The 114,627-nt window shown below is 50.6% G+C and overlaps 11 protein-coding genes and 1 pseudogene across 55 annotated transcripts; 10 read left to right on the top strand and 2 right to left on the bottom strand.

The window, feature by feature from the left end:
• The first annotated feature begins 5,970 nt into the window (after positions 1–5,970).
• Notum (NOTUM, palmitoleoyl-protein carboxylesterase) lies at positions 5,971–13,953 on the top strand. 6 transcript variants are annotated; one of them, XM_087572599.1, is made up of 13 exons: positions 5,971–6,064; positions 6,737–6,969; positions 7,725–8,095; positions 9,190–9,242; positions 9,322–9,417; positions 9,686–9,746; positions 10,168–10,226; positions 10,523–10,625; positions 11,367–11,558; positions 11,670–11,770; positions 12,203–12,350; positions 12,939–12,986; positions 13,201–13,953. In XM_087572599.1, exons 3-13 carry the CDS (start codon positions 7,752–7,754, stop codon positions 13,505–13,507), a joined length of 1,512 nt encoding a protein of 503 aa, XP_087428725.1. In that variant the 5' UTR covers positions 5,971–6,064; positions 6,737–6,969; positions 7,725–7,751; the 3' UTR covers positions 13,508–13,953. The 6 variants fall into 6 exon arrangements, with proteins under 6 accessions (XP_087428725.1, XP_087428724.1, XP_087428727.1 ...); XM_087572598.1 differs by having other exon boundaries at positions 6,046–6,108; XM_087572601.1 differs by lacking the exon at positions 5,971–6,064 and having other exon boundaries at positions 6,682–6,997.
• Positions 13,954–19,528: 5,575 nt separating this feature from the next.
• Myadml2 (myeloid-associated differentiation marker-like 2) lies at positions 19,529–22,002 on the top strand. Of its 2 annotated transcripts, XM_087572603.1 has the most exons (2): positions 19,551–20,655; positions 21,538–22,002. In XM_087572603.1, the coding sequence occupies exon 1, from the start codon at positions 19,674–19,676 to the stop codon at positions 20,595–20,597; it is 924 nt and encodes a 307-aa protein (XP_087428729.1). In that variant the 5' UTR covers positions 19,551–19,673; the 3' UTR covers positions 20,598–20,655; positions 21,538–22,002. The 2 variants fall into 2 exon arrangements, with proteins under 2 accessions (NP_001121657.1, XP_087428729.1); NM_001128185.1 differs by lacking the exon at positions 21,538–22,002 and having other exon boundaries at positions 19,529–21,166.
• Positions 19,551–29,270, top strand: Pycr1 (pyrroline-5-carboxylate reductase 1). 8 transcript variants are annotated; one of them, XM_087571032.1, is made up of 11 exons: positions 19,551–19,607; positions 20,554–20,655; positions 24,448–24,581; positions 25,055–25,184; positions 25,394–25,464; positions 26,077–26,256; positions 26,461–26,682; positions 26,791–26,883; positions 27,040–27,203; positions 28,190–28,259; positions 28,794–29,270. In XM_087571032.1, exons 3-11 carry the CDS (start codon positions 24,567–24,569, stop codon positions 28,998–29,000), a joined length of 1,152 nt encoding a protein of 383 aa, XP_087427158.1. In that variant the 5' UTR covers positions 19,551–19,607; positions 20,554–20,655; positions 24,448–24,566; the 3' UTR covers positions 29,001–29,270.
• Positions 29,271–35,187: 5,917 nt separating this feature from the next.
• Positions 35,188–43,691, top strand: Mafg (MAF bZIP transcription factor G). 17 transcript variants are annotated; one of them, XM_087574142.1, is made up of 4 exons: positions 35,188–35,401; positions 38,756–38,786; positions 38,888–38,951; positions 39,033–43,691. In XM_087574142.1, exons 3-4 carry the CDS (start codon positions 38,916–38,918, stop codon positions 39,483–39,485), a joined length of 489 nt encoding a protein of 162 aa, XP_087430268.1. In that variant the 5' UTR covers positions 35,188–35,401; positions 38,756–38,786; positions 38,888–38,915; the 3' UTR covers positions 39,486–43,691.
• Positions 43,692–43,825: 134 nt separating this feature from the next.
• On the top strand, positions 43,826–50,457 carry Sirt7 (sirtuin 7). Of its 2 annotated transcripts, NM_001107073.1 has the most exon segments (10): positions 43,826–43,941; positions 44,008–44,145; positions 44,249–44,353; positions 46,719–46,789; positions 46,878–46,950; positions 47,750–47,848; positions 47,921–48,157; positions 48,301–48,381; positions 48,562–48,668; positions 49,768–50,457. In NM_001107073.1, coding segments are annotated over 10 exon segments (1,209 nt in total). In that variant the 5' UTR covers positions 43,826–43,845; the 3' UTR covers positions 49,970–50,457.
• A 333-nt stretch (positions 50,458–50,790) lies between these two features.
• On the top strand, positions 50,791–58,107 carry Pcyt2 (phosphate cytidylyltransferase 2, ethanolamine). 8 transcript variants are annotated; one of them, NM_053568.2, is made up of 14 exons: positions 50,791–50,923; positions 52,523–52,611; positions 53,072–53,233; positions 53,752–53,818; positions 54,473–54,557; positions 54,767–54,811; positions 55,130–55,183; positions 55,616–55,754; positions 56,171–56,253; positions 56,556–56,633; positions 56,823–56,888; positions 57,038–57,103; positions 57,232–57,320; positions 57,414–58,101. In NM_053568.2, exons 1-14 carry the CDS (start codon positions 50,835–50,837, stop codon positions 57,514–57,516), a joined length of 1,215 nt encoding a protein of 404 aa, NP_446020.1. In that variant the 5' UTR covers positions 50,791–50,834; the 3' UTR covers positions 57,517–58,101. The 8 variants fall into 8 exon arrangements, 7 of the variants coding, with proteins under 7 accessions (NP_446020.1, XP_087430902.1, XP_087430900.1 ...); XM_087574776.1 differs by having other exon boundaries at positions 50,818–50,923; positions 55,130–55,369; positions 57,414–58,107; XM_087574774.1 differs by having other exon boundaries at positions 50,818–50,923; positions 54,402–54,557; positions 57,414–58,107.
• A 1,580-nt stretch (positions 58,108–59,687) lies between these two features.
• Npb (neuropeptide B) lies at positions 59,688–61,611 on the bottom strand. Of its 2 annotated transcripts, none has more exons than XM_087570025.1 (2): positions 60,058–61,611; positions 59,688–59,970 (listed from the first exon to the last, which is right to left on the bottom strand). In XM_087570025.1, exons 1-2 carry the CDS (start codon positions 60,274–60,276, stop codon positions 59,842–59,844), a joined length of 348 nt encoding a protein of 115 aa, XP_087426151.1. In that variant the 5' UTR covers positions 60,277–61,611; the 3' UTR covers positions 59,688–59,841. The 2 variants fall into 2 exon arrangements, with proteins under 2 accessions (XP_087426151.1, NP_695205.1); NM_153293.2 differs by having other exon boundaries at positions 60,046–60,276.
• Positions 61,612–63,006: 1,395 nt separating this feature from the next.
• On the bottom strand, positions 63,007–71,762 carry Anapc11 (anaphase promoting complex subunit 11). Of its 4 annotated transcripts, none has more exons than NM_001443663.1 (3): positions 71,522–71,762; positions 70,934–71,060; positions 63,007–63,511 (listed from the first exon to the last, which is right to left on the bottom strand). In NM_001443663.1, the coding sequence occupies exons 2-3, from the start codon at positions 71,040–71,042 to the stop codon at positions 63,366–63,368; spliced, it is 255 nt and encodes an 84-aa protein (NP_001430592.1). In that variant the 5' UTR covers positions 71,043–71,060; positions 71,522–71,762; the 3' UTR covers positions 63,007–63,365. The 4 variants fall into 4 exon arrangements, with proteins under 4 accessions (NP_001430592.1, NP_001430594.1, NP_001430593.1 ...); NM_001443665.1 differs by having other exon boundaries at positions 70,934–71,053; NM_001443664.1 differs by having other exon boundaries at positions 71,637–71,762.
• Positions 71,763–71,875: 113 nt separating this feature from the next.
• On the top strand, positions 71,876–75,521 carry Alyref (Aly/REF export factor). Of its 2 annotated transcripts, NR_172126.1 has the most exons (7): positions 71,876–72,139; positions 72,498–72,629; positions 73,992–74,139; positions 74,333–74,445; positions 74,732–74,795; positions 74,903–75,077; positions 75,201–75,521. NR_172126.1 is itself a non-coding variant. In NM_001394394.1 (6 exons), the coding sequence occupies exons 1-6, from the start codon at positions 71,903–71,905 to the stop codon at positions 75,213–75,215; spliced, it is 771 nt and encodes a 256-aa protein (NP_001381323.1). In that variant the 5' UTR covers positions 71,876–71,902; the 3' UTR covers positions 75,216–75,521. The 2 variants fall into 2 exon arrangements, 1 of the variants encoding a protein (NP_001381323.1); NM_001394394.1 differs by lacking the exon at positions 74,333–74,445.
• Positions 75,522–88,709: 13,188 nt separating this feature from the next.
• On the top strand, positions 88,710–92,230 carry Arhgdia (Rho GDP dissociation inhibitor alpha). 3 transcript variants are annotated; one of them, XM_087573338.1, is made up of 6 exons: positions 88,710–89,267; positions 89,946–90,157; positions 90,288–90,371; positions 90,593–90,669; positions 90,749–90,812; positions 90,899–92,230. In XM_087573338.1, the coding sequence occupies exons 2-6, from the start codon at positions 89,968–89,970 to the stop codon at positions 91,096–91,098; spliced, it is 615 nt and encodes a 204-aa protein (XP_087429464.1). In that variant the 5' UTR covers positions 88,710–89,267; positions 89,946–89,967; the 3' UTR covers positions 91,099–92,230. The 3 variants fall into 3 exon arrangements, with proteins under 3 accessions (XP_087429464.1, XP_087429463.1, NP_001007006.1); XM_087573337.1 differs by having other exon boundaries at positions 88,710–89,332; NM_001007005.1 differs by having other exon boundaries at positions 88,741–88,794.
• Positions 92,231–94,372: 2,142 nt separating this feature from the next.
• LOC148003216 (H/ACA ribonucleoprotein complex subunit 3 pseudogene) lies at positions 94,373–94,742 on the top strand (annotated as a pseudogene).
• Positions 94,743–98,169: 3,427 nt separating this feature from the next.
• P4hb (prolyl 4-hydroxylase subunit beta) lies at positions 98,170–109,676 on the top strand. Its single transcript, NM_012998.2, is given in 11 exon segments — positions 98,170–98,469; positions 99,404–99,610; positions 101,765–101,898; positions 102,015–102,152; positions 105,908–106,012; positions 106,094–106,219; positions 106,448–106,648; positions 107,108–107,228; positions 107,352–107,533; positions 107,643–107,729; positions 108,707–109,676. Coding segments are annotated over 11 exon segments (1,530 nt in total). The 5' UTR covers positions 98,170–98,318; the 3' UTR covers positions 108,785–109,676.
• The last annotated feature ends 4,951 nt before the right edge of the window (positions 109,677–114,627 follow it).

The raw sequence follows: 114,627 nt of genomic DNA, 5'->3' as shown, positions 1-114,627 counted from the left end.
TTACAGACGTAGCCAGAGAGTGGTCCACCAGCAACTACCATTTGACAAAGACAGCTAGATATCACAGTTAGGTTCGGGTAGCAGATATATGGTTTTATTTTTACCTTTACCGAATTCTGAAGTTTGGGTTTTATCTTTTCATTTTGTTTTTGGCTAACTATTGTAATTTTGATTGCTCAGAATATCTGGCACTCGATAGGCAGAGGCCGGTGGCTCTCCATGAGTTAGCAGGTAGCCTGGTACACATAAAGAGTCTCAGGACACCTAGGGCTATGTAATGAGACCCTGTCTCAAAATATTTCCTATTCGACTCAGAAATTGTAAATACAAAACAAGACTTATCTTGACCCGTTCCTCCCCACCCTTGATCACCTACAAAGAGCCACTTTTCTTCCGTAGCCTTTGTTTTTCGTTGTAAAAATAGCAAACAAGATGCTTGTGGGAGCCACCTGCAGCTTCCTATCTCCTCCTTACACCCAGTGATACAAAACATAGCTTTCTTGAAGCCCTCCTGCAGCTGAATAATCAAGAGCAGAGTCCCCTCATGGACAGCAGCGGCTCAGGGTCCCCTAGTCAGTGGAACGGCTGGACCAGACAAATCAAAATTTGCCACCTAGCCCCTTTCCAGGCCTACACCCTTCCCCCAGTTCAGGATCAGGTGCACGAATGCCTGTCTGAATTGTCTAATGCACAGAGCTATCCACATCTGGCCTCAGTGAGTGGTCTACAGGCTGGATACCTGGTCAAGTAAGAATATCAGTTTCTGTTTGATATACAAAAGACCTCATGTCCTTTCTCCATTAAATAGGCCCAGTGGTCAGATGGTGGTGGTGCACATCTTTGATCCCAGCAGTCAGGAGGCAGAAACAAGCAGATCTCTGAGTTTGAAAGCAGTCTGGTCTACAGAGTGAGCTCCGGGATGACCAGGCCTATACAAAGAGACCCTGTCTTGAAATACACACACACACACACACACACACACACACACACACACACACACACGGTCCTAAGTTTCCAAGAGTCAGTCAAACCCCCACTTCGGAATCTGTTCAGCTTCAGGTGTCTCCTGTGAGAGAAGAGGCCTTCTCCCAGGTACTGAGAGCTGGACCTGCCCCTCAGCCCTATCTGCCTCCACTTTAACTACTTTCGAGAATGAATCTAGCATCCTTTTTTGAGGACACCTTCCTTCTGCTGCCAGGCCATCTCCCTCCTGCTTCCTCCTGCCAGCAGCTAGACAGCTGTTCCAAGGATCTGCTTTGAATTAAAGTGGTATGGTCCTTTAAGAGAAGCATCCGCAGCCTCCAGCGCTGAAAGGTTCCCAGTGGCAAGATCTGAGAGTTTGTTTCTGTCTCCCTGGAGGGCCACGTGCAAGCCTGCTGGAGGAGGTTGGAAAGAGGGAGCTGGAGGTCACATGGCAGCTGGCCTCATTGGCCTGTGGAGTGCTTTACTTCAGGCACCTGGGGGCCAGCAATTGAACAGCTGAGGGGTTGGTACCCTCAGCCTGAAGCTCTTCGGACATCCACTAGCAGCTTTGTCTGTTCAGGATCAAGGAAGTATGCTAGATATCTCAGGGTGCTCCAAAGGCACCCCGAGAAGTTCCACAGATAAGCAGCGACCCCTTTCCAGGCCTACACCCTTCCCCCAGCTTGGGAATATGTCCACCCTAGTGAACCTCCAGTTAGCCCATGCCACTGCAAGCCAGCATCCAGCAGAGTCCTCCCACTGGTCTGTCTGCCGGGGAAGCAAATGGGCTAGGGCCGGCTTTAGTTGCAGAGGTCCTGGTAGGAACAGGTCCTGCAGAAACATCAGTAAGGTCCAAGTCACCTACCTCAGTGCTCTAAGCGGCTGACTCTGGATCACCCCATACTGGTTCACCATTGAGGGGCTGTAGGGCCTCAGTCTCGGGACTCTCATGCTCCCAATGAAGGGACTCTGACTCCTAGGATCAGCAACACAGCCCTTTCTGCCAAGTGACCACAAAGCTACAAACGGTCACCTGTTTTCCAAGGGCCAGAAAGTCTGAAAGTCTCAGAGAGATCAGTGCCCAAGAACAAGCAGAAGAGTTTGCCATCCTTTGTGAGTTGCTTTCCTCCAGCCGAGAGGAAATAAACTAACAAATACAGAGACAGATATGAAGGCTTTGGGGAGAAACTAAAAGAGGTTTAGTTTCAGGGTCTTCCTGCCTTTGAGCCCCAGCCCAGGCAAAGAACTAAAGGTGGGATCTTAGGTATCTTCAGAGCTTTCCCCTCAGAGCAGGCTACAGGACCAGAGGCTATCCTGCCCAGATTTCTTGTTCATTTGGGCCTCAGAGGCCAGCGGCTGGAGTGCAGAACCACCCAGATGGCCATGTGAGGCCCGGTGGCTGAGACCAGCATAGAACAGCTGGGCCCCAGACAGCAGAAGGTAGCAGCTGGAACATGGAGCTGGGTAAAAAGTGCAGGCTGGGGGCTGGGAATAGATACAGGGAGGAGGCCAGTCTCACATCCGGGCAAGGGAACTGGGTCTGGGGTTGCTGGACACGCTAATCCCTGCTGGGCCAGCCCTCTAAGCAGGTCATTTATCTGTTGGATCCCACAGAATGTCTCAGATGGGACTCATGTGCTACTGTTGGCCTCGGCCATGCACGCCTCTTTCCCAGACCCAGAGATCAGCTTAACACAGACCTTAGCTCTTTCCTGAAATGTTCCATCGTGGCTCCTTCCCAGGAAGGGCTCTGCCTGCCTACGTAAGGCCTGTACCTTCAGGTACTTAACTCTATGTTTATCTGTGCATTCTTTCCTCACTCTGTCCTTCTCCCCAGAACCCAGAACAAAACCCTGAACTCCTATACTGCTCTTGACGTATTGTTCTGGAAATGCACAGTGCCCCGCTCCAGGCCCCCTTGCTACTGGGCACACACTAGATCTGAGCTAGAAGGATGCACCCACTACCAGCTCTAACAGGAGCCAGGCAAGAACAACAGGCAGAGCCAGGCCGTGCACATCCCACTAAGTCAGTGGAGCAGCCAAGAGCGGGAAAAGGCGCAGCCCTTGCCTAGTATCTGATGTGTTTAACATCCACAAGGGTAACTCTGAGGGACCACCTTAGGGAGGTGACTCGTAACATTGTCGCATGTCTAACTCACCCTCCCAGTCCACACGCTTCCTGTATGTAGGACCTCAAACCACCCTATTCCCTGAGGTACCACCAATACCCACCGTGACAGCTGTTGTCCATGACATGTTCCTTGAGCCAGCATCCTGACCCCAGCAACCTGTCTCACTGTGCACAGTGAAGCAGGTAATTTACGGGAAAGGAGCTAGAGCTCAGAGACCCATAGGTCAGCAGCGGCAGAGCCAGGATTCCAATACAGAAAGACGCTCCCTACCCCTATCCCCAGCTCCATTTGATCCCCAACTATGAAGAGAATTATGAAGACCAGCCTGTGCTATCCCAGCCAACCTGTTCACCTGGCTTCAGGCTTGGTCCAGCTATTCTTGTCCTGTGCCAAACTGCTGTCAAACTTGGTGGCTTGCGTTTGTTTTGAAGCAAGGTCTCCTATAGTATATATCAAACTCTCTATGTAACTGAGGCTGGCCTTGAATCCCTGATCCTCTCTCATCTACCTCCCAGGGAATGATGTGCATCAGTATTCCAATTTTTGGATTTTGTTTTTATTTTTTTTTTCTTTTTTCTATTTTTCGGAGCTGGGGAACGAACCCAGGGCCTTGCATTTGCTAGGCAAGCGCTCTACCACTGAGCTAAATCCCCAACCCTGGATTTTGTTTTTAAAAGGCAAAATTCAAGTAACAGGGACCTAACCCCTTGAAGTTGTCACAACAACATTTGGTAGACCTACAATGTGTGAGCCCATCCCCACAGTAGACCTACAATGTGCGCAATCATCTCCACCATGGCTTCAGATATCTTCATTACCCCCTGAGGACACAAGCACACCTGTCAATAGGCACTCCTCAATTCCCCGATCTTCCCGGTTTCCTGCCAGCCTATGGTGTGGCTTTGTCTCTGTGGATTCACCCTTCCTGGGTATCTCTTGTCTACGGAACCACACAGCATGAGTCCTTTGTATCCGGTTTATCTCACACACACAGTGTTTTTAAAACTGTAACATAGGTGGGGATTTTCTTTTTATAGCCGAAAGGCTTCCCACCATAGAAAGAAACCACACTGGTGGGCTTTTGAGCGGTGTCCACCTTTTAGCCATTGTGGATTGCGGGTGCTCTGAACACTTTCGTGACAGCTTTTGTTTGAACACCTGCTTCCAATTCAAGGTGCGTACCTAGGAGTGGAGGTGCTGGGTCAGATGGCCATGTTCTGTTGGGCTCACGGAGGGGCCGCTCAATGGTTTTCTGCAGCAACTATACCACCCCCAGCAGTGTACAGAGCCTCTGTTTCTTCTCGCCCTCGCCAGCGCTTGTTATATTGCATGTTTTTGCTCATATCTGCTCAAGTTGGCAAGAAGCAGTATCTGAATCAGTGCTGGAGAGTCTTCCATTAGGTTGAAGGGGTTACAATGGCCTCTGGTTTTGGTGTAGGTGAACTGAAAGCAGAAATACATAGCCTTAAAAGAATCTGAAGTCTGGAGAGGCTTCCCCACATTTAGGATACTGAAAACTCTGGTGCAGACATGGACAGACGCATGGTTGGCCTTGGGGGAACATAAACTCGGTCTATTTAAGGTAGGAGAAGAACAGGGGTTGAAACAGGGCCCATAGCAGAGGGAAGAGTGAGAGCGAAGGCAGGGATGTTAAGGGAAACCTTTGGTCGGAGCCCCCTTTTCTGCTACCGGTTGTTAAACAAACCAAACACGAACTCATTGTGGTTTGATGTGCAGGCTAAATCACGATACAGCAAAGGCCAGAGAATAGAATATGCATGTCCTTGGCTTGTTCTGGAATTTCTTTGGCACTCATAACCACCACCCTGCTGAGCACTTTCATGCTTGGGCTCCTGTAATCCCACAACCCTCCAACAGACATACGGTCACTGCCTCACTTTAAAGAGTAGGAAACAGAGGCACAAAGAGAGGTCACGGGCCTTGCCCAAAATCTCCCCACCAGGAAGTGGCTCCGGGCCAGGGACTGGCAGCCCAGCCCTGTGCAGCATGCCACCCAGCTGGAGGTTAGCATTTCTCTGCTGAGACTTGGAATAACAGGCTCCTAGGGTAGAAGTTTTCCAGTGAAGGTTCTTGCTCCATGTTTCTATCCTAGTAGCCTTGGCTACTGACGATAAAGGCTTTAAAAGGACTTCTCAGAATGATGGAGCTGCTGCCCTTGGCCAGTCTCAAGCACAGACTTTAAGCTGGTCCAACAACAGAGAGATAGCAAATGTGGATTTCTTTTCTTAACTTTTTAAAAATTATTATTTGTAGGTGTATGGGCGTTTTGCCTCCACATATGTATCTGTGCACCAAGCGTGTGCCTGGTGCCCAAGGAGGCCAGATAAGGGCTTTGTATTCCCTGGAAATAGTTACAGACAGTTTGAGCCACTGTGTGGGTTCTGGAAATTGAACTGTGAGAGCAATTCTCTGTGAGAGCAGCAAGTGCTCTTACCCGCTGAGCCTTCTCTCCACCCCAAAGGTGAACTTATGAATGAGCAGAGTTTGCTGCGTCTCTCAGTTTCTCTGAACTCGGTTCCCATCTGGAAACAGAACACACATTTGCACCAGGTACCCGTGAGCAGACTCCTGCGTGCTTTTCCTTGAATGAACCCAGCATCTTTGAACGTCAGGCAGCCTCATCTTGGATTCTGTAGTTTATCCTTCTCCTTGGCTTCTCACTGGATCTTAGGAGAGCTGGCCTGCCGCGTATGAAAGGTATATTGGGAACCTGCAGTCACTCAGCCTGAAGAAGAGCCGCAGGTTGGTTCTGCAGCACTGGTGGGATCCTTTCTGACTCCACCCTAGGACTCCTCCCTAGGAGTTGCAGCAGGTACCCACTAGATGAAACAGGCTCCTCCTGCCATGAATGTGGGCTGTAGAAGCCCTGCCCGAGGTTTGGACCCTTGTCTGGAGGCAGGTGTGTTTCCTGTCTCTACAAAAACACTACCAGACTGCAGGCAGAAGGTAAAGAAAAAACAAGCGGCTGGCTTGAGGTGCACTTAGACTGGGTATGTTTGGTTTTGTGCAGCCAGTTTGACCACGACTACCACACCATCAATCTTGCTCCCGAGACTTTTTTTTTTTTTTTTTTTGGTCTTTTTTTCGGAGCTGGGGACCGAACCCAGGGCCTTGTGCTTCCTAGGCAAGCGCTCTACCACTGAGCTAAATCCCCAGCCCCCGCTCCCTAGACTTTTAACTATTCATATATTTAACTTTAGAAGTTCACTGTGTAGCCATGGCTGGCCTGACACTTGCAGCAATCTCCTTGTCTGTGAGTTTGGCGCATGCCAAAGTTGGCTCCCAGTTTTGATTTCTGACAGGAATTTAATTCTCGCTGGTCACCTGAGCCTTGGGATGTATAGAGGAGGTGGTTACATTAGATGAGGTGACTTGCTCCAAGCCGGCAACTTCTCTGATTCAGCTCTCTTCCCCTCCAGTGGTGTCTGGGGCAGGGAGAGGGTCTTAGTGGTCTTCTTCATGGGGCGCACCAGCAAGGGACTCTACACCAAAAGCCTACCAACTCTGTTAAGTAGCAGTACCGCCTCTGACCTACATGTCTCCTAACATCTGCGGGCTCCAGCACAGATAGGGAGCCTCTCCAGCGGGTTGAAGTCACACACTCGATCCTTCCTGCAGGTCGACCCCGAAAGCCGGGCCTTGGGCCCCACCTGTCCGCTCCTCGCAGCGGCCCCCCCTGCGCCGTTACTACCGGCCCCTCGGCGCGGAGCCCTGTGTCCGCCGCCGCTTTGATCCCGGGGGCCCCGCTGGATAAAAGTCTCGGGCGGCTCTACGCCAGCGCCAGAGAGGGAGCGCAGCGCAGTCGGGCGCACCAGCGGGATAGCGCAGCTCCAGCAACTACGAGGACTACGGTGAGCGCAAGACTCCGGGCCGTGCGAGGTGTGCAGAGGGGGCCGAGTGCGAGTCTCCCACGAATGCACTGGGCTCGGGCGCGGGAGGGAAGGCCCCAACTGTTCCAGGTGAACCCTCGCACCCTGCGCCCTGACCCGTCGGGCAGAGCAGCTGCGCAATCGGCAGGGCGCCCCCGTTGCGGAAAGGCCTCTTCCTCCCGGCCCCCGGGGCGCTCCGAGGGCGGGGGTAGCGGCGCCGAGCTGGCCGCGGAGAATGAAGCTGCCGGGGGCCAGCCCGGCCGCGCTGCCCCCCACGGAGCCGGGCCGGGAGCGCCTCCGGCGGCCGCAACGGGTTAGTCCAGGCCCCTCCGTCAGGCTTGTGGTTTGGGAAGAAAAGGCTAAGCCTCCGCCAAGAAAAGAGTGAGCGCAGCCCCCTCCCCCCTGCCGCGCCCGGGCGGCGGCGGCACTTCTAACGCGCGGGCACCCGGGTTGCCGCGGCCCCCGCAAACTACGCCCAGCTCGGCCCCCGCCTCTCATTGGCGCGGTCCGGAGCCAGCGCACCCAGAGTCTGCATTGCCCTCGGCCAGCTACGCGCGGAGCCGGAGCTGCGGAGGCCAGTGGCGCCTGACTCCAGAGCCTCGACGCCGAGAGCCCACCAGGCCGCCCCGGACAGGGAAAACGCACGGGAGCCCGGGCCGAGGAGCAGCAGTGTCTTGCGCGCCCCCTGGCCCGGCGCCCCGAGCCGCCGACGCCTCACTGCCGTCTGCTCTCCGCAGGTGGCCACAGGCCGGAGTGACATTGCCATGGGCGGAGAGGTGCGCGTGCTGCTACTGCTGGGCCTGCTGCACTGGGTTGGGGGCAGCGAGGGCAGGAAGACCTGGAGGCGCCGTGGCCAGCAGCCACCCCAGCCGCCGCCCCCGCCGCCGCCCCCGCAGCGGGCTGAGGTGGCGCCGGGAGCCGGGCAGCCGGTGGAGAGCTTCCCGCTGGACTTCACGGCAGTGGAGGGCAACATGGACAGCTTTATGGCGCAAGTCAAGAGCCTGGCACAGTCCCTGTATCCCTGCTCTGCGCAGCAGCTCAACGAGGACCTGCGCCTTCACCTCCTGCTGAACACGTCGGTGACCTGCAATGACGGCAGCCCCGCCGGGTAAGGCCGGTGCTGGGCAGGACCCCGGGAGGCCGTCAACCTGGCTTGGCTGGCTCCACCGGTGCTCCGCTCCTGGCTCGCCGTCGTCCCATCACTGGTGGCTCTCGCATCCTCTGCCTCCCCGCGCGCGCACAAACGCGGAGACTGCACTGGACCCTTCCTATTTTCAATGGCTGATCTGGTCCCTAGAAGAAAGGGTTCCACTCGGGCGTCTATTGCTGCTAGCCCTGGGGAAAGCCTGGCTTGGAGCCTCCCAAAGCGGGGGAGGGGGCAGCTCTTGAAGCTCTGGTCCGAGGCCAACTCGGGTGCTGACCTCTTGGCCACCGTGCACCCGCCTTTGAAAGTTCAGGTCCTCGGACAGGAAAAGAGACTGCAGTCCCAGAGTGGCTATGTCTCCAGTAGAAAGAGGCAACATTGAAGGACAGGAGGTTTCTGTCTCAGGGCTCCCCTGTGCGTAACAGATTGGTTCGGGACAGTCAGGAATCCGAACACGGGAGCAAGGAGGGGGCACAAGAGGGACCGAAGGCTCCAGGTGCAGCATTCACACACGCACTCAACTTTGAAGTAGATAGAGGACACTGGGAGGTCAGAAGGGTCTCTGGATGCCCACGCGCTCAGTCTGGGCCTTGATAGAAAGGCTGTAACACCGCTTCGGTGTCTCCTGCATCTCCTCGCTGCGCTCCTTACCACTACCGTTTTCTGGGCCTCTAGCCCTAGCATATTTCTCATTATTCAAGTGCCACTGCGTGCTCGAGAGTGCAGCTCTTCGACAGACATCGGCGCCAGGGTTAACGCGGGTCTCATGCGGGGCGGGCTGTGGGAATTTTCCACGGACCGCAGGACCCTTCATCCACCCACCCGCTGTCGCCACCTCTGGGGAATCAGTGGGGTTTCACCAGCTTGTGCGTTCAGTTTGCGATTGGCTGCGGGCGCCCTCGCGCGGCTGTGGTGAGCTCCAGGCAACAGGTGGAATGACCCTTTCAGCACCGAAGTGGGAAAGAGGGCTGAGGATTCCAGCTTGGGGATGAGGGTAGGGAAAGAAGGTGGCTCAAGTATCCCCACCTGACAGCACGCTCTGTGCGCCTTTCCCGCAGCTACTATTTGAAGGAGTCCAAGGGCAGTCGGCGGTGGTTACTCTTTCTGGAAGGTAGGTTCTAGGGGCTGAGGTGTGGGGCAGGAGGGGTCTCCTGGACTCCTGGGACGGAGCCAGATGCCTGTGCCTGCAGGCGGCTGGTATTGCTTCAACCGGGAGAACTGTGACTCCAGATACAGCACCATGCGGCGCCTCATGAGCTCCAAAGACTGGCCACACACGCGCACAGGTCAGCAGCACGAGACCGGCTCGGTCCGGTAGAAGTAACAGAATAGTCAGACTCTCCAAGTAAGGTCTTCTAGGAAGGACCTGTTTACCCCTGGAGCCCCATCCTACATCCCGAGTCCCTAAAACCATGGAGAGCTCCTCACTTTTCAGCCCGCTGACTTTTCAATAACTGAGCCTATCCACCCTCCCATCATTCCCTATCCACCCTTGCACTAGGGCTATCAAGAAGGAAGTCTCCGTACCTGCACACCCCTTTCCTGTTTCCCCAGGTACTGGTATTCTATCCTCCCAGCCAGAGGAGAACCCACACTGGTGGAATGCCAATATGGTGTAAGAGAACATGGGTTTCCCTTGGTGGGGTTCCTTCCTGGAGTGGTCCTCCCTATGGAGTACTTTGAGTGTGGGGATTCATTCTTGGGGGCCGGCCTTTGTGGGGGGGTCATATTTGGGGTGGCCTTTAATAGAGAGTTTAATTCTTCTTGGGGGTGATGATCCTTCTCAGAGGGTCCTTCTTGGGGAGATCCTTCCTAAAGGCCCTGTTTTAGGAGGTATCCTTTCTAGCATTCCTTCCTGGGAGAATGATTCTTCTAGGGGCTCCCTTTCCTTGGGGGGGGAATTCAATTCTAAGGAGGTCCTTCCTGGGGAGGTCCTTCTTGAGGGTCTTATTCTGGGCAGCATTTTTCTTGGGGGTCTTTCATGGTAGCTTTGGGCAGCACAGGGCCATGGTGGGCTCACCTGATCCCTGTTACAGCTTCATCCCCTACTGCTCCAGTGACGTTTGGAGTGGGGCTTCACCCAAGTCTGAGAAGAGTGAGTCCCTGGCTTCCCAGCCCATTAAAACAGAGAAGGGTGGTGAGACTTGTGGGGAAATATAAACTTTCATGACATGTTTGTAGCATGCCTTAGGGTGACTGCTTGTCTGTGGCTCACCTGACCCCTGAGGAACCTCCAAGGAGGGCCTCCTGCCCTTGATCCTCACCCCTCCCCAGTCTACCCTAACCCCTATCCCATCCCTGGAAATAGCCCAAGCCTATCCTCCTGCCTCCTGGGGTAGGAGATCTTGCCCTGAGTCTAACTTCACCTAAAGCTACCCCTTTCCCATACAGATGAGTATGCCTTCATGGGCTCCCTCATCATCCAGGAAGTGGTACGGGAGCTCCTGGTCAAAGGGCTGAGTGGGGCAAAGGTGTTGCTGCTGGCTGGGAGCAGGTAAGCACAACAGGCCCAGGGGAGGAGGACTTTTTATGGAGGGAGCAAGGGGCCGTTGTGGCAACTCTGGAACATGGGCGGAATGGAGTGTGCGTGGGAGAACCTGGAAGGTAACGGCCTTGCAGATCTGGAATCTATCGGCACAGAGCCCTGCTGGCTCCAGCCTCCATAGGAAGATTAGCTTCACTCGGGTCACCTTAGAGGTCTGACCTCAAAGTGTTCTGTAGCTGGGAACCGTTTAGAGAATGCTTCTGGACCCGTAAGACTGTTGGACTGCAGTAGTGGCCTAGATAGTGGGTTAGTGGTCAGGTGTGTCCTGATATCCCTGCTTCAGCATGCAGTGTTGGGGAAGGGTGGGGTGAGGCCGACTGGTCAGTAGCTGTGCCCCAACAGGAACACAGAATGCATGCTAAGACTGGATGAGGGAGTCCGAGATGCTGGAGTTTATCTTCTTCTTCAGATAAGGAAACTGATACAGGAGAAAAGAGGGGAGAGTCAGCTCTATGTTCTGCCAGTTTTAGCTGTGGGCCAATGCTTAGAATGCCAGCAGTCCTCTGCCTCCAGACCTTGAGGGAGAGAGGCCCCCTGTGTCTTGCCCATGGAGAAGCAACATGGCTACAGTCAGAATGCATTGTTCAGAGGCAGTGCTTCCTCAGGACTAGGGCTGGGGCTAAACCAGCTCTGGGTGGACAGTGAGCACCCATCTCCAGCCACTTGGCCTCACGTCTGGCCTTCCCTCAGTGCTGGGGGCACCGGGGTGCTGTTGAATGTAGACCGCGTGGCTGAGCTGTTGGAGGAGTTGGGCTACCCATCTATCCAGGTGCGGGGCCTGGCTGACTCAGGTTGGTTCCTGGACAACAAGCAGTACCGACGGTCAGACTGCATCGATACCATCAACTGTGCACCCACGGAGGCCATCCGCCGAGGCATCAGGTGCCCTGGGACGGGGTAGCCCATCCCCCATGCCAAAACCCTGCCTAGTGCAAAGGGCCTGGGGTGTGAGGAGTACCCAGGATTACAGCCTAACCTATGATCGTGCTGCAGGTACTGGAGTGGAATGGTCCCAGAGCGCTGCCAGCGCCAGTTCAAGGAAGGAGAGGAATGGAATTGCTTCTTTGGCTACAAAATATATCCCACTCTGCGCTGTGAGTGGCCAGTTCAGATGAGGCATTTGGGAAGTGGCGGGAGATCCTGAATTGTACACCAGTTCTGAAACTAAAGAGGTTGGACCAGAGACCTTATACTGTTCCACAAAAGTGGTCATGCCTACAGCAGAGTAAACAGTCCTTCCCACCTGGACTGGGACTGTCCTGATTTTTAGCACCAAGACCATCGGTCCCAAGCAAACTAGCATCATTTGAAACAACATCAGAGACAAATCCATATGCTTTCTGTATTTTGGGTCTCAGCCCCTCTTTCCAGAGAATAGTGGGAAGGACTTAGGGTTCTTCTTTAGAATGAAAAAAAGACACAGGACCACCGGCTGTCCAAAGTGTAGCTAGTCTGTGAGCCTGCTAGGAGCAGGGCAGGATGTGAAACCCAGAGGCAGGTCAACCTGTGCCTCCTCCTCCTCCCAGGTCCAGTGTTCGTAGTTCAGTGGCTTTTCGATGAGGCTCAGCTGACCGTGGATAACGTGCATCTCACTGGGCAGCCGGTTCAGGAGGGCCAGTGGCTGTACATCCAGAATCTGGGCCGAGAACTGCGTGGCACACTCAAGGATGTGCAGTGAGTGTGTGCAAGGGACCTGGGCTGGGTGGCAGAAGCAGGTGGATTTCTATGCGTTCAAGGCCAGTCTAGTCACATGGAGAGACGCTGGCTAGATAAATAAATCAAGTACGGGTCGGTCTCAGACTGCGATCCTAAGTCATCAGGCATCCTGTTTGCCTAGAATGTGTAAAGCCGTGGGTTTAATACCCAGCACCACCTACACTGCCTGCAATCTCAGCATCTGAGAAATAGAAAGAAGATAAAAAAAAAAAACCCTTATCTTGGCTACATAGCCAGTTTGAGGTAGCCTGAACTCTATGAGACCCAGGCTAAAAAAGAAAAAGGAAAGAAAGGAAGAGAAAAGAAAATGTCAGACGGTTCATGTGCTCAAGATAGCCTCCTGCCACTGCCTAGCAGACTCTGGCTGGATGAAGTGTACATAAAACAGGTTTGGGAAGCCCAAAGGGTAAGGGTCAGCATGGAGCATGTGGGTACTGGAGCCAAGGCCAGGGCAGATGAGAAGCTGGCCAGACACAACAAAAGCAAGGGCTGCTTATCTGGAAAAGGCTATACTGTGGGACTCAGGGTGATTTTTCTCCCTACCAGGGCCAGCTTTGCCCCCGCCTGCCTGTCCCATGAGATCATCATACGGAGGTCAGTGACTCCCACAGGTTCTATTACCTCTGTAGTATTAATTCCATAGGCCTTCAAGCACCTCCCAAACCAGTAGATGCCTTTCCATGAGATCCTTCTGGAGACTCTATATAGTATGTTTTTCTTTCTGGGCCCTCCAACCCTACTACACAGCTGTAGCCCCAAACAATGACACCAACGGACTTGACAACCCACACCTGGGTTCTTTCTACAGCTATTGGACAGATGTCCAGGTGAAGGGGACCTCACTGCCCCGGGCACTGCACTGCTGGGACCGGAGCTTCCATGACAGCCATAAGGCCAGCAAAACGCCCATGAAGGGCTGCCCTTTCCACCTGGTAGACAGCTGTCCCTGGCCCCACTGCAATCCCTCATGCCCTACCATCCGGGACCAGTTCACAGGCCAAGAGATGAACGTGGCACAGTTCCTTATGCACATGGGCTTCGATGTGCAGACGGTGGCCCAACAGCAGGGGATGGAGCCCAGCAAACTGCTAGGGATACTGAGTAGCGGAAACTAGATGTCTGCCTGCAGAGGAGGTAGTAATGAAGGGGCCGGTCCACCTACTGTCCCAGGGTGACTCACCTCTACTTCTAGGCTCTTCTGCTCTCCCAGGACCCACCTGAGTATGGATGCCTGACTGTCTATACCCTCCCTCTGCCCAGCTAGAAGAGTGGTCTGCCCTGAGCCCAGGGACCCTTCCTACCCCGTATCTGTTTCCCTAGCCCCCAGGCCAGCTTAGGGGCAAGCCGGAAGCAAAGCCAAGCACTGGATTCCTGAGCCTATCAGCTCAGACAGTCCCTCCTAGCCCCCAACTGATCCTGTTCTTTTGTATTATTTTATAAAGTGACTTTTTTTATTACTTTAATTTTTAAAAGAAATCGAAATTAAGAAATATATGATGGATGATATTGTTTTGTAACATATTTTTTCTTAATAATTAAAAAAAAAGATAACAGACGCTCATCCCAAGCCTTGTTTATTTGAAGAGCCAATGTACTCATTTTGCATGTGTTCCTAGGACAGCATGGGACCAGCAGAGGGACCAGAGGGACTCTAACCTCTGATGCCTTCTCGGATGTTTGGTAACCCCTACTTCACATGTTAGTCCCCTTCTTAAGGAGGCTTCATTCATTCATTCATTCATTCATTCATTCAGCAGATACCTAGTTCCCTATTGTTTGTGATTACAACTCATCTTGATTTTTTTTCTTTTCTTTTTTCTTTCTCTTTTTCTTTCTTGAGACAGAGTCTCTCTGTTATGTAGCTCTTGCTGTCTTGGAACTCACAGAGACCAACATGCCTTTGCCTCCCAAGGGCTGGGATTAAAGGCTCACGCCATCACACCAAGAAAGTTTTCCCTTTTAAAATTATTTTATGTGTATGACTGTTTTGCCTGTGTGTATATGTGTGTGCACGGTGTGCATGCCTGGTGCTCACAGAGGTCAAAAGAGGGCACTGGGTATCCTGGAACTGGTGGGTACTGGGAAGATGGCTTAGTTGGTAAAATGCTCAGAATACAAACATCAGGACCAGTTGGGTGTGGTGGAAAAACTCCTTTTTAATCCTTTAAACCTGGGAGGCAGATGCGGGTGCATTTTTGGGCTCCAGGGCAGCCAGGACAACACAGAGAAACCTTGTCTTTTTTTTTTTTTTGGGGGGGTTCTTTTTTTCAGAGCTGGGGACCGAACCCAGGGCCTTGCGCTTCCTAGGTAAGCGCTCTACCACTGAGCTAAATCCCCAGCCCCGAGAAACCTTGTCTTAAAAAACAAAAACAAGGGGTTGGGGATTTAGCTCAGTGGTAGAGCGCTTGCCTAGCAAGCTCAAGGCCCTGGGTTTGGTCCTTAGCTCCAAAAACAAAACAAAACAAAAACAAACAAACAAAAACCAAGTATGATGACCAAAGTTTGTTCCCTAGCACCCATCTAAGAAGTTGGACATGGTGGCACATAATATATGTAATCTGAGCTTGGGGGAGACAAGAAGGAAAATGGATCCCAAGGGCTTGTTGGCTAGACAGCTTGACCTCATCAATAGTTCCAACTCTCAGTGAACAAGAGACCCTATATCAAAAAGAACACAACAAGGGGCTAACTTTTAATCCTAGCACTAAGGAGACAGGGGCAGGCAGATCTCTGTAAGTTCAAGGCCAGGCTGGTCTACAGAGTGAGTTCCAAAACAGCCAGGGACCTACACGGACAAAACCTTGTATTCAAAACAGAACAAAACAAAAAATAGGAACTGCCTAGTTCGATTTCACGTAAGGAAGGGTTCAGAGCAATGGCTCACGGTTAAGAGCAGTTGCTGCTCTCCCAGAGGAGCAGTGCTGGGTTCCCTGCACTCACATAGCATCTGTTACTGCAGTTCCAAGGCTGATGCCCTCTTCTGGTTTCCAGTGGCTGCTGCACGCACATGGTACCCACGAACCGAGATGCTTTTCTTGGTTCTCAACTTAACTCCATCCGGAATTGATGAAAACTCAAGTGGCTAAGTACACTGGGAGGGTTTGTTTATTTGTTGAGACACGGTCTCCCTGTGTATCCTTGGCTGTCCCAGAGCTCACTCTGTAGACTAGGCTGGCCTCTGCCTCAGGGATTAGAGTTCTGGAATTAAAGACATGGGCTACCACTGTCTGCTATGAAGATGCTTTTCTTATCTTTTTTTAAAGATTCACTTATTTATTATATATGAGTACTGTCATTGTCTTCAGACGCACCAGAAGAGGGCATGGATCCCATTACAGATGGTTGTGAGCAACCATGTAGTTGCTGGGACTTGAACTCAGGACCTCTGGAATAGCAGTCATTGCTCTTAAGCGCTGAGCCATCTCTCCAGCCCAAGGATGTTTTTCTTATTTAAATTCATTTGAAGTGGGAAGACCTACTTTTTTTCTCTTTTTTTTTCCTTCTTTTCGGAGCTGGGGACCGAACCCAGGGCCTTGTGCTTGCTAGGCAAGCGCTCTACCACTGAGCTAAATCCCCAACCCCGAAGACCTACTTTTAATCCAGATCTTCTGAGATGGGAAGCTCCACCTTTAATCTGGGCCACCCCTGATAAAGGACATGGAAGAAGGAAGCTTGCTTGCTCTCTTCCACCCACTCTCTCGCTCTTCACCGTCAAGTAGGCTTGGAAACTATTTCTTCAAGATCCTGGTGTATACTGAAGACCAGCCTGACTATCCAGCCCTGACGTGGAGCTTACATTGGTAGACAGCCATTGTTGGGGTAGCTGGGACCCAGCCTTTAAGATGCTCTGATAGATCCCATATATGCAACTTTTAAAATAATAAAAAAAATAAATAAATAAAAGACAGGCCTCAAGACCCAGGCGAACAAGGCATCTCAGTAACCCACGGTGTGTTTAGAGAATCTCATCAACACTGTCTTGGATCTGATGACCCAGTAGGTCTCCATTTGCAGAGTACACTGCCCATGAGCAGTGCCCATGGTGTAAAGATTCTTGGGAAGACAGTGAAGAGGATACATAAATAAGACACCCATGGGGTTGGGGATTTAACTCAGCGGTAGAGCGCTTGCCTAGGAAGCGCAAGGCCCTGGGTTTGGTCCCCAGCTCTGAAAAAAAGTACCAAAAAAAAAAAAAAAAAAAGACACCCATACGTCTTTATGACTGACTTCCATATGAGCGAGACATGCGGTCAGAAATAGTTGTTCCTTCCTTGATCCTCCTGCAAAAAGCTTTTAGTTTAGACTCAAGTCCTGTGGCACACACTGGAGTACAGTCTGTCAGGAGTCCTTGGCTTGGAGGTTGTAAAACTCAGCACCACCTGCCAAAACTAAAACAGAGGCCTAATCCATTGAACCCCATAGTCCTGGGAAGGTCTCTAAATGGACCAACCTTGCCTTTCCGCTTCTGTAGTTCCACATCTGCCTAACTGTTCTTTTTAACTGAAGTCTGTCAATCCAGGACATGGATTTTGTGCTAAAAGCTCACCCTGAGAAAGTCTTGGGACTACAAAGGATCCTGAACACCCAGTGTAGTAGCCAGACAGCTAAAAAAGACTTTCTATTGGCTTGAACCCACGTCTGAGGAATCTTCTCTGGTGGATGCCTAACCACAGTCTCAAAGTAGGCCCATTCCTGGATAAAACACAGAGAGCCATGCATGACAGTCATGTGCAAAATCTAATTCCTGATCAGATGTGGACAGACAGGCTTAGAAAGGTACACAGTGGGCTGGAGAGATGGCTCAGCAGTTAAGAGCACTGACTGCTCTTCAGAAGACCTGAGTTCAATTCCCAGCAACTACATGGTGGCTCACAACCATTTGTAATGGGGTCCGATGCCCTCTTCTGGTGTGTCTGAAGACAGTTACAGTGTGCCCATACATAAAATAAATAAATCTTTTTAAAAAAAAAGTCTAAAAGAAAGCCACACAGTATACCTTGGGGATAAATTGGGAACTTGAGTACCAGTGCATTTCAAGTGATTGTCCTGAATTCCTTTTGTATTTTATGTGGGTGGATGTTTTGCCTACAGTTATGTCTTTGCACCATGTTCATGTCTGGTACCAGAAAATGGATTGGATCCCCTAGGGATGGAGTTACAGAAAGTTGTGAACAGCCATATGGGTGCTGGGAATCAAACCCCAGGCTTCTTTGAGAGCAAGTGATATCTTAACTGTTCAGAGATCTTTCCTACTTGGTCCAGAAATTTTTGAGTGGATTCTCTAGGGGAATAGCCATGTGCTCAGGAGATGCCTGTGGACATATTAGCAGAATTTATTAGTTATGAGAGCAAACCACAAAGTATCAACAATTCTGCTGAAGAAGAAAAAGAGGAGGAGGAGGAAAAGGAAGAGGAGGAAGAGGGGAAGAAGGAGGAGAGGAAGAGGAAGAGGAAGAAGAGGAATAAGAACAGGAGGAGGAGGAAGAGAAGGAGGAGAAAGAGAAAGAGGAGGAAGAGGAAGAAAAGGAGGAGGAGGAAGAGAAGGAGGAAGAGGAAGAGTAGAAAGAGGAAGAAAAGGAGGAGGAGGAAGAGGAGGAGAAAGAGGAAGAGGAGAAAGAGGAAGAAAAGGAGGAGGAGGAAGAGGAGGAGGAAGAGGAAGAGGAGGAGGAAGAAGAAGAGGAGGAAGAGGAAGAAAAGGAGGAGGAGGAAGAGGAGGAGAAAGAGGAAGAGGAGAAAGAGGAAGAAAAGGAGGAGGAGGAAGAGGAGGAAGAAGAGGAAGAGGAGGAGGAAGAAGAGGAGGAAGAAGGAGAAGAAGAAGAAGAAGAAGAAGAAGAAGAAGAAGAAGAAGAAGAAGAAGAAGAAGAAGAAGAAGAAGAAGAAGAAATTATTTAATGTCCAGTAGGTGATGGGTCCCACTCCATCACCCACATGGTGAGTAGTTCACAACCATCCATAACTCTAGTTCCAGGGAATCCATGGGCACTGTTGATGCACACGGTGCGCATACATACATATAGGCAAAACATTTATATAGGTAAAATAAATAGATCTTAGAAAAGAAAGTTCAGGAGCTGGAGAGATGGCTCAATGGTCAAGGGCATTTGCTGTTCTTGCAGAAATTTACACCCACAACTGACATGATGTTTACAACCATCCAGAGGCTCACAAAAGATGCACATACAAGACATTCATTCACATAAGATAAAATAAAAATAAATAAGTGACTTAATTTTAATTTAATTAATTAATCGATTAATTTTTTTCTTTTTCTTTCTTTCTTTTTTTTGAGACAGGGTTTCTCTGTGTACCCCTGGCTGTCCTGGAACTCACTCTGTAGACCAGGCTGGCCTGGAACTCAGAGAGAGATCCACCTGCCTCTGCTTCCCAAGTGCTGGGATTAAAGGCATGTGCTGCCATGCCACCACCACCCAGTTTTTTTTTTTAAATAAAAGAAAATTCAAGGTCATTCCCAACTATTTGTTGAGTTTGCAGTTAGCCTGGGCTGTGTGAGACCCTGTCTCCAAAATTAACTAATATTAATTAATTAAAGAAAAAACAATAAAGTCAGAGTTGATGCGGCATTTCTTCTTTGGAGCGCCCTCCTACTCTTGGAAATTCTTTCTTAATTTTTTTTCCTTAATAAACCTATTTTTGTTCTGCTAAAAGAAAAGAAGGAAGAAGGATTGAGCCAGAGCAGGTGACACAGGATTACAAAACAATAAAGTCTCATATGCCTTTCGTAGACCTACCCCCACCCCCGCCACCGCCCCCGTCCCGGCTCCCCCCTTCCCCGCTGTTTCTCCACCTCCCTGTACCCTTCCCCTAACATACTAAACCCAGAGGTTGCTCAAAGCCTCAGCGGTGATCCCCAGAGGGCAAGCCCCTGCTCTCTGTTCTCGCCCAGCCCCTCCCCCACAATTTACTGATCGGACTGACAGATGCAGGTGCGTCAGAGGCAGGAGGTGGGCGTCTAGTATCCAGAGGCTAACTTGTAGTCCTGACAGGGGCTCTTTGTGGGATGCAGGAGTCAGATGTCCCTCAGAATGGGAAATAGCATGCAGGCTGCTATTCCGGGGCTCTGATCAGTCTGTTTATTTATAGCGCTGGGGGGGAGGGCTCCCAACACAGGCAGCGGAGAAGCTGTTCTGCTGCAATGTCACTGTTAACACTGCCATTGCAGACTGCCAGCACCTGCTGTTGCCGCGGAAGATAGAGGTCTCTCAGCTGGGCAGACCCCCAGGGTAGCTGGGCACAGGGTGAGGCTGGGAAGTAGAGAGCCTGATGGGCAGCACCATGGAGCCCCCGGGGGGTGCATACCTGCACTTAGGCGCTGTGACCTCACCAGTGGGTACAGCCCGAATGCTGCAACTGGCCTTTGGCTGTACCACTTTCAGTTTGGTTGCTCACCGAGGTGGTTTTGGGGGCGTGCAGGGCACTTTCTGCATGGCTGCTTGGGGCTTCTGTTTTGCCTTCTCGGTCCTGGTGGTAGCCTGTGAGTTCACAAGGCTCCACAGCTGCCTGCGCCTTTCCTGGGGCAACTTCACAGCAGCCTTCGCCATGTTGGCGACCCTGCTGTGTGCCACAGCCGCTGTCATCTACCCTCTGTACTTCACCCGACTGGAGTGCCCACCTGAGCCTGCCGGATGTATGGTCCGAAACTTCCGCCTGGCAGCCAGCGTCTTCGCAGGACTCCTCTTTCTGGCCTATGCTGCTGAAGTTGCCCTGACTCGGGCCCGGCCAGGTCAGGTAGCCAGCTATATGGCTACAGTGTCCGGGCTGCTTAAGATCGTCCAGGCCTTTGTGGCTTGCATCATCTTTGGAGCACTTGTCCACGAGAGTCGCTACGGGCGCTACGTGGCCACGCAGTGGTGTGTGGCTGTCTACAGCCTGTGCTTCATGGCCACAGTGGCTGTGGTGGTCCTAAGTGTGATGGGACACACAGGGGGCCTGGGGTGCCCGTTTGACCGCCTAGTGGTAGTGTATACCTTCCTGGCTGTGCTCCTATACCTCAGTGCCGCAGTCATTTGGCCAGTCTTCTGTTTCGACCCCAAGTACGGGGAGCCAGGGCGGCCCTCGGACTGCCCCCGAGGCAGCTGCCCCTGGGACAGCCAGTTGGTGGTAGCTATTTTCACCTACGTCAACCTGCTCCTTTACATCGTAGACCTCGCTTACTCCCAGAGGATCCGCTTCGTGCCCACCCTGTAGCCTGGCCAGCGATGGCCCATCTCCTCTCTCTGGCTGAGAGCACCTACAGCTGACCAAGGTGAACTAAGACATAGGGAAGGAAGAGGGAGGTCGGGGGGCTCAGACGATTCTGCTCTCGGATGGAGGGGCAGGAGGTCCTGAGCAAGGAAGAGTGTGGCTAAAGACTCTCAGTCTTCCTGTCTCCCTGTTTCTCAGTCTCCTGGCCTTTGCTGGGCTTGGTGCTAGTCACCATACCAAATGGGGACTTTCTGGAGCAGATACGGTTATAATCCATTTTGCAGATGGGAACATTAAAGCTAAATGGACTTCAGAGGCGGGCCGGTGTCAGCGTCTTGAGATAGCATTTAGCTGGGATAATGTAAATTAGAAATCGGCCAACTTGGGCTGGAGAGATGGCTCAGTGGTTAAGAGCACCCGACTACTCTTCCAGAAGTCCTGAGTTCAAATTCCAGCAACCACATGGTGGCTCACAACCATCTGTAATGGGGATCCGATACCCTCCTCTGGTGTGTCTGAAGAGAGCTACAGTGTACTTATATATAATAAATAAATAAATCTTTAAAAAAAAAGAAAAAGAGGGGCTGGAGAGATGGCTCAGCGGTTAAAAGCACTGACTGCTCTTCCAGAGGTCCTGAGTTCAATTCCCAGCAACCACATGGTGGCTCACAACCATCTGTAATGAGATCTGATGCCCTCTTCTGGTGTGTCTGAAGCTACAGTGTACTCCATACATAAAATAAATAAATATGTCTTTAATACTCTCCCTTAAAAAAAAAAAGAAAAAAAGAAAGGAAATTGGGCAACATCCTGAGGTTGAAATGGGTGAAAAGCAAACCAAGAGCACCAGAGCCAGGTCATTGGAAGGAATGTTGGAGCCAGAGCTTCCTCCTTGACTGAATCCACAGAGAGTCTCTTTGGGGATGGTTGTGATCTCTTGTAGAGAAAGCTGGCAAGTAGGATGGGTCTCACCTGCGTCTAAGCGTATCCCAATGGCCACAGCCATCTGAAACAGAGAAAAGACTTGTGCCTGATGTCAAAGGTCAGCACCAGAATCACTATGAAAAAAAGATGATCTCATGACAGCAATGGAGTATCTGTCCAGACACCCAACACAGACCACAACCAGAAGCTTCCGTGGTGTCTACCACGGGTTCTGACTGGCTTGGTGGAGTGAAGAGCCATCTTGGGGCAGCCACTGGTTCGTGGAACCTGGTCAGTGGGCCTCCATTCAAACATCTAGTTAGCCGGCTGCTCCTGAACACCAGGATGTGCTAGCACGGGTATTCTTCAGTCTCAAGCCAGCTTCTCCTATGCAACGGCCCAGACTGGACTAATCCTAAGGAGCCCTTTGACCCATCAACCAACTGTCCCTCAGCGGAAAATAAAAGGTGGATGTTTGTTTTCACCTGGCCTGCTACCTTCCCTGGCTACCCACACAAGGCTCACTGGAGTCATTTCTCTTCAGGGCCTATGGCAGATTGCACCACTTAAGCTGCCCTCTCACAGAAGGCTGAAACCAAATCATGTGAGGGAGGATTTGTCCTTTGGGTTACTTTGAGTCCTGGAATACATCCAAGGCTGGACCTTGTCAGAACCTTCTGGAAAAGGGACAGGATAGGGAGGCTCAGAAGGCCAAATGCAAAGAAAGAAGGTCAATGTTGACTCATTCTCTCCTTTCCTAGAGGCACCCAAAGCCCCATACTGTGGTCATCAGGGCCCAGACCACAGGCAGAGGGGCTGCTGCACTCTCTTGTCAGCAGAACTGAGAACATTTAGACTTTAGGCTCTGAACCTGGCCTTGTGTGGTACTGTGTGGCCCTTGCTGGCCAGCTGGAGAGGGCACCCTGGGTCAGCCAACAAATTGAGTTAGGACCGGCGTCTTTCACTGGGATGGGCAGGCGTAGGCAGCTCCTGAGTCTGCAGGTTTCCTAGGTGATAGAAGTGTTATGCATCAGAAGATCAGGATGTCAGGGATGATGTCAGCCATGTTCACTCTGCCTAGAGAGGGACCCAATTGCCTCTCTTGACTTATCTGTTAGTATTACACATGTATGATGTAGGTGTGATGGGGACACCAGAGCACATGTGTGCAGGCCAGAAGATCACGCTGTGCACTTGGTTGCTTTCTTCTACCTTACATGGGTTCAGGAGAACCAACTCAGATAGTCACGAAGCCACAACAGCTGCCTTCTCTTTTGTTTCTCCTTTTTTTTTTATTCCACCTTGAGACAGGGTGTAGTCCAAAACGGCCTCCCACTGGACATCCTCTAGTTTCAACTTCCGTAGCAGTGGGATCACAGGTGTGTGATACCTCACCAAGTTTTGACTTTTTGGGGGGGGCATCCCTTTTATTCTTTGACTAGCCAAAACCCTGAAATATAGCGTTTCTCTAAATCCCCAGTGTTCTCACTGTTCAGTGGCTTTCTGCCCCCAGCATCACATCCAACCTAAATTTCAGACGTCCTAAAGAAAGCAGAGGGGGTTGGGGATTTAGCTCAGTGGTAGAGCGCTTGCCTAGCAAACACAAGGCCCTGGGTTCGGTCCCCAGCTCCGAAAAAAAAAAAGAAAAAGAAAAAAAAAGAAAAAGAAAAAGAAAAAAAAGAAGGCAGAGGAGGAGAGGGCTAAGACTCAAGAGGAAAATGGGAGATGTTTTCTGAGCCTCCCTAGAGGACAGAACTGTCTTTCTTTGGTTTTAGGACAGTTGGTTATTCTCACTTGGAGAAAAGCACAGGCCTAAAACAAAGTCTATTTTATGTGTGTAGCTGTTTTGTCTGCACGTATGTATGCTCTTTGCATACGTGGTGACCGAGGAGTTCAGAGGAAGTGTGAGATTCCTTAGAAAGGAATTCTGGGATAGTGTTAGCTGCCATGTGATGCTGGGGACAGAATCCAGGTCCTCTGCAAGAGTAAGGTGCTCAGGGGGTGGGGATTTAGCTCAGTGGTAGAGTTCTTGCCTAGCAAGCACAAGGTCCTGGGTGTGGTCCCCAGCTCCAAAAAAAAAAAAAAAAGGAAAAGGAAAAAAAAAAAAAAGAGTAAGGTGCTCTTGGGCTCTGAGCGTTCTCTCCAATCCTGGAAAGTATCTGAAGTAGAGAGTACAATTTGAGAAACTGAACTTCTAGGTTTCGTGCCTAGGTTTAAGCTGTCAACTTGGCGCACACGTTATCCAGCTCTTCCTTTTAGAGGTTGAGTAAGGAATTGGCCATCCACACAGAGAACACCAAAGTAGGCAGCCTCCTACTTTGGGTGGTGGTCACTGTGGCCAAGAAGGAGGGATGGAGATCCCTTCTCCAAATCTTGCAGGCTGGAAACATCCTAGTGATTTTAAAATTACTTTTCTAAAGCAACTTGTCGTTATCTAAAGAGACAAACAAACCAGAAAAAAAAAAAAATCAAACCACCTCTAAGGGTGTCTGGAGTGGGGTGTGATGGAGGGTGGGGGGATGGGCGCTGGAATCATGTGTACTTTAGCAGAGTCTGGGGTAACTAAGACTGCTCTGGGGGTTGGGGATTTAGCTCAGTGGTAGAGCGCTTGCCTAGGAAGCACAAGGCCCTGGGTTCGGTCCCCAGCTCCGGAAAAAAAAAAAAAAAAGACTGCTCTGAAGCTCCAAGACGAGCAGATGGGCCCTGAACACCTCTAGAGGTTGCAGATGCCCAAAGCACACTATCCCCAAACCCTGTGGTTGGAGAGCTGGGGTATTGTAGGATAGAAGCGGTCCGGGAAGTAATGGGCCTCTGGCTGCAGAAGACGCCTAGCTTTCAAAGAAACACTTGCAATAAAACAACAGATAGAGAATGGGGCTCGTGGCTTTTGTGGGTACTGATCTGTATTCCCAACTACTGCTCACTTCAGGGAGGGAGCAGGGAGGAGCGTCTGTCCCGGTCCTGTGTATGATGCAATGTACAAGGCTCCAGCTGCAGCTCTGGATTGGCTAGCTCTCAAAGGCCGCACAGCTCATTGGCTGAAGTGGAATGGGGGCGAGGCCGGTAGGCACGGGTGCCGCGTGGCGAATGCAGAGGGCTGGACTGTCGTAGGTGTGCGCCAGAGTAGCCACGCTGTGGGTAGCGGGACTTGGGGCTCCAGGGATGGGACCCCTGGAATGAAGGCTTAGGGGATGGGGCTTGTGGGAAATAAGCTGAGGACAGACTGGGGACTTGGATGTTGAGGGTTCTCTGGATTCCCGACCCTCCCCTACAATCGGTAGCTTTCCTTACGGCTCCCTGAGCCTTTTGCAGAGGGCTCAGAACCTTCACCTGCAGACCAGGCAGGCATCCTGGCTCTGGGCGGTGGGTGGTGGTGGTACGTGGTGTCGGTGTACGTGGGACAACTTTCCAGCCAGCCGAGGAGCAACATAGAAATTAGGCAGGCTGGGATGGGGGTTGGGGAGCACCTGGCTGCCAGGAGCGGCCAGACCTGTTACCACCCACCCGACGTCTCGCCTTCCATCCTGTCCGTACAGTTCTCTGCTGCCCTACAGAGCCGGACGTCAGCTGTGAAGGTTGTGGGTCCTGGAACTCCAGACATGAGCGTAGGCTTCATCGGGGCAGGGCAGCTAGCCTTTGCCCTAGCCAAGGGCTTCACAGCTGCAGGTAGTAGATTCCTCTGGTGCTGGGGAGGGTGCTGTCCTGGAGTGTCTGTGTTAGTGGTCTCAGTCCTTTGGGAAATGGCAGCTTCCATATGTTTGGGGTTGCTTCCCTAAAGGAGGTGAAGGGTGTTTCTGCCGTCTCCTTCATCATCGTAGCAGTGTGGGGCAGAGAGGCTAGAACTAGCTTTGAGGGAGGAATTCTGTCCCCTACAGGTGTTCTGGCTGCTCACAAGATAATGGCCAGCTCCCCAGACATGGACCAAGCCACAGTCTCTGCCCTCCGGGTAGGTGCCAGGCGAAAGCAGATAGAAAGCCTGAACCTTTTTAGCGTTAGGGTCTAGTGTTAGGTGTGCAGCACACCTCACCTTGTGAGGGCCAGGTATGCAGCCCCCCACTCCAGTAGGAGAAGCAAACCTGCCAGAGGGAACCTCCAGATGCTGCTCCCCTACCCTGTTGTGAATACAGCTGGTACGAGAGGGTGTTAGTCTGGGGTTACCTATATGGGGGTTATAGAGCCTTCCAGACAGCCAGGCAACCCAGAGATCAGACAGTTGGCTAGGGTGATGGATGATAAGTACAGTTTGTTTGTTATGACTCATGACTCAGCCAGAATTTTCAGGCTAAGGGTGTTGGGGCGGAGGAGGGGGGAGAGGCTCCCAGCTTGAGACCACCACCCACATCTGGAAGGCAGACAGCTGCAGAGACTGCAGCCATGGCAGCCTGAGGTGGGATGGGCCGGGCTGTGGTTTAGAAGTCTGTGATGTCCCTTTTCTACTTCAAAGGGGACACATTCCAGGGCATAGTGCCTTTCCCATTTCACCCAGCAGCCTCTGGGCCCCTCTACTCATGGGGCTCTCAGCCCATGAGGCAAGCTGGGTCTCCTTGCGCTCCTGCAGAAGATAGGGGTGAACCTGACACCCCACAACAAGGAGACGGTGTGCCACAGCGATGTGCTCTTCCTGGCTGTGAAGCCCCACATCATCCCCTTCATCCTGGATGAAATTGGTGCTAACATTGAGGACAGGCACATTGTAGTGTCCTGTGCGGCAGGTGTCACCATCAACTCCATTGAAAAGGTGGGTGTCCCGTCCCACCTTTAGTGCTGCGAAGGGGGTGCAGCATGTGGTCAGGAGCTCTGCTCTTGACGTCCGGCTTCTCTACCCGTGCACCAGGGTGTAGCAGCCCAGCCTACAGCAAGAACTCAGGACATGCTCACTCCCATGCCTGGGATGAGGACAGCCACCATTGGAGCGATAGAGCTGGTTTCTCTTCTCTTCCAGAAACTGACAGCGTTCCAACCTGCTCCCAAAGTCATCCGATGCATGACTAACACCCCGGTCGTGGTACGGGAGGGGGTTACTGTGTACGCCACGGGTACTCACGCTCAGGTGGAAGATGGCAAGCTTGTGGAGCAGCTCATGGGCAGCGTGGGCTTCTGCACAGAGGTGGAAGAAGATCTGATCGATGCCGTCACGGGGCTCAGTGGCAGCGGCCCTGCCTATGTGAGCACTGGAGCGATGGGCGGTCAGGGATGTGGGCAGTTCCCAGGACCTCTGCTGCACCCTGCTCTCGGTCCTAGAGAGGAGGCTGAGGATGCAATCTCCCCACAGGCTTTCACAGCCCTGGATGCTCTGGCTGATGGTGGTGTGAAAATGGGGCTTCCAAGACGTCTGGCAGTCCGCCTTGGGGCCCAGGCCCTCCTGGTCAGTGCTTTGAGATGCTGGTGGGAGCTGTTCCTTGCTAAACCCAAACTGGGGATACTTGAGAGGGGAGTCAGCAGGTGTTTGGGTGGCTGAGGACTATATTCTCTAGTGATGGCTAGGTGCCCTACAGCCATCAGTTCCTCTTTCTTATCATAGGGGGCAGCCAAGATGCTACTAGATTCAGAACAACATCCGGGCCAGCTCAAGGACAATGTCTGCTCTCCTGGTGGGGCCACCATCCATGCCTTGCATGTGCTGGAGAGTGGGGGCTTTCGTTCCCTGCTTATCAATGCTGTGGAAGCCTCCTGTATCCGCACACGGTAGGTTCTACTGTCATTCATTTCTCAGCCACCCAGGCCTGTACGGCAGAGTCCTGGCTTACGAAGGCTTCAGGGCAGGTAATTAACTTAGCAGATACAACTGAACCCTGTCCTGGCCCTCGGCAGGAAACCCAAGGTTTCTGGGTCACAACATGCAAAGTCTCTAGCTCTTTTTCATTGTCCTGTGAGAAGTGTATCTACATGTGTCCATAGACCCCTTCTGGTCCCACAATACAGCCCTCATTCAGTTTCAACATCATAGCCAGAGAGCCAGCTAGAAGGGTGACTGGGCAGTTTATGGGGGCCTGGCCCAGCACCTTCTTCATGGCCTTTCCCAGGTTAAACAAATTAGCTAAGCTGACAGGTTGTTAGCAGCAAGACAGCCTGGTGAATAAAACATGTCCAGGGTCCCTTCGTTGTTGTAAAGCAGACCCAAGGTTGGAAATCACTGTCTTTTCATGTCTATGGAGTAAACCAACAGCCTTTTCTTTATTTAAGATTTATTTATTATATATAAGTAGCAGTCCAGACACACCAGAAAAGGGCATCAGATCTCATTACAGATGGCTGTGAGCCACCATGTGGTTGCTGGGATTTGAACTCAGGACCTCTGGAGCAGCAGTCAGTGCTCTTAACCGCTGAGCCATCTCTCCATCTTACCACCAGCCTTTCTTACCAGTGGCCGCCCACTAAGGACAAATACCTAGAGAGGTCTGAGTGCAAGTCTGTGAAGCTTGGGCATGGGGCCGCCTAGGCCCATAGAGAAAACAGAAGCAGAATCCTGCCACAAGTTGTAGCCAGGGTGACCCTGACCCTGAGTGGTGTGAGAAGTGGCTGTGCAGCTGTACAGGTGGGGTATGGGGGGAGAGTGTGGCTGGCAGAGGGGGTTGTAGGTGCCAGCATTGACTTCCCCCCAAAGCTGCTACTGGAACTGTGGGTTCTGGGAGGTAGAAGAGCTCAGACTCAGTGTCTCCTTGCTTTTCTAGGGAGCTGCAGACCATGGCTGATCAGGAAACCGTCTCCCCTGCTGCCATAAAGAAGACTGTACTGGACAAGGTGAAGCTAGACTCCTCTGCTGGGGTCTCTCTGTCTTCTGGCCATGTTAAGCCGATGTCCTGAAATCTGGTCCCAGCTGACAAGGAATGACTTGTCTGCCAACCTTCCTCCTGTTCCCTACTTCCTTTCCTCCCCCCACCCTTTCCCTCCCCCTCCCCCTCCCCCTCTCCTTCCTTTCCTTTCCTTTTCTTTCCCTCCCCCTTCCCTCCTCTCCCCCTCCCTCTCCCCCTCCCTCCCCTTCTCCTTCCTCTTCCCCTTCCTTTCCCTTCCTTTCCCTTCCTTAAAAGCAGGGTTTTGCAGTGTAGTCCAGGTTAGCTCTGAACTCTTCACCCCCCCACTCTAGTCTCCCAAGTGCTGGGATTATGGTTGAGGGTTAGCATGCATGCCAGGCCTTTTTTCTTCTAAGATAGTGGCTTGATGCTGCCCAGACACGACTCGAACTTACAGGCTCAGGGCATACTCTGATTTCAACTCCTGTAAGTGCACAACACCTGAGTGATTCTGTTCTTCTCTTTCTTCTCTTCTTGCTTGAAGCTTCTGTCCTGGTGCTCTCAGACAACACAGAATATCCCTACAGCAGGCCCTTGCCCACAGCCAGGTCAGCTGGGAAGGGAACATCACTTACAACTAGGGACCTCCATTGATACTCAAGTGCCAGCTGGAAACAGGGTGGGTGCTCAGTCCGCCACCTCTTCAGCTTCCCCTGGAGCTCAGGCCTGTGGGGGTCTTTATCCTCCCTAGTTTTGGGGTCAGCTAGCTGGCTTAGCCACGGTCCCTTCCTGTGATCCACTCACAGGGTTCCTTTCTGTGACAGCCAGCTAGTCCCAGACAATCTGTACCTCCCTCCTTCTAGGGACTTAATGCTTTACCAATAATCCCACTAGGCATTTGGGAAAAGAACTTCTCAGGTAGCCGACGAAACTCCTGCATGTTCCTCGACTCAACAAATGCTGTTACTTCTCTTCCTGTACTTTCAGTTGAATAATTAAAAAAAAAAAAAAATCCCCCAAAGCTCCAATTTACCTACTTGTTACCTACAGAGAGAGGCCTGACTGTACAAGGGACTGTGATACTGGGGGAGGAGCCAGCAACACGGGAACCACAAAGCTGGCTGCAGCCAGGCTGAAGGTCCCCCAGAGAACAGAGGGCTACAGAGCCTCAGTGCCTGTGTCATAGTCGACCTGCCTGAAGGCTGTCACCGTAGGCAGGCCTTGCACACAGAGGTGGTGAGGGGCACCAACCTCTTCAGTACCTATCCCTGTAGCTGCTGGCTGATGTAGTCTGTGCAAGGCCAAGTTCCTGGTGAGGAGGAAACGTTTTGAGGAAAGTGTTGGAATTTTCCAGAGAGACAGACTCAAGGGCCATGATACAGGGAAATCCTGTCTCGGAAAAAAAGAAAGGAGGAAAAAGCATGTGCCACTACCACCCTGACTGTTATTTTTTTTTTTATTTAAAGATTTATTTATTTATTTTATTATATATAAGTACACTTTATGTATCTTCAGACACACCAGAAGAGGGCATCAGATCTCATTACAGATGGTTGTGAACCACAAAATGGTTGCTGGAATTTGAACTCAGGTCACCTGTAAAAGCAGCCAGTGCTCTTAACCACTGAGCCATCTCTCTAACCCCTGTGTGTTAATTTTTGTTGTTGCTTTTGTGGTTGTTTTTGAAACAAGGTTTCTGTGTGCCCCAGCTATTCTGAAATTTGCTCTGTATACCAGGCTGGCTTTGAACTCACAGAGATCCATCTGCCTCTGCCTCCTGAGCACTGGGATTAAAGGTATGCACCACTACCTGGTTTTACATTTCGGTTGTTATTCCCTTTCCCAGTTTCCGGGCCAACATCCCCCTAACCCCTCCCCCTTTCTGTTTTTGTTTTTCTTAGAATTTATTTACTTTTATTCTATATGCATTGGTGTTTTATGTGCATGTATGTGTGAAGGTGTCAGATATTGGGAGTTACAGACAGTTGTGAGCCACCATGTAGGTGCTGGGAATTGAACTCAGGACCTCTGGAAGAGCAGTCAGTGCTCTTAACCACTGAGCCATCTCTCCAGCCCCTTACAACTGCATCTTATGGAGGTATTTTCTCCATCAAGGTTCCTTCTGTTCAGATAGCTCTCGTGTGTGAGTCAAACTGACGTTGCATGACCAGCCAGCACACAAGCTTCAGGGAGTCCGTGATTTAGTTGAATGTGCAGAAGTCTTCCTGTGCACCGGAGAACAGGTCAGAGAAAAGAGGTCTTCCTCTTCGCTGAGGAAGCAGCAGGATCTTACTCCTCGATTCCCAGCTTCCCCTGAGCAGTTCAGAACCAAGGGTGGCTGAGATTGTTACAAGGGTCAGAAGACAGAATCCATCCATGCTAAGAAACGGTGCTAGAGTCATGGGGACCAGGACTTTTGAGTCACTGCCCAAGAGCTGGTGGTACAGATGCCATGTGGCAGATGGGTTCCTGGGAGACTTCTTGAAGTGTCACTCAGCAAAAAGAGCCTTGTTTTGCAAGACCTATGAACCTAGGAAGCCTCTATGTTCTCTGAGATCCAGCTCCTCTCTTCTTCACTGTTCCCGGGGACAAGCATCCCAAGCCTGTCTGGACAGTCAGTAGAGGGCTCTTGAGTAGTTAAGATTTATATGGTGAGGCACATAAATGATCCACACATGCTCCGGGGGCTTGTTTCAGTATGGACTCTACGCTCCTTTAGCACCCCTTCTGTGAATATAAGCACATTAGCCTGCTCTATAGGCACAGGACCTGATCTATCCTAAGGAAGACTCTGGAGCCCGAGTCACCTGGAACGACCCAGGAAGACATCTAACACCAGCTTCAGTGTTAACCCCAGAGCCCAGGGCTCTCTACCACAAGGAGGCAGTTCCATACCACTGCCCTATCATCTCCAGGGCAGTCCCATCTTCTGATCGTTTCTTCTAGCCCCTCGTAGCCCTGGATGTGTGCACTCACAAGCTTTGTCCCAAGACTAGGTTCCTATGAGTGCTGAGCAAGGAACGGGGAGCGAGACTCCCCGAAAGTGGAAAACCTTAGGGAAAAAAAAAAGACTCACAAATTCTCTCTCTAATGTGTGAATGAAAGCCACATTCGATGCTGTGAGGACCAGGATGTAAGGCAGGTGAAGCTTACCCCGTGAGCTTTTCTTCCTTCTCCACCCCTTCAACCCCTAACACTAGGTAACAGAGGAAAAAAAGAGAAAGAGGAAAGGAAAGAGATCCCTGAATAAAGTCAGTGGTCAGAAAGGGAATGACATCATTGTTAGACTATTTCCTGCTGATGAGGGGTGTTGAGTTCCTTGGGGCAACTTTGATGATCTTTGCCATCAGGATATCTAATTCCTTCTTGTTTCTTTTTTTTTTTTTTTGGTTCTTTTTTTCGGAGCTGGGGACCGAACCCAGGGCCTTGCGCTTCCTAGGCAAGCGCTCTACCACTGAGCTAAATCCCCAACCCCCCTTCCTTCTTGTTTCTTCTTTGCGTACAACTACTTAACAAACCGAGACCAACCAACAACCCACTTCTCAGGGGTCCTAGCATTTATATACTCTGCGAAAAGCCCCCAGAATTCCAAACATCACACAATTACAGAAACTATCTGTAGTGGCAAAACCACACCCTTCTAGAGCATGAGGCAAAACCATCTCAAGCAGCCCCATATCCCACACTTGGGATTAAAATGAAAACACATTCCTGTAGTATTTCTGTGGTTTTTCAAAGAAGCCGAAACTCCAAAACTGTCACTACAGGGGTTGGGGACATCAGTGGGAATCTGCCTAGCAACTGCTACCTACCCTTTGGCAGCCCCCCCAGCAACCCCCCCACCCCGTTACCCACAGCTGGTGCTTCCCGATGATACTCGGGCAAGGTGACAGGGACAAGGAAGAGCATGCGAAGGGACCAGTCCTGATGTGAATCTGAATGTCCTGCCAGGTCACCCCAGTGGGTGCTGTCTCCATAGCCCAATGCTATACTCACCCTTCCGGTCCCTCTTAGCAGTGTGCAGAAAAGTGGCTCAGGGGTCCTCCCTTGGACCAGGACCAAGTGATCAAGATTCAGAACACACAGATGTACCAGGCCTCTGACCTAATGTCTGCTGGTGTGTGTGTGTGTGTTGAGGTTGGGCTGTGGTGGTCCAGTGACTGATCATTTCCCTAACATGTGTAATACCCTGGGCTAGATCCCTAACACTGGGGGGGTGAGGGATAGGTTGAGGGCTTGTCAATCACGATGCACGTCTGGAGTCCCAGTTTTTACCCCCTCCCTTTTTGTTTTCTTGAGACAGGATTTCTCTGTGTAGCCCTGGTTGTCCTGGAACTGGCTTTGTAGACCATGTTGGTCTTGAACTCGGAGACCCACCTGCCTCTGTCTCCTGAGGACAGGGATTAAAGGCATGTGCTAACATGCCCAGCAAGTCCCAGTTACTCTTGACGGCGAGACTTTGCAGCTGGTCTGCGCAATAAAAAAAAATAACATGGAGAGTGTGGGAGCTCACGGCTGCAGTTTCAGCATTTGGGAGGCTGAACAGGAGGACTGCTGCTGAGCTCATGCCAGCCAACAGACGAAGACCCCATCTCACAATGTGGAAAAGAACAAAGGGAGGATGAAAATAAGTAACAGAAACCCAGAGGGCATGTTTCAGTGAGGGTTTTTTATTGCTATGAAGAGGCACGATGACCTCAGCAACTCTTCTAAAGGAAAACATCTCATTGGGGCTGGCTTACACTTTTCCAAGGTTTAGTCCATTATTTTCATGGAGAGAGGCATGGCAGCATGAGGGCACACATGGTGTTAGAGATGAGCTTAGAGTTCTACATTCTGATCTGAGGGCTGTAGGAAAGTGTAAGCACACTGGGCATAGCTTGAGTATATAAGACCTCAAAGCCTGCCCCCACAGTGACACACTTCTGCCAACAAGGTCACACCTCCTATTAGTGCTATGCCCTATGGGCCAAGCATTTAAAAGCATTTTTAAAAATTTATTTATTTATTATTTATGACTACACACACTGTAGCTGACCTCAGACACACCAGAAGAGGGCATCAGAGCTCATCAGCAAGTGGTTGCTGGGATTTGAACTCAGGACCTCTGGAAAGCAGTCAGTGCTCTTAACCACTGAGCAATCTCTCCAGTCCAGGGGCCAAGCATTTCAACACGAGTTTATGTGGGCCATTTCTATTCAAACCACCACAGGGCATAAGGAATAATTCTCTCTGGCTATAGCCAGTGAGAGATAAAGACCCCTTACACACTCCCCAAAGAAATACAATGGAGGGGTTGGGGATTTAGCTCAGTGGTAGAGAGCTTGCCTAGGAAGCGCAAGGCCCTAGGTTCGGCCCCCAGCTCCGAAAAAAAGAAAAGAAAAAAAAAAGAAAGAAAGAAATACAATGGAAAGAACTACTTTTTGAGGCTGGGTGTAGTGGCACAGGCCTTTAATCCCAGCAAGGGGCAGTCCGATCTCTGAGAGTTCAAGGCCAACCTAGTCTAAACCTTGCCTCAAGAAAACAAGTTTGCGGCTGGAGAGATGGCTCAGTGGTTAAGAGCCCTGACTGCGGGGCTGGAGAGATGGCTCAGCGAAGAGCACCCGACTGCTCTTCCAGAGAACCTGAGTTCAATTCCCAGCAACCACCTGGTGGTTCACAGCCATCTGTAAAGTCCATGCCCTCTTCTGGTGTATCTGAAGACAGCTACAGTGTACTTATATATAATAAACGAATAAAAAAAAAAAAAAAGAGCACTGACTGCTCTTCCAGAGGTCCTGAGTTCAAATCCCAGTAACAACATGGTGGCTCACAACGATCTGTAATGAGATCAGATGCCCTCTTCTGGTGTGTCTGAAGGCAGCTACAGTGTACTTGTATATAATAAATAAATCTTTAAAAAAAATCGCCCTAGTGGATAGTGGATCACAAAGGACACACAAAGCCCCGCTTCCGGCCTGCCTGCCCCCTTTTCCTCATCACATTTTACAGGATGAACCACCTTTATTAGGTTCCCTGAGAAGGGAAGGGAAGGCCAAATAGAAAGTTCGGAACCTCGAAATGAAAACCTGATTCCTCCCATTTTCCTTCTTTTTAACTTTTTCAACAGCAGCGGGTAGTCTCCTCTCAGAAAAAGTAGCAGCAGAATGCACCCAGAGAAGTTTTTAGTGCACCAAAGGGTTAGAAAAGTAAACAATTTTTACACTGAGTGCATGCATACTACCCGCAGAGATAGTGAAGCCCCTCGCACCCTCTCGAGACTAGAATCATTTGTGAGCATCTTCCAAGCCCTAGTGTCATCTTGTACATTTTGGGGATCTGCGCTGGCGTCAGGGCTGTGCCTCTCAACAGCCGCGTCCTTTTCAGCCTGCTGATCCATTTAGAATAAGGGCATCGCAGCAGAATGGGGTAAGAAATTAAACGACTGTGTCACATCTTCAAAACAGCAAATAGGTTCCCGCGTGGTGACACTAGTCTGTGATTCCTGTTCTGGGGCGGGGGGGGGGGGGTAGGCAGGAGCATCTCGGGGAATTGAAAGCCAGTCCGCTTGATGTACAGTGAAACTGTATCCAAGTGAAGAAAATCGAAAATCACACAAGCAAACAAACCCGAAAAATACCCACTCAGGGTCTGTCCCATAGATCTCGGTCTGAGTTGGCATGGAGACCTGGAGGGAACTTGATGCAGCAGAGTCGGCGCCGCGAAAAACAAAACACCCCGCAGAAACACACTGCCCGAACATGTGGCCAGACGGGCGAGCGCCTGGGACTACTCCCGCGAGACATTGCCAGGGCGCGGCGGGCGTTGCCAGGGGCGACGGCGCGGGGCTGCGCAGGCGTGATGGGAACGCGCTCGCCTTGCTGCCGCCTCGCCTTTCCCTTTAAGCTTAGGCCAGCCGCGTCGCCGCTTCATGAATGGAACCCACGTGACCAAACATCATGTGACGTCTGAGGAGCGGCGGCGGCGGTGGCGGATTCTGAGCCCGGTCCGGCCCGGCCTTCCTAGCGCGCTTGGCCCGGCCCGCGCAAGCGGCCAGTACTCCTAAGCCCCCGGCCCGGACCCTTCGCGCCCGACCCAGCCCCGCGCAGCCCCGGAGCGCGCGCGCGCGGCCCCGCCCCAGCCCCGCCTTGGCCCGCCCGGGCCCGCAGTGTGGTGAGTGCGCGGGGCTGGGGCGGGCGACGGGGCCTGGCCTCGGGGTTGCGGCACACCCGACGGCGGCGCGTGCCTCGGTTTCCCCGCTAGTCAAAAGAGGGCTGTTCGCCGGTGCCACCCCAGTGTCGGTGGACCGGGCGACGGCGAGGCAGGGGACGGGCGTGCGCGCGGCGGCGGACCTCGGGTGCCCTGCGGGGGGCGCGATTTAAGGGCGAGGTGCGCGCGTCTGCCTGGGTCAGCGGGGTAGCCGCACCGAGCTGCTGACTCATCAGGTGTCCGTCGGCTTCCGCGCGGGCGGGGTCGCGCGCGGGCCCACAGGGGAGGCGGCGGGGAGACCCTGCTGCGCGGCTTGGGCTCGCCACGCGCGTGCGAGCCCAGCGGAGACGTGCTGAGTCATCAGCATGAGGTCACTCGGTGCTCCTGCTGACGCTGGGCCAGGGCGGGGGGCCCGGGCTTGCTATCGGCCCGTCTAGTCGGGAGGCAGGGCTAGATCCGGGCGGAGAAGGTCGGGCCAGGATCCTGGGTCGTGTTTAAGTTTGACGGACCTGTGAGTTGGAGGCAAAGGCCGCGAAGGAGGCATTACAGGGGCGCGCCGCAGGTTTCTCCCGGGGTGGAAGGTAAAGCCCCAGGCTTGCGCATCCCTCCCAGGCTCTTGGGCTCCTGGCCCGGGTCCCACAACTGGGGCAGTTCCCCAAACTGGGAGACGGATCGGTGTACGCCGAGGGGAGGAGCTTAGGTGGGCCGAGCCAGCTCTGTCTGGGAAGCAAGCTTTTCTTCCGAGTGACCCTGAATGGCCAGGCTGCGTCGGTCCTGGATGGAAGAGACCGGGAGGCAGTGAAGAAGGGTGTGTGGCTTGAGAGAAGCTGGGGCAGCGCTAACCAGCTGAGGTTCCCAAAGGGTGGATCTAGGCAGCTGGTGGGAATTTTGAGGTGCAACCATGGAGTGGAAGGTGTAGTTCTATTTTTCCCAGCGTTATTCCTTTCAGAAGAGTTTGGGGTCCCACTGTTGCCTGAAGTTACCAAAAAGTGTGTGCCATATTGGGTGTCTGGAGACTCTTGGGAAGTTACAGTTTGCGTGGGGTGTGGCTGATGGCTGTTTACCGACTTATCAGTTGTGAAGGTTCTTGAACTCTATTCTGTATTGCTTTCCTTGCTCAGGGATTCATGGCTACACTTACGCTTACCTTGTGGTTTGTGCTAAGAGGTTGTCCCCTCAACACTTAGCACACTGAACCTCGAAACTGCTTGTAGGTGTAGTGTTTTCATTGGGGGTAGAACTTTATGCCCTGTGAAACTTAAAGGTCCCAGAAAAGTGTTAAGCTCCGGAGGCACTATGCTTCAGTGAACTTAACATTTTAAGTCCCTTTCAAATACTGCCAATATCTGAAGGAGGGAAGACCTAAGCTGGGGGTCTCTCCTGCATTGAAGTTTACAGGCAAGATTGAGCAAGAAAGGGTCTCACTGTCTTGCTTGAGGCCAATGTCCAGCTTACCCATTGTGAGAGGACAGATGCCCAAACCTTTTCTTTTCTGTTAGCCTGAATGGGTGGTCCAGAGTCCCTTGATGTCTTGAGACCGTCTATCACAGTGAGTGAAGGACTTGGATGAGGGCTGAGTTGTTGGAAGGCAGCAGGTCCAGATCAGCCACTCTGAGCTTCTTCCTCAGGCTCTGGAAGATCTCTGAACTGTATCCCTCAGCACAGCTGTCCCCCAAAACTGTCTGCCTAGTCACTGTGTGTCCCTAGGCTTGCAGAAGCCAGGCAGGTAGCTGAAGGCACTGTCTTTCCTGAGATCTGCCCTCCCCCCCTTAAGCATACATGAATGGATATGAACATGCACGTTTGCTAGTGTGTGCACACACGCACACATGCACACACCTTTGATCAGGAGGCAATTGGCTGCACTAGTGCTGAGTTCAGGCCTTTAGCAGAGGGTAAAAATCTGTTGAGGAGGCACTTTTTAGCTCCCAGCCGCCACACTCTGCACTTTTCTTTGCGATCTCAGGAAGTCACCACCGTTTTGAGCTCAGCAGTATGCATAAGGGAAGCTCCTGCTAAGGCTGTCCCCTCACCTGACTCACACTCCTAGTGTGTGGGTATAGGGCCAACTTGTAAGAAAGACAGACAGATGCCCTTCAGACCTCTCACATCTGAGTTCTGCCTTTCTCTTTGATCTAGCAGGACTGTGGCCTCTGAAAATGCTCGTAATTTATTTACCCTTGTAGAAGTCTCTCTGGCTTCCATGCTTGCTTAATGTTTGCGTGTAGCCACACCTCCTGTTCAAGGCTAAGAGTGGTAGGAAAGGCTAATGAGAACACTAGTGCTGCCCTGGCTCACACATCCTTTCCTTTGATAAGATGAACTCTCCACCCAGCACAGTTTTGCCTGAAGTGCTCACAGCCTTCAGCCTTCTGAAAGAGACCTTCGGCAACCTCACCTGCAGGTCCTTCCTCATTCCCTGCATCTCTACCCGTGGGACTGGTGGGTGTTGGGCCAAGTGGGGATTCCCAGCCTAGGTATACAAAAAATGTCCTTGGCAAGGCTTCAGAAGGCTGAAATGAGATTGAGCCCAGAGGGGCCGCTGACTGTAGGAGGTAGCTGTTTTGCTTTTGTTCCCTGGCCCTGTGGTCATTGACCCTAGGCAGAGAGCCAAAGACCAGTCAGTGACCCAAAGGGGCTGGCTGGCTCTTGCCTGCTTCCAGCTAACAGTGCTCTTCCTCTGCTAATTGTGGGAGCCCTTGTGAAACACCCTGTGTCGGGTGGGGCAAGAGTACAGGATGCTGCAACCAAGCCACAGGATGGTTACCCCATCTGTAAAGGAGATGCACAGGGAGGACTGGAGGGGCCTGGGCTCAGCTCCTCCCAGCCGGATTGCCTGCTACCTGGAAGGTGAGAGGATTCCTAGTCAGCCAGTTAGAACAAACCTGGTCCTCTGCCAGAATGAGGCAGGAAGCAACCTCCTAAGTCCTAGAGGGAGAAAGGGCTTTCTTTTGTCCTGGGCCAGCTTAGGGAACATGTATGGGAAGTAGGACCTTGGAATACAAGGTCCCTGACTGACCCTTGCTTGCTGCTGGTCCCAGTAGTGGGTCTCCTGGGGAACTGCTGGCTGGCCAGAGGAACGGGAGAACAGCTCAGGAAGGGAGGGAGGCGATACGCTGAGTCAGCATGACTCGCCAGGAACAGGGCGCTCTGGGGCAGCACTGGGGTTATTTTTAAAGCTCAGCTTCCTTCTAGGCTTGCCCCTCCTGCAGCCCAGACCTTCTAATCTCTCTCTGCTCCCTTTGTCTTCTGCCTTCACATCGCTGCTGCTTCTTCCCTGGGAAAAAAATCTCCCCGACCTCCCACCTGGCTCTCTAGGGAAAGGGCCTTCTGAAGCAGCCAAGCTCAGGTCAGGTGAGGGCAGGGTTCTGTGGGCTGAGCACTAGGCAGCAAGCTTCCCTTTGGGGTGTAAGAGTCTCAGGGTCCTGATCTCTGCTCTGTGTCTTGCAGAGTGCCTGCTCACTGTGTCCCCCGGGTTATGACGACCCCCAATAAAGGAAACAAGGCCTTAAAGGTGAGTGGAGAGGCTGGGCTCGGGGTGTGCTGGGCTGGGCATTCCTACTCTGCCTTGACCCCGTGTGCTGTGCCACTCCAGGTGAAGCGGGAGCCAGGCGAGAATGGCACCAGCTTGACTGATGAGGAGCTGGTGACCATGTCGGTGCGAGAGTTGAACCAGCACCTGCGAGGCCTATCCAAGGAAGAGATTATCCAGCTGAAGCAGCGCCGGCGCACACTCAAGAACCGAGGCTACGCAGCCAGCTGTCGAGTGAAGCGGGTGACACAGAAGGAGGAGCTGGAAAAGCAGAAGGCGGAGCTACAGCAGGAGGTGGAGAAGCTGGCCTCTGAGAATGCCAGCATGAAGCTGGAGCTCGATGCGCTGCGCTCCAAGTATGAGGCCCTGCAGAACTTTGCCAGGACCGTGGCCCGCAGCCCTGTGGCCCCGGCTCGGGGTCCCCTTGCTGCTGGCCTGGGGCCCCTGGTCCCTGGCAAGGTGGCTGCCACCAGCGTCATCACAATAGTAAAGTCCAAGACAGATGCTCGGTCATAGGGACACGTGCAGTTGCCAGGCAGGTCTTTGAGGGGCCACTAGGTGCGTGGCAAAGTTGGCAGCCCCGTCCCTCTTCCTTTCTTTTCCCTTCCTTTCTACTTTCCCTTCCCTCTTTCCTTCCCTGCAAAGCACAACCTGCACCCAGGGGCACCGGGCTGAGCCCCTTGATATCATCTTTGTTGTCACGCCTGTGTTTTGTACGTTGGGATCGGTCAGTTCAACAGTGATGTTGGGTTGCCCCTAACCCCTTTGTATCAAGGCCATGCAGGCTAGGAGTCCGGAGTGGGCACTGTGGGAATGGACGAGAGTGCAAGTGGGCAAGTGTACTGGGCTTGGGTCTGCCCTTCCTGGTGGTCTGCAGGGGGACTTGAGAGCTTTCTTTTCAGATTTCCAGTGGGCCTCAGTTTGATCCAGAAGGAGGAGATGGGCTCTGCCCTGAAACGTGGTTATATCTTGAAGCCCCTGGATGGATAGGCCACCAGCCTGGGCATTGGGGCAGGAACCATGGTGCTGGAGCCTGGCACAGTGCACCGGATAAGACCAAATCGCCGGTTATGAGTGTGGGTGGAAGGTGTGTCAGTGTGTCCTGCGATGGGTCCGGTGTCACTGTTTACATGACCTATTTGTGTGGTTATATAGCCCTTTATTTAAAAGAGAAGTTCCTTTTACGGAGTTATTAAATTATATGTTTAAGAGCTAAAAAGAAAAAAAAGCTGCAGAGTATTTATAAAATTGTCTTAAAAAACAAAAACAGAAAACAACATTTGACCGTATAAATGGATAAGGGAAGAAAGTATAGTAGAAACTTTGCTAGTTGAAAAAAAAAAATCCCTTTCTTGTAAACCTGGGGACAGCTCTGTGGCTGTTGGAGTTTAGTTTTTATACACAGAGTTATCAGACATTACTTATAAAACTTAGTTTAAAAAAAGAAAAAGAAAAAAAAGAAAAAAAAAAAAAGGCCAGGCTGCGAGCCTACCAGAGGCTGTCCTCTTTGATATCTCTTTTGCAACTGTACCGAAAGTGACTTACTCCTTCGCCCTTCCTGCTTCCGTCTTGCCGGTGCCGTGGTGTTGTCCGTGCCTGGTGAGGTTTTGTGCAGCCGTAAAGTGCTGGTGCTTCTGGTGACCTTTGACCTGTGGCTGTCCCTGTGTTTTTGTGTGTGTGTGCGTGTGTGTATGTGTGTTTGTCTTTTGGATTTTTGTTGTGGTTTTGCTTCTGCTGGCTTGCTGGACCCAGGCAGAACATACTCTGCCGCTGGAGTACAGGAGATTGCCTGCTGGCTCACATTCTTCTGCACTTGTCCATTCCTCTGCCACTTGGTCCCTCTGAGCCTTGGCTTGGCATTGTGGGTCTAGGGCTTGGCTTAAGGCAGTGGCAGAGTAAGTGAAATTGGGAGCTATCGGGCCCCCATGCTGCTTCCACATCCACCACCTCTGGCCCTGGGTGGTGACATTGCAGGGACCAAGGTGTCACTGTGGGTGCCCACAGGGCTGTGCCCTACCTGTCCTCGGCCGTCTTCCTTCTGGCCTCAGCTTAGTTCCTAGAGTCTTCATTGGGGCCTCAGCTAGGCCGCCCCAGGGGCCTACCTTGTGGATTGGGAGTCCTGTCACTCGTGTATTTCTGAAACCCCGTTCTGTGGGGTGTTGTTTCCCAGGCAGATTGGTTAGGGGCCCCACTTGGGGCAACCCATTCTTCCCTGTCTCACTGTGAGAGCCTGGAGGCCTCCACCATGGCCAGACAAGGGCTTTGGCCCTCGGGCCCAGTCTGTTCTTCCCAGTGTCTGCAGCTCTTGGCTCTGGGCCCTATTCTGCCTCCTTCAGGATCTGCGTCTTCCAGGGATCCGCTGTTCGACTTGGAGGTGCTTCTCTGCAGGTCCCAAGCCTGCCTCCTCACCCCAGCTTTCCAGTGGAGGCTGCCCCCTTCCAGGCTTGGCTCAGGAAGCTCCTCATAGGCGGATGCCCACCCATAAGAGGCTACATCCCTTTGTGGTCACATGGCCTGTAGCCTCTTGCTGACATTGCTGGTGTCTTCTCTGGGGCCCTGGATCCCTGACAAGCACAGAAATGTGATCTGGTAAAAGGAAAGACTGTGGCCTGATAGGCCTTTACCTCGTAGGCAGCAGGATTTTCACTCAGTTTGACACAGCATGCAGTGCTCTGGGAGCAGGACCTCTGCCACCCTGGCATTTTTGGTAGGCTGGTTTGGCTCAAGGTGCTCAGACACTCCCATTGATGCCTGAGTCGGATATGGGTGGAAATCTGGACTGTTGATTATAAGTTACCAGGTGACCTCATTCCCTCCCTTTGTCTCTTAACTGGTATCCAGTGAGTTGCTGATGCCGACTGGCAAGCAGAGCTGGCCCATGCCTAGAGGAGGAGAGGGACAGGCTTTCTGAGTGCTTTGATTCTGGCTGGGCTGTAGTGTATAGCTGAGAATGGCCTCCTGCATGGGTCCAGCCTTTTGGGAGGATGAGGAAGAGGAGGCTGAGGCTAGATGTGTGTTAAACAGGAGTAGCAGATCTTTGCTTCTGAACCGGATAGAGCCGTGCTCAAGGCTTTCAGGTTTGCAGTATCTTCTTATTGAGTCTGGGGAACGTTCCCTATTGAGCCAGCCCTGCAGCTCCACTCCCTGCCCCATTCCCCTGATTTCTTGACAGTAAATCCTGTGTCCAGTTGTGACTGTTGGCTGTTTTCCTGATCATTGTTAATTCCGTTTTCCTACTGTGAGGGTGTTGTGTTTGACTTTCTGACACAGCGAATGGAGAGCTTGGGCTGAGGCCAGGTCTCCCAAACTTCTCCGCTAAGTAAACCGTAATGTGTGACTTCCCTCCTATCTTGACTGCCCGACTCCTTCCTTCCACATGGACACTCAGATTTCAAAGAAAACCCGCAGGAGGTGGGTCAGTTTCCTCTGTAGAATATGGTCCCAGAGAGTCCTCCCCTCTGTTGTGTCTAGCTGCTAGTCTGGGTGTTGTACCATCAGTGCAGGGAGTCCACGGCAACACTGAGTTATACAGGGACCACTACCATCGCCAGGCTTCCTAGCAGGCTGTTCTCAGTTCATCTTTCAGGTCCGTGTGTACTCTGTGCTAGCAGCAGCCTTGGTGTTCAAGGCCAGGATTTGCAGTTTTGATAAGCTACAGCCCACTTGGAGATGGTGAGGCCACTTCCCTGCTACCTCCCTCTCTGGTGTGGCCACTTGGCCAAAGCTCCCATCCACAGCTGGGGTGTCTGAGCCACAGCCTGCTACACTGTTTCCGCTCTGGGATCTTCTGAGTTACTCTTTTAGGCTGTGGTTTGGTGAAAGGAACCAACACATTAACGATCTCCCCCCCCCCCCCCCCAAAGCCACTGAGTAATTCTTGGCATGTTTTCTAAGTGCTGTTGGCTGCCTGGTTTGGGAGCAGTTGTGGAGAGGACAGACTTAGTACCACACAGAGGCATGGGTGTGCGAGCTGCTCACAGCTTCCTTGTTTCTGGCATGTGTCCTGGGTGCGTGCTATACCTCCCGGGCCAGCTGCACACCTATGTACTCTGCCCCTGAGAGGTAGAGTGTTCAGGAAGTGTCCCTGATAGATTCCCTGTTCTCTGTGGCCCCAGTTGGGCTTTTGGCTCCTCCAGCAACTTCATGCCCCAACCCTACCTTTCCTCCCATTTCTCTCTGTCTGCTAGTCCCTGAAGCCTTTAACCAAATGGGAATGGGTACAGAAAGCCTTCTCCTGGCAACTTAGGGCAACAGGACAAGGGCTATTGTGTGTCCAGCTCTGTTGGTCTCCTGGTGCTGAGAGGTGTGTCCAAGCAGAGTTGATCAGCCCCTGCCTGCCCTGCAGGGCTGAAGCCAGGGGGAGGTTAGTAGAGAGTACCCTAAATGGGGTGAGGGTCCTTAAACATCCAAGTGAGGAGGGGCTGTTGTGTGGCTGCAAGGTGAGACCCTGTCTCCAGCACCTGGGTAGGGCCATCGGGGATCTGGCTGCAAGGTGAGGTCTGGACTTGGCATCAGTGCAGAGCGATCAAGTCACCTGGCCTCAGCAGGCAGCAGCCTTGGTGCCCACCCGTGCCCTGCGCAGTATTTATTGCTAAATTATTGTCCAGGAGGGGCGGCACTGGGCCTGGCCCCCCGGGTATTTATTGCTGTACATAGTGTATGTTTGTGATATATAAGGTTTTCTTTATTTTGTATATGATCAATAAACGCCTTTTAAAGAGATCTGGTGGTGTTTCTTTGAAACGTGAAGGAGCAAGGGAAAGACCAGGATAGGAAGGGCGAGCCGGAAGGGGTGGGAAAGGCAGGGCGCGCGCATGCGTCTTTGTAGCTGCCGGATGAGGCGGAAGCGGAAGCCGGAAGCGCAGTCCAGGGAGCGATGGCAGCCGGTGGCGGTCTGAGCCGCTCGGAGCGCAAAGCGGCTGAGCGGGTCCGGAGGTTGCGGGAGGAGCAGCAGCGGGAGCGCCTCCGTCAGGTAAGCCACTGCCATGCCCGCGCTCGCGCCGGCACGCGCAGTCGCTCACCTACTGCTCGTCCGTAGGTGTCACGCATCCTGAGGAAGGCGGCTGCAGAGCGCAGCGCGGAGGAGGGCCGGCTTCTAGCTGAGAGTGAGGATCTGGTGACCGAGCTTCAGGGTCGGAGCCGGCGGCGTGAGGGCCTCAAGCGCCGCCAGGAGGAGGCGAGTCGCGGGCAGCGGGTGCTGGGCTGTTGGCTGTAGGCTATAGCCTGTAGCCTGTAGGCGGTGGGCTGCGGCCGGAATAACCAGCTCTGGCTCCTGTCAGGTGTGTGATGACCCAGAGGAGTTGCGGAGGAAGGTCCGCGAACTAGCCGGAGCTGTCCGAAGTGCCAGACACTTGGTTGTCTACACAGGCGCTGGGATCAGCACGGTAAGTGACGGCCTGCACATTGCTTCAGGTGTGGGGCGCCCCCTTCTGGGGCACAAACTTGGGCTGTTCAGTGCTGGAGTTCAAATGCTCTCTCACCTTTGAAATAACTTCAAGGTGTCCTTTCTCGGAGATCCGGAACAAAACAATTCTAGATTTAAGATTTAACTAAGGCAAAGTGACCAAGGTGGCACATGCCTTTAATCCCAGCACTTGGGAGACAGGATCTTTGTAAGTTCAAGACCAGCCTGGTCTGCATAGGGAATTCCAGAACAGTCAGGGGCTAAAGGATAAGTCAATCAATAAATAATAATTTAGCTAAGTCAAAGAGTTTCAGAATGCTTAATTTATGAAAGCCAGTCAAACACGGAGCGGTAGTAGGATGTAGTAACCAAATACTTGCTAATGGCTTCTCGCTTAAAGTGGAGACATTGATCCATGTGAATAAATGAAAAACCAGTGTCGAGTCCCAAATCTCTAATCTCAGGACTCAGGAGGTGAAGCCTGGTAGGGGAGGAAGCTCAAGGTCAAATGCTTGAGGCCAGCCTGGCTCAAAGCTTGATGCAAGACCCTGTCTAAAAAAAAAAAAAAAAAAAAAAAAGAAAGAAAGAAAGAAAGAAAGAAAGACAGAGTCACACAGTACAACAGGTACAAACAAGAAATGCTGTGCTCCTGACTCTGAGAGATTTCCTGGGCTGAGGGATGACTACCTTTGAACGTGTGACTGTATCAGTACAATCATGTGTGAGTGTGGAATGAATGTTTGACCCAGGTGAACAGTTTCTATTCTGAAGAAGCCCTAAAGTGGTCTGGTGAGATGGCTCAGTGGGTAACATGCTTGCTGTGCAAGCATGAGGACCTGAGTTTGAACTCTTAGAATGCATATGAAGAAGCTAAGCAATACCACACCCCTGTAACCGCAGAACGGGAAGATAAGCTGAGAACCCCTTGAAGCCTGCTGGCTAGGCAGCCTGGCCAAATCCATGAGCTCCACGTGTAGTGGAAGGTGGGGGTGGGGGCTGTGAGATGGCTCCCTGAATAACTAGGCACTTGCTACCAAGCCTGGTGGAGTTTGGTCCTCAGAGCTCACACAGGAGAGGACTGACTACAAGGAGCCTTCTGACTTTTCCTTGTGCATCATGACCCTTGCACCTCCCTCCCAACAAATGTGTTAAAAAAAAAAAAAAAGTAAGATGGGCATTGAGATTCACATACCAACACATGTAACATGTGGGTCTACACACATGTGCACAAATGCAAAGACATATACAAACAGACAAAAGAAGACCTCTGTTACAAAGGTATAGTCCAAAACCTACTACAGGCTCAGACATAAAATCCTTAAAGCTGGGAAACCCTTTGGTGGCCTTGCTGCTGGAGTGGCATCTTGGGCTCTTGCAGGGAAATGTGAGGGCAGGAAGCATGACAGACAGACAGCAATGGCCCAGGAGCAAAATGAGGAACATTTGCTGCTCCAGCTCAGCCATCTGGGGCATAAGCATTCCAGGCCTAGCCCTTCATAGCCCTGCGATGATCCAGCTTTGGCTTTACAGCAGTGACTCTACAAACCTGGTGGTTAACTAAGTTCTGCTCGCAGCTCGTAAATGTGACCTAAGCACCATTTGAGGTCCTTCCCTCTGTTGGTTACCTGCCAGGGCAGGCGCTTCTCTGAGCTTAAGCAGCAGTGTATACAGGGCTTTCCCAGCCAGGATCCAAAGACTCCCGGCTCCTAGATTGTTTTGTTTGTTTGTTTGTCGTGGGAAATTACTTAACGCTTACCTGGTTTTATGTTAGGTTGGAATGAAAACCTCAGAGCTGCAGGATATAAGTGGACAGAGGACCCTCTCCTGGGGTCACTATTTGCTAAATAGTGACCTGAACTCTAAAACCTGTTCCTTCGGACACTGATGAGCCTAAACAGTTTCCCCCTTCTGTGTTCAAGACAGATGTGGACACAGCTGCTCAGTGCTAGCAAGGACCCTGAAGTAGGGTAGGGTTCTTTGGTATTCGAAGGGTGAGCTGGGGCTGGAGAGATGGCTCAGCGGCTAAGAGCACTGACTGCTCTTCCAGAGGTCCTGAGTTCAAATCTCAGCAACCACATGGTGGCTCACAAACATCTGTAATGAGATTCAATGCCCTCTTCTGGTGTGTCTGAAGACAGCAACAGTTTACTCACATATATACATAATCTTTAAAAAAAAAAAAAGGGAAAGGTAAGGTGGCCCAGACAGGACAAGAAAGTCACTTGGATGGAAGGAAAGAGCCATAGTGGGGTACAACCCATTTGGGGATCAGACAGGCCAGCAGTGGCATGCCCTCTGTGGGGTGTTCTGCAGTACCTGTGGTATCTCTTTGTCCAAATGTGCAGGCAGCCTCTATCCCAGATTACCGGGGTCCTAATGGAGTGTGGACACTGCTCCAGAAAGGAAGGCCTGTGAGGTGAGCATGTTACAGCTTTCTACCAGGGTTAGGGAAGAGCTGCATCTGCCTGGCGGCCCTTTCACCTCTGTTCCCTCAAATCCAACAGTGCTGCCGACCTAAGCGAAGCAGAGCCTACCCTCACCCACATGAGCATCACCCAGCTGCACAAGCATAAGCTGGTAAGAAAGCTGGCGGTGGTGGCATGCCCATGCCTTCACTCCCAGTACTTGGGAGGTGGAGGCAGGGGGATCTCTGAGTTCAAGGCCAGCCTAGTCAAGAGTGAGTGCTAAGACAGTCAGGTGACACAGAGGAATTCTGTCAAAAACAAAATAAAACAAAAAGCTGGAAAGACCCTTAGTGCCCAGGTGGGAAGCCATCCCACCCCCTAGTCATCCCTGTGGTAAATAGTCCAGTAGCTCAGACTCCTGTTTGCTCCCTGCTCTGCATTCTCTTCAAGAAGAGAAACCCCTGCCCTCAGACATTAGTATTCAGCTTCCCGTTCAGGGTCTTTAGACAGCAGCCTAGCTTCAGAGGAGTCTTGTCAGAAACCTCCAGAGACCTGCTGAGCAAGCAGGAAAGCAGACAAGCCTGGGCTGGGAGGGGTGTGTGTGTGTGTGTGTGTGTGTGTGTGTGTGGTGTGTGTGTGTGTGTGTGTGTGTGTGTGGTGTGTGTATGTGTGTGTGTGTGTATGTGTGTGTGTGTGTGTGTGCGCGCGCTCCTGCCCTCCCCTTGTGACCAGTGCCCCAAACTGCTCCTAGGCTTGCGGGAGCAGAACAGATACTTGCCCTCCTGGCTGCTCCCAGTATATAAGTTGGTAGGGAGAACATGACACCTTTCCACCTCAGGGCCCTCCTGGGTTTCAGTCACCTTCTTGTTTTGAGAACCTCTCCCTTTGGTCAGACTGGGCTTAGAATAATTACACTGCTACAGGGCACCTCCTTCGTCCCTTACTAACTGCCACCATGTTCTGTTTTCCAGGTGCAACACGTGGTGTCTCAGAACTGCGACGGGCTCCACCTGCGCAGTGGGCTGCCACGGACCGCCATCTCTGAGCTCCATGGGAATATGTATATTGAAGTGAGCAGTGCCCAGAGGACTCAGGGCCTGGGGGACAAGCAGATGTCACTCACTGTGCCCTCTCTTCCTCAGGTCTGCACCTCCTGCATCCCTAACAGAGAGTACGTCCGAGTGTTTGACGTGACGGAGCGTACCGCCCTTCACCGACACCTGACAGGCCGGACGTGCCACAAGTGTGGGACTCAGCTTCGGGACACCATTGTGCACTTTGGGGAGAGGGGGACGCTAGGGCAGCCCCTGAACTGGGAGGCAGCGACTGAGGCCGCTAGCAAAGCAGACACAATCCTGTGTTTAGGGTCCAGCTTGAAGGTATGTGCTGCTGACAGTGCCATGGATGCACTGTGGATTGAGCGTGTTACTGGCCCGCCTCCCCAGAGCTATTAACACCAGCGGGCAGTAGACTGGCATCTAAAGCATCGTCCTCTACTGCGTGTGTCTGTCCACTCGTACAGGTACTGAAGAAGTACCCCCGTCTCTGGTGCATGACGAAGCCCCCAAGCCGTCGGCCCAAACTCTACATTGTGAACCTGCAGGTAACAGTGGGTGGGTGCTCAGAGCTTCCTCCTTAGACCTGGGCCTTAGACCGGCAGAGCCAGGGAGACGTGCCACACTTGTACACCCTGAAAGCCTTGTACAGGTTCAAGTGTGTCCCAGTCTGCCGGGGACAAGCAAAGGGTAGGGAGTTGGCCCTCATCTGCCTTCCTTGTCCCCAGTGGACCCCGAAGGATGACTGGGCTGCCCTGAAGCTTCATGGGAAATGTGATGATGTAATGCGGCTCCTCATGGACGAACTGGGCCTGGAGATCCCTGTCTACAACCGGTGAGTGGGTGCAGCATGGCCCCATTTCTGCCCCTCTGTGTGATGGGCCGTGTCTGTCTGCTGTGAGCCTCAGAGGAACTGGCTGGGGCAAGACTGTACCACATCCGAACACTTTTCCACGTTATGGTGCCCAGAATCTCTGAGGAGATGGGGGTCTGCCAGTGTGTTCTACAGGATGCTCCCCACAGATCCTTATCAGCCTGCGTGAGGGGTGAGAATTGTGCAACCCTGCTCAAACAGAATCTGTGTCCTTGGTTTTGGGGTATTTGGGGAAAAATTAAGCCAATTGCCTTGATACAGAATTGTGATAATTTAGACTTGGTGTGTATATTGAGTGAAAAGTTTACACTTTCTTTCTCTGTGAATTTTCAGGGTCTTATAGGGGAAATCAATAACTTCTTTTAATCAAAGGGTTCAAGAAATTCAGGATCCCTTCACCTCTGGGCCTGGCAATTCTTGTATGTTATGTTTGTGGTGTTTTGTGACGTGGGGCCTCTCCTGTGCCACATTGTTTCTGTTGTCGTTGGGTGTTTTTTCTTTTCGTTTTCAAACATTGACTTAGCTCATTTTTTTAACTCAGTGCTTATTTGTATCTTACGTTTCTAAATATGTGGTTCTACATTTCAATCAGACACATGATTTCTCCATGGTGTAGTCTCCGGGCCACGCCTCCCTAGTCAACTGGCCTCCCCCCCAACCCCATCCCCGTCACGCAGTCTGGGAAGGGGAAAAGGGTCCAGTCCACCTGCCCCGATCCATACAAGTGAAAGGTGGGGCCCAGAGCTGCTAGCAGGTTATCCTTGGAGATGGAGCCATCCTGTGGCTAGCACTGCCCCCTCCTAAGTGTGCAGATCCCACTGATAGTGGGTGAGACACAGAAGAGGCTGCTGCTGGCCTTTGAGTTGGGTCCAGGAAGATCTTCCCCTGTGGCTCTTCTTGTGACACCCAAGCTGCTTCTAGCCAAAGCCCAACCAGTCTAAGACAGACCTAGGGGAAGGGGCGAGATGACAGGCGGCCTCAGACAGCGTTACCTGTGCCTGGGAGGGTTGTGATTTGAGGGGTTTCCAGACCTACCTGATGCTGCTTTCCTTTCTGTTAGGTGGCAGGACCCAATCTTCTCCTTGGCAACTCCACTCCGTGCTGGCGAAGAAGGTAGCCACAGTAGGAAGTCACTGTGCAGGAGCAGAGAAGAGCCCCCACCCGGGGACCAGAGTGCCCCTCTTGCCTCAGCCACCCCCATCCTAGGAGGCTGGTTCGGCAGGGGCTGTGCTAAGCGTGCAAAAAGGAAGAAAGCGGCGTAGCCCCGGTGTTGACAAAGAGCAGTCGGCACCTTGCAGATGGCTTGACCCATGTTTAGGGTCCTGTGTCACAGTGAAGGCTAGAGTGCCCCCACCAGATCTAGTGGAAAGAACTCTGGGGTTGGGGGTGACACTTCCTGGTGACGGTCGTTTTTAGCCATCTGTCCTTGTGGAAAGCCTCACTTGCACTGCTGTGATCGCCCCACTACGGGCTTGATCTTCAAGGACACCTCCATCCTATCCCCCCCTATACAAAGGTGGCAGCAAGGCCTTTGCAAGAAGAGCTCCCGTCTTTCCCAGGCCTGGCCCACAGAGGAGTCCACCACTGCCTTACCTCACTCTCCAGGCTAGTCTCAGGGCCTCCCTCTTTCTACTACTTACTACTTAAAAGTGTTCACTTTATAGAAACCTTTTTCTGTATTGGGTATGCGGCACAGGGAGGATCTAAGCCTCCAGTCTGAGCAAGTCTTATTAAACATCTCTCTATTGCCTCGGTGTCCCAATGACTGTCACATGCACCACTGAGGTGCCTGCCCCTGAGGGCCAACATCGCGGTACTTTTGAAGAACCCAGCCCCTAGGAATGCTTTAAGGCGTGAGGAGAGCCGCAGGCACACTCTTGGTACAAGCCTGCTCCATTCACCAGTAGAGAGTCAGATGCAAAAGCCCGGCCACCTGCAACACAGGCCATTGGTCGCTCAAGTTGGGCGGAGGGGTGTGGCCGGGCTAGGGGCGGGGCCCCGGGTGGTGCACGCAATTGGCTGCGCCTAGCGGGTGAGACCCGCGTGAGCACGCGCAAGCGTCGAGGGCGGGGCGACGGTGCTGTGTGTCGCGGGAGCTGCCAGGACTTGCGGGGGGCCTCTGGTGCCATGATCCGGAACGGGCACGGGGCTGGCGGCGCTGCTGGGCTGAAGGGTCCGGGCGGCCAGCGCACCGTGCGGGTGTGGTGCGATGGCTGGTGAGTGGGGCGGCGAGGGGCGGGCGGTCACCTCGGCGTCACGCACCGGCGGTTGGCGGATCCCGAGTCTTCTGAGGCCGCACGAGGCAACCTGGCCTCCGGTCACTTAGGAGTGTAGCGTGCAGACGCGGGTGCATCGGACGGTGCACTTCCCAAAAACCGGAAATGCGGCTGTCTTATCGCCTAAGGCATTTACCCAGGTTGCCAGGGCTGGAAGGCCGAGCAAGAGCTTCTCTGTCAAATCAGCCCGTGACGTTTCTTTAAGAAAGTCCTGGAGCTGTCAACAAGCCGAAGAAATGTTGGCCTTTCTATAACTTAACCATCTTCAGCCCTTCGTCGTGTCTACCCCTGGTGGATGAGAAAGGATGCGGAATGGTCACCAGGGCTCCTCAGGGGATTCGGGGCGGAATAGGCTAGACTTTGTTCGTTTCTAGTTTGTATTGGTTTGGTGCTGAGGATGGGATCCATAGCTTTATATGCTATGTACAGGCAAGTGGTCCATCACTGAATTACAACTTCAGCCCCCTTCTGTTCTGCATCTGAGTCACCAGCAATGGCTTTGACTTCGTGTCAGTGGACTATGACCTTGGCCCCACCACAATACTGGGCCCAGTGCCACAATCCCAGAGGCAGACTCTGACCTCTGATCTTGCCCTGCCTGTCTAGTGGGCACAAGGGCTGTCCCGGAATTTACCCGTTACCATTGCCCCACCTCCCACCCGGTGCTCATGTCACCTGATGATACCCCACTAGAACTCTAGAGGAAGCAGAGCAGAACCTGTGGCCCAGCACTGGCCCATGGAGAACAATACAGGTGGTCCCAGTACACCCTGGGACACACTCAGTGAACAGCGTGTTGCTGGCTTCTGCATAGCTTGACCTTGACAGTGTACTTGTGGCCAGACCTAGATTTGAGGATAAAAGCTCAGTGCCAGGTGACAGGCATTTGTTCTCTCAGAGTTAAGCCAGGCCCTGGAGGCGGGGAAACTCAGGGTAGAACAGAGTCTTCACCCAACTCAGGACTGTTCTCTGGTTTCAAAGCTCGAGTGTGTCTTGTATCTCGTGGGCTGGGGATGTCACTCAGCTGGTATGCTTGCTCCGTATGCACAAACTCCTGCATTTGTTTCCTAGCACCAAACCGTTGGCTTTTGGTGAGAATCCCAGCAGATGGAGTCAGGAGTCGTAGGCCATTCTTGGCTTCATAGGGGGTTTGAGGCCAGCCTGGGCTACGTGAGACCTTACTGTCTAAAAAAAGAAAAAAAAGAGCAGAAGCGGCTTGAAGTGCCCGGCCGTAGGAGGAGGCACTAACAGGGCAAAGACAGTCTAAGACATAGGAAATGGCTAAACCTCTGTCAGTGAAGAGCTGTGGCGGGAGCCAGACCTTGTACCTGAGTTTGCCACTCTTGCTAGACCTGGCACTGACTGACCTAGGGTATGGACAACTGAGGACAGACTTCCCCTCTATAAGCCCAACACTCTGGGATCTGGGCCAGGAGCCCTGGTGGGGGCTTCTCAAGGAACAAAGCCGTACCCCACACGAGACCCCCAGTTTCCTGTCAAGATCAGTAGGGGACCTGACTGCCCTGTCTGTCCTCACAGCTATGACATGGTGCATTACGGCCACTCCAACCAGCTACGCCAGGCGCGGGCCATGGGGGACTACCTCATCGTGGGCGTGCATACTGACGGTAAGGTGTGGGCCTCTGTGCCTGAGACCCAGTCCAGCAGATGAAGCCTGCAGGGCAAACAGGGTGGGGCAGGCACCGGCAGAACCATTCCTGAATCCTTCCCCAGAGCACAGTCAGTGGTGACTCAGAGAGCTTAGTAAGTGACACAGCCTGGTCCCATCTAGAGAGAGCTATGGCAACACTGGACAGAGTCTCCTCAGCTGCATTGTCTGCCCCTACCCTGGTTCTTGAACCGGAAGAGGCTGATCCCTCTTCTGAGTTATAGGGCATCCTTGTTAACCAGCAGATGCCCTGAGCACAGGTGCTGGCCAAAGGACTATGCTACTGACATGGGGTCCCTCCTTGTGGGCTGATGCTAGGTGTACCCCTGCATACCGTTGCACACTGTGCAGCCTTGAGGTCAAAGCCCCTGAAGACAGGGCCATCACTGACCTTGTTTCGTCCCTTGCTGTCCCTATAGAGGAGATTGCCAAGCATAAGGGGCCCCCGGTGTTTACCCAGGAGGAGCGGTACAAGATGGTACAGGCCATCAAGTGGGTGGATGAAGTGGTACCGGCTGCTCCCTACGTCACCACACTGGAGACACTGGACAAGCACAACTGTGACTTCTGCGTTCATGGCAGTGAGTGGGCTTGGCCTGGAGGTTGGCGGGTTGGGGGTGAGCTGGGCAGTCAGACCTGTTGACAGCTCCTCAGAGACAGCGAGACAGCTCTTCTCATCTTAGCTCATCGTATGCACAGGCAAGAAAGTTCTGGGTCCATCCCCCAGAGCAATGGCAAAGGGTTCGCTGGGGACAAGGAGTTCTGGTGCCTCGGGGCTCTGAGTTAAGAATCCCTGTTTATGGCACAAAACTATCCTCTTAGCACGGAGGAAGCTGAAAGAGGGGCGCTCAAAGTTCCGGGTCAGCCCGGCGGTGGCGGCACACGCCTTTAATCCCAGCACTTGGGAGGCAGAGGCAGGCTGATCTCTGGCCTATAAATAAAGCAAGTTCTGGGAGAGCCAAGGTTATTCAGAGAATCCTTGTCCCAAAAAAGTTCAAGGTCATGCTGGGCTACACAGCAACACTCCCACCCCCACCCCCATCCCGCCCAAAATAACAAAACAGAAACAAATCCTTTTCTGTGTGCTTGTCGCCTCTAGATGACATCACGCTGACAGTAGATGGCCGAGATACCTACGAGGAAGTGAAGCAGGCTGGGAGGTACAGGTAGGTCCAGGGAGTGGGGCTCAAGAGGAGACCCCCCCCTCCTTCCCAGCTCTCATTGCTGTGTTGACTGTACCCTGCAAGGCATTTGAGCCCTCAGTCAGGTCTGGAAAGGTCAGGACGGAATGCTTTGTGTGGCCGACCCCGGGGACTCTGTGCATGGCTACCAGGCAAAGCAATTCTTGATCAGCTCTGTTTGTAGGGCATCTGCAGACTCAGTAGTCTCTCTGGTGCCCCTGGAGGGCTGGCTTTCTGTTTTAATTAACTGTGAGTTAAAGAGCCAGCTGTGTCCAGTGGCTCCTACAGGGACAGAGCAGCCAGGGACTCCCTTGCCAGAGAATGTACAGCAAGGTTTGGGCCTGGGTGTAATAGAGGCCAGAGGAGATAGCATCAGAATGGGGACCAGAGCTGTCCTGTCCTCAATGTGGCCTGTCTACACCCCTGGAGTCACATTGTACAGTGGAGTGAGCCCTCTGCTCCTGTCACCAATAGGAGCCCATTACTCCTGCCCCGTCCGTTTTTGTTGTTGTTGTTGTTGTTGTTGTTGTTGTTGTGGGTGGTCCTGGATTAGGGTCGTGTCCCTCAGGTGGCTTCTGCCTATAGCAGAGCCTCAGGAGCGTATCCTGGATGAAAACCTCCACCTTACCTCTGTCCCAGAGAGTGCAAACGCACCCAGGGTGTGTCCACCACAGACCTCGTGGGTCGCATGCTGCTGGTGACCAAGGCCCACCATAGCAGCCAGGTGAGTCCAAAGGAATGGGGTCTGGGATATGGTCCCTGGGTTGAGGGCACAGCGGGGAGGGAGGGGCACCTCCTAATGACCCCTCGGGTTTATCCTGTTTCTCTCCCTGACCATCCATCCCCTTAGTGGGCTCCGGGGCTGTGGTGTGCTGGTCCCAGGGTTGGCAGTCAGGAGGGCAAGGTCCCTTAGTCTCTTGCCCTTGTGTGCAGGAGATGTCCTCTGAGTACCGGGAATATGCTGACAGTTTTGGCAAGGTGAGTACAGCCTGCCTTACTGAGGCCATTCTGCAAGTACAGCCGACATTTAACTAGCCTCCAGGCAGCAACCCCACCCACCTCCCTTAGGCTTCCCATGGGGAAAGGTTGACCCAGAGCATCAGTGTCTGCCCTCCTCCCTCTCTTTCCCAGTGCTGACCAGGTACTGACCATCAGGCTTGGCCAGCTAGTGGATGCTGGGAGGGAGGACAGGCAAGAGGTGGCCAGTCCCAGCAGCCACTTCTTGGAGGAGGAGCAAGGACTGCCCACCTACAGGTGGCATCTAACCAAATGGCCTGGCCCTCTCTCCCTTTGTAGCCCCCTCACCCGACACCTGCCGGGGACACACTTTCCTCAGAAGTCTCCTCCCAGGTGACCAGATGGTGGCCTCAGGGTGCCGGGTCCCCCAGAGGGCTGTGTCTGCTGGCCACTGGGCTCTGCGCCTGCTCCTGGTGGCGTGTTGCTAGGCAGAGCTGGTCTTGACTGCAGTATCTTCTGTGGCCACCGGGTGGAGCCACAGTCCTGCTAGCTACAGTGGTCCTGCTTGGCCTTACCATGGTGTGTCCCTGCCCTTGCCCCATGTGCCTGCCTGGACATAGCGCCCAGCTGTGCTGCTGGGTTATTTGCAGGCTGGGGTTGGGGGGGAGTCCAGCCTGTAATGCTCTCGGCACATCTCCCATCACCCACACCTACAATAGGGGCACAGGGAGCCCTGGGCTCAGAAGAATGACCAAGGGGAGGGTTCTGGGTGAGGGGCGCACATAGAGGCCTCTACACTGACTGGTTCCTTCTCTTGACGAACAGTGCCCTGGGGGGCAGAGCCCCTGGACAGGGGTGTCCCAGTTCCTACAGACATCCCAGAAGATCATCCAGTTTGCTTCTGGGAAGGAGCCCCAGCCCGGGGAGACAGTCATCTATGTGGCTGGTGCCTTTGACCTGTTCCGTATCCTACTACCTCTGCTACCCTCAAGTCATGCCACAGAGTGGGACCCATAGACTCTAAGGCTCCAGGGTGGTAGTGGGTACGGGCTTGGTCGGGAAGAATGACCCGGAGTCCCTTGGGTACAGGCTGTTGTGGACCGAGTCCCTTCCTTACCAGCCCAACACTGCTACCTTGATTGTTGTTTTCCCCTTCTCCATCCATGGGGTTGGGGGTGGAACACAGGGCTCTGCGTATCTGAGGCGTGTGATCTCCTGCTGAGTCTGCAACCCCAGGTCTTGCTCTCTTGAGACAGAACTTTCCTGTGTAGTCCAGGCTGACCTAGAACTTGCAGTCCTCCTGCTCTGCCATGCAAGTGCTGGGTTTACAAGAGAACACCATCTTACTCAGCTAGTTACTGCTTCTTAATCCGGATATAGACATCGGGCACGTGGACTTCCTACAGGAGGTGCACAAGCTAGCCAAGAGGCCCTACGTCATCGCCGGCCTACACTTTGACCAGGTCTCTGCCCTCCTCCTCCTCCTTGTTTGCTTCTCAGCACCCCATCAGCTGATGGGCCATGGGGTCCCTCAAGGGGCCTTGCTGGGGTCAGTGTTGGGCACAGGTGGCCTCTAAAGGAGTGAGGAGGCTCCAGGTGCCTATCGAAGGCAAGCTTGGTTCTCTTCTGGAGTCCAGGACAGCCCTACCTAGGGTGTTCCTATGAGAGGGGGCACTTTTCCCAGCTTCTGCCCATGACAGCCAGCTGGGAGGGAAGGCACCATTCATTTGAGGTCCTCCAGCTGAGCCAAACTCACTGGCCCTAGGAAGTAAACCGGTACAAGGGCAAGAACTACCCCATCATGAACCTGCATGAGCGGACTCTCAGTGTGCTGGCCTGCCGGGTAAGTGGACTGGGAGCCAGGGCAAGGCGATTGGGTACAGTTTCTTTCCCCATACTGAGGAGTCCAGGGGGTCCCCTTTCCCTGCCGGCCCCAGCCATGCTGCCCCACTCCCCTGGACCTCTTCTGCCACCCTCTAGCCCCAGCTCACCAGGGACAAGGACTGAGTGAGCTGTGGCTGTGTTTCTGCAGTATGTTTCAGAAGTGGTGATTGGGGCACCGTACTCCGTCACAGCAGAGCTCCTGAATCATTTCAAGGTGAGGTTTCGCTTGAAGTCCTCCTGAACAGACCATGATGCCGACCGACATTCCCAGAGGCTCCTTCCTGCCTGCGCCAGCCTGGGCCAGTTTTCTTAGGTCCAGGCATATCAACTCAGAGGAGTCAACTGTCCCTACTCCCTTTCCAGGTGGACCTGGTGTGTCATGGGAAGACAGAAATTGTACCCGACAGGGATGGGTCTGACCCCTACGAGGTGGGTTGCTCTGGCCTGGGCTGCCTCTGGGAAGTAGGTGCAACCATCCTTGCTTGTATTGGTCTCCCATCATGGGCAGAGGTTGTCTTTGCGGTCAAGAGAGCCCTGACCTCCCACTTCTCTTCCAGGAGCCCAAGAGAAGAGGCATTTTCTGTCAGATTGACAGTGGCAGTGACCTCACTACAGACCTGATTGTGCAAAGGATCATCAAGAACAGGTGTGTCCCCTCCCACCTCTCCCTTTCTGGCTGGGTTGGCAGTGGGCAACTCCCAGTATTGGAGAGGACCAGCTTATACCTGTCTGGCCTCAGGTTGGAGTACGAAGCACGGAATCAGAAGAAGGAAGCCAAGGAATTAGCCTTTTTGGAGGCCCTGAGGCAGCAGGAGGCACAGCCCAGAGGGGAGACTGACTAGCTTCTGACCCGGAGACGTCATTCACGCCCTTGCCCTGTGCCCACCTCATCTCTCCCTGCCCTGCTCTGCTTCTGTGTCTTGGTGTCAGCTCACACAATTCCAAAGGAAACTGGCCTTGCTGAGGGTGCTGTCCCTGCCTGCCTGCAGCAGGCTCTCAGTCCTTTCCACTGAGCTGCTCAGAGAGGGTAGCTAGCCCAGTGGGGCAGCCCCGTGGACAGGATAAGCAGACGGCACCTGTGACTGGAGGAGTGTTGCTGTGTATCCTTGGCATCCACGGGTTCCAACTGCCACTGTCCCAGTTTGGCTGGGGATACCCCTCCTGCCTGACTGGAAGCTGCACTTCTGCCCACCGAGCTTTGGTGAAAGGTACAGAGGCTTTGGGGACCTCTGTTCCTGGGCCACCCTGCACGTGGGCACCCTCTACCTTGGGGCACGTTCTAGCACCCCATTCCTGACTCCTAGAAGATGCACTTGCCCGGGTGGCTGGGCCAGCGTGGCTGCCCTCCGCACAGACTTCCTGGTCCTCGTTTGTACCTCAGTGGCTGATGTAAACCTCTTTGGCTCAACTGAATAAAGCCTAGTGGGAAGTGCTCGGTGGGCTCCTCGCCCTAGGAAGGAGCAGGAAATCCATCCACATCCACTCACAGAAAGAGCTCTTTTGGAAAAGGGAGTGCTGGGCCGGGAAGCTCGGCAGCTTGTGCGCATGCCCCTGGCTCTCCCATTGGCTACATCTGGGTACCCTGGCAGATGGATTCGGAGGCCCCTATAGCTGCCTCTTGGTGGTTGATTGTGGGGAGACCAGCTCAGTGATGAAGCAACTGACAGGAATGGTGAGGCCCAGGCTCCTCCCAAACACCGATTCTGGTGGAACTCTCTTATCCCATGCCCAGTCAGCTGCTGAAGCGTAGACCTGCCCTGTCTCCCTTTGAGGCAGGAGACCTTGTGAATGTTTCAAACCTAGAGTCAGGGTCTGGAGAAGGGGCACACCTACCTCCAGCCTGAACAAGTCCTTGGCATTTTTTCCTTACTTCAACCCTGCTGCCTGCTAGGAATGGTAGCGCCCGCACTAGGATCCCGGGGCTGTGAAATAACCCAAGCAGTCTCAGGTCAAGGAAGCCATCTGAGTGTGCTGCTGCCTGGACCCAGGGTGACGCCGTACAGGCAGGCGTGCTCTAGTACATGACTTCTAGGTGAGGTGTGGCTGTTGAGGGCACCACAGAGAGGAGGATGCCCTCAACAGCAGACCCAAACCAGAGCTCTGGAACCTGAGGTGGCACTTGCCTACCTGCATTTGCCCTGGGATAGAGGGAAAGCAAAGCAAAAGAGACCGCTGGAGGCAGAACTGGTTAGCTGCTCACCTGGCTCTGTGACCCAGAATATGTGAGGGGCGGGCCAGGGGGGCCACTGAGTTCTGTCATCTATGAAAGGCAGTCAGGCCAAGCTTCTACCTGGTGCTATGGGTGGACTTAAGGGTTCCCGCGCAGTTCAGCCCTTGCTCTGGACCTGCACACCTCAGTTGTCTTCTGATTTGTTTCACACAACAGTAACTATGTGCTTAGTCCTTCAAAGGAGGGGCTTCACCTGGGATGAGGCAGGGCTTTCTTTTTTTTTTTTTTTTTTTTGGTTCTTTTTTTTCGGAGCTGGGGACCGAACCCAGGGCCTTGCGCTTCCTAGGCAAGCGCTCTACCACTGAGCTAAATCCCCAACCCCTTGAGGCAGGGCTTTTTTTTTTTTTCTTTTTTTTTCCGGAGCTGGGGATCGAACCCAGGGCCTTGCGCTTCCTAGGTAAGGGCTCTACCACTGAGCTAAATCCCCAGCCCCTGAGGCAGCGCTTTCTAAAAAGAACCTATGCACTTGGGCTGACACTGGTGGCTGTGAAAGACTGAGGGGCAGGGTGCTAGGGCCTGAGTATCCTCTGGGGGTTGTTCTAAATGGCTTGCTAGGAGCTGGCTATGCCCAGTGCTATGAAGGGGGTCACCTGTTCAGACTCTGGAGTCGGGGTGGGGACTCGATCCCCTTTCTGACTTTGTAGAAGAAGGAAAGACCCAGCTAGGCCACAGAAGAGAAATGAAGCAATCAGCAATCGTTCACCCAGAGACACACTCAGCCAGGCACCCACTCACTAGAGCACTTGTCTGTGTCTGCTCCATCTCCTCCAGCAACTCTTAGCAGAGACGGTTTTGCTTCTTTATTCATTTTGGAGCTCGGTGGGAGTTAGGGGCCACAGGAGCCAAATCACACAGGGCCTGTGCTAGCAAGACTGGGAGTAAGGGGGTGGCTGGGAGGGGGAGTCAGTGGCCGCAGCGTCGAGGTTTGGGTTGGGGTTCAGGCGCTTTGGCATTCAGCCTTGTGCAGCGACAAGAAGACGTCCGCCTTACACTGGAAAGTCCCTCGGCTGTTGAGTTGCCGCTGGCAGCTCTGCAGGTTCGGGGTCACATCTTTGACACACAGGGCCTGGGTAGGCGGTGGAGGCTGAGGGCCCGTCCCTGTCCCACCAGCTCCCGCCACCCACCGCCCTCTTGCACTCACAAGGCTTCTTACGCTTGGGCGCATCTCCAAGTTGCGCAGAGGTACGGTTCCCACCCGGAGTGCTGGAGACTCGGAACGTCGCGTGGATGGGAACCTGTGGAAACTCGACAGTAGCCCCGCAGCGCGGCCCACCGAGTAGTGGTGGGATCCCGCCGCGGGCTTGTACCACGCGAGGGCTGGCGTCAGGAGCAGCGCCAGGGCGGCGGCCACCAGCGTCCTACACCGGACCATGGAGCCGTGTGGCAGGGGAAGGCAGAATGTAGCTGCTCAAGTCTGCGAACCAGGCAGGGCTTTATATTTACAATGGGGGCGGGGACAGAGGCAGGGAGGGGGGCCGAGGAGCGGGCGAAAGGAAGGAGTGCAACACAGACAGGCTGCGTGTAGAAAATGAGTGGGATCTCACACCCTGCAAGGCCCGAGAACTCAAGTCACAGATGGGGCTGAGGGCGTTTCTCCCTTCCTCAAGTGGAACTGTCCTTTTATTGACCAGATGTATCACGGTCCAAGGGTGAAATGTGGAACTGTCTTAGTTGGGGTACTACGCTGTGATGAAACACAATGACCAAAAACAACTTGAGGAGAAAAGGATTCATTTGGTTTACATTTCCTGAGTCACAGTCTGCTGTAGAAAGCCAAGTCAGGAACTGAAGCAGAACATGGAGACAGAAGCTGATGCAGGGGTCACAGAGGAGTGCTACTTACTCCTCATGGCTTGGTCAGCTTGCCCAGGGATGGCACCACTCACAATTGGCTGGGCCCTCCCTCATCAATCACTAACTGATTTTTTCCAAGAGATGGCTCAGCAGTTAAAAGCACTGACTGCTCTTCCAGAGGACCCAAGTTGGATTCCCAGCACCACAGGCAGGCGGCTCCCAACTGTCTGAACTCTAGTTCCAGGGGATCAGATGCCTTCTTCTGGCCTCTATAGGAATTGGGGGATGCATGTAGTGCACAGATGATGCTCGCAGGCAAAACATCCACATATAAAATGCAAGAAAATTATGAAGAGGAAAGAAGAAAATGTCCTATAGGCCTGCCTAAAGCCTTATCTTATGAAGGCATTTTTTTTCAACTGAGGATCCCTCCCTCCTCTCAGATGCCTCTACTTTGTCACATAAATCTAGCCGCCACAGGGACCACCTTGCTTATTCTTTAGTCCTGCCCCAGGCTCACCAATAGGGTCTTACTCTATAACCCAGATTGGCCTGGAACTTGGAGAAAATAACTCCTACCTCATCTTCCTAAGGGCTAGGTTGGGGTTATTTTGTCTCATACTCTTGACTGGAGATTCTGCTACTTGGCTTGTCCTTTCTGAGAAGTATCAAGCTAAGGCCCCAACCTTCAGAAAAACCTGGGCAAGCAACTCCAGACCCCAGGAGCAAGGTACTGCCCTGCCCACAGGGTTGTGGCCTAGGAAACCACTTAGCAAACAATCGTTAAATACTGGACATAAGAGGGTAACATGTAAGAGACATGTGTGAGGATGGGGGTGGGAGCAGAACAGGGATACCACAGTCTCTGGCAACACAGGGCAGGCACAGGTAGATTAGAAAGACGGCATGGAGAAAGCCTCCTGAGGCCAATGGTGTAAGCTTCCTACAAGGCCTTCTGTTCCTGTCTGGGAAAGCGGCTCAGGGTGAGCACAAGCTATAGCTGGTCTATCAGGTGACTTTTTTGGAGGAAGCAGGTGGAGTTGACCCTGGGACCAGGAGCTGCTGACAACATGAGCACATCATAAGGAATCTGGGTGCTAAGGAACCCAGAATGAGTGACGTGTGTGGCCATGAGGGACTCTGAGGGGAACGGAGGAACCTGGGAGCATAAGGATGTCAGGAGTGCTTCCTAGACTCCTAGGTTCCTAGAAAAGGCACGGAGGACACCCCAAGGGGGTGGGCAGACTGGAGATAGAAGAAACAAGCTGGGGGCTGGGGATTTAGCTCAGTGGTAGAGCACTTACCTAGGAAGCGCAAGGCCCTGGGTTCGGTCCCCAGCTCCGAAAAAAAGAACCAAAAAAAAAAGAAGAAACAAGCTGACCCTAGCACCCTGCCCCTCAGTCTTTCATAGCCACCAAGCAAGGACAGACCACACCTGCCCGCCCAAGCAGCTCCAAATCCACAAATCTCAGCTCCCTCTGCAGCGCTCCGCGATCCTTAGGCTGAGTTACACCAGGAAGTGGCCTTCTTCACTCCTGATAGTTGGTGCCAGCTCCAGACCAGCATGCCATAGATAGCCGAGTGACATGAAGTTGTTTCCCAGCAGCACGGGTCTGCTTCAGGTACCCCAAGGACACCACACAGAGGTGGCAGGGAGTCTTGTAGCCAACAAACATGATGATGACACAGATGGGTGGAACCAGCCATGGTGGTCTACTCCCCAGGCTGTAGAGCGCATAGGGAATGTGAAGGTGTTACTGGGAATGGTCAGTGAAGACAAGGCGCGGAGCTGGCCACGACTCCCGGATACCAGCCAAAATTGGTCTCTACCCAGGAGCTTAACACACTAGGGCTGGGCTACTGTTTTCCCAATGGCTGATAATCCCCCCCACCCCACAACCGCCATGGGAATAAAGGAGTTTCCAAATGGCTGTCCTTCCCTAAGACACCAGAGGACCCACATCCTCCTACACCAGCTCTGCTTTCAGCCTGAAGAAGAGGCAAGAGACTCAAGAGCTTGCTGAAGTAGTCTTCCAAGGTCATCTGGGCATGGCTGGTGCCTGCTTAGCTACCTCTTCCTCTAACCACAGTGGCTCTGGAGGAGCAGCATCCAGCTTTGCTCAGCTAGGGGTAGGATGGGAAGAGATCCTGGGACTCCCAGAAGACTAGGGCAGCTGGTGGGCTATGTGCTGGCTGCTAGGCCCTTGACACAAACACACCCTAAAGTCTTTGCCCAGCTTGGCCCTGCCCGAGTCTCTTCCACTCTTCCTGTCGGAGCTGTGACTCAGATTATGATGAAGGTCTTGGCTGATACTTTACCAAACTGTTTATTTATGAGTGTGTTCACAGCAAAACATGCTGCAGCTGCATCAATATGTCAGGGAAAACAGGCAAGCAGAGGCCTCCAGCGGCTCAGAACTTTAATGAGTTTTACTTATTTAATAAAAGTGTCAATGTGATGGGAAAAACAAAACACCCAGCAAAGCTCCAGTCCTCGTTTCCACCTCGTCTCAGCCAAACAGAAAGCATCCTTGTCCCCAGCACAGAATGGGGTCCCTGGGCACCCCTGAGCTGTGTGGAGGGGACTCGGGATGCCCTATCTGGGGAAGGGAAAGGTGGGGCTGAGCCTGGCACAGCGCTGGGAGAAGGGAGTGGGCATGGCAGGCTTCACTCTTTGAACTTCCACTCCTGTCGACACATGGGGCAGTGCTGCTGCACCTGCTGTGCGTTCAGCCACTTGAGGATGCAGTGCATATGGAAGCAGTGAGAGCACTGTCCCCACACCAGGGGACAGTCGTCACCAGGCACCTTACCTGCAAGAAGGGGAGACAGACAGGCCTTAGGAAGAAGACACACTGAGCATGTGACAAGCCAGGCAGGCCTCTGGGACATTAGTAAACAGCTCTAGTCCGCAGGCAGAGAGCCTCTCAGGCCTCCCACATCAGAAGAGACAAAGAGTAGGAGTGCTACCCAATTATCCCCAGACATGGCCCTCGAATAAAAAATCTGCAGTGACTCCCTCAGAGGCAAGTAAAGTGTCCTCAGAGGGGAGACCCAGCCCAGCCCAGCCCAGCCCACTGGTTTCCGGTCCCCCTCTCACACCTTTCTACGGAAAGGCAGCATTAATGACCAAAGTGCTGAAGAGCCGAAAAGTCACAGCCTGAGTGGAGAACTCTGTCTTCATTGCAGACATCCTGGAACTTAGAAAGCTCCTTTCCTAGACATCAGAGATGTACTGCACTGCAGACCTTGGGGACATAGGTGTTTCTGGGACAGTTACTAGTGGGACTCATCAGCATCTGTTAACCTTCTCTTCTTTACCTGAACCCTCAACTCCTACTTCCGTCCAAAGCCAGGGCCCAGGCCACAGGCCCTCTACAGGCTTGGAGATGTGGATTAAGTCCAAGCCGAGATGGACTGTCATAATCAGAGCTAACAGGGGCTGCAGAGTTAAGGGCACTTGCTGATCTCGCCCAGGACCCAGGGTTCAGTTCCCAGCCTCCACATGACAGCTCACAGCCATTTGTACTCCAATCCTAGCAGATCTGACACCCTCTTCCGGTTCCCCCAGGCACTGCAGGCATGTGGTACAGATATACACTCAGGCGAAACATGTAAAATAAAAATAGATAAGCCTTTTTAAAGTAAAATTTAAAAACAAACACTGGGGGGGGGGGGTTTACGGGAAATGTAGCTCCACCAGTAGAAGGGTTGTTCAGAATGTCCAACGCCCTGCATTCTCCCCAAGCCTTACCTAAGAGGATAATCCCAGCACTCAGGAAGGGAGGCGGAGGCAAGAGGATTCAAGAGAAATGAGAGCCTGTTTAAAAACAAACATTCCTGACTTCCAGGGCCTAGAAAACCCCACTGAAGAACGTAGCGCTCAGAGCACCTGCCTCACATCAGTTGAGCCTCACGGCACCCAGTCTACCTGGGGGCACCAGTGCTGTGTCTGTCATATCTACCAAGCCTCTTCCTTCCTTCCTTCCTCCCTTCCTTCCTTCCTTCTTGTTTTAAGGACAAGGTTTCTCTATGCAAAGCTGGTGGAACTTACTCTGTAGACCAGGCTGGCCAAGTGCAGGGATTAAAGCCACCACTGGTGGCTGCTAACTTCAGCAGAACTCTGCTTGAAGACACTCTCTTCCAGTTAGACGTGGACCCCACTAGCTCACTGACAGGGGTTACTGAGCTGGCCCCCGTGTGGGTAATCACTCGGAGGAAGATACTGTCTTGTTCTCAAGATGTCCCTGCAGGCAGCAAGCTGGAGTCATCCATGAGTGAGCTGGTGCGCTGAGGGTGACTCATGCAAGGACTTGCTAGTGCCTTGATGGAATTACTTTTAATTAAAAGCCTCTTCGTAAGACTGTTGTGCCCTAAAGCCCCCAGGGTCCTAGAACAGATTTATTATGGTCTTCATAACTTAATTTTCACAGGATTTACTCTGTGAGAAAGCTAGTGCTATAGAATGCATCTAGAAAACACACTGGAACTGTCAAACACTGTCACATTAAAATTGACCCCCTCTAATTTAACATCCATGAGTTGGACGGACTAAGTTTCCCACTCTGCACAGCCCGAGTCTTCTGCAACATGCGAGACACTAAATGCGCAGCCACCTAAGATGCTTTCTGGACATCCCTTTTGTCACAGACCTAGCTGGGTTCCATAGCCCATGTATGAAATCATTTATGCTCAGGTAGGAATGGTTTACCCTGGGATCAGCAAAGCTACCTTCAATGTATAGACTCAACGTCCACTCTTTGCCTGAAAGTGAGTTGCTGTAAACCTTCCTGGAAACTGTTCACAGAGTTAACAATCTAGTGTCACTGGTACTAGTGACAGGTACTTTCCTCTGACTCTTACATTTTTTGCTTCTTTGTTTGTTTTTTTTTTTTTTTTTTTTTTTTTTTTTTGAGACAGAGTCTTAGTATGTAGCCCTGGCTTTCTTTGTGGTAGGAGACATCAAACTTCAGGTAATCAGGTCCTTTTAATAACAACAGCAACTCACAGCACAGAAAGCTGGGATAGAAGGTCCAACAGCAGATCAGCAAAACAAATGAAACATTTCTCACACATTTCTAGACCCAGGTGAAGGGTCTCTGAGCTCAACACATTAGTGAAGGCACTATGGCTGATCCTCACTTTGGAAGCAGCTTCCATGACGTAAGAGAAACAGAACATCCTTGCCTTAGTAAGGACTTTACTGCTGTAAACAGACACCATGACCAAAGCAACTCTTCTAAGAACAATTAATTGCGGCTGGCGTACAGGTTCAGAGGTTCAGTCCATTATCATCAAGGCGGGAACATGGCAGCATCCAGACAGGCATGGTGCAGGAGGAGCTGAGAGCTCTACATCTTCATCTGAAGGCTGCTAGCAGAATACTGGCTTCCAGACAGCTAGGATGAGGGTCTCAAAGCCCACATTCACAGTGACACACCTACTCCAACAAGGCCACACCTTCAAATAGTACCACTTCCTGGGCCAAGCATATTCAAACCATCACATTCTACTCCCTGGTCTCCATAGGCTTATTCAAACACATGAATCTATGGGGGGGGGGGGCATATCTAGCCATAGCACAATTAAAAAAAATACATTTAGTCCAATTCCCAAAGTCCCCATATTCTATAGCAGTGTCAAAAATGTTAAAAGTACAAAGTTCAAAGTCCCTTCTGAGATTCATCCAATCATTTAACTGTAATCCCCAAAGCAAGACAGGAAACCAGGTGGGCAAACTCCAAACTCTGTGTCTCCGTGTCTGATGTCAAAGCAGTCTTCAGAACTTCAACTCCTTTTACATCTTTGTTCACTTTAAGAAACTTCTTCCTCCTGGGCTGGTTCCCCTCCCTGTTAGCAGCTTTCCTCAGCAGATAGCCCACAGCACTGGCATCTCTAACATCTTGGGGTTTCCAAGGCAACGTCAATGTTACAGTTTTTTGTTTCAATATCTGGGATCCACACATGATCTTCTGGGTTCCTTCAAAGAGCTGGCATCACTTCTCCAGCTCTGTCCTCTGTAGCACTCTAAGCCCAGGTTGATCCACTCCACCGCTGCTGCTGTTCTTGGCGATCATCCCATGGTACCGGCATCTCCAATACACTGGGGTCTTCTGCTGCTATTGGCTTCACCAATAGCCTCTCACAGGCTCTCGTCATGGTGTCAAGCCTCAACTCCTTTGCATGATCCCTTCAGTCCTGGGCCATCAACTGTAACTGAGGCTGCACCTTCACCAATGGCCTTCCTTGGCCTCTCACAGTGCTGAGCCTCAGCTGCTCTCCATGATCCCTTCATGATTTCAAAACCAGTGCCACCTGCGTGACCCTTACACATTACCAAGTCCAGCTGCAGCACAAGGTACAACCTTGGCTACCTCTGGAACACACTTTCTTGTGTTCTCAGAAAACACTTCCCAGAAGATTTTACCTCAGAGATGCCGGTCTCTCTTTAATCACCACTAACTTCTTAGCTCCAGGCGACCAGAATCAATTGTCCCAGTAGTCTCCTTCTCTTCTTGACTATAAAGCCAGAGACACATGGCTGAAGCTGCCGAATTCTGCTGCTTGCTGGGGCTGGAACATGGCCCCCCTTATTCTACTACCAGTTTTGTTTTGTCTTTTTTTTTTTCCAACTCCCTGTCTGCCTAAGCTTGGCTGTGCAGGATCTTGCTCTGTTGATTGACTTTGAACACAGAGATCTGCATGGCTCTGTCTCCTATAATACAGGGATTAAAGGTTTGTACCACCATGTCTGGATTTAAGCTTTTCTTCATCTAAAACCTGCTTTGTCTCAGGCTGACCTTGAACTTAGAGACCTGTTTGGCGATTGTCTCCCGGAATTAAAGGTGTGTGCCTTCATGCTTGGATCCAAACTTAGCTGGGTGGGATCTTGCCCCAAGGTTGCTATTCCCTTAATTCAATTTAACATCCTCGCACACAGGATTCAGTTCCATTTCACTTCCTGGTGTCCCTTTAATACTGAACCATACATTTTGTATTTTTCCTTTCTCATTAGAATGCTCTTCATAAGAGTGACCACACAACAGAATTTACACCAGGTACTTAAAGACTTCCTTTTCCAAAGCAATTAATCTAAATGTCTTCACCTTAGCCTCAAACAGACTCTTCAGACAAGAACAAAAACCAGCCACATTCTTTACCAAAATACCACAAAAACAACCTCTAAGTCAAAATTCTTCTCCACCGAAACTTCTTGGACTAGATCAGCACAGCTCAAGCCACTGCAACAAAGTCTTCCATATTCCTTCTGGGATAGCCCATTAAGCCCCCCTTATAGCATTCCAATGCTTTATAAATCAAAGTCCCCAAATTCACATTCTTCTTAACAAAAGTACAGTCAAGCCTATCACAGCAATACCCCAGTCCCTGGTACCAACTTCTGCCTTAGTTAGGGTTTTACTGCTGTGAACAGACACCATGACCAAGGCAACTCTTACAAGGACAACACTTAATTGGAACTAGCTTACAGGTTCAGAGGTTCAGTTCCTTATCAGCAAGGCGGGAACAGGGAAGCATCCAGGTAGGGATGGTGCAGGAGGCAGTGAGAATTCTACATCTTCATCTGAAGGCTGCTATTATATTGAATTTCTGGTAGCTAGGACTGGGGTTTAAACAACCGAACCCACAGTGACACACCTATTCCAACAAGGCCACACAGTGCCATTGCCTGGGCCAAGTGTATTCAAACCATGAGAATCCTTACAGGTGATTTTGGTAGTTGGTCTTTTTGTTTTGTTTTGTTTTGTTTTTGTTTTTTTAAAGGGATATGTATCTCACTATGTAGCCCTCGCTGGAACTCACTACGTAGTCCAGGGATGAGGAGGCCTTTAATCCCAGCACTCAGTAAGTAAAGGCCGGCAGATCTCTGTGAGTTCAAGGCCAACCTAGTCAACAGAGTGGAGTTCCAGGATAGCCAGGGCTACATAGAGAGACCCTGTCTCAGAAAACAAAACAAAAACAAAAACAAAGACAACGTCTAGATTTGTTTTTCCCAAAATAAAAACTCTTGTGTGCTTAGTTACTAATCACAAGTGATATAGACAAAACTTAAACCGGAAAAATCAAGAACTTAAGAGACTCACACCTCTTTGATTACATCAAGACGATTAAATCTTGGCTGATCCAGATGATTAAATCTTGGCTAATCCAGATGATTAAATCTTGGCTGATCAAATTTAGTTTCAAGCTAGGCATGGTAGTACTGTATAGCCAGACGTTTTGCTATTTTGTAGGTTTTTCTTTCTTCCACCCTTTCAACCCCCCAACTCTAGGTAGGAGAGAAAAAAGGATAAAGAGGGGAAGGGGGTGTTGTGTGACTATATTGTTCCTGCTGACTGGAGTTCTTTGGAGCAAGTCTGGTCTTCACAGTCAGGGTATCTAATCTTTTCTTTAAATTCCTGTTTCTTCTTTGTGCTAGACTACTTAACAAATCCCCACAAACCACACCAGCCCGTATCTGGGTTCTGCCATGTATTTATCCTCTGAAAATTCCCTCAGAAACTCTCTGCAAACCTCTCTGCTGCTGGGAAGCACTGGAGGCCGCCCCACGCCCCGCACGTGGATTAAAACAAAAACGCATCGTTAATATAGTATTTCTGTGGTTTTACAGAAAGCAAAATTCGGGGGTGGGGAGGGAAGGGACAAAAAAAAAAAAAAAAAAAAAAAAGAAAGAAAGCAAAATTCTCACTATAGTGCACACCCTTATTCCCAAGGCTCAGGAGTCAAAGGTAGGAAGATCTCTGTGACTTTGAGAACAACCTGATTTACATAGGGAGTTTCAGACCAGCCAGGGCTATATGAGATCCTGTCTCAAAAGATAAATGTGCTCTCATCTCAACGCCAACACTTCTGCCTCATATAATGTACCAGGAACATAGAGCCATGCAAACAAAAAGCGTGAGAGACCTTTTGCACTCTGCAAAACAACAAATCATAAAACTCAAGCACCTTCAAAACAGAAGCAGAGTAAGATGAGGCTCTTTAGATCAAAGATGATGAGAGACCAACAATACTGAGGTGCTGCATGTGGCCCAGACCCCAATAATAAGACATTAGGGAGCAGATGTTGGACGGGGGATGCTATAGCAGTAAGACCTGGCTTAAGTGTGTTTACAGTTTATAAGCATCTATTTAAAGTTTACAATTCCTAAGCACAAAAGCCCAGCCAACATGACAATATGATAATCACTGTCTGGACTTCAATTTGCTTGGCAGGGGTATCCTAATTTGTTCTGCCTTATTTTGAGAAAATACAGACTGAAAGTACTACTCTGAGAGGTTAAGGGAATGACAGACCTTCACTATGTAACCTAGGCAGACTTAAACCTCAAGATCCTCTTGCCCCTGTCTCTCCTAAGTGCTGTTATGATCTGTGGTCTGTGTCACCATGCCTTGGTTAAAACAAAAGTGTTTTTGTTTGATTGACTCTCTGTTTTTGCAACAGAGTCTCACTGTGTAGCTCTGACTGGCCTGTAACTCAGAGATCCACCCGTCTCCGTCTCTGCTTCTCAAATGCTGACATAACAGGTATTTGCCACCATGCTGGATGGGATCTTTAGACAAACGTGGGCTTGAAGTATTCTGCTTCTCTTCTGCCAACTTTCCTTCAGGAAATGGAAGCTAAAACCCACGGTTTTGTTTTTGTTTTTCCTGGTCTTTTATTAAGACAGGGTTTTTCTGGGTAGCCCTAGCTATCCTGAAACTTGAACTGTTGACCAGGCTGAACTCAAAACTCAGAGAGGGGGCTGGAGAGATGGCTCAGCGGTTAAGAGCACCCGACTGGGGCTGGAGAGATGGCTCAGAGGTTAAGAGCACTGACTGCTCTTCCAGAGGTCCTGAGTTCAAATCCCAGCAACCACATGGTGGCTCACAACCATCTGTAATGGGATCCGATGCCCTCTTCTGGTGTGTCTGAAGACAGCTACAGTGTACTCATATACATAAAATAAATAATTCTAAAAAAAAAAAAAAAATACTGTTAAAAGAGCACCCGACTGCTCTTCCAGAGGTCATGAGTTCAATTCCCAGCAACCACATGGTGGCTCACAACCATCTGTAAAAGAGATCCGATGCCCTCTTCTAGTGTATCTGAAGACAGCTACAGTGTACTTATATATAATAAATAAATAAATCTTAAAAAAAAAAAAAAAACTCAGAGAGGGTTTTTCAAGGCTAGTAGGGCAGCCCCGAAGTTCTTCGAGCACAGAGCCACTTACAGTCTGGACAGCAGCCATTGAACGCCATCCTGCAGATGCCGCAGTTCTCATCATTGGCTACCCAGAGCCAAGTGGCCACACCATTCCAACACTTAATTTTCACCTTCATGACAGCAGAGTCTGTGACCTGAGGGAAGAGGATTACGTACCTATTAGTATGTAACACTACAGCACTTGAGCATTAAAGTCGTGTACTCCAAAATTAAAAAAAAAAAAAAAAAAGCACGTATCTGTCTGTAAAGAAGGCAAGGAGAGCCTCTGGAAGCAATAGCTCGCTTCCGAGTTTGTTTTGCCACGTTCAAGAATGTCTATAAAAATCTGACCCAGGTCTTTAATCCGGGGGCAAAAGCAGATCTCACTGAGTTCAGCCAAACAGGAAACAAAAACAAACAAAACCTCTGCACCCACGAAAAACATATTGGTTTTCCCTAACCAGGGCCTCGCTTTTAAAAGGAATTGGAAGAGTGACAGTCACTAATCCTCGAAGTTACAGCTGGATTGCAGACGCCAGCTCCTTAGGAGACAGCCTTCGAACAAACAAAACCCAAATCGGACCCACGGACCCGCCCGGACCCATTGGAATCGCACCTGAGGGGACTCCGGAGAAGGGGAGCGCTCACTGCGTGGCACCCAGGCGACGCTGAGGGTCTTCCGGCCTCCGGGGGAGGCGCAAGCAGGCCCCGCCCCCTCCTCGCCCTCGCACCTTCACCACCTAATCACGAGGCGCCCCGCCCTTCCGTTGCCTCCGCGCGGGAAGGTATAAAAACGACCGTGCCGCGTCTGGCTCCTCAGAAGGAGCGCCAGCCGCCTCAGAGAACTGTACGTAAGCGCTCTTCGGATCCGCGCGCGCGGAGACCAATCAGTAGGCGCCTCAGACCCGGGACGCCGGAACGCAGAGGGAGGCGCAGGAAGTGACGCTACAGCGTGCTGACGCGCGGGCTCGATACGAGGCCCGAATCCGCGCCCGCCATGGCCGACAAAATGGACATGTCTTTGGACGACATCATTAAGCTGAACCGGAGCCAGCGAGGAGGCCGCGGCGGGGGCCGGGGTCGCGGCAGGGCCGGCTCCCAGGGCGGCCGCGGCGGCGCAGTGCAGGCCGCCGCGCGGGTGAATCGAGGCGGCGGGCCTATGAGGAACCGGCCCGCCATCGCCCGCGGCGCCGCAGGCGGCGGCGGCAGGAACCGACCGGCACCATACAGCAGAGTGAGTACGGGGACGTGCGGCACGGACCGGGGCGGGAGGGCGCTCGGCACGACCGAACCGGGAGAGCGCCCTGCGAGGCTCGCGGGAACTGCAGCGAAGGGGTGGGCGGGGGCGAGGCCGCGCGGCGAGGCCGGGCCTGAGGCCGGGATCTTCCGGGAGGCTTTGTCCCGTCCTGGTCCAGCCTCATGGCGGCGGGGGCTGCTGTGAGAAAAGTTTGGCGGCCGCAGTGGAGCGGTGAGTCTGGGGTACTCTCCCGGCTCCTCGACCTTGGCCGCGGGCAGACGTGAGAGGGTCGCTGGGGTGTTTAAGGCTCCTGGGTGAAGGATCAGGAGTCTCTGACCTTACGGTTTTTCTTCAGCCGAAACAACTTCCCGACAAGTGGCAGCACGACCTATTCGACAGCGGCTTCGGGGGTGGAGCCGGCGTGGAGACGGGTGGGAAGCTGCTTGTGTCAAACCTGGATTTCGGAGTGTCAGACGCTGATATTCAGGTAGGAGTCTGGAGCTGTCCGCTATACTCATCCCACACAGACGTGTGGTCCAGAATCCCTTAAGGATTGGAATCTGCCCTCCCCCAGGCTGCCCAAGGGCCAGCCGCTGTCACCCTGAGAGGCTTGGCCTCAGAAACAGTTGTGTCTCCTGTGTTTGATTGAACACGACCGATAAGCCAGGCTGCAGATAAACTGTGTACCCCTAAAAGTGAGTCTTTTCTGCTGTACAAACCATGAGCATCAGCCCTCTGCCAGAACTTCCAGTTTCTAACCCACACAAACTGGCCATAACTGAGGTTCCAATATGACAGAAGAAGCTGCTTGCTTCTCAGATCTTGTGCCCATTATAGTGAACTGATTAGATAAGGAAGGTTTTTCCCCAGATACCCGACAGCATTCTGTGAATGATGGCTGTGGGCTTTCCAGCCTGAATCCCTGTATCTTAACTGGTGATCTTTCCTGGGTCTCATCAGGGCTTGTGGTCCTCCATACCTTTGAAATATTTTTTTCTCCCCCAACCCCTTGGATTTTTTTTTTTTTAAACTGGACTTCAAAGGCATTTAGAGTTTTCTGGTTACAAGGCAACTTTTTACGAGATGGTTTTCCACATAGCTGGAGCTGGGTCAGGTGTACTGGGCCTTTCCAGGTACCATTTCCCAGAGCTAAGCCATTTGGCCTTGCCATGGGAGGAAAAAACAAGGCTAGTGAGTACTCAGTGTCTCAACACTTTTTTTAAGGTGGTTTCTGGCATCCACTGGAAACCACTTTTGGTGAACTCCACTTCCCACTATGTGTCTACAGCTGAAGTGCCTCACACTGTGGGTTCCCTCTCCACCTCCCAGGCTGCCTAAAGTCAGGGCAGGTTCCATGGTGCATTTGACTTCAGACTTTGCAGCAGGCTTGAGTAGGAGGAGAGGGAAAGGTGAGCTAGAATCTGCCTTTGGGGTAGGGGCTGGATCACAGCTCCCAAATCAGTGGGCCCTTTGAGTTGTCTGCTCTATGGAAAGTTTTAGTTTTGGTCTCTGCTGTTTGGTGAAACAGCCATTAAGCAAGTTGTAGGTACCCTTGGTGAAAGAGGTTTCTTAATCTTTTGTCTTGTGACAGGACTCTGTGTCTTCCCTCACGGTCATGGTGTAGTTACACAGTCCCAAAATGGACAGGAACCCCAGTGTTTGTGAAAGTTGCCATTTCTCTTGATATAGAACATCCTTTTTTTCAGCTCTTAATTGCACTGCCTTGCCCCCTTCCTGAGTGGCTGTCAGTAAAGTACTTCAAGCACGAGTGCTCATATAAGTGTTGCCAAGCTACTAGAAGGAAAATGGCTTCATTGCTCTGCTAATTTTTACTCTTTCCACTTCCCAGGAACTGTTTGCCGAGTTTGGAACGTTGAAAAAAGCTGCTGTGCACTATGATCGCTCTGGACGAAGTTTAGGGACAGCAGATGTACACTTTGAACGGAAAGCAGATGCCCTGAAGGCTATGAAACAGTACAATGGTGTCCCTTTGGATGGTGAGTCTGGGGCTGGGCCCTGGATGCCTGTGGGGCTTGTGGAGTTTGGGGCTGGCACCTCTCCCTGTAGGAATATGGGCTGCCCCTGTGGCTGAGGACACTTTGCATTTGCCCCTTTGTCTCTCTCTTCCATTCTGCCACCTCTCATGCTGCCCCACACATCTGGACCAACCTCTTGTGAACCCCCATCCAGCAAGCTACATCCCTCCCCTCCTTGATCTCCTTCCGGAAGATTCACTTCTGTGAAGCCTTCTCAGAACCGCCATAGTACAACCTGAGTGCGGGGCTGTAGTCGTAAAGACAAAGGTACCTGTTCTTCTTCCGTCAGGTCACCCACACCTGTCTGCCCATGAGCACCCTGAACACCTGACCAAACAGCCCTCCTAGCCTGAGCTGAGAAGGAGTGAGGAGGTGTTGGTGGGGTTACTATTGCACTTCATTTCCCACCAGGCTCTCCAGGCCATTTATCTTGTTGGGGGCATTGGAGACACACAGAGGCCCTTTCCAGAGCTTGCATGGAGACCAGGGTGTGGTGCCCTCTTGGTCAGCTTCAGAGCCTCTGGAGTAAGACTTCTTGTGTTCTTTACCATAGGCCGCCCTATGAACATCCAGCTTGTCACATCACAGATTGATACACAACGAAGACCTGCACAGAGGTAAGTTCTGTGGTTCTTGGAGATGGGGAAAGGCCTCTGGTTTATGATAGTGCCACCGGCAAGGCCTTGCCAGATAGCTCACAGTGAGTTCTGTTTTCCTCTGTTAGCATAAACAGAGGTGGCATGACAAGAAACCGTGGTTCTGGCAGTTTTGGTGGTGGCGGCACCAGGAGAGGCACTCGTGGAGGCAGCCGGGGAAGAGGTAGAGGTACCGGCAGGAACTCAAAGCAGCAGCTTTCTGCAGAGGAGTTGGACGCACAGCTGGATGCTTACAATGCAAGGGTAAGTTGAGTCCCTGGGTTCAGAGAGAGGACTGGGTGGTGGAGCTGAGTGACCTACTGTGGTAACCTCTTAAAGCCAGTAGAGTCAGGGACCTCCTTAGTGAACGTTCCCCCTCTCTTGCAGATGGACACCAGCTAAACAACCAAGCAAATCCGCACAAGTAACAGGACCCAGAAGCCTCGTCTTGACGCCTAGAGGGAGGGTTGGCAACTGGACTGTGCAGACAATGGTGGATTTGTTTTTGTTTGTTTCTTTTTTTTTTCCTGTTTTAAATAGGATCTAAAAAACTCATGTAAAGGTTTTTTTTTCCCCCCTTTTTTTTTTTTTTTTAATTCTGAAACAGACCTGTTTTGTACTGAGTTATTTTGGGATAAATTTTACTGGTTGCTGTTGTGGAGAAGGTGGCATTTTCACCTTTGCCATAATAAAATAGAAATGTGTGTAGAACTGGAGCTGTCTGGTCCATCCTGCTGTTAGAGTCTCTGTGACTGTAGCTAGTACTTGGTATGACATTTAGGTTATTTAGTGCCTGGGAGTCTGTGGGTTAGGCCTGTCTCCTTCCCTACTGTTCTGATGCCTCACTCTAACTGGATAGGTGGGAAGCTTACAGAGCAGCAGTGTCCTTTGGGCTGGCACTGCCTGTGCATTTTGCCTGCACCATAAGTAGATGAGGGGTATGGGGTGGTCTGCTGAATGGAATCTGGAGATGTGACCCATAAATTCCTGGACTGCTCCTTTGCCTTATGCTTCATCAGAGAAACTTGGCTTCAGCTTTGAACCTGCGATGTTTCCTTCATGGTTTTTCTGTCTTGTTATATTGACAAGGAAAAAAAGGTGCTTCCTTATTTGTGTAGTCAATCCTTAGGTGACGCTAGTTGGCATTACCAAAATCTGAGGATCCCTAAATTTTCATGTAAAGTGGCCTAGTGTTGGCTTAGAATCTATGCACAATCTCAGGCTTTTTCAAAGTATGTTGTATTGTTTAGGGAGGGCAAATGTCTAGCACATGTGCAGTCTTCATTTGGAATACTTTTGTTCTTGACTCTGCAGACAGTTGTATAATAATAGCTAATGCAAACTGAGGCAAAAACCAATTTCCAAGAGGGTTGGGGTAAAAGATAAAGTGTTTTGGCTGCTTCAGTGGGTTGGAGACCGGATTTTGAGGAGTGTGACTGAGAAATGGAGATTTGAAACTTGTCCCTAGTGTCTCAGGGCTAGAGGTTGGTGAACATAGGTGACAAGCCCCAGAAGCAAAGTACTCTTAAGGACTAGACTGCTAGAACTTTTGCTTCGTGCAGAATGGAGAACACATCATGACTCTTAATGTTAATTTATTTCGGTTTTGTCCAAATGCATGTACATACACATGAGCAGAGGACAACCGTAAGTGGTCCTCAGGAGCTATCCACCTTGTTTCTTTAAGATGGGAGGCCTTACTAGGACCTGGACTCTGCAATTAGGCTATGTGCTGCTGGTATTGCAAATGCATCCCACCACACCTGGCTTTTTATGTCTTTGACGAGAATTTGGGGATCTGAGCTTATCCCAGATTTTTGACATTACCCTCTCAGCTTTCAACTTGAGTGGCGGTGACTCCCAGGTTTCACATCAGGTAGCTGAGTCTTAAGTTTTGGCTTTTGTGAGCAAGGGGTTTCCAAACCACCTGGGCTAAGGTGTAATCCTGCCTTTAGGCATCAAGTGTTAAATCTTATATGGGCTTCAGTATTAGATTCAGTGGTTCAAGGTATATTCAGAAACTTCTAATCGTGTTACATTGCTCAGTCTTTATCTTGCAGCAGGGCCCTCAGGTGAATATTGATTTACTTTTCCGTTTAACAAACTAGTAGTTTAGTAGACAAAACAAATGAGGATTTGGAGTATAGTGTAACAAGGAAAGGCAGAGTATAGTCTTGGAATACTTCTGTCTGTGCTGTTGGGCAGTGTTTGTGAAGGACTTGGTCTATTCCTTGGGTTCTATGGACTATTCTACATGAATATCTTCCCCCTTCCAAAATTCAGTTATAGAATCTTTTACAATTCTGTTACTGTGTATAGGTATTCTGCTTGCGAGCATGTCTTGTACCATGTATGAGCATTACCTTAGAGACTGGAAGAGGGTGTGTTGGTTGGCAACAACCTGTGTTGGGGGGCTGAGAAAACCAGAGTCCTCTAGAAGAGCTCTTAATTGACCAGCCATCTTTCTGGTCCCTAGTGATATATATTTTTTTATTAAAAAATTAATTTATTTACTCAACACTAAGTGTTTTACATCACCTAGTTTTGCCATGATCCTCAAGCTGCAGCAACCCCAGTGCTAGGATTATGTATAGGTGTGCTCCACCACATTCAACTTAGGGTAACTCTTTTTTTACCTTTGGTTAAGAATGGGAAGAACAGTCATTAGGCTGCCCTGCAAGTGTCAGTCCTCTTGCCACAGCCTTCCAAATGCTGAGGTTGCCAGCAAGTATCGCCATAATCAACTTTGAGAAATTGAAAACTTCTAAATAGTTGTAACATGTTAGATTTGAGTTTCTTGATTCTAGGGCCTGCTATGTAGCTCTGGCTGATCTAATACTTGCTGGGTGGAGTCCAGGCTGGCCTTGACCTTAGTGGCTTACAGTTCTTTACTTAGAAGCATTGACTTTGCTCTCTAGTGGATTTATAAGAAGTTGATTTTGTTGCTGAGCCCAGTGGTGCATGTATACTTACTCTGATCCCAGCTACTCAGGAGTCTGGTGTGGGAGGATCACTTGAACTCTGTAGTTCAAAATGAGTCTGGGCAGTGTTGCAAGTCCTTGTTTTTAAATTTTGGATTTGATAAATAAATGTTTGTATTCAAGTTGTACAAAGTCACAGTTCGTTATACCTCTTCTCTTTATATTGCTTAATGTTATGGCTATAGAATTTAGATCTGAAGTATCTACCAAAAACATGCGTGCTGAAAGCTTGGCCACTAATGCCAGTATTCAGAAGGCAGAGGGAGGAGGAACTCTGAATGTGTGTGAGCCCAGCCTGGTCTACAGGACATGTTCCAGGACAGTGAGGGCTACATACATAGGGTGCTCTGTCTCAGAGCACCCACACAATACACATTCCACTGTCAGAGTGGGTAGAACTTTTAGGAGGTTGGAACTTATGATAGTATTTAGGTCATTGGAATGATACCCTGAAGGAGACATTAGCACGTAGCCTTCCCTCTTCCTATTAATTTCCTTTTACGTTTATTTACTGGGTGTGTGTACATATATTTGCAAATGTTCTCTGGCATATGTGTGGAGGTCAGAAGTATTCCATCTGTGGGTTTTAGCAATCAAACTTCATTCTTGTAGCAATTGTCTACCCAATGAGCCATCTGGCTAATAATCCCTCTTCCATTCCTGGCAACTGTGAAGTTAACTTCCTCTGCCATGGTCTTTCACCTTAATGAACCCTGCTGTTTCCAGGACCAAAGAAGAGCCAGAATATAATCTAGAACAGCCGAAAATAATTGTTCTTAAAGGGATGACTCTTGTGATATAGTAACTCATGCTATAAACTGGCTTTGAACTTGACAACAATCCCCCAACAATCCCCCTGCCTCAGCCTCTTGAGTGTAGAACTTTATGCATGAGATACCATATAATGCTTATCCTGTAAAGTTGATTATCTCAGATAATATTGTCATAGTAATGAAAAACTGATTAGCACAACTAAATAATTTACATGTATGTGTGTTTATATGTGTTCTGCAGGAGTATGTGCCTGTGTTTGAATATGTGAATGCCTATGCACCTGTGTGCATGCTTATGGGAGCCACAGATAGTGATGTTAGGTGTTCTCCTTGAAATCACTCCACCTTTTTTATGTATATGTGTCTGAGCCCCAGTGAATTTATGTGCACCACACATGTGCAAGAGGTCAAAAAAGGGTATCAAGTCTCTTGGAATTGGAGTTAGAGGTGGTGGAGAGCAGCTGTGTGTGTGCTGAAGTGCAAATCTCATGATTTCCGACCAGCACTCAGGAGCAAGAGGGAGGTGCAGCTGCATGACTTTGAAGCCAGCCTGGTTTACATAGGGAGTTCCTGGCCAGCCAAGCTACATAGAAAGACCCTGTCTCCAAAAATAAAAGTGACCATGCCTATCTTTTTTTAAGATTTTACTTTTAGGGGTTGGGGATTTAGATCAGTGGTAGAGCGATTGCCTAGCAAGCGCAAGGCCCTGGGTTCGGTCCCCAGCGCTGAAAAAAAAAAAAAAAGATTTTACTTTTATTGTGAAGATGAGGGTGGGATGCATACACACACAAGTAGTGCCCATGGAGGCCAGGAAAAAAATTCCCTGGAACTAGAATTACAGATGGTTGTGACCTGAACATGGATCTTTTTCAAGATAATCACTGAGCCATTTCTGTAGCCCCCTATCTTTTTTAAAATTTTGACACATAGGTATATATACATGTATTCCCGGCAGCCTGGAATTCACATTCCTACATCTGTCTCCTAAATGCCTGGATTTCATTTAAAATTACACTTACTTGGAGGAGGCGCTACACATGTGCCACAGTGTACATGTGCACCCCAGAGAAAATTGGAGGTGCTTCTCTTTCCACTATGTAGGTCCCAGAATTCATTGCTCTACATTTGGTGGCAAGTGCTTGCCTTTGTGTGGGTGCTGAGGGTCCTTTATTTGGATCCTTATACTCAAATGATAGGCACTTCATCACCAGCCATTTCTTGAGAGAATCTGATGTAGCTCAGGCTGTCCTTGAACTCCACGTATAGCTAAGGTGAGGATGGCTTAGATATTTTCGGTGTGTAGTAGTAATGTAGGGGCTAAAACTTGGGCCTCAAGTATGTAAGGCAAGCACTCTACCAAGGAACTACATGCTTAGCCCTTTGAATTTCTGTTCCTCCAGCCCCCATCTCTTGGGGGAGGGAATTGCAGATGTCACATCCATAGTAAATTATGTGCTGGGGAATCAAACCAGAGCTTCGTGCCTATAGGGCAAACACTATCATGAAGCTACATCTATGGCCCTGTGTTTGTATTTAAAATGTTTCTCTCGTGGGCTCGCAGGTACTACTGTGTGCATGTGGAGATCAGAGGGCAACTTCACGGAGTCACTTCTACCTTTATGTTGATCCTAGGAATCAAACTCAGGTTATCAAGCTTGTATGTCAGGTGCTTTAATTGTGAATAACCTGGAGTGTTAACTGTATAGTCCGATGTTCATGCTCATATAAAAGTAAGCACTGCAAGGAGTTCCTGTGTAACTACTCAGACGTTCTGTTCTAGCCTGTTTGCTGTGTGCTTTTTCTGTTTTTGTGTTCTCCAGATAGGGTCACATATAAATTACTCTGGCCTTGAACTCCCGATCTTCCCAATTGAAGGTATTAGGTTTTATACTAATGCACACTTAGTTATCCTAGACTTTTCCTAGCCTGGATGAATAGGTTAAATATATAACTTTACCCCCAGAATCTTTTTAGAGATGGAATCACTTTAGCCTAGGCTACCTTTGAATTAATAATCCACCTGCAACAGTCTCTGTGCCACTATACCTGGGACTATCTGTTCCTTTTTCCCTTTCTATTCTTAAAACAAGTGTTTAGAAACCATAGCCTAGCTGTCCAGGATAGGCAGGACTTAACAGCCTTCCTCTTCCTCTACCCCTCCTCATCCTCTGGTATTACAGATATAAACTATCATGCACAGCTGCCAGCATTTATTCACTTGGCTGCTTATAGCAAAGTGGATTTCACTGCTCAGATAGCTCGCTCTCTCTCTCTCTCTCTCTCTCTCTCTCTCTCTCTCTCTCTCTCTCTGTTCCTGGGGCTTCTTTGAGATAACCTTTTATGCCATTGTGCTCCAACAGCATCCTTTAAGAATCTCCTTAACACTTTTAAGATGCTTCAGACCCACTTTCTACTTCCCTGCCCAATCCTAGAACCACCATTTCTCCAAGGAACCCTGGCTCCTTTAGTGAGACTAACACCTAGCAAGCAGCATCTGAACAATGGGTGAGCTTGTCATTTCTGGTCTTGTCCATCCAGAGCTGGAACACCTGGATACTAACTAATGTGCACACTAGTGTGTTTATTTCTGCAGTGTCTAGTCATGTATACATTTGCACAACCGAGTTCCTACCATTCTCTCTGACGCCCACAGTTCAGGTTCCCTGGCTTCCCATTCTTATAATTTCTCAATGTAACAGGGAAGAGTCTGCCACAGACAAACGTTATTCACTTGGGACATTCAGCGTGTTAAGTGTTATTCACTTAGGAGATTGAGCGTGTTAAGTGTGATCCCAAGTGTTCAGAGCTGCTTTTCAGTCCCCGTAAGCAACATCTGCTAACTAGACTACAGTGTGTCCTGAACTTTGGACCTTTTGCTTTATTAAGATCTAGTTAAAGTATTAATTTCAAGAGTTGTGGGGGGGGGGGGTTGGGGATTTAGCTCAGCGTTAGAGTGCTTGCCTAGCGAGCGCAAGGCCCTGGGTTTGAGCGCAAGGCCCTGGGTTCGGTCCCCAGCTCCGAAAAAAAGAAAAAGAAAAAAAAAGAGTTGTCAGGGACTCAGTGTAGTGTCACACACTTTAATCTCAGCACTCAGGAGTCAGAGGCAGGAGGATCTCTGAGTTTGATGCCAGCTTGGTAACAGCAAATACCAGGACTACATCAACTTTGTCTTTTAAAAAAAAAAGTTGAGGAATAAAAGACTGGAGCTTTATAGTCAGTTGGTAGAGCATGTGCAAAGTCTGGTCTCTAGCACCTTATAAACTAGACTTTGTGCCTGTACAGATAGGAAAATCAAAAGCTCAAGGTTATCTTTTACTACATAGGGAATTGGATGTGAGCCTAGGATATGTGAGGCCTGTATTGAGGCATTCGAGCTGGGCTTAGCAGCAAATGCTTATAATCTCAGCAGTCAGGATACTAAGGGAAAAGGATCCTATACAGTAACCTTGTACTGATGTAAGGTTAACTTAGGCTATATGGTGAGACCAAAAACAAGACCATACCCTAAAAAGCAAAGCAAAGGATTTTGCTTTTCTGTCTGCCTTTTTCTTTGTATAATCACATTACTCTATAAAGTAGGTGATATTCTGTTTCAGCCCCTTTCTCCTCTTGCTAATTTTACCATTACATACAGTGGCACAAGCACACACAGTTACTTAAAACAAGTGAACAGATCTGAGGACTCCTTCAGCAGTCAAACCCAAGCCTTATAAATGACCAGACCTCGGCTAAACGATTCGTCCATTTTGCAACTGCTCATATCAAATACCACTCTATTCGATGAAAAATGGCAATCAAAACTGGCCCTGTGGCCCGGATCTTTAATCTCAGCACTCAAGAGTCAGAGGCAAAGCAGATCTCCGAGAGTTCAAGGCCAGCAAGGACTGCATATAGTAAAATTCCATCTCCCACAAAGAAAAGAAAAAACGGCAGACAAATTTATAATTCTACAACTAGGGCTTGTCCCGTAGGATAACCAGCTATAGCTGATCAGCCCCATGCTTGCTTTGCTTCACACCCTGCCCTGTGATGAGCTGCCCTGGTCCCCCTTGCTAGAGCTCACCCATGTCTGCTTTGGAAGTGCTTAATCGGTGAATCATTGGCAATTATTTTTGTGCTGTAGTTTACTCCAACTTTGTCAGTTGTTCAAAAACTTATGTGAGGTCATACTATCTTTATAAATTTGTAATTTACATGATTTACTTAGATTTACTGTTAATCTAATCTCTGGTGCCAACTAGCCAGCTCTTTGTTGGAAAACAGCAAATAATATATCATTAAAGATTTTTAAAAATATCTTTTGTGTGGTGTTGTGTGTGTGTGTGTGTGCGCGTGTGCATTCATATGCATTCATGAAGAAGCCAGAGAAAGATGTCAGGTGTCTTACAATATTACTCTGCCTCCACTCCTTTGAGACAGGGTCTCTCACTGAACCTGGAACTAGGCTGTCAGCCTGCAAGTCCCAGTGAGCCTCCTGTTCATTCCCCACTCCACCCCAAGCCTCATTCCCCATGGAAAGCAATGAAGTTACATGTACTTGTGTAGCCATATTTGGGATTTGAGCTCAAGGTTCATTTGTTTTTATTGTATATATGGGTGTTTTGCCTGCATATATTAACACATGTGCAGAGCCCCGGAGGCCAAAAGAGAATGTTGGATCCCCTACAGCAGGATTTAGAAACGGGTGTGAGCTGCCATGAATGTGTTGAGAACTGAATCTCAGTCGTCTGGAAGAGCAGCCTGCTTTGACCTCCTGAGTTCCATCACTAGGGATTTAATGTGATAATAAAACTATCAACATCACTAGGAGATAAATCTTATTTTTTCTCTATTTTTCTTGGTAGTTTCAACCATTACTTTCCACCCACATTGACTGTATGATTTTTTAACTTGGTTCCAGGGACACAGGTTATGAAGGCATAGAGCTTCTTTAGTGACAGCTCACTGCTAACACCATGAGGGGAATGTTGCTTGTTTCCTTGGCCCTTACATCAACTCAATACACTCATCTGAATTCTTATATCCTCCCTTCAAGTTTCCAGATTTCTTTTTGTACCGAGAAACGTGTTTCTTGAAGCCCACTTCCCAGATGCACTTATGCAGTGCTGGCGGTATGTTCTCAGGTCACCACCTTGTTGATGGCAGTCAGACCATTCTCACTGCTCATTCGAGGGAGCCATTCTGTTAGCCACAATGGAAATGTTTCTCTTTTACATCCATGGTAAACTTTATTTTGATGAATGTGAGACAAGTTCTCATTGTATCCCTGAGTAGCTGAAGATGATGACTTTGAAGTCGTGACTCTCCTTCTCATATCCCATGTGCTAGAATCACAGGCATATGCAAGCACCTGTATTTTTATTTCTATCATGTGAAATGTTTTTGGTAGTCTAACATGATGGTATGGTAGAGATAGGCTTAATGGTTCATATTTCTAACAAAGTAAGTTTCAAGCAGCCATCCATATCCCATGGCTCAATAAATGCCAGTAACTCCAGCTCCATGTGGTCTATTCCTTGCCTCCACGGTTACTGTGGTGCACACACATACACTGTGCACACACATACCCACACATGCACATAAATAACAATTAAAAATCTGGTGTGGTGATGTACATCTCATATCCTGGCACTCAGGAAGCAAAAGCAGGAGGATCTCCGAGTTCAAGGCCGGCCTGCTCTGCATAGCTAGTTCCAAGACAGCCAGGACTGCATAGAGGCCTGCAGATAGATCTCTGAGTTTAAGGCCAACCTGCTTTTATAGAGGGAGCAGAGGCTATATAGGAAAACCCTGTCTCCAAAACCAACCAAACAGCAACAAACAAATTTAAAGGGAGCACCATGCCACATTCAAAAAGGGGTCACACCACAGTAGAAACGTGGCTCAGGGGTTGGGAGCACTGATTGCTCTTCCAGAGATCCTGAGTTTAAATCCTAGCAACCACATGGTGGATCACAACCATCTGTAATGGCATCTGATGCCCTCTTCTGGTGTGTCTGAAGACAGAAACAGTGTACTTATATATAATACATAAATAAATACATCTTAATAAAAGAAAATGTTCAACACACACTTCATTGTCCTGGCCATGGGGACTGTCCAGAAGAGACTCCAGTCTTTTCACAAAATGTTTCAAGAAGCAATCTGTGGTTCAATTGTATCCTCCCAAACTTTATAGGTGGAAAACCAGATTCTCAAGATAATAGCATAGGAGGTAGGGCCAATTTGGAGGTGATTTGTTGACTAAGAATATTATTTTCAAAAGGGCCTTGATCGAGAACTTTCAACTTCCAAACATATGCTAAATAAGAGGTTCTTTTTTTAAAGGGGGGGAGGGGAGAGATGACTCAGTGGTTAAGAGTGCTGACTTCTTTCCCAGAGGTCCTGAGTTCAGTTCCCAGTACTCACATGGTGGCTCACAACCATCTGTGATGGGATCCAATGCCCTCTTCTGGTGTGTCTGAGGACAGCTACAGTGTACTTGTATACATTAAATAATTTTTTTTCTTTTAAAAAAGAGTTTTTTTGGGCTAGAGAGTTGGCTCAGAAGTTAAGAGCACTGGCTGCTCTTTGAGAGGGGTCCTGAGTTCAATCCCCAGCAACCACATGGTGGCTCACAACCATCCATAATAGGATCTGATGCCCTCTTCTGGTGTATCTAAAGATAGCTACAGTGTACTCATATACATAAAATAAAAGAGTTGTTTGTAAGCCACTGGTCTATGGTGTTTTGTTAAAGCCTCTGCCTCTGCCTCCCAAGTGTTGGGAGCAAAAGTGTGTGCCACTACCACCTGGATCAGTAGGACTAACAAGGGCAAACCCCAGACCAATTGCAATGTATTCAATTTCACTTGGCTTGGTTTGGTTTTGAAATTTGTGGCTGGCAAGTGCTGTACCAAAGAGCTGCGCCTGAAAACTATCATTTTCGTTTTGTTTTTCAAAGATTTATTTTTTATTTTACTTTTGGTTTTTCGATAAAGGGTTTATTTGGGCTGGGGAGATGGCTCAGGAGTTAAGAGCACTGACCGCTCTTCCAGAGGTCCTGAGTTTAATTCCCAGCAACCACGTGGTGGCTCACAACCATCTGTAATGGGCATCCAATGCCCTCTTCTGGTGTGTCTGCAGACAGCTACAGTGTACTTACATATAGTAAATAAATAAATCTTTAAAAAAAAAAAAAAGAAGAAGAAGAAAAAGAAAAAAGGTTTATCTGCATAGCCCTGGCTGGCCTGAGCTCACTATGAAGACCAGGCTGTCCTTTAACTCAGAGATCCACCGGCATGCACCATCACTTTCCAGCTAAAGATTTTATTTTTATGTGTATTCTGCATGTATGTAAGTATACCGTGTGAATGCTTTGCCTTCCATGACCAGAATTGGGCAAGAGGCTTGAAAAGGAGTTACAGATGGTTGAGAGCAGCCATGTGGGTGTTGGAAACTGAACCCAGGTTCTCTGCAATAGTAGCAAGTGATTTTTTTATACTGCTGAGCTATCTCTCCAACATCTATCTATCTATCTATCTATCTATCTATCTATCCATCCACCATCTATCCATCTATCTATCCATCCATCCATCCATCCATCCATCCATCCATCCATCTGTGTACATTTGTTTTTAGAGACAAGTCTTTTGTGTGTATCCTTGGCTGTCTTGGAACTTACTCTATAGACCAGTAGACCAAGCTGGTGTCAAACTCATAGAGAGCTAGTGAGCTCATAGAGATCCCCCTGCCTCTGCCTCCCAAGTTTGGGAGCAAAAGTGTGTGCAACTATCACCTGGCTCAACATATTTTAATTTTATTTTTATCGTTATATTAATGCATTATATTAATATAACTTATTATCTTTAAATTTTATTTATTTTTTATTTTTATTTAATGTTCATTGTTGTTTTGCCTGTATATATATATATATCTGTGTAAGGGCATCAGAAGCCCTGGAACTGGAGTTTCAGACAGGTGTGAGCCACCATGTAGGTGCTGGAAATTGAATCTGCATCCTCAAGAAGAGCGGTTAGTTTTCTTAACTGCTAAGTCATGTCTCCAGTCTGTGGCTCAATTTAAACACTCAAATTTTACAAATTGTTATACAAACTTAAAAAAAAAGAGTGCCCACGGTTTTTAAAAAATTCTCAAAATATAATCAGGGTAAATACTGACTGGACTTTTAATGATTTTTTTTTTCAAATGTCAATTACTGTGGCTAGACAGTATGAAAGCTTTGGGGATGGGGCAGCCTGAAGAGATGGCTCAGCAGTTTAGAGCACTGGTTTCTCATTGAGAGAGGTCTCAGGTTTGATTCCTAGTACAGCACCCACTACTGTGCTGGTCTCACTAGTATGCTAACTCTAGTGTCAGAGGATCCAATGCCCTCTTCTGACCTCTAAGGGTACTGCATACAAGTGGTTCAGAGACTACTTCCAAGCAAAACATTGATATACATAAAATAAAAATAAATCTAAAAAATAAAAACGCGGGCTGGAGAGATGGCTCAGCGGTTAAGAGCACCGACTGCTCTTCCAGAGGTCCTGAGTTCAATTCCCAGCAACCACATGGTGGCTCACAACCATCTGTAAAGAGATCCGATGCCCTCTTCTGGTGTATCTAAAGACAGCTACAGTGTACTTATATATAATAAATGAATAAATGAATCTTTAAAAAAATAAAATAAAATAAAAACGCTGCTTTGGAAGATTTGTGCTTGGAGCGTCAAACCAGGGAATTGTGGGTGGGACAGAGCTCAATAAAGCAGGCTCATCCAGTTGGAGTACCATGGGCCTCCTGAAAAGCTAGCCTAACACACTTGTGCACACCTGTGTGTAGGTTCAAGGCCAGCCAAATTCACCATATAGTAAGAGTGGAAATAATCAAGTGGTGAGGGCGTTTTGTTTTAAAATAGTTCGCCACCATAGGACAGCAGCCACCTGGAGGTGGGATAGCAGATCCATATTCCGTAGATATAAAAACACATGGACATTTGGTTTGCTTCAGATTGATGTGTGGCCAGAGGATACGTGCGTGCTTGTATAAAATAACCGGCCATGGGGTTGGGGATTTAGCTCAGTAGTAGAGCGCTTGCCTAGAAAGCACAAGGCCCTGGGTTCGGTCCCCAGCTCCGGAAAAAAAAAAAAAAAAAAAAAAAAAAAAACGGCCATAACTAAAGATGGATGGTGAGGGCCATTTGATTCCTAATATCATCTTTTAAACTTCATGATTGGAGCCAACAGCTGTTTCTGAGATACTACCAGGGCGGGTGTGGCCAGCAGAGCAGGCCAGAAGTGATGGCTCTTGTGGGATTAAAATACAGAAATTTCTGCCTCCCCTCTGTCTGAGGTTACATTCGGGAGAAGCCACAATCGAGTGCCCTCATGGAGTAGCAGGAACTGAATCCTCAGGAGGAACTGAAGTGGCTGGCAAAAGCACACCACAGGAAGTCCCCCAGTCAGGCCCTCCATTAAAGAGGCCCTGGCCTTAAGGCTGTGAAATATGCCTGGTGGTGGTGATGAACACTTTTTTTTTTTTTTTTTGGTTCTTTTTTTTCGGAGCTGGGGACCGAACCCAGGGCCTTGCGCTTCCTAGGCAAGCGCTCTACCACTGAGCTAAATCCCCAACCCCAGTGATTAACACTTTTAATCCCAGCATTCTGAAGGCAGAGGCAGGCGGATCTCGGTTAGAGGTTAGCCTGGTCTACAGTGAGGTCCAAGATAGCCACACTGTTACAAAACAAAACAAAAATAACTTTCTCAAAATAGAAACTAAAAACAAACCAAATAACTCATAATATTCGGGGGTTCTGGAGGGCACATGGTTCCCAAAGCAATGCGCCAGGCGGCATAGGTACAAGGTACTGCTGCATCCGAGGACTGTGGTTCTGGTGATTCCCAGGACAATGGGACAAGAGCAAGGCACAACCATCAGGGAACCTTGGAAGCCCCAGAGTGACCGCGCGATCCTGCTCTGGAAGAGAAGACTCTCGTCTCACAGACACTCGTACTAGACATTCTACAGAAGCGCGAGGTCTCCCGCCCACGCGAGACGCGCCCACGAGGCCCGCAGCAAAATGGCGACGGCACCGACCCGCGCCCCCTGCCGGCGCATGCGCAAGGCGACCCCGCCCGCGAGAGCGGAAGTCTTGTGACCCCGGAAGTGACCGTCCGAGCGGCGGGCGGCGGACGACGTTCGTCATTTGGTGCGGGAGGGAGCGCGAGAGCGGTGGTCGAGCCTCCGGTGAGTGGGCGCGTGGCGCGGCACGGTGCGGCGCGGCGCGTGAGGGGAGTGGGTTGGCTTTGTGCGGCGACGCGGGCGACTGCGGCGCTCGCGGGCGGGGCGCGGTCATGGAGGCGGGCGGGGCGGGCCCGGGAGGCAGCATAGGTCCTGCCTGAGGGGCCGCCGCTGCCAGGGCCTGCGCGCCCGGTGCCAGTGAGACCCCCTCCCTCGGCCTCGCGGGCGGGGTCCGGCGCGGGGCCTTGCCCGGAGCTCCCGCCGCGCGGCCCCGCCCCGCTCGGATTGCGGGCCCTACGGAAGTGCGGGCCGCGCCCTGATGCTTTCGCCGGCGGCCACGCTTGGCGGCGTCGGGCGGGGTCGTCTGCAGCCTCTCGGTATCGGACCGCTGCTTTATGTGTTTCTTTGCCCGACACCTCTCAGAGGGACAACGGCCGGGCTGTCCCCCTGACCGCTGCGCGTCGCCTGCAGGCATTACAGTGGGTTTCTGAAAGACATTTGGGGATCTGCGGAACTGAACGGCATCTAGGCGCTTCCCGTCCGGGTTGGTTCTCCACCGCCACTGACGGTTTAGGGTCAGGGCCCAGAAACAGGTTCCTGAGATTTATCTGCAAGCGGTGTACCTGCTCCCAAGTTGCATACTCAGACCCTCACTAGGGGGAACAGACCTGCATATTTAGGATCTCCTTTGGGCTCTTGGGATTTAAGCGATCATCACATAGTTTAGCTTAGTACAGTATTCCATTGGCAGGAAGGAACAAACAGACCCTTGTCCTGCACGTGGCTAAGGTACAGAGCATCCCCCTGTAGGAGAACTTACCTCCGTGACCCAACCCAGTAAGATGAGAGCCTGGGCAGCTAGGGACAGCAGCAGGACCCCAGGGATTTAGCGTTGTGTCTGCCGGTTCAGTTTGTTGTGGAGGCGGCTTATTCTTCTTGGGGAGAAAAGATATTTTGCTTCTCTGAGGAACAGGCTGTGGTCCCATTTCGTTCCTTGGGGTGTAGCCCTCTCAAATGGACCTCTGGGTTCGGCAGTGACAGCAGCCTCCTCCTGTCTTCTCTCAAAAGTTCCCAGTGTCTTTCCCTGCAGGTGTCAGGGTCTGCCTAGGGTGGAATGCCTCCAGGCTGTCACAGTCCTGCTCATGCCCCACCCACAGGTGTCCCAAACTAGAGGTGAGCATGGCAGAACAGGAACCCACTGCTGAGCAGCTCGCTCAGATAGCTGCAGAGAATGAGGAAGACGAGCACTCTGTGAACTACAAGCCTCCAGCCCAGAAGAGCATCCAGGAGATCCAGGAACTGGACAAGGATGATGAAAGCCTTCGAAAGTACAAGGAGGCCCTGCTGGGCCGAGTAGCTGTCTCTGCAGGTAGGTGGGTTGAAGGAGGGATCCCACCTGACCCTGTTGCCACCTTCTTTCCATACCACTCTTCCAGGAAGTGAGCTGAAAAAAAAAATCTTAAGGATCAGAACTCTGACTCTTAACTCTCACTCTGCAGACCCCAATGTCCCCAACGTCATTGTGACCCGCTTGACCTTGGTGTGCAGCACTGCCCCAGGCCCTCTGGAACTGGACCTGACAGGTGAGTGGGTATTAGAGTCCCTGGGTGGGGCCAGCTGGCATCTTGCCACTACCCCTAAAAATAATTTTCTGCACTGATGCCCTCTGGTGGAGCAGAGGGGAAGTGCAGCTAAGGGCTTGCAAAGGCTCTGCTTTGTGTCAGGGAAGGAGCTAGGGAAAGTGGGTGTGGGGGCAGGGTGGAAAACCTTTCAAGCAACCAGCTGAGCCACCTCCTCAATACAGGTGATCTGGAGAGCTTCAAGAAACAGTCATTTGTGTTGAAGGAAGGTGTGGAGTACCGGATAAAAATCTCTTTCCGGGTAAGGAGAAGGCTTTGGGAAAGGGGGGCAGAGGAGCAAGAATGGGAAACCAGCTGACCCTGGTTCTGTGTCCCAACAGGTGAACAGAGAGATCGTGTCAGGCATGAAGTACATCCAGCACACATACAGGAAAGGGGTCAAAAGTGAGTGGGCGGGCCCATAGAGCGGGAAGCCAGTGGGCCTTGGAGGGACTTGTATCACCCGTAACTGTGCCTTTCCTGTCTCACAGTTGACAAGACTGACTACATGGTCGGGAGCTATGGGCCAAGGGCTGAGGAGTATGAGTTCCTGACACCCATGGAAGAGGCCCCCAAAGGCATGCTTGCTCGGGGCAGTTACAACATCAAGTCCCGCTTCACAGATGATGACAAAACTGACCACCTGTCCTGGGAGTGGAATCTCACCATCAAAAAGGAATGGAAGGACTGAGCTCCAGCTGGGAGGCGGGCAGGGCGACGGACAGACAGAAGGACCGACATGCCCCTCCCTAAACCCCTACCCACCCCAAACCAAAGTGCTGACAGGACCTCCCTCACCATTCCTCCCTAGTCCACTCAGGCAGTCAGCTCTTCTGTCTGCCCCTCCTCCACCTCCTGCCCGCAGGCCCCTGTGGTCTCTAGTGTCACATTGCTGCTTCTGCCTGTGCAGTGGGGGAGGGGTTCTAGCCCAGGCCTCCAATCTGCTGTGTCCCTCCAGGTTCCCCCTGTCTTCCCCTCCTCAGGCCCTGGCTTCTAGAATGGAACAGGACGCTGTCTGGGTTGCCCGGCCTACCTTGTCTCTGTTCCAGCTGAGCAACCCTCAGTGTGGGGCTGGGCTGGGCTGTCGTCCTCTAGCCCCACCACTCCATGGCCAGGTCATCCATCACTGTCAGTCACTGTCTAACCATGATGCCTTAACATGTGGAACGTGTACTGGGGGCCGTCGCTAACTCTTAACTCCCTGTCTGCATGAGCATGTGGTCTCCCCGTCCTTGCCTTGTCTGCCATCCCCATCCTGGTGACCCACCCAAAGGAGGCCTGGGGTGTGCTGCTGTTGCTTCCTGCGGGCCTGGCCAGCTCTTCCCCTCCCCGTGGCCAGGGTTGGGGGTGGCACCAGTAGCTAGGGGAGGGTCAATTGCCAAAACTCAATGCCTCCAGCCCCATCTAGGAGGCAGGGTAGGGTGCCTCATTCCTCTGCCTTCTCTGTCCCTTGTAGGCAGTACTCAGAGCCCCTGTCCCCACAGACAGCCCCTGAGGGACAAAGCCAGCCGAGCCTTACTTGTCTCACCTGGGCCCTGTGGCCTGAACCTCGTGCCTGGCCTGTCAGTATTTATTGCCTCCATTTGGGCCAGCTGGCCTGATGCCTCTGCCCTGGTTCTTGGTGCCACCATCCCTGGGCAGGCCCTCCCTGGACCCAACCAGGACAAACGTGGGACCAAGTTCACGCAGTTGGGAGCTGTCTCCTGTGCCTCCCCTCCCTATCCCCAGTCCCTGTGTGGTGTCTGCCAGGCCCAGCCTCAACAGGCAGAGGAGCCTGTCCCTGCTTCTCTTCTGACTGGGAAATAAACACCCCTGAAGGAGTCTGGGATGGTGTGGTCTATGCTACTTGTGTTGGGTTGTTCCAGGGAATGGCAAGAATCCAATGGAGGATGGAGTGAGTCCTCAAGTCATATGTCCTAGCTACGAGGTTGTCTGCTGCTGACAGCCCTGTTTCATCTTGCTACTGGCTTCTGTTGAGATGTGCATATAAAACAAACCTCAGACCTATGGGTCACAGTGTTGCCCCTGGGCATAGAGGGATAACTAAATTATCTGGCAGAGACTTGCCCTCAGTGTGGAGCCCTGCACACCACCCGTGGATGGGTTCATTTGGGTCATTTCAAAGGAAATGTCTACCTAACAAGCCCTGCTAGAAGATCAAGACCCTTGAAAAACTGATCTGCCTCTGCATACCTTGCATGTGCAGGTCAACCAGGTGGTCTGTTAGCGAGGCTGGCTGGAACAGGAAACCAGTGCCAAGGAAGCCTCTCTGCATGTCTCTAGTACAGTGCTCTCTCCACCACCTATGAGCCTAGGTAGAGATGGCAGGACCACTGAACTATGAAGCCTTAACCAGGGCTCCTGTGTAGCTCTCTGTAGTGACCACAGGGAGGCAGGATTGCTTGTCTCAGAGCACACCCAAAGGCACCTAGTAACCTCAAAGCCCCACCCTACCTTTACAGGAGTCAGTGCAAAAGCTCCCTTTTTCAGCCTTTTACTAGCTCTGAGAAGCCACCCTGACTAAGCCGTTTAGAAAAGTGGTTGTACCCTTCCTGCAGCTAGTAGTGATCGTCTACTTCTGGAACCCTGCCAATCTTGGCTTGGGGTCCACAGTGTCGAATAGTGGGATGAACCTTTACTGGGGGTGGGGGGAAAGGATGTCTTTTTATCTTGTTGCTGACAGCTGACCATAATTCGGGGCACATCCACCATCTTGACTAGGTTCATTGGAACCAAAGAATAGCAGACCCCAAAACCAGCATTCTGCAGGCCACTAACCTGATAACAGCAGCTCCTTGTACTAGGCAGCCAAATTGCTGATCCAATCCTCTCCTAGAACTCTTCCTGGCCCCAGCAGCCAGGCAGGCCTGAGCAGGGTGAGGCCTTTTCTCCAGACTTTGCAGGGCCAACCAGTCTCCTAGCTCATCCTTAAAATTTTTATCACTTGCTCTCAGCAATGCTGCTTTATCAAATATGAGCTTCTGAAGCTTGCATTGAACCAAGATACATAATCTTACAACTTTGGGTTTGTTCTAGACAGGTAAGTGTGTGAACTCAGACCCTAAGTTCCAAGTGTACAAGCATAGTGCCAACAACTAGGACTTTGCTCTGGCTCCTCCCAGTGCAGGTTAACTCAGGGTGGCCTCATAAAGTTTGTGATGTGTTTCCTAGGTCCCAAGTCTAACCAGAGCCTCCCTAGCTCACTAACCTGCTTCTGTGGTGTGTTCCAAGGCCCATCCCTTTTTCCTCAGGAGCCAGGCATCCTCCCCAACAACTTCCCTCTGCCTAGGACTCCCAGAAATTCCCAGGCTTCTATCTCTTCAACTAGCTCCAGACAGTCCTCCTTTCCTGAGGAAAGTGATGGGTTGGAGGTAGTACCAGTGGATGAGCAGTCAGCTTCCATGGTGTTTATAGGTCCATCAGCTACCGTGACTTAACAAGACCTTTCTCCATGCCCAGAACAATCTGTACCAATCAAAAGTTGCTATACCCATGGCCATGTACACCATTCCCCTGCCTCTCACTTTGCTGTCATCAGCGCTTTCGATTCACTCTCCAACCGGTCTTGTAATCAATCTGCTTCCTACCCTACTGGATACCTGACAAGCCAGCCAGGTGAAAAAGAGTTGCTTGGTTCTGAGAACTAATAGTAATAATCAAAACCACCAATAACTCAACCTCGACAGACACCTTCTCTAAGTAAGACTCCTTACTGAAGGATATTTCGATGCATTTCCAATGGCTAGGAAAATGCAATAGCCAGTGTGGGTCTTACAGGACCTTGATACAGGGTATCCAAACTAACACCTCTTCAGCGATGGCAGCTGCTCTTCGAAGACATAAGGCAGGCCTTGGGAAACAGAACTAAGTTACCAGCTTGGCTCTCAAGGCCGTGTAGATTGTTCAGATAATCTGACCTGCATTCTCAAGTTGGGACATAACTACCCGTACATGATCTGGCCACTCAACAAACCCAGAGGGCCCAAGAATTTCAGGCCTCCCTCTGAACTCACAATGGCTACTGGCATGTTTTCTGCTGAGGGCAGTCCATGTTTCTCCAGTATTACCTCAACAAGCAGGGCGATCGCATCTATACTCTAAAGAAATTTGACCCCATGGGACAACAGACTTGCTCTGCCCATCCTGCTCAGTTCTCCCCAGATGACAAATACTCAAGACACTGAATCACCATCAAAAAACGCTTCAAGGTGCTCATGACCCAGCAACCGCTGGCCTGTTCTCTGGGGGCTTGTTAATCTCTCTCTCTTTTTTTTTTTTCTTTTTTTCCGGGGCTGGGGATCAAACCCAGGACCTTGCGCTTCCTAGGCAAGCGCTCTACCACTGAGCCAAATCCCCAACCCCGGCTTGTTAATCTCTTGTGCTCCTCATCCCCCGGCCGATTATCAGCAACCAAACGCCTCAATCCGTGAGCCTGGAACCTTTCCCATGCTGTTTAGAATCCCCTCTCACTCACTAAAGTCTGTAGTGATGGGCAACGCCCGTAAAAGGAACAATATTTTTCCATGTTTTGATTTACTGCCCGGTTATTAAAGATACAATGACTTAAAAAACAAACAAACAAACAAAAAAAAAAAAAACAGAACTCACAATGCAGGAGGGACTGTTGGCTGTGTAGAAGGCCAGTGCAGAGATAGACATTTGCAGACCTTCATTAGTCCAAGATTCTGTGATCATCAGGAGCACCTCAGCGCTGCCCCTTCTGTTCATACAATGTCAGCAGCCCTACTCTGTTATCTGGATATGGGGCAGCTGCCTGTACTGAGAGCTTTATCCATCCTGTGTCTGACACTGGCAGCCCAGAGACAAGCTGAGAGTCACTTCTGGTTCTGAAGGCAAGTTGTCTTTAAACTATCATATTCAACACCCACTATTAAAACATCCCACCCTGGGGTTGGGTATTTGGCTCAGTGGCAGAGCGCTTGCCTAGGAAGCGCAAGGCCCTGGGTTCGGTCCCCAGCTCCGAAAAAAAGAACCAAAAAAAAAAAAAAAAAAAAAAAAAAAAAAATCCCACCCTAGCGTTTAGTACCAAAATCCTGAAAATAATTTTTATTTATTTATTTATTTTTTTGAGAAAAGGTCTCAAGTAGCTCCTGGTAGTCACCAGGTATAGTGGAACATACCTGTAATTCCAGTGATTTAGGAGGTAGAGGCAGTATGGTTGCTGAAAGTTTGAGGCCAGGCTGGTCTATACAGTGAGTTTCAAGACAATATAGGGCTACAGAGAAGAGAGGTAGGGGAGACTGTCTCAAAAACAAGACAGAGAGAATTAATCCACCTGCTTTTCTAAAGTACTGGGATTATAAGGGAATGCTGCTATACCAGCCAACTTTCTTTTCTTTTTTTTCTTTTTCGGAGCTGGGGACTGAACCCAGGGCCTTGCGCTTGCTAGGCAAGCGCTCTACCACTGAGCTAAATCCCCAACCCCCTTTCTTTTCTTTTTTAAAGATTTATTTATTTTATTTATAAGAATACACTATAGCTGTCTTCAGACACACCAGAACAGGGTATTAGATCTCTGTTACAAATGGTTGTGAGTCACCATGTGGTTGCTGGGAATTGAACTCAGGACCTCTGGAAGAGCAGTCATTGCTCTTAACTCCTGAGCCCTCTCCAGCCCACCAGCCAACTTTCTTTTTTTTTTTTTTTTTCTTTTTTTTCGGAGCTGGGGACCGAACCCAGGGCCTAGTGCTTGCTAGGCAAGCGCTCTACCACTGAGCTAAATCCCCAACCTCACCAGACAACTTTCTAAACCTCTCTCTCTCTCCCTTCCTCCCCTCCCCACCCCCTACTTTTTTGAGGCAAGGGTTTCTCTGTGCAATCCTGGCTGTCCTGGAACTTGCTCTGTAGACCAGGGTGGCCACACACAAATCCAACTTTTTCTACCTCCTGATTACTGGGATTAAAGATTTGTGCCATCATTGCCTGGCTTTTATTTCTGGCTCCAAATAATGGTTTCTAAAACAACTCAAGGTAACTACAAGAACAATAGGAGGCAGCAGCAGATATGAAGCAATTTCCATCATTTCTAAGTGCAGGAAATGTGTACTGGCACTTCAGATAGGCAGAGAAAAGACCAAGCACCTAGCCAAGCTGCTGCCGAACTAGGTACTCTTCCAGGACAGATTCATTCATAGCCCTCTTTAACCTGTAAAGTCATACTGTATACACGTGAAAGTTTTCCAGTGAGCACAACCAGTATCTGACTGTCACTCTTCCTACATTAAATGGGGTTGGGGCCCAGAGGACTTGGTCTTCAACAAACTCATAGGTAAGGGAAGATCCATGTAGGAACTGTGACACATGTCCTTACAAGAAGCTACAGCCAGGCAGTGGTGGCACACACCTTTGATCCCAGCACTCAAGGAGGCAGAGGTAAATGGATCTCTGAGTTCGAGGCCAGGCTGGTGTCTATTGAGTGAGTTCCAGCGCTACACAGGGAAGCCCTGCTTTGAAAAAACTAAAACAACAAAAAACTATCAAAATACAAAACCATATACCATATTTCTGCTTTTACCATTTCTGAGAGCAGTATATTATTAGTCATTGTATACACTTAATATTTGAGTGTTTTCCTTTTCTAATGACCCTTGACTATCAGGATAGTGTTTGTGGTGGGAAGTGAAAAAAGAGGAGGCTGCTAGAATGAGTGAGCCAAGCGCTCTCGGGTGGGGGTGGAGAGCAGGTCGGATATCAGTCATTGAGCAGTAAAGGATGGACCTTTGTCAGGGATTGCTCATAGCTGTAACCACAGCACCCAAAAGGTTGGGGGAGATCTTGAAGAATTTCAAATTCGAGGCCAGCTTACGTAGTGAGTTCCAAGTCACTTCGGGATTGAGACACAATGTAGATGGTGAATCTGGAAAAGGAGGTCCAACCGAGATAAAATGTGAATCTCCTACGTAATATAAAGGCTGACTTACAGAAGCCAAACTTTATTATTATTCGACCAAACGAACATAAGTGCCATTTCAACATGTAGTCAATAAAGTCGATGACAAACTGCTTTCTCCACTTCCCCAGCGGGTTTCCGCAGAAGTCTTGGGCACCCCATTCCGGTAAACTAGAGCCTCGGATAACCAAGGGTCGAAATGGGAGAAACGTGCCCGCAGCCTGTGGAGACCCCTGGCTGCAACTGCGAGGCCCGCTAACTGGTGACAGCTGACGCAGTCGGGCAAAGCACAGACTCCTGAACCCTGGGGGAACATCGCCCAGGACCTGGGCAGGGGCTGCACGAGCTGCACGCGCACCGGAAATGGCCTCCCCTGACTTCCTGGCGGCGACTTGGGGGCGGTCCCAGTACAGAAACGCGGTCCAGTCAGAATGCAACACGAGGGGCTTCGGAAGCGCAGGCGTAGCTCCGCCCAAAGGCCCGGGACTCCTCCCACTGCCACGTTCGACGGAGAATCGCGCTGGGTACGCGCACCTCTCGGCCAATCAGGAGCCACACGGCCGGGCAGCGGAAAGCATCTGCCATTCCGGACGTGTGAAAGGCGTGGGAAAAGTCGCCAGTCAGAAGTCCAGAAAGAGAAAGTTCGCCTCCGCCAGCGAATCAGAGGCAGGGGAACGTAGAGTTTGTGCGCGCGCGCGCGCACTGTGGCCAATCCGAGGCAAGAACTGAAAGGCCTCCGGGTCTTTTCCCATTTCGTGGCCCAGCCTTGACTGGGTGTCCAGTCCTCGCACGGCGAGGGCGGGTCTCTTAGCTCCTCGGCCAATCGAAGGGCGCTGCAGGGCGCATGCGCACGGCAGGTGACGCGCGCAGTAAGGGGGAGGCGTGGGCGCGTCCCCGACCCAGGATTTATAAAGGCGAGGTCTGGACCGACGCGCGCTCTCGTCGCCTTGGCTGTCCCGGCGGCGCCAACCTAGCTGCCCCGCCCGCTGCCGACGTCCGACATGCTGAGCCGTGCTTTGCTGTGCCTGGCCCTGGCCTGGGCGGCTAGGGTGGGCGCCGACGCTCTGGAGGAGGAGGACAACGTCCTGGTGCTGAAGAAGAGCAACTTCGCAGAGGCGCTGGCGGCGCACAACTACCTGCTGGTGGAGTTCTGTGAGTGCGCCGCGGGCCAGGCCGGGCGGGGAGGGCCCCTTGTCCACAGATTACTAAGGGCCGCCCTCGGCGGCACCCAGCCCTGTCCTGCGTGGCCAGCCCCTCTTGAGTACGGTGGCCCGTAGCCCTCAGTTTGCCCCTTGGAGCACGGGCTGGCTGGTCCCGGAGCTGCACCTCGCGGGTAACACCTACTGTCAGCTTCGCTGTTCCCAGTTTTCCCAAGAGCATCCTTCCTACCCAAGTGGAAGTCGTTGTAGTAAGGACTCCTTGAGGGTGACTGCAGGGCTGAGAATCAAGAAGGTGTCTTTGTGCACTACTTCCACATGGCCAGAACCTTCTGTTAGCCGGGGAAAACAGGATGGGCTGTGTGAGCAGTTAGCAATTCCGATAGAGTAGATCCAACCCTATATACTATGTCCACTCTACCTGTTACCTGGCGTATTCTCCTCGCCGGGAAGCCAGCCAGATCCTAAGCCTTTACTTCTACTTACAAGAGTGTGAGTCCCAATGCAGCTGCCAGGCTACTTGACAGATTGTCACATTCCCACACTAGAAAGAACAGCTTTGGATCAGCATCTGGGCATGTTCTTGCTAGGTATAGTGCTGGGCCAGCAACTGTTAAACTTTTCCTAGATTCTGAGTGGTAAATCCTAAAGATACACTGACCCTGATTGCTTGGGGCAGTAGGAAGTTACAAGTCAGGATTATTTTGCAGTGCTGGTGGTCACAGGGCAAAGTAGGGATTGGGGTTGGTTTGTCACTTGTGGCCTCTGTCCTGATATTGCCCAAGAGCACCAGCTATCAGCACAGTCTCCTATATTCGTTAAGAGGGGTTATCTTGGTGTGCTGATAAGGTTTTTATGAAAGGAAGTACAAAGGGAAGAAATAGACCTGGATGGAGGACTGCCTTCCAGTGTCCTGGTTTCTTTTACAGATGCCCCATGGTGTGGCCACTGCAAAGCACTGGCCCCAGAGTATGCCAAAGCTGCTGCAAAACTGAAGGCAGAAGGCTCTGAGATCCGACTAGCAAAGGTGGACGCCACAGAAGAGTCTGACCTGGCCCAGCAGTATGGTGTCCGTGGCTACCCCACAATCAAGTTCTTCAAGAATGGAGACACAGCCTCCCCAAAGGAATATACAGGTGTGACCCTAGCACTACCCTCTAATGGCTGTAGGCTTTGGGAGCAAAACCAGAAAGTAAGTCTTAGAAGTAGGAACCTTCTCAGAGGCTTAGAGAGAGCCTTCTCTCAAGTGGGTCCTATACCAACTCTTGCATCTCAGAGCTATGTGGAGAAAGTTCCCCCTTTGGAGTATTCACAGGAAGTGTCACAGCTGTGATGACCTCCTGAGTAGCCCGCTGCCTGAGGCTTATCTGGTGATTGACCAATGAGGAGGAGGAGGAGGCAAGAGCTCCACTGAACACACGGGGCTTTGAACTATTGGTTCTTCAGGAATGCAATGCTTCCAGAGAGTGTAGGCGTGACACTTGGGTGACGCTTTGTAACTGTCACTCACAGTGTGTCAGCACCTGGCCAAGCATTCGTGATTTCTCACTGCACCTTTCCCTTAGGGACCCTTTCATAGTTAGAACATTCTAGTAGCTGGTGACCGAATGCAAATCCAAGCTTCCATCCATCACCAAGCCACTGCTAAAGGAACTTTCGTGGAGGCTGGACCTTGATATAGGCAGTTCAGTTAGTTACTACTAGCAAAAGACTTGCGTCTCAGCTGAGTGTGGTGGCACAAACCTTTAATCCCGCATTTGGAAGGCAGGGACTGGTAGGTCTCTACAGAGGCTAGCCTAGTCTACAGAGCAACATATACATACATACGTGCATACACACGGATACACACACATATGTCAGATATATATTTATCTGAACAGCAGTGTGATGTTCAGTGTTAGCTAGTCACCTCCCTAGGTTCTCTGTGGTCCTTTTTACATGACTCCACTTTTGGAGTAAAAAGTTCCTGTTGGCGGTGATGGTGCACACCTTTAGTCCCATTACTTGGGAAACAGAACTCTAAAGGCCAGCCTCCTCTACAGATCAAGTTTCAGGATAGCCAAAACTACACAGAAAACCCTATTAACAACAACCAAAAAAACAAAAAAGGAAGGTTCTTTGTCCAGAACTCTATATATTGGCTTATGCATATGGCTAGCACCTGGGAAGCAGAGGCAGGAGTATCTTCCAAGTTCGAGGCCAGCCCAGTGTGGGATCTAAGCCATCCAGGTCTACAGAGTAAGACCCCATCTGAAAAGTATGGAACTTGGTAGGTAGAGCACTTGCCTACTTCCTAGCATATATCAAGACCTGAGTACAGTCACTACCACTTTGTAAACTGAGTATAGTGATGTTTTGTGCGCGTGTGTGTGCGCGCGTATGTGTGTATACACCCATGCATGCATGCACACCTGAAGCATGTATATTTATCTTGTGTATTCTGCCAGAAGAATGTGTTGGATACATTAGAACTCAAGTTATAGGCAGTTGTGGGCCACCTAGTGTAGGTGCTGATAACCAAACCCAGGTCCTCTTAGGAAGAGCAGCAAAAAAAGGTTTTGTTTTTTTTTCCTACCTAGGTAGTAGTGGCATGCTTTTTTAATCCCAGCAACTCAAAAACTTTTTTAATTGATCAGTTACTTTGATGTTCAGCTAGCCTCTGGGTTTTCTGAGTGAGCCATATCTTGTTTGGAAACCGGTTTCTTGTCACCAAACTGTTACCAGAATCTTGGTAAATTGCATGTTAGACATACCTTGATTAGTCCAAATGGCCCAGTCCAGGAGAAGGGCTCTTTTATCAGCCTCTCCCATAAGGAGGGAACAGGCTCACTTTCTCCTCACTGTGTCTGCTTTGACTAGCACTCAAGCATACAATACTTTTCCAGTTCTTATCCACCAGGGAAGTGGGTAGGGCAAGTTCCAGACAGGAACACCTGGCCCACCTGAGGTGTCAGAGTCAAGTCAGTCCTGTTTTGGGACTATAGAGCTAGCACTAAGGTTGACTAACCCCACATTTCTAGGGGCGTAGCCTTGTATGTGTACTGTAGGAGTACCTGAACTGAATGAACATTAGTGTTCAAGGAAATTTGGAAAGATTGGGGAGAAATGCCTAGTGAGCAGGGCATGTTTCCAGATGTGTGCACTTTTCTGGAGTTCTCTATAGGAGGACATCTTGCTCTAGGAATAGGCTGGGCTGTCTTGAGCCTCATGGGCACAGCTCAGAAGAGAGATGGCCTGGCAGGATGGGTGATACCCTGTTTGACAGCAACTTACATTTGTTTGGGGCGTAGCTGGCAGGGAAGCTGACGACATTGTGAACTGGCTGAAGAAACGCACAGGCCCAGCAGCCACAACCCTGTCTGACACTGCAGCTGCAGAGTCCTTGGTGGACTCAAGCGAAGTGACGGTCATCGGCTTCTTCAAGGTAGAGCTTTAGAATTCCACTTGGTCTGTCTGCTGTCCTTACAGAGGGAGGGGTCCCTGCTGTTTCTCAGGAGCACTGCTCAGGATTGGCCACCTCTGTTTCCCTTCTTCTTCCAGGACGCAGGGTCAGACTCCGCCAAGCAGTTCTTGCTGGCAGCAGAGGCTGTTGATGACATACCTTTTGGAATCACTTCCAATAGCGATGTGTTTTCCAAGTACCAGCTGGACAAGGATGGGGTGGTCCTCTTTAAGAAGGTGAGTGACCCTTGGAGAGCTGTGGCCAGGGCAGTTCAGATGTTGGTCTGCAGGGGGCGGTGTTGCCTGCTTATATTGGGAAGGACCAAGCGGGGCTGACGGGATGTTTAGTGATCAAGGATCTCTGCTATGTCTTTCTGGAGTTGTACTATGGCAACCACTTCACACTGTGACCTTTGGAGTAGCCTCCCTGACCACTGACATTCTGAGTCTCCTGAACAGTACAAGGTGGTAGTAAAGGCAAGATAGGTCTTACCCTGTAGTTCTGGGTGGCCTTGAATTCACTGTCTAGCCCAGGGTGACCTTCAATTCATGACAGATCTCCTCCATCTCTCAAGTACTGAAATTACAGATCTGAGCCACATACCAGACCTTAATTTTTTTTTTTTTTCAAATGTGCATCTGCGTGGGGGTGCTGTATCCCCTGGCACTGCAGTTACCGTTGTGAGCTGCTTTGTAGATGTGGGGATTGGACTGGGATCCTCTGGAAGAAAAGCTATTACTCATTTTTTTTTTTTCTTTTTTTCGGAGCTGGGGACCGAACCCAGGGCCTTGCACTCGCTAGGCAAGCGCTCTACCACTGAGCTAAATCCCCAACCCCAAAAGCTATCACTCTTAACCACTGAGCCACCGCTCCATTTTTAAGTTCCTAGTCTAGTGGTAGTAATTATTTCCACAGTGCCAGAGAACCTATTGATAGGACTTTTTCCTCAGCCTAGACAAGAGCTCTAGAACCTTTGGATGTGTGACCCTTGTGTACTCCACCCTTATTCCCAGCAGGCCTCCCACCTGAACTGTAAATTCAGTCCCATTGCTAGTCTTCTATAGTCACTGTGTGTCCTTGCTAAGTATTCCTGTCACAGGAACCAAGCGGACTTTGGTGTTACTGGAGGCTGTGGGCTCTTTGTCTTGAGAGGCAGGGTGATACCTGCTCGCGGTTTTGCAGTCCAGTTGTACCAAGATCAGGATGTGGTGTGGGCAGTAGGGCCAGGCAGAGGCAGGGAGACCTCTGAATTGGAGGCCAGCCTGCCCTACAGCACTAGTTCTAGGACAGTCGGGGAGGACTACACAGAGAAACCCCGTGTCGAAAAAAGAAAACAGATGGACAGGGGTACTTAGAGACTGTCCTGTCAGCCAACTGGGGTGTGGGGTGAACTGTTGAGGACAGATGAAGCCTAGGTGCGAGGGTCTGCCTGGTCTGCAGCCATGTGAGCCTAGCACCTGACATTGTGGTCTGCCTGCCTGCCTGCCTGCTTCTGAAAGGGTTTCACCAATTTGAGGTTGAAATAATTTGAAGGTGAAAAATAGTTCAGACAAGGTCCCCTCAGCGTGTATCAGTGCTCTTGTCTGGTGTCTTTACCGCCAGAGGATACTCTCTGAGAACAGAGTTGCAGTACACTTGTCCAGAAGCTTTAAGGCATCTTGTCTGACACAGGGTGTGAGAAGTTTCTGGATGAGTCTTGACAGCAAAAGCTTTTTCAGATTTTAGAAAATTTCATTCAAGCCAGGTACATTATCACACACCTTTAATTCCAGAATCAGGTGGGCCTCTGTGAGCTCCAATGATAGCCAGGGTCATAAAGAAAAACCCTGCCTCAAAAAAACAACAAAAAAGAAACTTGATTGCTCTTGCCTTCAGGTCAAGTGTGTGCAGATCTGCTGTGTGTTTAGGGATGGATATGCCTGATGCTTGCAGAGGTCAAAAGAGGGCATTAACTAACTACCCTGGGACTGGAGTTACAGATAATTATGATCTGTGATGTAGGTGCTGGAGCTTGGACCTCTGGTCCTCTGTAAAAGCATCCAGTCCTTTTAATCACTGAGGCCCCCCCCCCCTTTTTTTTCCCCTTAGGTTGGATGTTGTATAGCTTGGACTAGTTTTTAACTCTGTAGCTGAGGCTGCCCCACTTGAATTTCTGATCTTCCTCTCCTGAGTGTACAAACACATTCAGTGGTTTTGGGTTTGTTTGTTTGTTTGTGAGTTACAAACTTACCGTCTGGCTCAGTTTGGCCTCCTATTGTTCCCCTTCCTTTGGGATATGAGCTCCAGCCACTAAGTCAGCTGGGTTTCCTCTCTACTCTTTCTTGAGCTCTCTGAGGCAGACTAGCAGGGTCAGATAAGTTCCCCAGTGAGGCCAGCCAGCCAGCTTGGGCTGAGGTCAGCTGCTGCACTTCGTGTTGTGCCTGGAGGATAACATGCAACCTGGGTTGAGGACAGCTGTAGAACCAGGGAAGTCAGCCAAGGCCACTTGTGTATTGTCTGTCATGACCTGGTGAGACTGCTGTTTCTACCAGAGACCGTTATGGCATCTGGATGAGATCTTTAAGCCAGGCCTCATTGCAGCAGCCCTCACTGAACAAGAGCTGTTTTTACCATGGTAGACTGAAGGAATACTGTATGGCGATATCACCATGACGATAGCAGCCCAAACCAGGTAGTCAGTTTTGCATGTGGCCCTCTCACCAGAGGAGGAGCTGTGTGGGTGGTGGTCACACCTGGAGAGAGCATGAGGGACCCTGCTCACTCATCTTCCAGATGGATAAACACCCTATAGGCTCAAATGGAATATAAGAGAACAGTGGGCTCAGCCTAGCTTCACATTCCTGGCTAGAACCTCTATGACTGTTTAAAATGAGTGCTTCTGTTCTCCCCACCCCAACCACCTGCTCCCTCCCTCCTCTTTTGTCTGTTTTTCTTTTTACTTATGTGTGTATTTGTTCATCTGTTGTATGGCTGTGTGCACACAAGTACAGACGAGGCATTAGATCCCCTGGTACCAAAGTTGTAGGCAACTATGAGCTGCCTGATAAGGTGCTGACAGCGTCACTATCTCCTGGAAGAGCAGTGCAAACTCTCTCTGGCTCCTGCCTCCTCCTGATCTTTGGGGAGGTGGAGTAGAGGGTGGCCAGTGAGAAAGATGAGCAGTCAGCGCCCACATCCTTGCATCCAAGTGTCTTGGCTCAGAAGTGTTTAGAGTGAGCTAGATATGGTGGTACGTGTCTGTAATCCTACTGCTCAACATGCAGAGGCAGGAGGATTACTAATTTGAGGTTAGCTTGGTATGCAGGATAAGACCCTGTCTCAAGAAACAAAAAGCCTCCAACAAACCAAGAAGGCTGGGCATGGAGTGGTAGGCCTTTGAAGCCAGCCAAGCCTGCATAGGTGTGAGCTTGGAAAACAACAGTTGTACCTGTATCTAACAGAAATAGGCATTTACCCCTTGTCTTTGCCTAAAGCATACAATGTAACAACTAATTGTATTACACTGTTAGGAATTGTCATCAGCCAGTTTTTGTTCTTAATGTTTTTGAGACAGGGTTTCTCTGTGTGGCCCTGGCTATCCTATAGCTCACTCTGTAGACCAGGCTGGCCACCAACTCAGGTCCTCTAGAAGAGCAGACAGGGCTCTTATCCATGGAGCTATCTCCAGCCATCTTTGTTTTTTTGCTAAGTAGCTTTATCAAACAAGTGCCTACCTTCTCAACATTCAACTCTGGAGATTTCTACTCTGTAAGAGCATGAAGATGAAGCCTCTGTAGTGATGTCTGTTGCTTTGGCCTGGCACACTCATGCCTGTGCAGTTCAGTCAGAGCAGCAGAAGGACCATGAACCACCAGGCATGAGGTGTGAACCTGCCACTAGCTTATGAAGAGGGTGATGGTTGTGTCCAGTTTAGACTGTTGGGGGACAGTCATTGTCTGTCCTTTAAAGCTGAATGGCCATGCAAAGCTCACAGCCCCCTTTCTGTCCATAGTTTGATGAAGGCCGCAACAATTTTGAAGGTGAGATCACCAAGGAGAAGCTGTTAGACTTCATCAAGCACAACCAGCTGCCTTTGGTCATCGAGTTCACTGAACAGGTGGGGCCTCTGAGGTAGAGTGGTAGGGGCTCGGGCCACTGGGAGTAAGAACTGACCCAGTAACTGCTACTTGTTCCACAGACAGCTCCAAAGATTTTCGGAGGTGAAATCAAGACACATATTCTGCTGTTCCTGCCCAAGAGTGTGTCTGACTACGATGGCAAATTGAGCAACTTTAAGAAAGCGGCCGAGGGCTTTAAGGGCAAGGTGGGCTACCTCAGAACATTGGGTTCTGCTACCAGTGCTAGAGGTCTGCTGGGCCTCTGTAGTGCTACCCACTCAGATCTGCGTTATAGATGTCTACTGGGCCAGCCTTGTTGGCTAGCAAATGTTGTTGCTCTAATTAACCAGCCCTAGACTCAAGATATCCAAAGCTGTTTCAAGATGTGATCATATATCTAGAATTTTGTCTGAATGTGTGTTTTCTCCCCCAAGATCCTGTTCATCTTCATCGATAGTGACCACACTGACAACCAGCGCATACTTGAGTTCTTTGGCCTGAAGAAGGAGGAATGTCCAGCTGTGCGGCTTATTACCCTGGAGGAAGAGATGACCAAGTACAAACCGGAGTCAGACGAGCTGACAGCTGAGAAGATCACACAATTTTGCCACCACTTCCTGGAGGGCAAGATCAAGGTGTGGAGTTGGACCTGGGTTGTGGTAACACAGTTAGGCTTGCAGAATAGGTTCTATCCATGGCATCCAGTGTCCTGTGCTTCCTGTAGTATCTCCTTCAAATTCCGAAGGTGTTAGCACAAGGTCCTTAGCACAGCCTCTGCTGCTTTGAGGTCTCTGTTCTTACTCTATACCAGGGTCGGGGGAGGGAACCATAGACGGACTCCCCCTTGTATAGCCATGCTCTGAGGTAGGTAGCTTCATGGCTACTAGGACACTTGATCTGTATCTTAGTTGGTCTGCCTTGAAGGCTCAACCTTCTCTTACCAGATTCCTGGCAACGTCAGCTCTGGTTTGTGGAGGACAGTATGTCTCAGCTATGCCAGGATTGATGTGTGGGGCAATGTCGTACCTGACTGTTCGTCCTTGTTCTCTCTCTCTCTCTCTCTCTCTCTCTCTCTCTCTCTCTCTCTATTCTAGCCCCACCTGATGAGCCAGGAACTGCCTGAAGACTGGGACAAGCAGCCAGTGAAAGTGCTAGTTGGGAAAAACTTTGAGGAGGTTGCTTTTGATGAGAAAAAGAACGTGTTTGTTGAATTCTGTAAGTGAGGATCTCTGGGTTCCCAGCTTGGTCCTGTGGTGGGCTTGGAAATGATAGCACCTGACACAAACGTCTGTAGGTAAGCTCTGTCCAGGATGGGTCCTCAGTACTGCTCTCTTTCAGATGCTCCCTGGTGTGGTCACTGCAAGCAGCTAGCCCCGATTTGGGATAAACTGGGAGAGACATACAAAGACCATGAGAATATCGTCATCGCTAAGATGGACTCAACAGCCAATGAGGTGGAAGCTGTGAAGGTGCACAGCTTTCCCACACTCAAGTTCTTCCCAGCAAGTGCAGACAGAACGGTAAGTCCCTCCCTGCTGGGCCGAGGGGCAGGCAGCCCTTCAGACATTCCTGCCGTGTGCAGCAGGCACTGCTGGGCCCAGTTCAACCCTTTTCACTCACTTCCTGCAGGTCATTGATTACAACGGTGAGCGGACACTAGATGGTTTTAAGAAATTCTTGGAGAGCGGTGGCCAGGATGGAGCGGGGGACAATGACGTGAGTGTGGCCAGCTGAGTGTGGCCGCTCGGGTCCTTGTGGAGGTACTAAGCTTGGGCTTTGATAGAGACTTCGGTGGCCATGTAACAGGCACAGCTGTAACACCCCAGACTTTGCCTTTGGTTTGAGAGACGTACTCTACAGTCACCACTTAAAACAGCCAGGGCTTCAAAGCCATCCTATGGGGTTTCTCTGTAGCCCTGGCTGTCTTGGAACTCACTCTGTAGACCAGGCTGGCCTCAAATTGAGAGATCCACCTGCTTCTACCCCCTGAATGCTGGAATCAAAGTTGTACACCACCACTACCCGGCTGATTTCTGCTAACATGTACTTAAACTTCTAGCCAATTGTCTGTTGTTTGCTCTGAGGGTATCACACACTAATTAGTTACTGTGTGCAGTGCTGATGGCCCTAGACTGCAGGGTGGACATGGGCTGCCTTTCAGTAGATCTGCACCTAGAGAGGTCAGCTTATAACCACCATTAACCATGGTGTTGATAATATGGAGGAAGCAGAAGGCAGGTCAGGATTTAATAGGGTGGAACTTGAAGGCAAGTGTCCTTGAGGACCACCTAGAAGTCCTACTGAAGCGAGAGGTATACTGGCCCCAAGAGATCTGTCAGGGAATGGAGTAAGTGCTGTGTCCTGTGGCCAGGCACTTCCACACACAGCCTGGGAAAGTAACCAACAGCTACTGAGCTTCAACTTGTGCTGGGCCTGTTGTCCCTGCCAGGTCTGGGATCTGTAGGTTCCTAGAACCATGCCCAGTTGGAAGTTAGGTTTAGCTGGGGTTCCTAACTGGAAGACATGCCCTATACACAGAAGCCTTATGTCTTATCATACTTAGACCCTCCATCAACCAAGCCACTGCTGGTGATGGTGGCCAGGTCCTTTATGACCCACCAGTTTAGTGTGAGGGCCGGTTTCACTGAGGGCAGCCACAGTTTGGTCCTTTAACTGGCCTTTCCTGCATCCAGGACCTCGACCTAGAAGAAGCTTTAGAGCCAGATATGGAAGAAGACGACGATCAGAAAGCCGTGAAGGATGAACTGTAGTGCAGAAGCCAGATCTGGGCGCCTGAACCCAAAACCTCGGTGGGCCATGTCCCAGCAGCCCACATCTCCGGAGCCTGAGCCTCACCCCAGGAGGGAGCGCCATCAGAACCCAGGGAATCTTTCTGAAGCCACACTCATCTGACACACGTACACTTAAACCTGTCTCTTCTTTTTTTGCTTTTCAATTTTGGAAAGGGATCTCTGTCCAGGCCAGCCCATCTTGAAGGGCTACGTTTTGTTTTAATTGGTGGTGTACTTTTTTGTACGTGGATTTTGTCCCAAGTGCTTGCTACCATATTTGGGGATTTCACACTGGTAATGTCTTTCCTGTTAGAGAGGTTTATGCTATCACTTCAGATTTCGTCTGTGAGATGTTTCATCTTCCTGACATGTCTCCATGTCGAGGTACTTGTTCCACCACGCAGACCTCCCTGAGACCCCTTCCTGCCCTGCGCAGGAGGCGATGGTTCTGGGTCGTATGCTCTCTCTCTCTCCACCTTGTACTAGTGTTGCCATGACAGCATGGCTTTTGTAGTTTGCATTTAACCTGGGGATTTCTGCATCCTGTCAGAGGGTGGGTCCCCACGTGTGGAAAAGAGACAGTGTGGCTTGCTGCCAGGCTCAGGCCAGGCCTGGACAGCTCTCACTCTTCTTAAGCCAGAACTACCGACCAGCCGGCCGGCTGTGGGCACATTACTCTGGCTGCTGGATCCTCTTCCAGCATGGCATGTGGCCTGTGTGAGGCAGAACCGGGACCCTTGATTCCCAGACTGGGAGTCAGCTAAGGACACTGGGGCTGAATGAAATGCCCATTCTCAAGGCATTTCTAAACCATAATGTTGGAATTGAACACATTGGCTAAATAAAGTTGAAATTTTACTACCCATTGTCACCTCTGCTTTGTATCTCTGAGCCAAGGGAGCTGAGCTGAAATTCTGCCACCAAAATGGATAGTGGGCATCTGTCATGCATGCTGTCATACATATATCTTGTACAATAACTTTAAATTCAGGATTTAAAGTCTTAAGGTGTACCCTCTAGAAGTAAGTATCCAAAGACCAGACACGCAGCTCTAAAAAATGGTACCCACACCAATGTGGCCTAATGTACATGCACACAAATATGCCTTGGAAAGGAAAGCAGGAGATGCCAAGGTGGCTCAGTGGGTGAAGGCACCTACTGCTGAGCCTATTTCAATGTGTGTGTGGTAAACATGTCTGGCTCTGATGTGCATGCAGTGCTCACAGAAGATGGTGTTGGATCCCCCAGCCCTTGTGAGCCATCACATGGGTACTGAAAAATAAATTGAGGTCCGCTGCCATACCAGCAAGTGTAGCTAGCTCTCCAGCCTTCGACACACACGGAATACAAGCACTAAAAGGATGAAGCATGGAAAGTGGTGATTGGAAGCCCTAGTTTAGAAAAATAGGCCGGGGATGGTGGTGTATACCCTTAGTCCCAGCACTCGGGAGGCAAAGGCAGGTAGATCTCTGCCTGTGATTTTAGGCCAGGCTTGACTACACAGTGAGTTCCAAACATTGCAAGACCCTGCCTCAAAAAAGAAAAACTGGCTAGGCATGATGGTGTATCCTAGCCCTGCAGCATAACCCTTGAGAAGGACAAGCAGGAAGGTAAGTCATCTTCAGCTGCATAGTGATTTCAAAGCCAGCCTAGGTTCCATGAGACTTTACAACAACAACAAAAACCAGTTTGTTTAAATGTCACTTTTTAAAAAAAAAAAATATTTATATGAGTACACTGCAGCTATTTCCAGACACACCAGAGGAGGGCATCAGATCCCATTACAGATGGTTGTGAGCCACCATGTGGTTGCTGAGAATTGAACTCAGGACCTCTGGAAGAGAAGTCAGTGCTCTTAACTGCTGAGCTTCTCTCAGCCCATAAATGCCACTTTTATTTCCTCAGGGGAGAGCTGTACCTGAGCTGTGTGAACACAAGGCTTGGGCTGAGTTCTCTTAACTAGAAGCCTGGAAGCCTCTAGTCTCCATACAATCTAATCTTCACACTGACTGCTTCAAACTGGCTTCCCTCAGCTTCTGACTGAATTGCTCTGCTTGGCTTCAATCATGGTTGTGAGCCACCATGTGGTTGCTGGGAAATGAACTCAGGACCTCTGAAAGAACAGTCAGTGCTCTTAACCTCTGAGCTCTCTCTCCAGCTCCTTGACATCACTTTCAAACATGGCTGCCTCCTTTTTTTTTTTTTTTTTTTTTTCTTTTTTTTACGGAGCTGGGGACCGAACCCAACCCAGGGCCTTGCGCTTCCTAGGTAAGCACTCTACCACTGAGCTAAATCCCCAGCCCCGGCTGCCTCCTTGTTTGGGATTAAAGGTATAAGCTGAGGGCGTGTCTGTATTCCAGCTAGATCACACAGATCTAGATCTTTGGCTGTGATTCCTTGCCAAGTCAGCTATGTTGCTGGATTAAAATTTCTCGATAAATTTGACTCAAGAGCCTCAACTTTCTTAGTTCCTACAGAGAAACTAGGTCTCGAATCAGTTAATGTTTCCCAGTTTCAAAGCTACCATCTCATGTGCAGTAGGCAAAGTGATGGCCCTGGGGCTGGGTTTCTCACACTCCCCACTGGTGTGGGTACTGTTGAGAGCACAGCAGTATCTGAGAGTCTTAGGGTCACAGGGTTCAGGGTGAACTCTGGGTCCTGACAGTAATGTTTCAGGTTGCCTTAGGTCAGACAGAGCCCACAGCCTTACCAGTGTTCTCGGGGTGCCCTGCCTGTGTTTACCTGTGTGCGTGCACACAAGTGTTCTGAAGCCATCCACAATCCACAGCAGAACATCCTCCCATCATCAAGGCTAGGTGCCCTTCTGCTTGCAACCATTGCACTAGACACAACTGTTAGGGTAGGCTGAAGGACCTTCCAAATATGGTTGTCTCTTGGGTCGTGATGACCTTCATGGTCACCTTGTCCTACCATAAAAACTCACACAAGCTTAGGGATGCTCCCATCTGATTTGGCTGTGGCAGCACACACAGCAGAGGAAGAGGACCCTCCGTCACCAACTCAGGCAGTGCTCTGTCATTTCAGTGCTGTACATTCTGACTCAACATTTGAGTCAGCTGTTCACTCACACTGCCTCCACCGGCTCTCCGTGACTTGCTATAGGGCTGGTTTCCAGCTACTTCGGCTCCAGAAGCTTCTGAAGGGGACCTGCCGACACAATGAATCATGGTCATCTTAAAGTGGGTACAGTCACTTTGGAGTTTGTTGTGGGGAAGATATCAATTCTGTCCCCAAAATGTAAGTCAAGGCTCTGTGGCCAACATGATAGTGCTTCCAGGGGAGAAAAACCAGCAGGCTGTAAGCAGATAGTTTCCAGTCACAGGTAATAAGGTAGATTGTACACCTGCCCTAGAGACAGTTCCAGAACTACTGCCCAGCTGTGTAGAGATTCGGTCTCTGGATAAGAAAGCCTCAGACCAGGCAGCCGCTGTCACGCGCTCCGGCCGGACAGGAGTGACTCACAGATATCTTTCCCCTTTTGCAGAGGCAGCTGATGAGAGCATTCCAGGGCCAGGCTGTGCAGGGCAACTACAGGGTAGTGTCTAAAACCTCTGTGGTTGGGCCAGTAAGGCAACCGAAGGACCTGTGGAACATGAGGGAAGACTGGAATTTCCCAACCCACCCATCCCCTCCACAGGTAGCCAAAAGCCATTGGCCTGGAACTTCAAAAAAGTACTGCCCTAAGGGGTCTTCTGGCTTGGAAGTTTAATTGTAGACAGACCATCCTGCAAGCCTATGTTAGATTACCAAACACCTAACAACCCCCAGGCACTGGGTACCTGTCCCTGCTGCTAACATTGTCTGAGGTTTCCTTCTTCATTTTCTTGGTTTAGTTTAATTTAGGCTTGGGTCACCCTTGCTGGCCTTAAACTTAGTATGTAACTCAGGCTGGCTTTGGACTCATGGCAAACCATCTGCTTTAGCCTCCAGAGTGCCGGAATTACAAGTTTGATGAGGTAGCTAGCACAAACACCAAACTTGTGTCAGACTCTGACTGTCTCCCTGTTGTGGACTTTTTTTTTTTAATTTATTTTTTTATTTCATGTATGTGGGTACACTGTCGCTATCTTCAGACACATCAGAAGAGGACATCAGATCTCATGACAGATGGTTGTGAGCCACCATGTGGTTGCTGGGGGGATTTGAACTCAGGACCTTTGGAAGAGCAGTCAGTGCTCTTAACTGCTGAGTCATCTCTCCAGACCTGTTGTGGACTTTTTTTTTTTTTTTTTGGTTCTTTTTTTTTTTTTTTTTTCGGAGCTGGTGACCCGAACCCAGGGCTTTGCGCTTCCTAGGCAAGCGCTCTACCACTGAGCTAAATCCCCAACCCCTGTTGTGGACTTTTATAAACTAGAATTGGGTATAGTAATACAAGTCTGGAATCCCAGTGCTTATTGGTTGGTTGGTTAGTTTGGTTTGGTTTTGAAACAGTTTCCCTGTGTAGCTCTGCCTGTCCTGGAACTAGCTCTGTAGACCAGGCTGGCCTCAAACTCACAGAGATCTACCTGCCTCCACCACCACCCACCCAGTAAGAGGACTGAACGCTTTCAGGCTGCTGGGCTGTGGTAGAACACACCTTTAGTCCCAGCACAGGTGAATTAATGTAACTTGGAGGCTAGCCTGCTCTTCAGAGTGAGTTCCAGGATACCCAGGGTTACACAGAGAAACCCTGTCTCAAAAAACAAGCAAACAAACAAACAACAACAACAACAAAACAAACAACAGAAAGGCTGAGGACTACAAAATTTTGGAGGGTGTCAATGTTGGTATTCTGTCTAAGCTTCACCCCCACAGCTACCTGGCAGCAGCCAGGTATGCTCCACCCCACAGTGCCTCACACTATAAAAGGGGCCGCTTGCCCCCTCCTCCCTCTCTCTTACTCCTCTCTTACCCCTTCTTACTCTTTGTTCTTCTCTGTTCTTGCCCCCTTCCCTCTCCCCACCATGTCCTCATGGCCGGCCACCTTTCGGCTCTTCTACTCTTCTCCCTCTACGTCTTCATTCGAAGGAAGTCAGAAACAGACTGAGCATCCTAGGCAGGTAGGAGGAGGGTCTCCAAGCCCACCCCCACAGTGACACACTTCTAATAGCGCCACTCCCTGGGCCAAGCATATGCAAACCATCACAGAGGGTAACCTTGGTATAATTTGTTTTGTTTTGTTGAGCCTTAAATTTCTGGCCTCTATCTCCCGAGTGCTGGGATTTACAGAAATCATCACCACCCTCAACTTCGTGTAAATGTTTTAGTTCATGCTCTGAAAAGTAGGAATTCTAAACCTCACAGACGAGTCACGTTATAAGCTCATATTGGTGGAGGGAATCGGGGACAGAGGAATGTAAATCCAGGCTTTGTTTTCATGTCGGTCACCATAAGTGATTGACAGCTTGTTGAAAGTTGAGTACACCAGGTAGAGATCTCAGCTAGGAACACACTGCACAGTTCCTACAAGCAGTGGCTAGAAGACTTCAGGGGCTAGAATCTGGCTCAAACAGAAACCCCAAACTCAAGAAACTCTGTGCTCTAAATGCCCGGGGGCCTCCCATGCTGAATGTTCCCAGACCTTGTCTCTTTGGAGGCCACTCACTGATGGGAGGAGAGGGCTGCTCTTCTGGTTCTCCTTGCCATTCTGTTGGTGGCACCTTTATCCGAAGGCTTTCATTTGATCCTCTGAGCTGGGGAGTACAGACACGACTTTTCCACAACACGAGAAAAGACAATCGGTGCATCTAAGGGAGGGAGGGGTTCTGTTGCCAGGCTACAGTGCAGAACATTTAGTCTCCTTTCTTAAGGTAAATAAGTTA

This window comes from Rattus norvegicus, chromosome 10 (assembly GCF_021556685.1).
Source record: "Rattus norvegicus strain SHRSP/BbbUtx chromosome 10, alternate assembly SHRSP_T2T, whole genome shotgun sequence".
In the NCBI taxonomy this organism is placed as follows: domain Eukaryota; kingdom Metazoa; phylum Chordata; class Mammalia; order Rodentia; family Muridae; genus Rattus; species Rattus norvegicus.
This window is presented reverse-complemented; position numbering and strand designations above follow the sequence as displayed.

What these genes read in the sequence shown, in the direction of transcription:
- Notum (XM_087572602.1), top strand. Translation starts at nt 7,223, where the DNA reads ATGAAGCTGCCGGGGGCCAGCCCGGCCGCGCTGCCCCCCACGGAGCCG. An exon ending in CTGGCCACACACGCGCACAG is followed by an intron (nt 9,418 to 9,685) that starts GTCAGCAGCACG and finishes CTGTTTCCCCAG; the next exon opens with GTACTGGTATTCTATCCTCC. An exon ending in AATATATCCCACTCTGCGCT is followed by an intron (nt 11,771 to 12,202) that starts GTGAGTGGCCAG and finishes TCCTCCTCCCAG; the next exon opens with GTCCAGTGTTCGTAGTTCAG.
- Pcyt2 (NM_053568.2), top strand. Translation starts at nt 50,835, where the DNA reads ATGATCCGGAACGGGCACGGGGCTGGCGGCGCTGCTGGGCTGAAGGGT. An exon ending in CGGGTGTGGTGCGATGGCTG is followed by an intron (nt 50,924 to 52,522) that starts GTGAGTGGGGCG and finishes CTGTCCTCACAG; the next exon opens with CTATGACATGGTGCATTACG. An exon ending in CAAAGGATCATCAAGAACAG is followed by an intron (nt 57,321 to 57,413) that starts GTGTGTCCCCTC and finishes GTCTGGCCTCAG; the next exon opens with GTTGGAGTACGAAGCACGGA.
- Alyref (NM_001394394.1), top strand. Translation starts at nt 71,903, where the DNA reads ATGGCCGACAAAATGGACATGTCTTTGGACGACATCATTAAGCTGAAC. An exon ending in TGTCAGACGCTGATATTCAG is followed by an intron (nt 72,630 to 73,991) that starts GTAGGAGTCTGG and finishes TCCACTTCCCAG; the next exon opens with GAACTGTTTGCCGAGTTTGG. An exon ending in CAATGGTGTCCCTTTGGATG is followed by an intron (nt 74,140 to 74,731) that starts GTGAGTCTGGGG and finishes TCTTTACCATAG; the next exon opens with GCCGCCCTATGAACATCCAG.
- Npb (NM_153293.2), bottom strand. Translation starts at nt 60,276, where the DNA reads ATGGTCCGGTGTAGGACGCTGGTGGCCGCCGCCCTGGCGCTGCTCCTG. An exon ending in GCCCAAGCGTAAGAAGCCTT is followed by an intron (nt 59,971 to 60,045) that starts GTGAGTGCAAGA and finishes CCGCCTACCCAG; the next exon opens with GCCCTGTGTGTCAAAGATGT.
- Anapc11 (NM_001443663.1), bottom strand. Translation starts at nt 71,042, where the DNA reads ATGAAGGTGAAAATTAAGTGTTGGAATGGTGTGGCCACTTGGCTCTGG. An exon ending in CAATGGCTGCTGTCCAGACT is followed by an intron (nt 63,512 to 70,933) that starts GTAAGTGGCTCT and finishes CCCTTCTTGCAG; the next exon opens with GTAAGGTGCCTGGTGACGAC.
- Sirt7 (XM_087572604.1), top strand. Translation starts at nt 43,846, where the DNA reads ATGGCAGCCGGTGGCGGTCTGAGCCGCTCGGAGCGCAAAGCGGCTGAG. An exon ending in AGCTGCACAAGCATAAGCTG is followed by an intron (nt 46,951 to 47,749) that starts GTAAGAAAGCTG and finishes TCTGTTTTCCAG; the next exon opens with GTGCAACACGTGGTGTCTCA. An exon ending in GAGATCCCTGTCTACAACCG is followed by an intron (nt 48,669 to 49,767) that starts GTGAGTGGGTGC and finishes CCTTTCTGTTAG; the next exon opens with GTGGCAGGACCCAATCTTCT.
- Arhgdia (XM_087573338.1), top strand. Translation starts at nt 89,968, where the DNA reads ATGGCAGAACAGGAACCCACTGCTGAGCAGCTCGCTCAGATAGCTGCA. An exon ending in TCTGGAACTGGACCTGACAG is followed by an intron (nt 90,372 to 90,592) that starts GTGAGTGGGTAT and finishes TCCTCAATACAG; the next exon opens with GTGATCTGGAGAGCTTCAAG. An exon ending in ATACAGGAAAGGGGTCAAAA is followed by an intron (nt 90,813 to 90,898) that starts GTGAGTGGGCGG and finishes CCTGTCTCACAG; the next exon opens with TTGACAAGACTGACTACATG.
- Mafg (XM_087574129.1), top strand. Translation starts at nt 38,176, where the DNA reads ATGCTGCAACCAAGCCACAGGATGGTTACCCCATCTGTAAAGGAGATG. An exon ending in GATTGCCTGCTACCTGGAAG is followed by an intron (nt 38,288 to 38,755) that starts GTGAGAGGATTC and finishes CTGGCTCTCTAG; the next exon opens with GGAAAGGGCCTTCTGAAGCA. An exon ending in TCTGAAGCAGCCAAGCTCAG is followed by an intron (nt 38,787 to 38,887) that starts GTCAGGTGAGGG and finishes TGTGTCTTGCAG; the next exon opens with AGTGCCTGCTCACTGTGTCC.
- Pycr1 (XM_087571030.1), top strand. Translation starts at nt 25,118, where the DNA reads ATGAGCGTAGGCTTCATCGGGGCAGGGCAGCTAGCCTTTGCCCTAGCC. An exon ending in CCATCAACTCCATTGAAAAG is followed by an intron (nt 26,257 to 26,352) that starts GTGGGTGTCCCG and finishes CCCGTGCACCAG; the next exon opens with GGTGTAGCAGCCCAGCCTAC. An exon ending in AGAAGACTGTACTGGACAAG is followed by an intron (nt 28,260 to 28,793) that starts GTGAAGCTAGAC and finishes TCTTGCTTGAAG; the next exon opens with CTTCTGTCCTGGTGCTCTCA.
- Myadml2 (XM_087572603.1), top strand. Translation starts at nt 19,674, where the DNA reads ATGGGCAGCACCATGGAGCCCCCGGGGGGTGCATACCTGCACTTAGGC.